The 121896-nt window shown below is 39.0% G+C and overlaps 5 protein-coding genes and 1 pseudogene across 6 annotated transcripts in view; 3 read left to right on the forward strand and 3 right to left on the reverse strand.

Annotated features, from left to right (window-relative positions):
• The window catches only part of setbp1 (SET binding protein 1), a 57965-nt gene extending 45321 nt beyond the window's left edge, over positions 1-12644 (forward strand). The window contains exons 3-4 of the mRNA XM_026931286.3: positions 1-1303; positions 4194-12644. The exon at positions 1-1303 is cut by the window's left edge and continues 2004 nt beyond it. Of these exons, the coding sequence (XP_026787087.2) occupies positions 1-1303; positions 4194-4696 (1806 nt within the window). The 3' untranslated portion in view covers positions 4697-12644. The remainder of the gene's footprint in view (positions 1304-4193) is intronic.
• A 20164-nt stretch (positions 12645-32808) lies between these two features.
• LOC113536870 (urea transporter 2-like) lies at positions 32809-36040 on the forward strand (annotated as a pseudogene).
• A 23316-nt stretch (positions 36041-59356) lies between these two features.
• LOC113537122 (urea transporter 2) lies at positions 59357-67377 on the forward strand. The gene is made up of 10 exons (XM_026931447.3): positions 59357-59666; positions 59773-59829; positions 61397-61583; positions 63628-63817; positions 63905-64033; positions 64890-65082; positions 65359-65506; positions 66408-66542; positions 66654-66703; positions 66789-67377. The coding sequence occupies exons 1-10, from the start codon at positions 59643-59645 to the stop codon at positions 67065-67067; spliced, it is 1392 nt and encodes a 463-aa protein (XP_026787248.1). The 5' UTR covers positions 59357-59642; the 3' UTR covers positions 67068-67377.
• Positions 67378-71041: 3664 nt separating this feature from the next.
• Positions 71042-87932, reverse strand: lnpep (leucyl/cystinyl aminopeptidase). The gene is made up of 18 exons (XM_026931273.3): positions 87527-87932; positions 83796-84621; positions 83535-83673; positions 82339-82470; positions 82016-82136; positions 81703-81854; positions 80991-81104; positions 80546-80677; positions 80323-80454; positions 80095-80246; positions 78107-78198; positions 77733-77916; positions 77372-77528; positions 77050-77228; positions 75489-75650; positions 75268-75408; positions 74932-75013; positions 71042-74844 (listed from the first exon to the last, which is right to left on the reverse strand). Exons 1-18 carry the CDS (start codon positions 87543-87545, stop codon positions 74713-74715), a joined length of 3048 nt encoding a protein of 1015 aa, XP_026787074.2. The 5' UTR covers positions 87546-87932; the 3' UTR covers positions 71042-74712.
• A 1833-nt stretch (positions 87933-89765) lies between these two features.
• erap2 (endoplasmic reticulum aminopeptidase 2) lies at positions 89766-101066 on the reverse strand. Of its 2 annotated transcripts, XM_026931502.3 has the most exons (19): positions 100849-101066; positions 97538-98145; positions 97295-97433; positions 96696-96830; positions 96460-96580; positions 96198-96352; positions 94802-94915; positions 94584-94715; positions 93981-94112; positions 93820-93888; positions 93546-93721; positions 93365-93444; positions 93092-93275; positions 92108-92264; positions 91528-91712; positions 91182-91343; positions 90881-91021; positions 90321-90402; positions 89766-90233 (listed from the first exon to the last, which is right to left on the reverse strand). In XM_026931502.3, the coding sequence occupies exons 2-19, from the start codon at positions 98035-98037 to the stop codon at positions 90087-90089; spliced, it is 2811 nt and encodes a 936-aa protein (XP_026787303.3). In that variant the 5' UTR covers positions 98038-98145; positions 100849-101066; the 3' UTR covers positions 89766-90086. The 2 variants fall into 2 exon arrangements, with proteins under 2 accessions (XP_026787303.3, XP_053084996.1); XM_053229021.1 differs by lacking the exons at positions 89766-90233; positions 90321-90402 and adding an exon at positions 90416-90771.
• Positions 101067-105407: 4341 nt separating this feature from the next.
• On the reverse strand, positions 105408-117694 carry rgmb (repulsive guidance molecule BMP co-receptor b). Its single transcript, XM_026931492.3, has 3 exons — positions 117125-117694; positions 110844-111385; positions 105408-107995 (listed from the first exon to the last, which is right to left on the reverse strand). Exons 1-3 carry the CDS (start codon positions 117222-117224, stop codon positions 107342-107344), a joined length of 1296 nt encoding a protein of 431 aa, XP_026787293.1. The 5' UTR covers positions 117225-117694; the 3' UTR covers positions 105408-107341.
• Between the last annotated feature and the right edge of the window lie 4202 nt (positions 117695-121896).

Here is a 121896-nt window from a genome sequence, read left to right on the forward strand (position 1 = left end):
GACAATAACAGCACATCAGATCAGACTGAGAAAGGTCCAGCATCTCGCAGGAGGTACTCCTTTGATCTTTGTGGTTTTGAAGCAACAGAGACTGCTGTGCTGGAAGCTACAAATAAAACAGCCAGAGGGCACTATCAGAAGCATGCAACATCAGTGGCTATGGAAAATTTCCTTGCTCAAGAAAGCCTCAAGAAACAGAAACATCGACGGAAACGAAAGGGTCTAACAAGTAGGGATGATCTTCAGTTTCTGGCTGACCTTGAGGAACTCATTAGCAAGTTCCAGGTCTTCCGAATTTCCCACCGCAGCTACAAGTTTTACCATGAGAACTCTTACCCCAGCATTTTCCGCCTAAACTTTGACCACTACTACCCTATGCCCTATTATTCCTATGATCCTGTGCACTATCTTCGCAGGAGTTCTGAAAAGTCAAAGAGAAGACGTGGCAGGCCAGCCAAATCAGCTGAACCTATAACAAAGATGCCTTTCATTCAAGGGTTTGGCTACTCAGCAGCCAGTGGCAATTACTATGCACCCTACGCAATGCCTTACACAGCCATGCCTCTTGCCACAAGTATGATGAACATGGGGTATTATGGGCAATATCCTCCTCCTTTGTATCTGTCCCATGCCCTTGGATCTTCAGGCACTCATCTCATGCGGCCTCCAGTTCCTCCACCAAAGTTCCACTCCAGTGGGTTGTCTAGCCTCTCTGCTGGCAGCAGACATAGGATGAAGAACATGCCCCATGAGATGTCTTCTCCCAGGATTGGTGACACTCATCATCCATCAAGCAGCTGCTTGGCGAGTGTCTGTCTCCACAAACGCAAACACAAGCATAAGCACAAACATAAGGAGGAACAGCACTCAGTTCCACAGAGAGAGAACCTTGGTGGACTCTTCAGTGGAGCCCTGCCTCTTTCTAAGATAAAGGACAAGCAGAGGAACCAGCAAAGCATGGATACTTCATCCAAGACATCCAGGAACTACTTTGAAGTAGACACACTCTCATCGTTGTCCTTATCAGACTCTCAGAACTGTAAACATCCTCGAGAAGAGCCACTGAACAACTTCCTGAACATGTGCACTAAGCAACCACATGAACGGCTGCGAGCCAACCAGGACCAGCCACTGGATCCATTCAAGGGCCAGCACTTACAAGATGAGGGTTCTCGCATCCGGAGTAGGAGGCATAGCCTGGAAGAGTTTGCAACATACAGTGAAGGGGGCATGGCACCTTTCCAGAACGACACAGAAGAGAGGATGAAGCAGATGTACCATTGTGGCAACACAGCCATTGCAGGTCAGGAAATCTTAGGGTTTATTTTTTTCATTAGACATGAATATAAGAGAAAATATGTGAAGTTGAGAATATTATGCCAAATTAGAATTATTAAAAAAAAGAGCAAATATGCCCATTTGAATATTTTGTATACTGTACTCAGAACATCTGGCAAGGCAGGCGTAATGCATGGATGGAGACAACTATAATTCACAAATTTCTCCTTCCTCCCTTTTCACCTCTGTTGCTTGCCAATGGTTTTCTTAGAAATATATTATTCGCACATTTTGATTTACTTTCTACTGACATGCAATAAAAACCCTCTCCCCATATTAAAAGAGTTGGCCAGCAGCCAGCGTTTTAATGAATCCAGCCTACTCCAGTAGAGGGGAATTACAAGCCCAAGGCTCAGTTAGATTACATTTTTGCTCCTTGGGGAAAATAGGAGGATGAGTCACATACTGCCTTGCCTGTACTGCCATCCACTTCTATGAATTAACACTAAATTTCAAACACCTTGGAGCAGTAATAGAGCACTAAAGTGCACATCATGCATAGGTTTACGTGTGATTTGTTTTCAGGATGTGTTTTAGTGTGTTTTGACAGTACAATTGACCAATTACTAAACCAACTTTTTGTCTGTCTTGACATGAGTGATACCAAGTGATGTTTAGCAGTAATTTATATAAACGAATTTTCATCTATGTTCACCGCTTAATTAAAATTAATTAGTTCTATTTGCCACAGCTTCATGATATTATTATACATTCCCTAGGAAGGCAGTCAATCATTTAGACTCTGTTTGTAACTCATTTTTCTTAATCTAAATTAAAAGCACTGGTGAACCCAACTGTGGTAAACCAAATACCACAATTATTACTAGATTGCCTATAGGCTTGAGGAAGCAGGTAATTTTCATGTTTATTGGTAGCTATAATTTTACATAAAACACTATAAGCACCTTTACCACCTGATTCCATGTAATTTTTTAGTCAGTAACTTGTATTAAAAGTTAGATATTTGGCAAAGGAAACTAAGTGGATGTAGTCATTTCATTTCAGTTTGAAATATGACCCATTGGCAAGCTCTTGAAAGCCTCCTTGTGCCTCATGTAACACTTTTCACATATGGCCCAGATTGAGCTGATGGAAACTGAATGTAAAGATCTTTCAGTGTACTAAACCCTACTTACCTAGGGCCTGCTTGCTCATTTAACTTTATGCGTCTTGATTTCCTTGGACATGTATTAGGCCTGTCCTCTGCAGTTTTTACTAGGTCTTTATGAACAGCAGGCTGTGCAATGCATTTTTATAACAATCATATTCCTAACCCTGGGATTTTGTAACATTTATTCCACGCAATCCTCATAACCATTTCCTATTTTCTACCACAGTGACTATTAATAAAATTAACAAAGTCTACAGGCAAAAGCAAAGTGATAGATTTTAGACTTTGTATTTCTTTTTTAAATACATTTAAAATGGTTTAGCTTTAAAGAATGGAATTTTGCTAGTATGTTGATGGAAATGGGGCCTCCACCAATGCGCTGAGACTGGAGTTGCGGGACAGCAGCAGGGTGAGGCCATAAATTGGTTTCACTAATGAAAACAGTGTGTGCAGGATGCAGGTAGAGGTTTCAGAGGATAAATGAGTTGTGACGCTCTCTTTGAAAATGAATGTCTTTTTTCCTCCCTTCTTGATTTGTTGGCATTTGGAGGGACTCATTGAGGTTCCCAGTGATAAACCAGGGCCAGAGAGGGAGGGCTTTGCCATTCATGCTGGCCATTTATTACTTTATTGAAACCAAATGAGCAGCTTCCTTGACATGGGTTATTGACCCAGAAAAAGTTTTAGTATTCTGCTCATTTTTAGATGTTGCCTTTATCCAGGGTTTAGTTAATTTGTGAATTTGATTTGGACTTTAACTTCAAGAGAAGTTTGATTTGGACTTTAACATGTTGAGAACAGACAGTGCAAATAAATACTATACAAAATATTATACCTTACTATGCATTTCTAAAGAAAATTAAATTATGAAAATCTACATTATCAGACAGGGTCTTGATAGCATTTGTGTATTTTGTAATGTTGTATGTTCAATTTTTAAGTGTGAGTCAAGGCTTTCAGATCTTTTACATGGAAATAAATACATTTGCGCTGATCCCAGTCCAGCAACGCAAACCACTGGCAAAATATCTTCCACAATTGTCTTATTTGTTTCCTTGGATGCCTAACCAGATGGACTGGCACTCAGCAAGAAGGAGAAAGTAAATGAGTGCATTCTCCAGAGACATAAGGGTCTAGGGGAGATTTTTTGATGCGGAACACACATTTTATGCAGCTTTACGCTGTCTGAACTCATTTCAGACGAGGCTGCCAGAAACCCAACATTTCCTGTGTCTGGGCTTCCTTCCAGGGCTCTGACGCAAAGTGGAGAGGCAGTAGATTAATCACTGATGTATCTGAGGCCACCTAGTTTATTACTCACACTTCCAGAGCTGTCTCTTCAGTACAGAGGTGAACTCTGGGTGCTTGCACGGAGAGAGATTAGAGGGATGGCGCCATGCACGCTAATTAAACGCATGGATGTAGTTATGCACGAGGCAGTGTTAAGTGTTTTGTAGTGCCATAATTCTTTCTGCTCATGGGATGTAATTTAAGTGTATCTTTGTCTTTGGTCATTTAGATCAAGTCTGGTAGAGAAATGCATTTTGGATGCATGTCACAAATTGATATATAGTTTGGAAAAGCAGCATCTAACTTGTATCTAACATATATGCTATTGCGTGATTTCATCCACTGGCCATCATTTGATCTACTATTTCAGCCTTTTTGACAGATCATTTCATGTTGCACTTCATCATAACTCTTCACTACAACTGTTAACCATAACAACTCTTTTCTTAAACAGAACTGGGCTCCTACAAGAAGAGGTACAAGCGGAAGGAGATTGAGGAGATGCAGAGTGACGTGCGGAAGAAGCACGCATTCTCCAAGATCCTCACCAGCAAGAGGAACCTAGACCACGTCAACAAGATCCTGAAGGTCAAGCGGCTCCAGCGGCAGGCCAAGACAGGCAACAACGTGGTGAAGCGGCGGAGGGGGAGGCCACGAAAGCAGACACTTGCCCCCAGTGAAGGCTTCTTGCCTCAGATGCCTGTGCTGGAAAAGTGCATGGACTTTCCAGGTAAAAGGAACCTCCACAGCAGCCCGATGCTCTCCCAGCCGGAGTTCTCCAGCCATGATTCTATCACAGATGCCATCGAGGCAGTGGTACACCAGGCCCGGGCACAGCCCAATCCACAGACCACACAGATGGCTAAGCCCTACCCTAAATATCAGCCAGAGGAGCAGCTAGAGCGGCCAGTACGGCGAGGCAGGGGAAGCAGAAGGGATGAACCGGCTTCTCATTAAGAGTTTGATTAACAGTGCACTGTGAGTTTGACTTGCACTCCAACCTTTGGATAATTTCTAGGCATTATGGTTTTCTTTTCTTTTAATCAGCTCTACTGAACTGTACTTCATGGGCATTCTGTGAGAATCATGAATGTGGTCTAAAAAGTGCCCCACTTTCATTTTGTTAATACCATCACCGCAAGCTCCTTTTTTTTAATGGAAATGTTCTTGTGTTGAGCTTTTTACTCTCCCAAAGCCCATAAGGATTTTGAAACAGTGGCTATAGCCATGATCTTACCAGCAAGTGTAAATGAAATTTTTTGAACTTCTAATAGAGTACTGTGCACTTTTGGGGTTTATTTGCCTTTTTGGTTCTCTCAAGTTAAAGCACAGTTATTATGATAAAGATGAGTGTCATGAAACTGGTCAACTCACAAACACACACACACACACACACACACACACATACGTACTTGCCTGCGCTCAGGTTTGTTCCGGGCATGAACTAATGGCAATACCCTTGAATTGAATGAGACTCTTCTACTATCTTCGATGGCTATAGTTTAATTGTACATAGAAACGTAATCTACAAACATTACAAAGTGAAAGTATTTTAGATTTACCTGTACTGTCACCATATCAACTAGAAAACTGTACAATATTCAAATAATGTTTTAACCAAATACTAGAAATAGATGTGACATACAAAAGCTTGTGTTCAAATGCAAATGAAACCTACAGTATTTATTAATCACACCATAACGAAGTGGGTGCATCACAGATTGAAGGATTGTATTAGACAATGGCAGTGTGTAAAGTCAAACCTTCAAAAACCTTAGCTATATACATTATACAATATACTCCGTTCATCATGCATGAAAAAAATCCTATTCTTGCATTTAAAAGCAACACAGCACTTACTCCAGTCTCCTTATATTGTATTACAGATTAGTATTACACATTGTCAGTGATTATTTTTATTTGAATAACCAACAGTATCTGGAAAATATTTTTAGTAATATCAGTTAATATCAGTGATTTCAGTCAGTTGCTTGACAAACAGTAACTGAGTTGCCTTTTCCAGAGTCTATTTGAGAACGTGCCTGCTCATAGTAGTAATATAAAAATAATATTACTTTATTACTTATAAAGTAATAAAATATATTGACATAACAGTCAGTATTAGATATCCACACAACCAAAGGTTCAGTCGTGTTGTAGTTCATATTATAGATGGATTTTGGTTTAGGTGCTTGTAGAAAGTGTAACAGATGGAAATGTGTGGATCCGAGATGTTAGACTTCATTACTGTATACAGCTTAGCATCTGAAACCAGGCTTCAGTATAGTGCAGTGGTTCTACGCTCTTTTAGAAATGTATATTCAACTGGTCGTAATGCAGAAAGCGCTGTTGTGTGGTTTATTTCTCAGTTGTTTCATATATGTGCCTTATGTTTGTCAATAAGTCCATAACATTTCAGCTACAGGGAACTATGAATGGCAAGAAATAATGTTTAAATTACACATATATTATTAGTATCCACACATGGTCATGAATGTACATATGCCTGCTCTTTCTCCTGCTCCTTAGATCTGTTATTGTTTAGACGCACTTACGCAGATAAGATCAGATGGGTCTTATTAAAATGATCTGCTTTCTAGGTAGCTTTCTGATGTGAGATAACGGTATTGGTTTGAATCAGAATGGTTTGTGTGTAAAATGAAAAACATGCAATGAAACAAGGCCAAACTGTGCTTGCGACAATTCAAACAAGACCACAACACATACAAAAAAAACAGGTACAAAATGTCCAAACAAATATTCCAGCACCGGTTAAGGGTTATCACGACGTGTGCGTTCTAAATTACTATGCATCGGGTTCTACCTGCAAATTGACAGAAAAGAAATGACTTTTTAAGACTTCTTTTTTTCTCTGTTCAGTTCAATTTGTCAAAGTGGTCTTATTGAAAATAATCTGTAACCTGTATTTTTTTTCTTTCTTTCTTTCTTTTTTGGAAACCAATGACTATCATTTTTTTTTTTTTTTTTTTTTTTTTGTAAATCTTAATGCTGCTTAGGGCAGAAAAAAAATCAGCCACTGAGCAGCGGAGCCTTAATCATGTTACATTACATTCAACAAAGTAAACCCTGTAAATAGTAGAATCACCTGTCTGTTACTGAACAGCTCACAATGTGGACTAGCTCTTCTCGTTAGGGATAATGCCGGAAATTAGAACATACCGTAGCCCAAACCCTAAGACTGCGCAGCTTAAATGATCATTTTGTCAGAGCAGAACATGGAGTCAGAGAATGACTTGCGGTGCATTGGAGCCAAGTCAGATTTGGCAGCTATTCCCCTCTGCCTGTGGTACTACATTGGACACTTCAGCATGTCTCCTGTTTAGGACTGGCACCTCAAACCACCTGGACACTTTGCCAAAAATAAAGACATCTATCACTCAGTGCTAAACTGAAAAAGTAAACCAAATTCTATACAGTAGCAGTATTCCAAAACAGTACCATCAGTCATTAGTTTATCAAGGAGGTGTTAATAGCAAGGTGTTTGGCAGCTCATATTTTCTCTACCAGCTGATAAAATGGTGCCTTGTGAAATTAAGGTGTTTATTTTTTTCCCCCCTTACATCCTGGCTGTTCAACAATAATCGTAACTCGTTAGGCTGTTTTGTGTCATGTAAATATTGTGACCTGACTAGATACAAAGGTTTATTCAGTTGCTATAAAGTCATGATCAAGATCACATAAAACATCAGTTTCATCCAAATATTATCAACATGTTCATGTATTAAGCTCTAATGCTATTGAAGAAATTCCAGTGCAAATGAAGTATTAATTAAAGGGTAATGTACTCAATAAGGGCACAACATGAGCTAAATTCTTCATATTTTTGTTTTTGTTTTTTTTTAATAGGTACTATGACCATTTTGATAATGCTTTACATTTTCTGAACCTGCATGCCCTAATTGATTGTATGCACACAAATTTTGAAGAATATCGAATTTCAATTTGGAAATCTTATACATTGTTTGATAAGTTTTTTGAATAACTAGTTTTTACTTCATAAAACATTTTTGTAAATTGTATGAATATGAAAAAAAGCAATTAAAGGACATATATAGGAAAGAATAAATATTGAGATACGCAAGCATATGCATTGTACATAAATGTATGTAGGAATACGCCCTCATGTTTTTGTGTACCTGTGTATACACACGTTTAAAGATATGTATACTGCACTGTACATATGTACATACATTTAAGCTCGCATGTGTTTGGTCATATTTGTTGTTCATGATCTTGTAGAGAGTTCTTTTTTATTATTTCTCTTTCAAGTTCAACTTTTTGTGCAACCATCTCAGTGCAGTATTGAGCACTTAAATACACTTGATCTTGCTCATGTCATTCATTGTGCAAAAAAAATAATAAAATAAAAAGGAAAAGGAATTTATGAAATTTATCTAATTCTGTGTTTTTTTATCTGGAGGTACTAGACCCAGTTCTCAGTTATTTCATTTATCATTGAATAATAGTAAGTGGTGGACAGATTACTACACTGTGTGCCCTGGACAAGCAGATATTGTATCCAGGCTATTAGTTTTGTTTTTTTTTGTCCAATTCATAGTAACAACTAGATAAAGAAAAAATATCCTACTCCCCACTGACTTTTGAAAAACTAAACCTTTCATCTGGTGTCTAAGTTAGAACGTAATGCACTTCACTGTGATGAATCTGTGTTTCCGAATCCCACTGCCTGCTGCACTTCACACATAATATCTTTTATGTGCAATGCAAGAAGAGACAACCACATCTCATAGCCTAATAAACATTGGCCAACAACTTGCCAATTTTCCATTGAGGGTCCAAATATGATGTGCTACTCAATCACATATTTGTTCTTTTCCCTCATTCTATGTTAATGCACTTAATTAGCAGACTAGCTCACTGTATGTTACTATATTACGTTAACTACTGCTTTTACCCAAGTCAATTAGAAATCTGGGCAACCAAAACATGGAACTGGGCAGCACACTGGTGCTTCCACTTTCCTGGTGGGCTAGCTAAAAAAAATTGTGATTTCTCCAGAATTATTATATTCACTTTTGCATGAAAATTAAGATATTGGATTCCAAATGAGTTAATGATAACCAATTACCTTATTTAGAATAAGTAACATTGCAGAATCTGTGATATAAATAGTTCCTTTTGATGAGGTTAGATTAATCAAAAAGCACATCACCTGCCTGTAAATAACAGTAATAGATGCACAATTTCCTAATTTATTCTCCAAATCTGATTACAATGAAAAGGAAATCTAAATGAAGCCTTATTGTGCCATTTCACCATGCACATCAGGCTTGTGTCAGTGCAATCTGTAGTGGTGGGCAGTGTAGTAGAGGGAATCCCCATTCCCAAAGGTCTACGCCTCATGCACTCCCCGTCATTGTATTACTCCAACACTGCATAGGAGAGATAAATGGATTGGGCCGCGTCCCGGCCGTTGGTTGGTGGAGGCAAAGTGAAAAGTGCTTCACCATAGGCCTGTGCCTCTCTGTAAAATTCCTGTTGCCATGGCAGCTGGGTGAACTGCCCAAATATTCTGGTGCAGTGCTTGGCTCGGATAAAATGTCTCAACTCAATCTGGTGACTGCATAAAATTAAAGCACAGAGATGAGCGAGCTGGTGCTCTGCGAGTACTGCGGCTGTGAACTTGCAGTCAACAGCAAGAATAGCGTCATGATTAAACACTTTGATCTAGAAAAATATAAATAAATGTAAAGGTTGATAATGAGACTGATTATTGTTGATTACAGCCACTCATCTGCTCTAAAAATTCTTGGGAATACTTATTTTAAATTACCAAATAACACTTTATTATTTATAAGGTGTTATTTGGTGAATTAAAAAAAAAAAAAAAAAAGAAAAGAAAAGCAAAACAGGCAAATGCAGCAAAAAGTGACATATACACTGGCACACACATGGCAACATTAAAAGTAAGACCTGTACACTTGCTCATTTATGCAGTCAGCCAATCATGTGGCAGCAGCACAATGCATAATATTATGCAGATACAAGTCAAGAGCTTCAGTTAATGTTCATATCAAACATCTCACATTTGACCATGGCATGGCTCTTGGTGCCAGATGGGCTGGTTTGATTGTTTCAGAAACTGCTGATCTCCTGGGAATTTCATGCACAACAATCTCTAGAGTTTACAAAGAACGGTGCAAAAATAATAACAAAAATATCCAGTGAGTAGCAGCTCTGTAGGGCGAAACATCTTGTTGGTGAGAAAGTGCAGAGGAGAATGACCAGACTGGTTTGAGTTGACAGGAAGATTATGATAACTCAAATAACCACTCTTTAGTTCCATGCTGAGCAGAAAAGCATAACAAAACACACAACATGACACATGTTGAGGGAGATATGCTACAACAACAGAAAACTACATCGGGTTCCACTCCTGTCAGCCACGAACAGGAATCTGAGGGTACAGTGGGCACAGGCTCAAAAATAAACAGCTAAAGATTAGAATTAGACAGTTGAAGATTAGAAAAAGACCAGGTGATGTCTGGATGCTCACTGCATGTCTTTTTTTGTTTGTTTGTTTTTAGCACCATTTTGTGTAAACTTTAGAGACTGTGAAAATCCCAGGAGATCAGCAGTTTCTGAAATACTCTGGCACCAACAACCATGCCATGGTTAAAGTCACTGAGATCACATTTTTCTCCATTCTGATGCTTGATGTGAACATTATTTGTAGTTCTTGACCTGTATCTACTATCTGTTGCCTGATTGGATAATAGCATGAATGTACAGGTGTTCCTAATAAAGTGAACAGTGAGTGTATATAATTTTCTTCTTTGTTCTGTGCCAAACACACCATAACCAGGAAGTATCAAGGGATCTCATATCCCTCATATCAGAAATCCCGTGTATCTTCATTGATGATAAAATCTTAAACTTAGTCATGAGCCTCAAAATATGACAGAGATCCTGACTATCGATGATATGACATATTTCCTCTAACATATTGCTTGTAGCTGCCAGTGTAGGTTTAGATTGCAATGGAAATTGCAAATAAATTAGATATACGCAGATAATCTCCTCTTGCAGCTTCAGAAGCATCTTGCTTGCACTGAAATGTCCAGTTTTGTCTGAAAATTTGGAAGCTGAATTACTTACAGCCTCTATATTGATTACAGTAGTACACTGTAGTTAATTCTTAAAATTAATCACATAATCTATAGGAGTAATTCTGGCCCCAAAAAGCAAGATCAAGATTATAGCATCCTCAACAATAGCTTGAATTTAAAAAAGCATTTAGCCTGGATAAAGTAAACTGTCAGCTGTCACTGGTCTTCACGCACACTGACAAGCACGTATGCAAATTTTTCAGTGGCTGCAGTTACATGCAAATGAACATGTGACCTTTGTGACCTTCATGTATCACATGCTCTTAAGATCCAAAAGAATAATAATAAAAAATAATCCTCACAGACCAGTGATCAGCCAAATCAGAAAGAGTTGCTTAAATGGATTTTCCTCAAATTCTTATATATGACACTTGACTCAAATATAATCGCAGGAACATCTACTCCAAGAGCAGCATAATTAATTACAGTCTAAAATACCCAGGTTTCCAAGGGCTCGAGGTGCTTGGCTTGAAAACAGATAGACCCACGAGAGTCTCATTGATATGCAAATATTGCAACAAGCACTGACAGAAAATCCCTTCACGAAGGAGAAATATTCCACAGTAAATCATTTCCTCTTCAAACCCCATCTATTAACGCAGCTTGTGTGGAGCCCAGCCTTCCATCTCCACCCTCTTATGGTGCTCCCATTGACTCGCGCCCCTCAAAGCACCACTTGGCAATGCATGGCAATCAATCGGTTTGTGTCGCGGGACAGGAAGGATGCTATTCGTTATTGACAGCAACTGGTGGAGCGGAGGCTGCAGTTGCTACGGTGACAGTCTGACTTGTGGCAATTTGATTACTGAATGAAGCTGTTAGCATGTGGAAGGCTGTGGAAGGTGTGTGTAAAATGGTCTCCCATCCCCAACTCATTCTCTTTTTTGATGGAAGTAACAACACAATCAGAATATCAATTTTCTTTCCCATGCTGTTTTTTTTTACCACATGCAAGGTAAATCATAGGTCTTGAAAGTGACAGACATGACACATTTGGATGAGCAGGCTATGTGGGGGGAAACACTCAACCTGTAATGTTTTTAAATATATTCATGGAAATGTCTCTACAGCCTCACCTGTACTATTTAATACATTTACCTGCATTTGGTTCACCTTAAATACAAGATGTTAAAAAAAAAATCATAGCAGTCCTACTTGGGAAAAGTAGCTCCACAATTATGTTGTTATTGCAAAGATTAAGAGATTTTGTTCAATATCTTCTAAAATGATTACTGGCTGTGGAGGATGATGGATGTATCTGTAATAAGGGTACATTCAGCCATGCTTGACTGTTTTGATCCTCCTCTCTTTCGTAAAAATGTTTTTTTTCCCCTCTCCACTTCTTTAAGAGTGCAATTTCTATAAAGCCAATCACACTTTCTTTATGGTGCTCTCTTTTGGCCTTTCCCTCCCAAGACAAAGTTGGTGAAAACTGAGATTTACTTTCTCCACTTCTTATTTCTGTAACTCCAGGTGTTGGATAGATCTTTCCAAATGCTTCTTACAGGAACGCTGTCTCAGTGGAATACTCCGGTTACTGTTTTGTAAAAAGGTGCTTTTATTCCTTGTAATTAGTGAAGCTAACCCAGGGCTCAAAGTAGGCGTGCAGGTTTCTCTCTCTCTAAACAGAAAGAGGATTGTGAGTCTAGTTTCTCCTGCTATGAAATGAGACTTTTCCCTGAGACCACCTTTTAAAAACATAACTACACTGTTATGGAATGCCGCTTGTCAACTTTATTTTGGAGCATTGCATTCATTCGACATCGCTTCCATGCAGGTTTTGAAGTTTCACTAAAGACCACAGAGTCTCCTTTTCCTGAAAGACACTCAATGTAAAAAGCAGCATCTTACTTCCATCTGACCACTGATATATTATTATATTTATAAAGAATTTTCATCATGTGATGTTGATGAGCAAAGTTAATATCTGTTAATATCTGACATTCCTTATTTATCAACACACCTCTGAAAAAATCACACACATAAAGCTGTACCTCACTCATGTTCATTCACAGTCGCTCATTTGTGTTGCTTATGTTGACATTATTCCCTCCACAGAGAGCAAGTGTTCTCGTTTTTCTTTTTCTGTTTGGAATTCAAGACCTCTCCAGGCAAATATATTATATAACTGTTCAATTTTTCCATGTGCACTCTGGCACTATTAAGAACCACAGGCAACAAAAAGCACATAAGAACAATAATGTGGAATTTAAAAAGAAAAAAGAACAGATCCAAAAATGGCAATGTTAATGAAAAGAGTCTTCTGTCTTCCCTTTGGTGCCTCTGATATTTCAACTGTACCAAAACTGGTCCTGACCATTTGCAGCTGGTTCAGCTTTCCCTCTCCTTGAGAAACTGCACCCCTGTGCCCTAGCTGCAGCGCTTTATTGTAAACATATAATTTCATCGTGAACGCAGCTCAGGTTGTTGGCTGTTTGCCGCCGTTTCATTTGGAGTAAAACTGGGGATGCGGCCAACATCTGGTCTCTGTCAGAGCTAAAGGTTTCGAGCCGTTGCTCGTCAAACTGGACTCCACTGTCAAGGAGTGGATAGAAAGCAGATCAGGCTTTAATTAATCAAAGGTGGAGCATTAATAACGGGGCCCCATTTCCAAAATATCTTGAAACAGGCTAGATTAAAGGAGGTGATGGGGGTTTAGGGAGACATATATTAGCTCAGTATGTTGTGCCTCCTAAGGTGAGCCTTATGCTTGCACAGAAAGTGTAAAGAAAAAAATTAGCTAGATTCCATTACTTTTACATAGGGCCTTCGTTTCCTATAGCTCCTGATAATTACCCTGCTGTAACATGTTATGTTTTCCAGAAGTTCTTTTCAAAGAACTCTGGATTAGTCTTTAATGTCCTGCTGTGAAATCTACTAGGACAGCCCACTTCTCTGAAGCCCTGAAGCTCTGACCATTTTATGAATGTAAACTAAAGGTGCAGTTTCAGTAGCCCAACAAGTTTCTGTCCTGGTGCCTGGATGGATGAGTTCAAATCACATATCTGCCAGAGAGAGACACTGTGGGGCCCTTGAGTAAGGCCCTAACTCCTAAGTGCATTATATTCTTCATTTAAAAGTCTCTTTGGATAAAACTACTTGCTAAACCAAAGACTATTTGGCTTCTCAGATTGCCAAATAAATTATTTGCCAAGTGAATGGAATTGAATTAATAATAATGAAAAAATAAGAGAAACCGTTCTCATGTAGAAGTGGCCAAATGGTTAGGGGAGCTAAAAGTCTTAAAGGCCCTCCAGCAGTAAGGAAGTTGCTGAGATAAACAGCGCGTCACCAGACCATATCATGACCACATTACTCTTTCACTCAAATGACCTCAAACAGACAGCAATAACAGTTAACCCTGCACCTTTCAGGCTGATAGGCTCTATATATCTCCCATAATCATACAGCACCACAACTGTGAAGACTCACTATTGCCCACTTGAACTACAGTGAACAGATTCATGTATTACAGAGATTTATTTAGGCCAACCTGGCTTTTTAACCTTGGAATGTTGTAACATTATTACAGGAACTGATTGCTTTAATTCACATATTATCAAGCTTTGATTCTCCTGTTGTTCAGGAGTAAATGCTCTGCCTTTTCATAAATTTTTGTCCCATAGAGCAATAGGTTTTATTAGGCAATTTCCTCAAAAATGTCCATATACTTGGAAATTACAGGTGTAACCAAATGCCACTGTCTCTGTCTGTATCTCTATCTGTACCTGTTTAATGCTTCAGATAACCATATCTGTATCTGTATTTGGATTTAAACCCAGATTCAAAGTGGGTGTGACCTAAACTGAAAGGATTCTCTTTCTTTCTTTCTTTCTTAAATAGAAATGTGCAATGGGCTGTTTTTTAAATCCCGCTTGTGCAGTTATTATTTTGGTTTGCACCTACCCTCAACATTTTATTTAGTTGGTTCTATTTTTCAAAATATAGGCCTTAACAAACTAGTAGCCTAATTTAAACTGTCACAACCCTAACAAGGTAGTTACTAATGATGAATGAATGAAGACTGTACATGTCATGTCTGTCCCGCAAGTATCATATGTCACCGCTCACCCACATGAAAGTAAAACCTGCTACTCACATTACTTTTTTGTTGCATCCCACAGAATTCCAGTCCTGATGCACACCTCTGGTCTCAATCAGATGTTCTGTGAAGCTTCCTGGCGAGCTTGGTTAAAACAAAACAATACAAAACAAACAAACAAACAAACAAATATTGCACCTCCTATTCATACCCATATTTGTATCTGTAAACATTATCTGTAATGTATTCATATTCAGTTACATCCCTAATGTAAATGAACCTGCAAATACAACTGTCCACTGAATGAAAAGTGAATTTGAACAGTTTTCAAGATTAAAACACACTGCCTCTCAGTCAACTTTGTGGGGCGAACCAGAAAAAATAAACCAATTATTGCAATCACTGAGTCATATTTTTTCCCCTCTTATACAGGACGGCAGAGTATGTTATTATTATTGCAAACCTTTCTGTGTGAGTTATGGCACAGAACATTCCCTCCCTTTGAGAATTCGTTGGCTGTGCGCCATGGCGGCTGGAAGCCATCACAAACTCCAATTACTGTCTGTCTGTGTCAACATCTGGAAACCACTTCTGCTGTTTCGCCTGTCTGAATCCTAGTGTGAGGAAGGTTGTTGGCCTTATATAGCCAACCTATTGTGCGTGGAATGTGGGACAGCGATGTGCAGACAGGCAAGTAGGTGTCTTTTTTGCTTGGGCTCGCTGGTGACTAATGACCTCACAGGTTCGCCTTCTGATGAGCCGCACACTGTAATTAGGAAGGACGGGAGTTGGAGTGGTGTGGTCGGGTCTCTGACTGGGAGTGTGTACACAGGCATTGATCCCAGGTGTGAATAAGTTCAGCTATATCTTCTGGGATCTGTGAAGTGTAGCTAGTGGAAGCCAGAAGGGCTGGAAGGGCCAATTCTTTGTCATCAAAAGGAGGATGAGTGGTTAACATAAGCTGTTAAAATAGAACACTGGCAGGGTGTTTTGTCATTTCTGAATTATTTTCTTAAATTGCACTTAAGTGTTTACAGACGGCAAGCTTAGAGGGATTTTTTTTTTCAGTTATATGTCAAAGAAAAACAAAATCTGTGCCTAATTTTCCATCTCAGTCACACCCTCTTTCTAAGGGTTTATTTTTCTCATGTCAGTAAAAGCTATCTTACTCAGATATGTTTATCCCCATCCCCCCTCACACACACACACACACACATACACTCACACCCTCCCCCTCACTGAATGGTTTGAGTAGGAAAATTATATAAATCTTATGATATGACATACACAGTCAACAGATATCAATGCAACTGAGCACCCATGGGAGATTTTGTACTGACATGCCAGACCAGGGGTGTCCAAACTTATCCACAAAGCCAGTGTGGGTGCAGGTTTTCATTCCGTTCAAGCAGGGGCCACACCTGATTCCACCTGTTTAATCAATTGATCTTGGCTTTCAACAGAATCAGGTGTGGCTTCTGCTTGGTTGGAATGAAAACCTGCACCCACACCGGCCCTTTCTGGATAAGACTGGACACCCCTGTGCTAGACAATGCTCTCCACCACCATTACCAAAACACCTGAGGGAATATCATCCCTCCAGAGACATGTTTAATCTGTGTCAAGGTGCACTGAAGCTGCTCTGGTGGCTTGTGGTGACCAACACCTTGCTAAGACATTTTGTTAGTTTTCCCTTTAATTTGTCACCCTTATAAATATATATGGTTATTCGCAACATATTTCTCTCTGTCAGTGTGGGAGCTGGAATTTATTTAATGATCTGGTTTTCTCCATGAGCCAAACGGTCTGAAATGATTAGGTGATGAGACTAGGGAGGGAGATGTAAGCAATGGTGCTGAATTATGAACCAAGTAAAACACCCCACTGCTTGAGAGAGCTCTCTTGCTAGACGGAATATTACTGTAATTGCTAGCGACACGTCCATATGGATATCTCATCAAGCTGTTTGCCAAGTCCTCTGTTGAGAAAGGCAAAGCTGCATTCTTGCAATCGGGAGTCATGATGTATCAAGTTGGTCTGACTTTGGCAGGGTTTGGAGAAACACAGATGGAAAAGGTTCTGCATTCACATTGTTCCAGGACCAGCTGCACTCATTGGCCAGAGCTCAGTGGTTAAAACTTATTAAACTCTGAAATGAGAAACCAATGATCAGGAAGCATTTGCCACCAAAATGGCTACATAGAGGACATGCAGTTCACATCCTGAATAGCTGATGCATTCTCAGTCAAAATGTCATTTTTTCTGTGTTTACTTTAGTAGAGTATGTCAACCTTTAATCAACATTTTTCTGCACAATAAGGTAGTGTATACATAAAGAAAGATCGTGTATTGTGCATGAACCTATGGTATGTTACTGGCATCTTAAAATATAGATACTTGGATACATAATCAAGAAAAATACATAGCAGAGCTTTCCAGATGGATCTCTTCTGACACCTGGTGTTCACATTACCACTGACAGTAAGATTTTTCTGGTCTTTTGTTTCACAACAGGACCAATGTCACAGGGGAACATTGCTGACCCAATCAAAATGGTGATTTAAGGCATAAATGATAACAAGCATGTTTCACTGTTAGCTCCTAAAAACAAAAGAGCAAGTGCTTCTTTTCTCACTCACCATTTTCCAGCGATGTTCAGTGTCACAGGGCAGGTATTCAAACAGCATTTTGATTAAGGTAGGAAACTGCTAACCAAAGTGAAAATACACAAAGTTGCTGATGAAAGACATTTAAACGAAACGTTTAAAGTCAACTCTGGGGTGCCACTGAAGATCACATGTTAATTATAAAGATTAATATGTAAGTGGTTCCGATTTTTTTCCTTTACTCTGGAAATCTATGTCTTGTATTTAACATTTCACAGTTCTGCAGTAACTTTGAATAGCTTGCTACACTACAGGGCCAAAAATTTGTCCTTGTTGAACATCCCATTCCAGCATTAGTCCTTCCTTTTGCTGTTATAATAAGCTCCACTCTTCTGGGAAGGCTTTACCTTAGATTTTGGAGTGTAGCTGTGGATTTGTTCATTCAGCCACAAGAGCATTAGTGAGGCCTGGCACTGATGTTGGGTGAGGAGGCCTGGGGTGCATTCGGTGTCCCAATTCATTGCAAAGGTGTTCACTGGGGATGAAGACAGGGTTCTGTGCAGGCCACTCAAGTTCTTCCACTCTAACCTTGGCAAACCATGTTTTTATTGAGCTCACTTTGTGCACACTCAGTTATAATTAAGGGAAATTGTAATGCTAAAGCATACAAAGACATTTTATACAATTGTGTGCTTCCAACTTTCTGGCAAGAGTTTGGGGAAGGAACACATATGGGCACCACCAGTTAGCACCTTACAGGGTTAGTAGAGTTAATGAAAACTAAAAATAAAATAATACAGTAAAGTGAAAGTTAATGGTTATATACAGTAGCAGTGGTTCTCAGTGTAGGGTCCATAAAACATAGAGAGGGGGTCTGTGATTTTTTTATTTTTATTTTGTTACAGTAGAAAACTTAATTCATCATTATCAAAGTTATTTTGTATATTAGATAGTTATTAGCTTATTTGGCTCATCCCTAGAGTTAAATGAGTTTAATCCAAGCCTTAACTTAAAAACATGTCAGCCAGTAATTAATGTCACCTTTGACCTGGCTCCAATAAATACCCAGAATATTATTGTACACATTTACTAACAAATCTAATATTTCAATATTTCATAAAATGTGATGAGGGGTCCTCATTTTTATTTTTTATTTTAGAGCTAAAGGGGTCCTTGGGTGCAAACTATCTGATATAATATGATATAGTATAGCAATATAGAACAACACAGTGTAGGATTTTCTTTGAGAGGGTGTTTCAGGTACAACTACAAAGCTAAGAACTCATAATTACATGTTCTTTTGTGTTCATGTGGGTTTCCTCCAGAAATCAATTTCCTTCCAAAATCATGACGGTAGGTGGACTGGCTACACTAAATTGCTCCTAGGTGTGAATGTGTGTGTGGCTTGCAATGGACTGGGGTGAATTCTCCTGCCTCACGCCCCCTGTTCCCGAGATCCACTAGAAACCTTATCAGGATAAAGCGGTTACTGAAGATGAATAAATGATTTCAGTCCCTTCTAAAAAAAATAGATTTAAACAGAAACAAATATACATACACACAGAGTACATGAGATATCTCTGAGACTGATACTAATGATGACAGAGCTGTCTGTTTTAAACATATGCAACAGTAACCAAAATAGCAAAGGTATGAAAAACAGATTCCGAGAATTACAGTACAACAGTTGAGTCTGATGCTGATAAACCCAAACCTTTTCTACAGACAGATTTTCCTTGCTTGGTGAACTTCTGTTTTCAAGTGGTTAGTAGACAGCATCTGTGCATTCTGCAGACCATAGCTCACTGAAGATTACCCAGCCTGACAAACATGACAACACAGAGAGACTACTAACTCAGACAGTAACCAGTCACCTGTTAAATAAACCTAGTATTTTCTCCAGCAGCTCAGACAATCCATCCTATCCTTGTCCTAAACTGTAAAGGAAAACCCTGTCACACAACTCCACACAAGCTACTTTGCATATTAATGAAGCACATGATCAAGAATGACATGTCTGCAAAAAACTAGAACCATAAACATATCTTATGTAAGGAATAAAACATGACAGGGAGTGCTGTTATAGAAAAACGATACATGACATGAAGGAGTGATGCAAAAACAAGTTAGTTCCTGTTATCACATATTAGGGCTGTGGAGAGAAAAACCACAGCCTTTTTTTCTCTCTGTTTAGGTTAATAAGGCAAAAAAAGTAGCTTATGTTACAGTGAAATCGAGAAAGTGCAAATTCCTCTCTTCAGAAGACAATGGAAGACTTACTGATTGTTACAAAGTGCTGACACTGAAGACTCCTTCCATAAATATTAAATAAACTTCTCCTGACAGAAAGCTTCATAATATGAACAATTATATGTTTTTCTTTGATAAATAACAACTCATTTTTAGAATCAGTTTATTATTAGTCTTAGGTGCCTTATGTGGATTGTCTACCATACAAGTCACTGTGAATAAGCTGTTACTATAGAAACGATAATGTATTAGAATCACTGCATATAAACCTGTGATTTAAATTAATACTTGAACTATTGTCAGAGGCAGTCTGTTATAGAAGATTAATCAGCACATTCTGAACAATTAGATTTGAGAATTCAACAATGCACTAGTATATTATTTATTGTATACCTTGTCTGTTAGTGCTACTTCTTTATTAATAATATTACAACTGTGCAACAGCAAAAGAGTACTTCCTTACAATTCTGGGAAGGTTAATAAATCAAAAACAAAACAAAACAAAACAAACAAACAAACAAACAAACTGAAAATGTCCAGTCAGTCAGTTACTGCCATCTGGTGGTCAGTTGGATTAACATAGTATTTTAGCCCTCAAAAACACGTGTCCCTTAACGTTGTGCTGTTCAATGCGAAAGATCCACAACTCCTCTGCTGTTTGAAGACTGACAAAGATTCAGTAATAACCTCTGCCTTTGATGGGACAAATTTTTATTACATTTATTTATTTAAGCACAGGAGATAACACTCCACATTTAACCACCCATGGACACACTTGAGTACAAAAAAGCCCTTAAAATAACCTACATTTAAACATGGTTTGCCATACAAGTACCTTCACTTACTATTTTCCATCAACAAAGTGGACACGTGGGATTTTAGGAGGTCTTGGCCAACAAAGGCTAATAGCTATTTACTTTAATGCAGCTTTCAGAAATTCTACATTTGGATGCCCCTCAAATGGACTGAGACTTTTTTTTTCCATTTTAGACATACAGACTGTACAAATTGTTTTTACACCTGACTGAGATCCCATCATAGTGTGAGCTGGATGGTTGCCTCTGGAGGGCTACCTCTGATCACATCACTCTCTGATCACAACACATGCTGTATGCTTTCCAGACATATAAGAGACCACATTTTAAAGGCAAAGCTTATATAAAGTTCCAAGCCTTTACCAAAAATATCTTATTAATAACTCCTTCATAGCACTCTTAGAGTACTGGTCACTGACACATAGAAGCATTTTCTTCTTCTCCTCCTCCTCCTCCTCCTCCTACTTCTTCTTCTTTTACTATTGTGCACAAAGAATGACAGTGAAGAATATTGAAAATAATGACATAGTATGCTATGACCAAGTAGTAAACAAATCAAAAATATTTTATATTTTATGTTTTTAAGTGGGCTTTTTAACAGATTTTCACACTCTTTTGAGAGAGCCGCCTGGGACGCTGTTCCAGTTGTGTTTCCCAAATTCTAACTGAACTCTAATTATTGGGGTCTTTTAAAGATTATTTTGTTAATTGAAAAATTTGTTTTGGAAATTCTGCTACTCATGAATGATACTATTTCTGACTAATACCTCTACTTTGCTTTAGGGCTAATTTGAACACTTTTGCTTAGCTTTTGTGAATTACAACAATATTTCCATCTGCATGATGCTCCTGTTGTCCTGTTTAGTCAGTATGTACTGTGTAGTGCCTGGTCCAGCACATATATTGTATTTCAATGCCCTATCTTTGCACTTACTGTCTTTATGTCTGTTTTACGCTGATAACACTTTTTAAATAGAGAATAGAATTTTACTCAAAATGGGCTTAAAGTTTTATACTAATGTGCGTCTGAACCATGACATGACAGGACACATGGTAATGAGCATATCCTACTTACAATTCCACCACTTTTGTTGTTGTTGTTTTTGTTTCAAATAGTTTCAATACCAGATAGCAATACTGTCCATCATGAAACTTGTGTAGAAAATAAATGATGTCGCACTATGTACTTGCCTAAGGCAGCACAAAGACACAGACTTTGTGACACAGCAGAGTGCACAACACTGAAAAACACAGAGCTATTCCAGGATGCAAGGGCAGATAATCAACGTGTTAATATTGATAATCAACATACTGTAGTGATAAGATCTCCCTGCATGCATTGGTGGCCGAGTCATTCTGGGGTAACTTTATGGTCAAACCCTGGGTTCCAGCTTAAGGTCATGTCATCCAAATTTGTGAACCAAGCAATTAACCTTGCACCATTCTACGAGGACCAACAATCAGAACAATCCCTTTTGCATTTAGTGTGTGCCTTACATTGCTAAAGGCCAAACGTTTTCATACACCTAGGCTAAATATAGTCGAACTCTTTTCCAAATTTTTTTCAACACAACACATTTCATGTTACCATACATTTCCTGTGTTAAGACAATTATGGTACTTTATTTCCATAAGATAAATGGAAAATAAAAATAAAAGCTAAGAGAGATTTATTTAAGCTTTTATTTATTATATCAAATTTTCAGTGTGTCAGAAGTTTACATACACTTTGTTAGCATTTGGTGGCTTTGATTTTTACTTGCTTGAACTTGAATCAAACACTTGAGGTAGGCTTCCACAAGCTTCTCACAATACTTTGCTGGATTTTTCACTCATTCCTCCTGGCAGAACTGGTGTAACTCCGTCAGGGTTGTGGGCCCCCTTGCTCAGACATACTTTTTCAGTTGAGTCCACAAATTTTCTATGGGATTCAGGTCAGGGCTTTGTGATGGCCACTCCAATACTTTCACTTTGGTGTCTTTAAGCCATTTTGTTACAACTTTGGAGGCATGATCAGGATCATCAACTTTCTGGCTGTCTTGGGTTTTTCTAGTATTTCTAGATAATCCTCAATCCTCATGATGCCATCTCCTTTCTGAAGTGCATCATTCCCTTTTCCATCAAAAACACAACATGATGCTGCCACCCTCATGCTTCACAGTTAGGATGGTATTATTGTTTCATCTGACCAAAGAACACTCCTCCAAAAGGAGTGTTATCAAGGGTAAAAAAGGCGCCGGCTCTAAAGGTAGGCCCCTTTACAGCCACAGGTGCATGACCAATTTACCTCTGATGTGTACAAAGTAGATGCCCTAATTACCTTGCCAAAAGAAATGTATGTTAAAATGATACCATGGTAAATGTATGGTAACATGTGGAGTTCTGAAAAACTGAGATTGAATATCCTTAGCCCAGGCGTAAGTAAACTTTTGGCCTCAACTGTATCTGAACTGCATGACAACTAGCCACTTTCTGGTCCAGCTATTCATCTGTCATGGTCCATAGGTACGGGGTGCTCCCCTGTCTAAGCACAGGCTGGCCCACTGGGCGACAGAAGTCATCAAAGCAGTCTACGACCAAGCTGGATGTTCAGCCTCTAATGTGACATACCATTATACAAGGAGTGTCTTCTCCTCAACTTATCCTCATCCTCACAGTGACAACTGTAACTGTGCTTATATGAACCCTGGATATCTGCCAGGGTTTCCTGTCATTTGGAACTGCTGCCAACCCATTAGGGCCTTGCTGTTCCAGGAACTGAAATGACATCACATTGGATACTTATAGTAAGTACTATGTCACTGTCATATTAAGACTTTGTGATAAAGGTCTCGGCATATGCGCACATGCATGAGAGAATATCCAGGTGTAAAACACCATCACAGTTATCCAGGGTTCATAGAATGACAGTTACATTTGTAAATAGCATCTTCTCCCAATGCTCTGCTCATCCATTCTTTGCCTTTTAGAAATCCAAAAACACATATGCCACAGGGATTTTGTGAGAAGTGGGTCAATAAGTTCCAGAAACAGAAATGAAGGCTTCCTTGCTTTGTTCTTGTTCTTCCCCATCACTTTTGCTTACTTTGTTAAGAAATTACAACATTGCCTTGTTTACCATATCCATGATGTGTGAGCACTGATAACTGATAATGCGAGTATGTTATGATTACTAGTTACCAACTTGTCATCTTGGAAATGAAATATTTTTGCAAGGGAGGTAGCAAATAAAGAATGATCATTCATTAATGAATTTATTTTAAAAAGCTGCAAAGGTGCCTGATCTTCATAAATAACTTCCAGAATTCAGGCACATCAAATCTGAGAAATGCTGGATCCTGTTCTGGCATGATCTGGCACAAATTCCATGAGTGTTTTTTTTTTTTTTTGGTTTGAAATGCAAAACAATTTTTTTCACTACCAGATAGCAAGATGCCAATACTACTATTTGACTAAGATTTCTGTTAAGTTAGAAGTTTGTCAGAACTTACCACCCCTGTCAATACTGAAAATTGAACGCAACCAGTTTCCAGATCTATGGTCCTGTTCACGCATACTGACATGACTGAATGTATAGTGAGAGTGTGGAAAAACACAAACTGCTGGAGGCTTGTGAGGTGGCTCACCTTGGCAGGCTACTAAAAATGAATTGAGATGCCAAACAATCCCACTGCAGCTGTAAATATCTTAAAAATAGAGTGCACTGATCCAGTTCATTTTATATACGCAAATATCCATTTGGCCTGATGATGCTTATACTGAACATCTTTTCGAAAAAAAACTTAGTACCATTTGACTTTAGTGTATACAGTTATGGAAGAGTGATTGTGAGACAGTAATTTATATTCCCACTATCTGATTAACCCAGCAGATGATGAGTTCCTTTTTTGAGTCTGCTTCCTCTCAAGGTTTCTGGAGATGTTGTCTCAGGGAGATTTTTATGGCCTCTGTTACCTCTGGCTTGCTCATTATGGATCTATATATATCTGGATTTATGAAAAGCCACGTTGTGACTATGGCTATTGTTATAACCTCTATACAAATAAAACTGAATTGAATTGAATTGAACACTGATGCAATATAACTCAGCACCTCACAATAGTCACAACACAAATCATGGATTATCCTGTAGAATGATCCTTGAAATGGACTAGCAGAAAAGTAAAAGTATTTGTTACAAATCTCAAGGATCATGGCTCTGAGTTTTTGGTTTTCTTTTTCTTTTATCACTTTTTTTGTTGTTGCCAAGCAGGCCTACCATAATTGCTGTTCATACATTAAAGTTAATTTAATGAGAAAACATGTCCTGATTATCAATTTCACTTAAAATCGATTGTCTATTAATTTTACATACGGGAATATACTACACACACCATTTTAATATTGCAGGTTTTTTTGATGTAAAAAAAGAAACCAAGATAAATCATGTCAGATCTTTTTCCTCATTTAATGTGATATAGCAACCAACAAAGCGAAAAACAAATAGAAAAGTTTTAGGAAAAAAAAAAAGAAAAAACTTATAAGAAAAAAAACTTACAAGTGTTGCTTACAATAACCTGGTTGCATGTAAATGTGCTCAGAATTAAAATCATCACATTCAAAATCATCATGTTCAAAAGTAATTATCACACACCTGTGATTACTGAAATTGATTATGATTAACCCCAAATAAAGATAAACTTTTTCTGTAGGATTTTCTTTAAATCTTCTTGGATTCATCCAGTTGCTGAAGCCATGGTCCACAAAGAGCTTACAAAGCATGTAATTGATCGCGTTTCTGAAAAGTATTGATCAGGAGAGGGGTACAAAAGAATTTCAAAAACATTAGATATACAGTGGAGATCACACCATTAAGGACATCACTATGGGCCATCGGGCACCACAGTGTCATTACCAAGAACAGGACGTCCAGAACAGAACTTTCCACCTCTGCCAATACTAAAATCTGAACATGACCAGTTTCTCTGTTTTCTAAGGTCCTGTTCATGCAGACTGAGATGAATGAAGGTAGTGAGAGTGTGAAAAAACACAAAATGCTTCAGGCACAAGGCTAAATGAACGAGTTGCGTGATGGCTCACATTTGAAGGCTACTGAAAGCGAATTTGGCCTGATTTCGTTAATTATTTGGCTATAACAGAGGTTTTAAGGATTTCGGCCAACAAATGCAGTTTGTTAGGAGTAACATATAATAGTCTGTAAGCTAGATTTTGAACAGTATGGATAAGACTTTCCCAAAAGGTGTGTCCATCTATACATCAGAATTATGAGGTGAACAGGATCTCCATGCCCTTCAAACATATTAAATAAACACGTTAAAACCAGTTTAAACAGAATGCATAAAAGCACCAAAAATGTCACGTGTTTTCATTAATGCCATTTAAGCCTGTCAATCAGGCCGCTGCTATTGTAGAAAAGAATTTCACATATGCTCTATGTATTCCTCAGAACTGATGTGGGTTAATCCATAGTTGTGCTTCTGAAGACAAACTTACAGGTTGGCCATACACACGAGGTGACATGACTTTTTGTGAAATAGCAAACACTACAGTGAATTTTCATGATGTTGAATTAGTATCTATTTAAATAAGCATTAGGTGTGTTGGTAGCTATCTCACAACTGATCACCAAATATATGTATAAAAGGCACTTGAAACAAAAAGAGATCCTGTTAGACCTTACATATTCCGCTAACTACAAATCAAAATGATTATGTGCCCTGTCCTGTGGTAACATTAACATTGTGACAGTCAAAGGCTGTTTTGACATTTGGGAACATAACTCGATATGACACTTGTTTGATATGTATTAAGTACATTTTGGGTGTGGAGGGATTTTTCCATTTTGGAAACTAATCAAAGCATATTTTTTAAATAGCCATTTATAAGACATATCACCCATTCCTAAACAGAGCACAAAAATCTAGATATCAGTGTTAATTTTCCTTAAACACTGTCTATCTATGGATAAGATTTAAGTTAAGATGTATTAATGTATCATGATTATTCCAGGCAAACAAATACAATTAAAATAGTATAATTAAACTTTGATAAACGCCCTGCATGATGTTTCTAAAAAAACATTTTTCAGTTTCAAGCTGATACCCATATAAGCTACCCAAAATTTTTATTTTATTTCTTTCTTATAAATAAAAACCTCATGCTATCATATAATTTCATAATAAAGATGAAATGAGATCATATCCCAAAACATTTGCATCTTTCTTTTCATCCTGAGGTTCAAACCATTTCCCTCTCTATTCATGTTTTCTGTCAATATATTGTAGAATCAAACTTTAAGGGGGTTTTGATTTTCAGTAAATTCTCCCTTATTGCCCTGTAGGACCACTGATAAGGAAGGGCAATTGTATGTGATTTATGCAACCGTATTTTGCTGAATTATTGGCCACTCCACATTATTATTATTATTATTGTTATTATTATTATTATTGAAGCAAGCAACCACAACAATCATTTCAGTGTTAAATTGATTACTGTATGGCTAGTAACATTAACTAGCTAGCTGTTTCCAGAAACAAACTGAACCAAGAGTACTGAAATGAGCCATCTCTCTCTCACAGACTCCTATACGTTGTACCTGAGTTGCAGCATTAAATTTCTTAGTTACTGTAAGTGTGACAATGTACTTGCTCTCTCAGCAAAACAAAAAATTTTTACAATGATTCCATTTATTTGAATCACAGCATATCATTCAGAGTTGACACAGATAGGACTGGGAATTGGTGGTGCAGGTGGTGGAGATGGTCCTGCCTTCAGACCATCAGATTTCTTAACATAATTATGACTTCATTCTGTTATCTTTACTGCAGCGCCATTTCAATATACAGTGAAAGGTTTCTGGATGGTACAAAGTGGTTTTCTCTAACAAAATTTCTCAGAAGTCCAAGCCCAAGTGACTAGATGACTGTAAGGATATTGATGAAAATCAGTAGCATCCCTTAATCATTTGCATTATGACGGTTTATCATTTTAGCTCCATACTCTTTAGTTCATGTATTTAGCTGTAGGAGAAAGCAATGATGTGACAAGAAAAGGGTTCAAGATGCCAAAAGTATTCTTCATGTTTTTTTTCTACTTTTCCAATCCCAGCAGCACTTAATTTCTGGGTTAAACACTTAACTTTTCTACTACTCACACAGTCTTTTAGTTATAGCCTCCACATTTGGTGGATAGCTGAAGGGTATGAAATAAGCCACATACTCATTTCCTCTGTAATCCTTCCTTGGTTAATTCCTTTGATATCCATAGACTCATATTGTTTTTCCATTTCTTTAATACTTTCATCTAAAAGTATTCAGAAATCTGAAATGTCTTTTTAGTTATTTCTTATATAGATCAAAGTAAAAGTCTATAATCTATAATATTTACCATAATATTTCCCAATTCAGGGGGCATATTAAAGTACACCTGAAATGTATTTAACCATATTTGTATTGATGTAGTAGCAACAAAAGTTATTGAGAGCAACTACAGGTTTGCAGAGTTAATCTAAATGTGCCTTTCATCGAAAAGAAACTTCAAGGTCTGATCAATGAGATCCACTGGCTTCCTGTAGCATTAGATTTAAGACACTGATGCTTGCCTACAAAGCCAAAAATGCACCAGCACCCACCTACCTTAAAGCACCACGCTCCCTCCAAACCTCCAGCACATTGGTACAATGCCACAATGCAACTTAAACAGTACATTAAAAAAAATCAGAAGTTGCAGGATCTCGTCAGAGTATTACAGGTTAGTATGGAGAGTCTGGAGGTCATTTAGGCCTCATCTGCATTTGCACATTTACATTTGTGTTGCAAAGGAGGAGCCTGGATTTCACTAGCACAACATAAAGCCTGGTTGGCAGCTCTTTCACAGTTACTTTAATTTTTGCAGAAAAAAAAACCTAGCCTCATTTATGACAACCTTCAGAGGTAAGGCTGGATTCTAAGATTTTCAAATTTTGTTGTTAATTTATTTACGCTTAGTTAATTATAGACTTAAAGAGTCTAATTATAAAAGAGTGAGTTTTTCTTTTTAATGACTAATTGAAATGACTGTCTCATTTTTGTCCCAGGGTGTTTAGTTAGAGTATAACCATGAGATAGTATTTATACATTATTATTATTTATATATAATAATATTATTATTATTAATTATAATTAGTTCTTTAAACTTAACTTCAAGTTATCTGTACTCAAAGCAATCAATTTTTAAACTTAACTGTGTAAGGCAATCAGTCTTCTTAATTGATTTGCTGGTAAATACGTTTAACTGCTGGTAAATACATTTAATTTAATATCAGATAATTGTGTAAAACAGGACTCACAAATTCCATTGGTTTTGTAACAAAAATATGTAAGTGTTCATTATTCATGCCTAAATTCAATCACATTGCACCGTTATATAAGGTAATGGGTTTTTTTAAACAGCGTTAAAGGCACACTATGTTCACTTTACTAGTAAATAAATATATGATGTACATACTCATGAAGGTACCATCTCAATGACAAGCATTAAGTTTTACCTTTATTCTGACAACCTACATCTATAAAATTACCTATGGCACATAGCTCACAAAACTGTACAAAAACCCTTTACTACATTTTAGTGAGAAATTCTTAATATATGATATGTTTGACAGGAACTGCAGCCCATCATGGCTAACACAGTTCTACAGACAGCAGCACTGAAGAAGTCACAGCTGCAGCAGAATGAGCAGCAACACTCACAAGCTGAGTCATCTAACGCTCAGAAGGTCAAAATCAAACTCACGCACTATGTTTCTTACTTCTCTGGAGACATGACTCCTTTTTGCGAGTTGATGAAAGGTAGGATTTCCTGCTCATATCTACTTTCATATGGTCTCTTAAATGCATATAGTTACAAACACTTAAATTAAAGAATATCTCTATTGAAAGATAGGCTTATAAGACCTTAAATAGCCCTACTTACTACTATATATGCCATCAATATGCATCTAGTTCTATATAGTTTCTCAGTGATTAAATGACATTATAGTGAATAGTGAATAGTGAAGTGACTTGTGGCCAAGTATTATACCACAGCACTGTCTCAGATCTGGCTGGTAAGAAGGTGTTGATTAATCTTCTATAACAGCAGCTCTGATCTTCTAATACGTTGTTATTGTAATAGATAATTGACAGAGGCTTATGGCAGACACTTCACATAATCTAAGACTAATAATATATAGACTAAAAAAATGTTATTTAACAAATCATTGATATGGTAAAGCTTTCTGCAAGGAGAATATTTAATATATATGGAGAAAATCTCTGGTTTCAGTGCTTTGTAACAGTCAGTAAGTTTACTGCCATGGGAAAGTCTTCAGGACAGAGGACTTTGCACTTTCAAGTTTCTCTGTTACATGACAAGCTATGTTAGTTTTTGTCTAAGTAAAACCATTAGACATAAAAATTAGAGGCTGGTAAGGGAATGACTGTTTATAGCTGCTATAATGTAAATGATAACAGGAGCTAACTTGTTTCTGAAATGTTCCACAACATTAAACATAACTATAAAAGCATAAATTGTTTATTAATAAATTTAAAATTGCTGTATTTTAAGAGGAAAATATTCTAAAATAACCAACTTCAGAATGGAATCAAACCATTATTTTCCTATAACAGAATGTCCCAAAATGTTTTACTCCTTACTTAAAGCACACTTTTCATGGACAGTGATTGTGCATGTGTTTATTATGGAAAAAAAACCCGATATAATAAAAGGGTTGTTCTGACTCTAGTGTTCTTAAAGGACATCTTGGTTTTTCCAGGGTTGTAAAATCACAATATCTTAATAGACAACTGACAACTGCGCCTAACTGTGTTCTAAATGAATACATTTTGGTTTGCATGAGAAGATTACCAGTAAGAAAACAAATAATATTTCAGTGACCTTTACATATATATATATATATATATATATATATATATATACACTGTCACATGTATACTGTTAACTCGCAGGCATGCAAGACCTTACTGATGTTTACAAAACCATTCATACATGTTTCTATATCTGTCTCAGCCATCTCATCTGTAGTTCAGCTGTGGCAAGCAGAATGTTCCACTATATGTAAAGGCAGAACTTTATCATAATTGCAGATCATAAGTCACTTCAGGGAGAGTGAGTGGTAAGGATTCCACACCTGTGTGAAATTTGGCTAGCGGCTGTTCTGTGTTTCAGTGAGTGGCGGCAAGGATAAAGAGAAACAAGAGCCACAAGAGAGAGAGAGAGAGATGAGCAGCACAGAGCCGCGTGTGTGCGTGCGTGCGTGCGTGCGTGTGTGTGTGTGTGTGAGAGAGAGAGAGAGAGAGAGAGAGATAACATCATTGAAAAGCAAAAGGAAAGAAAATAGAGAAAATAAAGAACCCTTTTGAATTGTCCCAAGCCTGCCTTGCTGAAAACGTTATTGCTGGCTATGGTAGAAAGGTGTCAGAAAACACAGTGCATCACAGCTTGCTGAGTTGAGTGCCCATGGTTTTGGTGGCACAAGGAGGACCTACACAATATAAGTCAGGTGGTTTTAATGTAATGGCTGATCAGTGTATATAATGTTTATTGGAGGTTAGCTATGTTGTAAATACCCAATTATTGGTATTTGGGTTTGATTCTGAAAAGAATCAAGAAAAGACAATCCATGTAAACCAGAAAAACATTAATGTCCTACTTCAGCATTTAATCTACCAGTGCTCATCAGAGATTTTACTTCTGTTATCACATCACCCCCAGGATCTTCATATTTTTGTGTTGGGATATGCCTCAAGAGTGTTGTACTCTATTTTCATCCACTTCAAGTCTCTATCTCAGAATGAGAGACTCCCTTTCTTGTAAACACCAATAAGCTAGGCACTGAAATCAGAATATGGTGTTTCTAAGAAAAAAGAAGAGATATCAGAAACTATTTAAGTGTATTCATTAGGCTACTATTAGGTGATAACATTTATTATACTGATTAAATTTTCTTTTATGAATGCATTTCTTTGTATAGTCACATTTTATTGGCTATAGCTGCCATGCTGAGAAAAAGGATTAACTAGACTGGTTTTTCCTATTTCTGTTTGAAAGCTACTAACTAGATAGCTGCACTCTAAACACAGAGGTATCAAGGTGACAGCTGATGAGGTCCAAACAGCTGAGTCACTAGCAGTCTTCAATCAAAGTCTTGAAGTACTTAAATTAGCACTTTAAATAATAAAAGGCATTCGAATCCCCAACCCCAGAGGACTGCTGTCTGCATCTGCCTATAATGCATGAGTGCATCATACTTACCAATTGTACAGATCACAAAACATGATTTAATTTTGTATATATCCTCATTCCACGAAAATTACTGGTTACTGGTTATGCCACTGCCAGCACCCGACGTGCTTCTGAATCATTTTTAGACGCAAGTGTGATTTACATGAAACAGGTGTTGATTTTAAACAGTGTTTCAACCCTGTGAGATGTGAGCATGCAAGCTGTACAATGGTGCTCATTATGCTATGGATCTGCTGTGAAATCTCTATAGTGTGAAAATGTTGAGTGGACTATAGGCCAAAATGTTGAGTTACTATAGGCCATTTCAGTATTACTTTTTTGCAAGTTGACATGGGCCGAATGGAATGAGGCTGTGGGCAATATTTGTGCTCTAGGTGTTACCAAGAAATCTTCATAAGCATTTAAATAATTTGAAGTAGGCTACCTTGCCTACCTAGCCACAAAAATGATGTCTACTCAATCATTTCCACTAATTAGTATATTTATTCTGAATTTCTACATTCACTGAGTTCCTCTTGAATCTAGTTGTTTCAGTAAAAATTGTCGCAGTAATTGTTGGAGACTTCATTTTGATAATCCATAACAAGTGTTTGGTTTAACCTTGATTTAGTAATTGGTAATTTCCTCATTCATGTCAGCTACCATTGATGCTGACTGATTTGCGTGCTGCTAAGAGTGCAAGAAAAGCCAAAAAAGACATTTTTGTTTCTCTTCTCTCACTTTGAAACTTGAAAATATTGTTATATACGCTCTTAGAGAAAAGGTTTCCTCAAGGGTTCTTTGGATACGTCTTAGCAGCCTTAAAGGGAAACCCTATCTGTTAAAGAAACAGTTTTTAATTTACCTCTTTTTAAGAATGTACTGTATATTTCAGTAATGGTACTTTTATTATTCATTGTTTTGTCCAGGACAGTGCATTTTGGTTCAGATTTTTGACTGGGTGTTGAGAGGTGCAGCACAGGTCATGTTCGTAAACAATCCCCTGAGTGGACTGATCATCTTTGCTGGACTGATCCTCCAGAACAGATGGTGGGCTCTCAATGGCTTTGTGGGTGCCTTGTTCGCCACAATCTCAGCCCTCATTCTCAAACAAAATAGGTATTTCCAGAATGCAATAGTATAACTTGTGAGTTGTTTACTCTTTGGTCAATGTAATTTCAATTTAAATTTCTCTCAGAAGGGCAATTGCAGCAGGCCTGTATGGATACAATGGAATCCTAATTGGTCTTCTAATGGCAGTCTTCTCCAATGCAGGGGACTGGTACTGGTGGCTTCTGCTGCCCAACATCATTATGTCAATGGCATGGTGTGTTTCAGGCAATCATTTTTCTGTGCACTCTTATCAGTCAGGTTAGCCTTGAAATAGAGAATGGCTCTACACTGAATAAATAACATTGACCAGCATGCATGTTCTGTAGATCCACAAGCAGATATACCTTTGGATTTTCTGTAAAGCAAGCAGTGAAACTTGTATCTCTGCTGTCATGGTTAATTTGAACCCAAGAGCATTCGTAAATTACGACACTGACAATTTACAGGTTTTGACAGTTTACAGATGTTCAAAGGTATTCAAGGGAATTCAGGCTGACATGCTGCCACAAGACAAAATCACGTCAAAACAGATCACATCAACTAGATCTCTTTGAAAGGTTAATCAAAGGTTGCATGTGATGTAGTGACATTAGCATTTCAGTTTTGGCACTGAGGTAGACATGACTGAGCGATACAGTGCAGGAATGCCAAATTCTAGGAATGCCAATGTTGCCTCTTGGTCATGGGAAGGCCACTTGTAGACTTGCAATAAAGAAAAGAGCTCCAGAACTCAGTGTCTCTATACTAGACATTTAAAACTTACTTGAGAAGCGACTGTTCTATTATCATTCCTGTTAATAAATCCTGAATGTTTCATGTCTTACAGCCCGATCGTCTCAAGTGCCCTAGCCTCTATCAACAGTCGGTGGGATCTGCCAGTCTTTACCCTGCCTTTTAACATTCTGGTGTGTCTTCATATGGTAGCTACAGGCCACTACAACCTCCACTTCCCTCCAGCCAAGCACCTCTTTCCCCAACATCACATGGTCTCAGTTGGATTATGCTTTGGTAAGCTGGAAGTGTGCTAACATAAAGTGGTTTTTATGTTAAACAGAGATCATTTTTGCAAGTTTTTTTTTTTTACATGTGTCCAAACACAGAAATCATTTAGGAGTCCAAGGAGCTGTTTCTAGATTCTTCTGATACTGAAGTCACAAGTGGAACTCTTTGTTCAGCCAGAGTGGATTTACTAGAAAATGCCATATTTTCTCTCAAGAAATATAGTTGTTAATTTATGCAACATCAGATTAAGCTGTCACTTCAATTATTGATAGCAGCACTTATGCACTGCATTCTAAATCATATGCCCTTGACATGAACTCCATTTCCACAGCTCTTCCAGTCCATTCCTGTGGGCATTGGGCAGATCTATGGTTGTGACAATCCTTGGACAGGAGGCATATTCATTGTGGCCCTGTTTATTTCTTCACCAATAACTTGCATGCATGCTGTCATTGGTTCATCTATTGGGATGGTGTCAGGTAAGACTCAGCTGTGCATGTTTCATTCGCTACTCTGTCTTTAATCACAATGTTCTAAAGAAAAGATAAGCAAATCTGTCACTTTTTATAATATAGGACCTAATAATATGAATTTATATGATATCCAGGAAGACTACATACTTAAATTTTAAGATCAGTGAAAACTCTAATCTCTAATTTGTTATTATAGGTCTCGCTCTTGCGGCACCATTCCAGAGCATTTACTTTGGACTGTGGGGATACAATTGTGCCTTGGCTTGCATTGCAATTGGAGGAATGTACTACGTCCTCACCTGGCAGGTCCATCTACTGTCTATGGTCTGTGGTACGATGCCTGTCAGAACCATTTCCTCTTTCTCAATGCTAAATGATTCTTGTTATGTATGAACTATTGCCAGGGTTATCAGCCACCAATGACATTAAGTTTACTTATGGGACGTTGGACTTCTGCTCGGAAGGTTGAGAGTTCAAATCCCAGCGCTGCCAAGCTGCCACTGCTGGGCCCTTGAGCAAGGCTCTTAACCCTCTTTACTGCTCAATTGTATAAAAGAGATAACTGTAAGTTGCTCTGGATGAGGGTGTCTACCAAATGCCATAAATGTAAACATTAATTTCCTTTCTCATTTCCCACTTAGCATTTTTCTGTGCATATCTGGGCTCTGCAGTTGGCAATGTGATGGCTACTGTAAGTATCTTGTTATTCACAGTGGCAAAACGTCCAGGATAGGTGTTTCAAATTTCCCATTTTGTAATCAGTTTTTAATGCTTTGCTCCCCAGTTTGGACTTCCAGCCTGCACTTGGCCCTTCTGCCTGTCGGTCCTCACTTTTCTCTTGATCACCACGGAGGTGAAGACCATTTACAAGCTGCCTCTTGCCATAGTTACCTACCCTGAGAACAACCTCATGTTCTACTGTAAGATGAAGAAGGAGGAGAAGGCTAAAAAAAAGCAAAAGAAAGCCCAAGAGGAGATGCTGCAGGAGAAGGAGAAAGTGGCACAAATGACAAAAGACATGGATGTAAAGATTATGATGGAGAGCCAAGAGAATGAGCAGCAGGATGTCTGCACTGAGATAAGTAGAGGGCAGTATTCAGAAAACCTGACCATTACTGGAAACACAGAGACAGCTACACTAGAATTAGCTGAAATATGAATCAACAAATTCCAGAACAACTTTCACTCAAAGTGAGGACAATGCAAAATTGATTTGGGCAGCCTCCCAACAATGTGCTAATGACAAAGTATTTAAATTGTTAAATACATTACATGTTGTACAATGAATGTAAATGCTAATTATCTTTACAAAATTATACCTATACAAGATTATCTATATGTCCATCCATCACTAAACCACTTGGATCTCTAAGACAGGATGATGGCACAATCCAAACTATCCATCCCTCGTTTTACTTCCTAACAATCTCACAATGGTAAACATGTATGACTGCATAGCTTAATATTGACATTTGATATTCATATTAGGTAATTCTATTTTAATTTTCAGGCCTATTTTTTCTTTTCACATAAACATGTTTGCATGCTTTAGAAATTGCCTCTTTTAATTGTTAAAAGCAAAAGAGTCAAGTTAAAACTTATGTATTATATTTAAATTTATTATTGTATAGTTAAATTTATTGTAGAGATTTATTAAACTTCATTAAGATTAATTATGATCACTGCTTCTGGCAACAAATCGCAATACCTCATGTGTGTACTTTGAGTAATAGAACTTAAAATAATACTTAAAAGAACAAGTGTAGAAATATATGGCATAGCCAAAACAAAGCAGTGCACACTTATTTAATTATCTGTGAAGAGCACAGTTCAACCAGTGCATTCTAAAGTGTCCTTAAGCCACATATATTCCACATATATAAACATGCCATTGTGTGATGTTTGTTGAGGAGTAGAGCTGAACCGTGCTGGACAGCAGCAATTTGGGTAACATATCTCACGCCATGATAAAGAAATCTAAAAAACAAGAATTTCTCAGATATTGGTCTTGTTAAACACCTAAGAAATGTGCACAGTAGAGGATTTGAGTCTGTCTATGACTATGTAACAACTGGATGCTGACAGGGGCCAATGTGATGGTGCTTCCACAATTTAGCAAGGCCTAGCTAGGAACCCCCTCCAGCCGCAGGTTCACTGTGGGACAACAGGTGATGAGCATCCTGGCAGGGATTGAGGAGTGAAGTGGCTGCCACAGTGCCCATTCTGCGGTTTGCTATGAGCTCATCGGTAATAAATCTGCAGGACCCTGGCCTACTCCTGGGTAACCTCTTGTTGATGAGGGCTCATCACCAGCAAATGTTGAAGCATGGGATTCATGGAAGGGATTGTGGGGTCTTCGGCTCAAGGAATTGGGGATTGTGGCTCGCCTTCATCAACTTCTGTTCTCAAACACTTTCAAATGCATGCCAGAGACTACCTACCTCTCTCTGCAACTTTTGTGTCTTTGGCATGATAAGGAAAGAGAGAGTACAATTGGAGAAATCATTTGCTTCCAGCCATGTCTCTTTGCCAGTCCCCATCTCCCTGCCATTTGCCTCATGGCTGTCCACAATAGCAGTGCTGAAGTGGCGAGCTGCTGGTAAGATTCCTGTTTAACATGTTGCTGTGTATCATATCAAGAATGACACTGTTAACTTATTTAATGGTAAGATCTATCACAATATTTGTAGTTGGCATGTTTCTGTGTTAGACTAGGAATTTAAGTTTTGTGGCCTTCTCTAGGCACTGCCAATCTGTTATTCATAATTAGCAAACTAAACTTAAACTTAATTCTAAAATGTAGCAATGAAAAAAGCCTGTAGGAATGTGCAGGTTGATGGCAAGAATGTCAGTTACTTCAAACTAGCTACATGTCTTGGTATTTCACAGGGGCATGGTTTCATTGTACAGTATTGCTTTCTCATCTGAACCTAGTGTCAGGCTCCAAATTTAAGCTAGCTAGCTAGCTATCTTGTTGGTGCTACAGCCTGGTATTAACAGGTTACAATTTGTAGTCAGTCAATTTAGCCTTAATAGTGGACTGCAGAGTCCAATATTGGCATTTACATATGCGAGTAAAAATGGCTGAATTTAGTGAAACAGGTGTGGCAAAGCTGCTTTAAGGAAAACCTCAGCGCATAGCGAGTGTGTGGTCAAACGAGAGAGAGAGAGAGAGAGAGAGAGAGAGAGAGAGAGAGTGATGGTGGATGTGCTGAGAGCAGACAGGTGTTGGCAATCGGAGCAGAGAAAGAAATTAAAAAAATTAGAAATTAGCAGTAAAGCTATAAAGTTGTCTATATTAAAATCAAGATATGATATAGTACATTATGCAATAGACAGTTTAACATAAATATACTGTTGTACTGGAATGCATTATATTGAAAAGTGTTTCTAATATTGCTCCCCTCTCTCCCCTGGCCAAAATATTAGAAACACCTCTCAATATAATGCAGCCCAGTTTAACACCACTGCAAACTACAACCACAATAAGAAACAGTTTACACTGTCTCTGACAGTGTAAATAAAAACTTGAAATTAACCAAAAATTCATATTTCATCATATGTCAACTTAGATTTAACTACTGCTCTCCACTTTTGAATTACTGACGTAATTATGCACTATGTATGCAGTAGCAGTGTGTTTTATGAAGATACATCTTACGGTATGTGTTAAGCCAAAACGCAACGATTTCATGTCCTGCCTAAATATAGTGTTAGCACTATAGAAATTTCTTGTTTCTGACTTTCTTTTCCTTCCACAGCCAGAAAATGCAGTTTTATGTTCAGGCAGAGACTGACTGGTTCATTCAACAATCCCATAAGACTTTGCTAAAATATGCACATGTTCCTCAAACAAATTGATGAATAGAGAAGGATGGATGACCTTTGATAATGACTTCCTCTGAAGGAGAACTGATCTTTATGTTAGTGTTGATGATAAACATGTAAAACATGCACATTGAACCAGATGTAACTACGTTGAAGCATGTGTCTCTACGCTTTAAAGTAGACATAGCATAAGCGCTTTGTAAATTGCAAATAGAAACTTTGAGTTGAAAACGGTGGCATGCTTCTGTACTTGTTTAGTTTATTAGTTTTATTTGAGCAATCTTAAATACAGTTGTTCAAACTTGGAACCACATTTGAAGCTGTTAATTGCATAACCATAAGACACTGTTTGTGTTTGAAAAGTCAAATCTTGTTTCAGCTGAATATGCAGAGTGCATAAAGAGGGTTTTTTTGTACCTCCATTGTTATTTTATTTTTTTTTTTAACATTTGGTCAATTGAGAGGTTATTGATGTGATCAATATCATCTCCTGCATCTGACAATAATTTTTCAAGTAAAGCTAACTTCCCCTGAATAAATAATGTTTAATTAGTCATATTGATAAATTGTTAATAATAATTAACTAGATTAACCGTTGCCTACTAACAATCAAGAGTTAATATTACTTAATTAAGTAATTAGTTATATGTATAATATCTAATAATGTATTGAGAAATGTTAGGTAGATTTTACCTAATTTCTTTTAGTGTGTCATAGTTGTTAAATTTAGGTACTCTTTACTCAAAACATGGGTTGAAATCTACTCAAACAAATTGAGTGCAAATTACCTCACTTTTATTGAGTAGATTCTTTAAGTTTGTTTTTACAGTGCAAATAAGATGATATGGATGGCAAGAATGAAACCTTATATTTATTTTTTTATCTTTTTATCTTTGAAACACAGGGGAGCTTTGCCCTGCTGGCCCATTCACGTAGCAGCTCCTGTTGGCAGGCATCCCCGCACAAAGCCATCCAGCTAGTGGAGGATCACCTGGTGGTGTCCACAGCAGCAGGCAGCTCTCCTTTTTCTCTATCTTTCTCTCTTCCCCTCCTCTCTTTCTTACCACTCATGGAAGCAGGAACACTGATCTGGATTCCAGGCACACCACAGGCCTCCCCGATTGAGCAGGAACATACTGTTTATCAGTGAGTATAGAAAGAGAGTACACATCAGGCCTTGGTGGACTTGGGGTGTAACCAGACCACAATCCATCAAAGCCTGATTCAATGCAAGGCATTGGGAAATGCATGATTGGTTAGGTGAAGGTGAGGTGTGTGCATGATTATGTTCAAGAGTATCCACTGGTGCCAGTCATCATTAAATTCCGGGGGCCAAAGCATAGAGTAGAGGTAGTGGTTAGTCCTCGCCTCACCTATACACTAATTCTTGGGACAAATTGTCCAGGGTTTCAGGCATTAGTACGAGAAATGTTTGTGGAGCTAGTTTTAGTGGACTATGCAACATGATACCCGGAAGCAGTGGCTCTTCGCAACCTCTCGGCATGCAACGTTGCAGAAGCACTCTTCTTATTTGTTATGGGCTGGTCAAATGGTTTAATCACTTTAAAATGTGATTCATAAGTTTGGTCACAATGACGGAATTGGGATAAGTGGCTCGAATCCCTGTTATTTGCAGTACAAGAGGTCCCGCAAGCCTCCATGGGGTTCTCCCCATTCAAATTACTGTGGTGGTAAAGCCTTGTGGTATCTTAGACATCATTAGTGAAAATTGGGAGGAGACACCTCCTAAGAGGAGAAACAAAATTTATTACATTCTGGACCTGAAAGCAAAACTCCACACCTTAAATCACCTAACAGAGGAGAATTCGCGTCAGGCCCAAGAACGGCAGCCCCAAAAGAATGACAGGGGAGCTTCGCTATGGGAATTCACACTGGGAGATAAAATGCTCATATTACTTCCCATGTCAGGCTCTAAATTACCCACAAATTGGCAAGGGCCCTTGGAGGTCACACAGTGCATTGGGGAAGACAGCTATGAGGTTGAATAGTTGTGAATGTATAGAGGTGATGCACTACAAATATACCAGCTCAACCTCCTTAAGCCATGGAGAGAGGCAGTTCCTGTGGCTCTGGTGAAGGTGGTTCTGGAGAGAGAGGAGCTGGAACTGGAGGTGCCCATAAAAAACTTGGCTTATTCTAGCCCGGTCCCTTGTGGAGACCATCGCTCCCGTACCAGAGGGCACAGGTTGCCGTGTTGCAAGGGGAATTGTCCGATGTTTTTGCCGCTACCCAGTCGCACAAACCTCATAGAGCACCACATTGAGACTCCTCCAGGCATGGTTGTACACGGCTACTCCTGCCATTTTCTCCAAACACAAGAAAAATGTCGTTCAGGAGGAACTCACAGTTATGCTCGACATGGGAGTAATCGAGGAGTCCCACAGTGATTGAAGCAACCCTGGTTCTGTGTGGACTTCAACGCGGTGTCTAAATTTGACGCATACCCAATGCCACGCAATCGGTTATTTGACGCTTGATTTAAACAAGGGGTATTGGCAGATTCCTTTGACTTCAATATCCCAAGAAAAAATGGCTTTTTCCACTCTGTTTGGTTTACATTATGTTGTCATCCTTCCAGTGGGTTTGTTTGGAGCCCCAGCGATTTCAACATCTCATGGACAGAATACATCGCTCACACAGTGCAGATACTCTTCCGGCATAGCGCGTAATGATTGGCAGAGGCATTTACAACATCAGAGAGCTGTCCTGAGCTGGGCAGGACTCACAGCAAACCCAAAGCAGTGTGCAATTGGGCAGGTGAATTATGGTATCTGGGCTTCCAAAAAGACCAAAGACCAAAAAGAACGTGAGGCAATTCATTGGGCTGGCTGGCTATTACCGTAGGTTTTTACCTATTTATTTAATTGGTAGAGCATGGGACTCTTGATCTCAGGATCATGGGTTTGAGCCCCACGCTGGGCGCTAACCCCAGCCACTGAGAGTGCACAGGCTAGTGCACTCTCAATGCAGGTCCCAAGCCGGGATAAATGTGGAGGGTTGCGTCAGGAAGGGCAAATCAATATGCAGACAATGGAAGGTGATCCGCTGTGGCGATCCCTAACAGGAGCAGCCGAAAGTACAACAACGACAACATTCAGATGTCAACAGCCCGCTGACTGGCCAAGCTTAAAAGTGAGTGCAAGATCTGGTCCAGTGCACGGAGCCATGCAAGTAGGCTTTTTGCTAGGTAAAAGCAGTTTTGTGTAGGGGCTTGCTGTTGCATTATCCTGACCTTTCTCTCCCTTTTGTTCCGCAGACTGACCTGTCAGACAGACAGCTGGGGGCGTCTGGAGGGGGACACGCCCATGCTGTACATCAGCTGAAAGCTCTCGGGAGGGAGAGTAAGTACAGCACGATAGAGAAGGAGTGTCTGGCCATCAAGTGGGTGGTCCTCACCCTCTGTTTTACCCTCTGTTTGGATCACGCCCCACTCCAATGGCTCCAGCGCATGAAGAATGCCAATGTGCGAATCACTAGTCAGTATCTATCATTTCAGCCATTGAAGTTTGAGATGGTCCACAGGCCGGGGGCACAGATGGTGGTGGCAGATTACCTCACCCACTAGCACAGGGGCAAGTCAGAAGGAGACTGTACAGCTCCCTGGCCTGAGTCGTGCAGTGGGGGCATGGTCGAGCATCAGCTGTGGACAGAGAGGATGTGGGTTGAATCGGCAGGTAATGTGATGATTCTCACCTGTGTGTGATCATGGTGAGTTTATTTATGTGTGCCCTTTCAGGAGAAAAAAGAGAACAAGAACAAGAGAGAGAGAGGGACAGAGCTGACAGAGGTTGCACATAACACACACCCCCACACACACTGGAGCGTGAGCTTGGAAAGTGTTGATGAACTTGAGTGAGGCAAAAGCCCTGAAATATTGGGACAGAGTTTTATTTTGGGTTTTTTGTTGAGTGTTGAAAGCACACTGAAACATGTTAGTTGGAAAAATAAAATGAGTCCGAAGCACTGTCAAAGTCCGCCTGTCTCCTGCATCCTTCTTCCCACCCACCTTCAAACAAAAGTTAAAAAAATAGCTGCAAAGGTGCCTGATTTAGGCTATGTGAATAATATCTGGAAAGCAGAAACTTCAAACATGAGAGGTGTCACCAGTTGCGTTCTGGCTCATCTTGGCAGGCTACTGAAAGAAAATCCCTCAAATTCTGAGGGTGGCTGCTTTTTCCAATTTCTAATGTCAGTTTCTTACTTATGTTGATTTGACCAGTTCAGTGTATTTACTATATTTTAATGTCCTGTCTTTGCACTTACTGTCTATTGTTTGACTACACTCTTCATATTTATTTTGAAAACATTTTTGAAGTATAATCTTTTTATTGTTCATCTTGAAAAACATATAATCAATCAGTTATGTGTAAGTGTCTCACTGGTACTAGACAGATACTATAATAATAAATAATAGTAACCTTAACAATAGGGACAGTGTGCGGTCTTTAAGTATGAAGCCCACTTACTGATTAACGTTTTATATTGTTTCCATACAAGATAGCAATACTTTCCATCATGAAACTTTGGTTGGTATAGAAAATAAGTGATATCACATATTGTCCTTTCCTAAGGCAGCACAAAGTCACTGACAACCTAAAAACTGTAGGCATGTCCCACTCCTTATCAAACACACAAGGCATGCGCAATATGCTAGCATGTCATACTACATTTCTGCTTATGGCCATACCACTTTGATCTTGTTTGATCTAGGAAGCTAATTGGGGTTGGGCCTGGTTGGAAGGTGAGCTATTTGAAGGCAGTGGTGACTTAGGTGTGAAGGCTCTGGGCTACTGATCAGAATGGCATGAGTTCAAGCTCTAGCTCAAGCTCCTGGGGAACTGGATCATGGATGACCCTGCGCTCTGACCTCAAATTCCTAAAAATGGGATATGTGAAGAAAAGCATTTCACTTTACTGTAATGTATATGTGACAATAAAGGCTGTCTTCTTCAGCAGTAGTGTGAGGAAGTTAAACACTAATAGATGGCTTACACAAAACTGTTATTACAGGATCCTCAGTCTGTAACATGGTATTTTGTCAATTATTTGGCTATAAAAGTTGATTTAAGAAATACAGCAAACAAATGCAGTTTGTTAGGAGAAGGCAGAAGGTGTGTCTACTATACATCAGAATAATGAGATGAACAGGATCTCCATTGAGACAAAACTCAGAGTCAAAACAATCTTTACCAGGAAAATCACCAACAACAAAGAACACATTCAAGGCAGAATCCAAAGGCAGATTCAGGAAACAGGGCAGGTCAAAACACCAGAGATCCAGCATAGTGTCAAACCACAGGGACAAGGCAAAGGCAAATAAATAAATAAATAAATAAATAAATAAATAAACAAACCGAGAATCAATCCAAAAATACATGGCACAGCATTCACTTAACAGGCAAACTGTAAGACTTTGCACTGAAGTTCAAGTTCATGTCCTTTATAGCAATTTGGAAGAAAGTAGGATGTGTAATAGAGGAAGTGGGTTAGAATTCAGGGCAGGGTGCCCTCTGGTGGTCTAGAGGAGGCAAGTCCAGGCTTGATGATACACACAGGCTGGTGTGCCCTTGATCTTCAAGAAGGGTGATTCAGCTTTGGTCAGATAACCAAGGTTGCAGATAAACAAGGCTTAATTAGTAATACATAGGAATGTAGGGGCTATCTTATATTGAGCTAGCAATTCCAGTCTTTAGGGCACTGGGTGTACTTGTTTCATTATTTTAAAAGGACCTATGAATCTTGGACTTAACTTTTGTTAGGCCAGTGGATGAGTGAATGAGGGAGTTTTGGGTGTATTCAGCCCAAGGGAAGTACTTGCTCTAGTCGCATTGGTGGTTGTGACAGTAGGCTCTCAGGAACCTCCTAATTTCCTGCTTTGGTTTGGCCCTTTGACAGAGAATGATAACCTGAAGAGGGACTGACATTGATATTTAGACTTTTACAAAACCCCTATCATACCCGGGAGGTAAACTGGTCACCCTGGTCAGAGATGATGTCCTTTGGCAGCCCATAGAGCTTGAACTTCTTGGAACAGGATCTCTGCAGTTTCAAGAGCTGTGGGTAACCAGGTGAGTAGGACAAGCCTGCAGTCCTTGGAAAAGTGGTCAACAATGGTCAGGATAATGGTATGGCCCATGAGAGCTAGGTCTGACCAAGCTCTTTGTGGTATGGGGAGAGGCCTTAGGAGACCTGTGGGTAATTGATGTGAGGTTCAGGTTTATGCATATACAGCACAGGCATTGACATACCTTTCATGCTTTGGCGTCTCCCATCAAAACTCCACCAGCTTTTGTGTCCTCATAATACCAGGGTGACCCGAGTCAAGAGAGGTGTGGACCCAGCCTATCACCTCATCCCACGTGTCTTGAGGTACATAGACGTGAGCGGCTATAAGTAGGGCCTGTCGAATCTTGCCCGGACTTGAATCTTGCCCGGAGTGTGAGATTTTTCAAAGATTCATGAGAGAGCATCTGTCTTATCATTCTTGGAGCCCGGTGAGTAGGTGAATGTGAAATCAAAATAGGTAAAGAATAGTGTCCACCTGGTCTGATGCGGGTTTAATCTTTAGGTAGATTTAACATACTCTAGATTTAACCACACCTCTAATGCTGCTTTTATCACCAGCAACTCCTGATTTCCCACATCATAGTTTCATTCTGCCTGGGTGAGTTTCTGGAGAATAATGATCATGGATAGAGTTTACCTGGGGTATTTGGATAAGATGGCCCTGATGCCACTTTCGAAAGAATCCACCTCGATCATGAACTATAGGTCTAGGTTAGGGTGGTGCAGAATGGGCATGGACAAGAATTTCAGTTTCAGGATTTCAAATGCATTCAATGCCTCTGAAGTCCACTTCAGAGTCCTTAGGCTTTCCTCTGAGAAAGGAGGTTAAAGGGGTTGCCAGGGTGCTGAATCCCTTAATGAAAACACTTCTTAAAATAAGGCAATTAACTTACACTTTATACCAGTGGTTATTTTTTCTAATTGTTGCAGGAAATTACAATCCAGCATTATCCAAGTTATTGTATTTATTATTGCATTCTTGTAGTTATTAGCCTGCTTTACAGGACACTTGAATGGACTATGGTCAGTTTGACATCAATAACTCAAAAACATGTATGTAATGTCAACTTAGATTTAATATGTTATGTTGTAAAATTCTGTAATAAAAAGCTCTTTGGCTCCAATAAATAGTCAGAATATTACTGTACACATTTGAATAATGTGTCTAATATTTAAATAGTTGAATTAAAATAAATTTGTGCTTAAGGAGTCCTTCAAACTGTTTTTTTACAGGGAAAAAACAGTAAAGGATTGTTAATCTCAAGTATCTGATAGTTAGATGAACTATACAATGCAGGCTGCTGTAGCTGTTATTGATGCTGCACTACAGCATTAAAAATAATCAATGTTTAAAAATTTTTAAGCTAGTGTTAACCATGTGTTGTTTAGAGTTTTTCCATGTCACTTACACTTTCATTTACAGAAAGTCACAGGCATAAAACAATTCTAACCTTCCTGTTTTCACAAGTTGTTTGGGTTTGTGGATGGGCCAGCGAGATGACGTCTAGCCAACACCTTAAAAATGCTTAAAACCTCATACCTTCATGTGCTGGGAAAACATTTTGTAATTTTGTTCCCTTTGTCTCTGATTTTTGGCTAGACTGTTTGACATTCTTTGCAAATGATATCAAATATGAATACTTTAAAACCCAAGAGTGGAAATCACCAAATGAAACGAGTAATCACTGCTCAGATGTATTTAAATGTCATATTTACTGAAGTTTTAACCTAGATCAAACCTTCTTCTTTTAAAGCTCATACAAAAAATACCAACCTCAAAGTGCAGACTTTCAGCTTTAGTTTGAGGATATTTACATACAAATCATGCTGTGTTTCCCACAGTGTTCACCCCATTTGGACGTAAATATCCTCAAATTAAAGCTGAAAGTCTGCACCTTGAGGTCATATTCATAATTTAATTTCAACTCCAATAGACCGTGGTAGACATGTCGGTACCATTTCAGTGACAAGCACTAAGTTTTACCTTTAATCTGATAACCTACATCTATAAAATTATCTATGGCATATAGATATGGCTAACACAGTTCTACAGACAGCAGCACTGAAGAAGTCACAGCTGCAGCAGAATGAGCAACAACATTCACAAGCTGAGTCATCTAATGCTCAGAAGGTCAAAGTCAAACTCATGGGCTATGTTTCTTACTTCTCTGGAGACATGGTACATGGTGAATGTGACAACTGGTGTTGGACCAATATACCACAACAATGTTAAATTCTCTGATCTGGCTATCAGAAGGTGTTGATTAATTTTCTATAACAGCAGCTCTGACCTTCTAATATGTTAATGTTTCTATAGTAAAAGATAATTGACAGGGACTTATGGCAAATGCTTCACATAAGACTAATAATATACAGACTAAAAACATGTTTAACAAATCATTGATATGGTAAAGCTTTCTGTAAGGAGAATATTTAACATTTATGGAAGAAGTCTTTACTGCCATGGGACAGTCTTCAGGACAGAGGACTTTGCACTTTCAAGTTTCTCTGTAACATGACAAGCTGTGTTAGTTTTTGTCTCATTAACGCCATTAGACAGGAAAATGATGCTTACACTATTTTTAAACATAACATGCATAAACTGCCAGTAGACCAGCACATGTTTATTCTCATTCAGACATTCGCTGGGTTTCATAGTGTGATCCTCTGGCAATTGCATGTGGAGTAGAAAATTGGTTATTTGTGCTATCACACACAGAAAACTCTGCAGCAAATTGAGTGTCACATTATTCCTAATACAAAGGCAGAATAGTGGTTTAAAAGGACCTCTTGGTTTTTCCAGGGTTATAAAATTGCAATATCTTAATAGTCATGATAGTGGCCCCTAACTGTGTTCTAAATGAATACATTTTGGTTTGCATGAGAACATTATCACTAAGAAATCAATCATCATTTCATTGGTCTTTATTTGTGTATGCTGTCATGTGCGTACTGAGTAACACAGCAGGCATGTCAAACATAACTCAAGTTTATAAAACCAGTCATGCATGTTTCTACATCTATCTCAACCAGACCCAGATTATAGGGGCAAGGTAGGACTGAAGCCCAACGTCCTGAGCTCGGAGGGGGCCTCTGGTTGGCTGTTATACATATCAGTTGCGTGATTGTCAAAGTAAGAAGTAGCCTTATTAGAAAGTGGGAATACGAACAAAGAACCCCGTACTGCCTACATAATGACATTGATCTGCTTTCCATGCGTAACAAGATTTTTAAAAAATTATTTCATCTGCAAAGTACTTTTTCAAAATGTGGATATAGCCCCACCTCACATTGCCTGTTACCTCAGGAGAGCATTTCTTTTCTAAACTGGCTTTAATTAAAAAGAAATCACTTGTGGTCTGCTATTGGTCATGAGACACTGAGCCAATTGATGCACATGTCCATGGAATGTGTGATGGTTAGAGATATGGATTATCAAAGATGTCGACTTTTGTAAGGCAGGGAAGAAGATCATCTAATGCAAGGGTTTTCAATCTTATCCACATAGGGCTGGTGTGGGTGCAGGTTTTCATTCCAGTCAAGGAGCCACACCTGATTCCACTTGCTTAACCAGTTGATCTTGGCTTTCAACAGGTGTGGCTTCTGCTTGGTTGAAACCCACACCAGTCCTTTCTGGATAAGTTTGGACACCCCTGATCTAATAGTAAAAGGCTCTAAACTCAAGGCCCTTCATTTAATTCAGAATGGACGGTAGTAAAATACTACTGAACATTTTCACACTATCTAGAATTTACAGAAGATCCAAACCTGCAGCGACAACGTCCACATTCTGAACGTACCACTGCAGGGCTGTTTCATCTCACAGTACTGAAACTCAGGTTAAAATCAACACCCATCTGCTGCACCCGATGCGAGTCAGACCTTCATCTAAAACCGATTTAGAAAAGCGTCGGATGTTGGCCAGGAATTAATTTCAAGACGGATGAGGCAATATACAAAATAAAATCACCACATGATCCGTACAGCTCAGTTGAGAAGTGTGATGTGCTCGACTTTGAGTGGATGATGGCACAAATTTGTTGTTTTAGTACACAAGCTACTGTCAGCCAAATTTGCCCAAAAATAAAATAAAATAAAATAAGATAAAATAAAATAACATTGCAGAACTAATAGCAGAACATGATATTTGATGAGTAGTTAAATGTGGAATTGTAATGATGACTTTGTTGACCTTTTATGAACATCATCACAAGCATGAAGCTCTGTGTTGTCACGCATGAAATAAAAAAAAAACCTCATCAATATCTCATTAAAAAGAGAAGAATATCACCTTATTATGTGAAAATGTAACATTATTATAAGAAAATATCACATTATAATGAGAAAAATATTACGTTATTACGTGAAATACATCACATTATTACAAGAAAAAATATCACGATTTTTTTTTTTTTTTGTCAACTATCGAATTGCTAGGAGTCAATAGGACGTAATTACGAGTGATGGGAATAAAGTGACTTGGGTTCCTGCACAGCCTATGACGAAGGCAATTCCTGCTTCTCAGCTCAACTCCACGAGGATCCAAAGTTTTTAATAGAAGCCAGACAGCATTTTGCATAAAAACATATCCAGCCTGAGGACAACTAATGTGCTGTAATTTGTAACCATGAAGTTTCCCATGTCCTTCAAGCTGATCAGCCAGGAATTATGTAACCTCTAAGAGTTCTGACCAGTTCTGGGGTCTGTATAAATGCTGTGACTTGAGAATTCTTCATAATGTCCACATATACTAATGACAGTATATATGAACCAGTAACCAGGCTATATTGTAAAAACAAGATCAGTTAAGTTGCTTGTATAACATTTATCTCATATGTGATATTTCCAGCACTAATGCAATATTTTTTCTGAGTAACACAATATTTGGCGTAATAACGTGATGTTTTTCTTGTGACATGACATGGTATTTTCCCAGAGTAATGTAATATTTTTCTTGTAATAACCTGATATTTTCTTGTAATAACGTGATTTTATTTTTCTTGTAATGATGTGATATTGATGTGGTTTTTTTTGTTTCATGCATGGCAGCACAGAGCTCTATACATATACTGTAGATCTGTATATACATCTCTCTCTCTCTCTTTCTCTCTCTCTATACATATATATATATATATATATATATATATATATATATATATATATATATATATATATACACTGCTCAAAAAAATTAAATGGGGAATTAATTTCAATGGGGAAAAATATCATGCTGGATATCTATACTGATATGGACTGGGTAATGTGTTAGGAACTAAAGGATGCCACATTGTTTGATGGAAATTCAATTCAATTCAATTCATTTTTATTTGTATAGCGCTTTTTTTTACAAAGGTCATTGTCTCAAAGCAGCTTTACACAAACAAAGTAAAATGAAGTGTGTGTGTGTGACGTCTCTGATGAGCAAGCAGGGCGATGGTGGCAAGGAAAAACTCCCTGAGATGGTGATAGGAAGAAACCTTGAGAGGAACCAGACTCAACAGAGAACCCATCCTCATATGAGTTTACACTGTAGTGCGCGTGTGTGTGTGTGTACAATGTGCGTTTGTGTAGTCCATAGAAAACAGCTGAAGCGTCTTCGTGGCAGTGTGAAGCATTGCCGGTGGACAGGTCCAGAGTGAAGGGGGGGAGGTCTGGATCACCAGCAGCTCAGGAGTGATGCTCATCTGGTCCAGAGCGTAGGGGGGTCTGGATCACCGGCAGCTCAGGAGTGTAGCTTGGCGAAAATAGAAGGAAAGTGGTTAGGTACACTCACAGTCACTGTGTGGAGATAAAACTTAATGAGGAGTGCAGGGGACTCTGGCAGGACTGGCTATAACAGCATAACTAAAAGGAGAACCATGGGGAAACACAGACGTGAGAGATCCCTGATATGTAAGGCATACAGTCACTCTACCGTCACAAACCTAAGTGACTAACGAGAGTGAGGAAGACAGCATCCAAACACACCAGATCACCATAACACTCAACATCCACTAGTCCCCCAGATCTACTCCTTTTTCTAAAACACTAGTCGCTAAATGCTAGGTTAAATAAATAAGTCTTCAACCTCAACTTAAACACTGAGACCGTGTCTGCTTCACGTACATTAACTGGGAGGCTATTCCATAATTTTGGGGCTTGGTAAGAGAAAGCTCTGCCCCCTGCCGTGGTTTTGGCAATACGTGGTACTGATAGACAGCCTGCGTCCTTAGAGCGAAGTAGGCGCGGCGGAACGTAAGGTACTAACATATCGCTTAAATACTGTGGAGCGAGACCGTTTAATGCTTTATAGGTTAGGAGTAATATTTTAAAATCAATGCTGAATCTTACCCGGAGCCAGTGTAATGTAGATAAGACTGGCATGATATGCTCATACTTCCTAGTCCTAGTAAGGACCCTCGCTGCTGCGTTCTGAACTATCTGAAGCTTATTTATGCATCTAGACGAACATCCAGATAGTAAAGCATTACAGTAATCTAATCTGGACGTGATAAATGCATGGACTAGTTTTTCAGCATCACTTAGCGAAAGTATATTTCTAATCTTAGCGATATTTCTGAGGTGGAAAAATGCTAACCTGCTTACATTATCTACATGCGCCTCAAATGAGAGATTAGAGTCTATAATCACAACGAGATCTTTTACTGTTAGACTACTTGAAACAGAGAGACCGTCTAAAGTAACAGTGTGATCTTTAAACTTACTTCTAGCGGCTTGTGGTCCCAGTACCAGAACCTCTGTTTTTTTCCAGGTTTAGCAGGAGAAAGTTGCTTAGCATCCAGTCTCTTATGTCTATCGCACACGCCTCAACTTTCTTTAACTGGCTATTCTCATCTGGCCTAGCTGAGATGCATAACTGTGTGTCATCAGCATAACAATGGAAGCTAATATTATGTTTACGGATTATGTTACCTAAAGGGAGCATGTATAACGTGAAAAGCAGTGGGCCTAAGACTGAACCCTGCGGAACGCCATATTCTACTCGATAACGTGCTGAGTGGTCACCGTTTAAATCTACAAACTGATAACGATCGGTTAAATAAGATCTAAACCAGTCGAGGGCTGAGCCCTTAATTCCTACGACCTTTTCCAGTCTGTGAAGAAGGATATTATGGTCGATAGTCTTGAACGCTGCGCTAAGGTCGAGTAAAATTAATAGACTAATGCAACCCCGATCAGAGGCTAATAGCAAGTCATTGACTACTTTAACTAATGCTGTCTCTGTGCTGTGGTGGGGCCTGAAACCTGACTGATAAAGTTCATAGATATTATTACTTTGTAGATATGAAATTAGCTGCTGCGCTACTACCTTCTCTAGTATTTTAGATAGAAAGGGAAGGTTTGAAATCGGCCTATAGTTAGTTAAGTCGCTAGGGTCAAGGTCTGGTTTCTTCACTAGTGGTTTAATAACAGCTAATTTAAGTGATTTTGCAACATACCCATTGCTCAGTGAGGAGTTAACTATTTTAAGCAGGGGTTCAGTTACGGTTCCAACTATTTGCTTAAGAAGACGTGTTGGTACCGGATCTAATAGACAGGTTGATGATTTAGCAGAAGAGATGAGCGAGATTAAATCATTCTCTTCAAGAGAAGTAAAACTTTCTAAGCTCTGATCTATGGTTAGTCTATCCTCCCAGTCTATTTTATAATTTGGACTTTGGGCCTGTATCTTCTGCCTAATGTTTTTAATTTTGCTATCAAAGAATTTCATGAAATCGTTACTTTTATATGCTGTTATTGTGGAAATTTCTGTCAATGAAAATGAAAATTATCAACCTACAGAGGGCTGAATTCAAAGACACCCTGAAAATCAAAGTGAAAAAATGATGCAGCAGGCTAGTCCATTTTGCTGAAATTTCATTGCAGCAACTCAAAATGGTACTCAGTAGTTTGTATGGCCCCCACGTGCTTGTATGCATTCCTGACAACATCGGGGCATGCTCCTAATGAGATGACGGATGGTGTCCTGGGGTATTTCCTCCCAGACCTGGACCAGGGCATGACTGAGCTCCTGGACAGTCTGAGATGCAACCTGGCGGCGTCGGATGGACCGAAACACAATGTCCCAGAGGTGTTCTATTGTTTTTAGGTCAGGCTAGCGTTGGGGCCATTCAATGGTATCAGTTCCTTCATCCTCCAGGAACTGCCTGTATACTCTCGTCACATGAGGCCGGGCATTGTTGTGCACCAGGAGGAACCCAGGACCCACTGCACCTTCTCCAGACCCTTTCATGTCTGTCACATGTGCTCAGGGTGAACCTGCTCTCATCTGTGAAAAGCACAGGGCGCCAGTGGTGGATCTGTCAGTTCTGGTGTTCAATGGCAAATGCCAATCGAGCTCCACTGTGCCGCGCAGTGAGCACAAGGCCCACTAGAGGACGTCGGGCCCTCAGGCCACCCTCATGAAGTCTGTTTCTGATTGTTTGGTCAGAGACATTCACACCAGTGGCCTGCTGGAGGTCATTTTGTAGGGCTCTGGCAGTGTTCATCCTGTTCCTCCTTGCACAAAGGAGCAGATACCGGTCCTGCTGATGGGTTAAGGACCTTCTACGGCCCTGTCCAGCTCTCCTAGAGTAACTGCCTGTCTCCTGGAATCTCCTCCATGCTCTTGAGACTGTGCTGGGAGACACAGCAAACCTTCTGGCAATGGCACGTATTGATGTGCCATCCTGGAGGAGTTGGACTGCCTGTGCAACCTCTGTAGGGTCCAGGTATCGCCTCATGCTACCAGTAGTGACACTGACCCTAGCCAAATGCAAAACTAGTTTAAAACAGTCAGAAAAGATGAGAAGGGAAAAAAATGTCAGTGGCCTCCACCTGTAAAACCATTCCTGTTTTGGGGGTCGTCTCATTGTTTCCCATCTAGTGCACTTCTTGTTAATTTCATTAACACCAAAGCAGCTGAAACTGATTAAGAACCCCCTCTGCTACTTAATGGACCAGTTCAATATCCCAGGAGTTTAACTGACTTGATGCTATACTCTAATTAAAAAGTGTTCCTTTAATTTTTTTGAGTAGTGTGGAATCCTGGTTGGTCTTCTAATAGCAGTCTTCTCTAATACTGGTGGCTTCTGCTGCCCAACATTTTTATGTCAATGGCATGGTGAGTTTCAGGCACTCATTTTTCTGTGCACTCTTGTCAGTCAGGTTAGCCTTGGTGAAAAATAAAGAAAGGCTCTACAATGAATAAATAACATTGACCAGCATGCACGTTTTGTAGCTCCACAAGAAGATATACCTTTGGAGTTTTTGTAAAGCAAGCAGTCTAACTTGTGTCTCTGCTCTCATGGTTAATTTGAACCCCAGAGTATTCTTAATTTACAATTTACAGGTTTATCAGTCAAGTTTTACAGATGTTGAAAGGTATTCAAGGGAATTCACAGTCAGGCTGACATGCTGCCACAAGGCAAAACAGATCACATCAACCAGACATCAAGCAGACAGGTCAAGGAGGTCAGTGCACCGAGCAGGGGTCGTAGCAGGCTGGCAGGTAGGCGGTGTGAAGCTTTACTTCTAGCACACACAGCACAGGCAGCGCCGAAGGCCCGGGTGTTGGTGTCCATAGTCAGCCACCAAAAGAGTCACTTCAGTAGGCCCAGTGTGCAACTGGCACCAGGGTAGAAGGAGAACTGGGAACAGTGACCCCACTGGAGGACCTGGGAATGCACAGAGTTGGGGACAAACAAACAACCAGGGGGCTCAGCACCTGGATTGGGTTAGGTGCTTTGACCTCCTTGACTCATCCGCTCTCAATGATGTAACCCAAGAAATCTGACTGAAATCTGACAACAGGTGGTTCTCCAGCAGTCACTGTAGGACCTGGCAGATGTGGATGGTGTGCTCAGCAGGGGTGCGAGCAAAAATCAGGATATCATCCAGATACACAAAGACAAAGAGGTTCAAGAAGTCCTGGAGTATGTCATTGACAAGTGGTTGGAATACCCCTGGCACGTTGGTGAGGCCGAACAGCATGACCAAATATTCGAAGTGGTCCGGGGGGGTGTTAAACACAGCCTTCCATTTGTCCCACTCTCTGAACTTAACTAGGTGGTATGTGTTCTGCAGGTCCAATTTATTGAAGATGGTGGCTCCGTGCAGCAGTTCGAAGGCTGAATTGAGGAGAGGCAGGGGGTACTTATTCTTCACGGTGATGCTGGAAATCAATGCAAGGATGGAGGAATTTGTCCTTCATGGCCACAAAAAAGAAGCCGGCACCCTGGGGGGAGGAGGAAGGTTGGATTATGTCAGTGGCGATATTTTTCCATGGCCTCTCTCTCTGGACAGGACAGGTTATACAGCTGGCCAGATGGTAGGGAGTCCACAGGCAGCAGGTCAATGGTGCAGTCATACCGGAGGTGAAGAGAGGGCCCAGTCTTTGCTGAAGACTTCTTCCAGTTCATGGTACTCAAGGGGCACTACTGAGAGGTCTGGAGGGCTTGGGGCCAGGGAAGCCATTGTGGCTGCAATGGGTCTAAGGGTCAATTTCAGGCACGAGGAGTGGAAAAAGGGACTCCAGTTAGCAACCCTCCCTGCTGACCAGTCTAAATGGGGATTGTGCTTTCTCAACCAAGAATGGCCCGACACTAGTGGAGCACATGGTGAAGGAATGAGTTTAAGTTGAACCTGTTGATGGTGGTTTCCCGAGAGAACAAGGAGCAACGGGGCAGTGTGATGAGTGACCCAGACCAAGAACCTCCCATCCAGGGTGTTAACAGTAATGGGGGTCCAGTGGTTCAATGGGGAGGCCAAACTGGAATGCTAGCTCCATGTCCAGGAAGCTCTTGTCGGTGTCTGATTCGATCAGCGCAAAGAGGGGAACAGAGAGCTGGTTGTGGCGCCGATTGGCTGGGAGAGGGGGGCAGGAGAAGTGGACATTTGGCCCACCAGTAGCCCTCTCTCTATACTGGTGAGTCCTTCCTTTTAGCTGAAGAGGACAGGTGTCCAGAAAGTGGCCTGGTTGGCCACAATAGGTGCACATGCCTGCCTGTAATCTACGGTCACACTTGGCATGGGTGAGCCAGGCCCAGCCTACCTGCATGGGCTCCTCTCTGAGGGAAAGAGGGGATGAAGCTCGGGGGCTGCACGGAGCCTCAAGGGCAGTGGGGTCAGGTGAATGGGAAATTGGCTTGATACTGGGCCTGCTGGCTATCCAACTGAATGGCCAGGGAGACCAGCGAGTCAAAGGAGTCCACTTCATCCCTTAGAGCTAACTCATCCTTCACCTGCTCGTTGAGGCCATTAAGGAATCCCACACGAAGAACCGCATCATTCCATCCAGACTGGGCCAGGATGCGGAAATCAACAGAGTACTCTGCCACACTATGGGACCCCTGGTGGAGGGAGAGAAGGCATTTGGCAGCCTCTCTTCCCTGGACAGGATGATCGAATATCTTATGCAACTCATCAGTGAAGGAGGAGAGGGTGGCCCACAAAGTCCACAAAGCCTGTCCCAGACAGCGGTGGCCCAGGCCAAGGCATCACCCCTCATTAGTCCCATGATGTAGGCGATCTTGGCATCATCTGCGGAGTAAGTTGATGGGCTCTGGGCAAACACAAGGGAACATTGGAGGAGGAATGACTTGCATCTCCCCAGCGCAGGGTTCAGGGTGAGGGATATGCACCTCACAATATGTAGGGCTGGGAGTGGGAAGGCCAGAGGCCGCTGGGGCGGGATGACTGGTCTGGTCAGTTTGGGGGAAGACATGGAGGAAGTGGTGTTGGAGGAGGGCGATCTGGGCTGCCATGTCATGGTTGCTTGCATCAGGTTCCCAGAGCTGCTGATCATGCTGACTGAGGAGGGAACCTTGGCTGGAAAGAGCCGTAAGCAGGGGGTCTGGTTCTGCTGGGTCCATGGCTGGCCAGATCTTTCTTTTATAATCACAAGACAAGGACCCAGTTGCAGAACACTGACTCAAAGACTGAAGGTTAAACAGGCTTTATTGGGTGTTAGGGTAGGTAGGAGTGTGTGGAAAGGGAGTGAGGTCGAGGCCGGGATTTGAACTCGGGTAGGTAGAGAGGACGTCAGATGCTCAGTTGATGCGCCATGGAGAAGGGGGAGCGAGTGTTTCATCTGTGAGCCATGGGGGAAGCGGAGTAGGGCTGGGTGTAGCAGGAAGTAAGCAAGCAGACAGACTGGGGGAGACGTGATACTGGAACACAGGGTAACGACAGAGTGAGCAAACAAATAAATATTGGGGTTGTGTGCAACAGTGTGCTGTCAGTCCCAAGACCAGATAAAATTGGGGAGGGCTGCATCAGGAAGGGCATCCAGTGTAAAAACTGTGCCAAATCAAATACACAGAACAATGAGCCGCTGTGGCGACCCCTAATGGGAGCAGCTAAAAGAGGAACAACAACACTCTAGCTAGTAGAATACTAGCTAGCCTAGCACTAGTTACCTGTACTGTTCTTGTACTTTCAGTTGCAGCATCAAATTTCTTAGTTACTGTGTGACACACAAAGGAAGAAAGGTTTATGATGAGTTTAATCCGTATTTATTTAAATTGTAGTATATCAATGAGTCGGCACAGATTGAAGCTGAACGCTGAGTATAATTGTTTTGATGTCAGAATCATTCAAGAGATTGACAGGCAATTGGTGCTTTTCTTTTTTTCTTTTCAATTTTATTTGTATAGCGCTTTTAACAATGGACATTGTCACAAAGCAGATTTACAGAAATAAATGGATTCACAAAAAAAATATATTGTAAATATGTGAATTTATCCCTGTGAATTTATCCCTATGAATTTATTCCTAATGAGCAAGCCAGAGGTGACGGTGGCAAGGAAAAACTCCCTGAGATGATATGAAGAAGAAACCTTGAGAGGAACCAGGCTCAAAAGGGAACCCATCCTCATCTGGGTGCAACGGATAGTGCAATTATAAATAAATCCCTTCTATTATTGTGTATTATATGGACAAATAGTGCAATTGTGCAACCAATAAATTCATCACAGTTTTTGTAAGAAGTCCGGCTGGTTAAAATCTATCCACTGTCCACTGATGGAGTCCTGAGTACGAAGGTGCTCGTGGCAACTGCAGCCCCAAAGCCACTACAGCAATCGCAGTCCCAAGCCATTACAGTACAGCTCCCCATATGTGAACCCCAAGCCATCTCCACAGCCCCCAGGTGGCACCATCCCCAGCAAACCAAATCGTTCTTCAGGCCGTCCATATGGGGCCATCCCCAGCAGCAGTGAGTGAACTCAACCGATGAGAACTCCAACCAGAAGTAGGGCATCACGATGGGTCAAGCAGTGAGGAGGAGCAGAAGGGGCATTTGGATGGGTCAGGCAGCGAGGAGGAGCAGAAGGGGTCAGGATCACTGGCATCTCAGAAGTAGCATATGTAGCTCAACAGAGAGTGAGGGAGAGAGAGAAATGGAGAGAGGGAGAGATTGTTAGGTAAGCTTTTGTCCTCTAATGGTTAAGGACAATATACTTTGTGTGCAGAGGGCAAGCAGGGACTCCGGCAAGACTAGCTATGACAGCATAACTAAAAGGGAGAGCCAGAAGCTAACTCAGACTTGAGGGTGGTGGAGGTGGCAATACCTTCAGACCATCAAATGATTTCTAGCCATAAATGAGACTTCATTCTGCCACATTTTGAAGCATTGGCACTGATGGGGGGTGCGACCATCAAATGTTTTGGACTGCAGCTCTATATCAATATACAACAGTGGAGGGTTTCTGGATGGTACAAAGTGGTTTTATCTAACAAAATCTTTTGGAAGTCCAACCCAAGTGACTAGATGTAAGGATATTGATGAAAATCAGTAGAACATCCCTCTGTCATTTGCATTTGGTACATTATGACCATTACCATTTTGGCTCCATATTCTGTAGTTTATGTGTTTAGCTGTAGAAGAAAGCAATGATTTGCAGAAACCTTAAATACCCATACCATTCAGCTGAGCAATGAGCAGTAAAATAAATTTCTGATAAATTTTAAGAATTATTTATAAGATTTATGAGCAGTTTGTTTTGTACCAGCTCCACACAGAAAATGAAATAGTCCAGATGTTGATGAATATAATGTGGCTAGTTAAGTCAGATCAGATTTAGTGTCTCTAAAAAGCATTTAACCATGGAATTATGCCCCCTGGAAATTTATGAGAAGACATTTTGTGCTGTTGTTACCTCTGACCTCAAGCGTTTGACAATATACTACCTAAAACCATTTCAACAACTCTGTTGTATTTGAGGTCTAACTCCGGAGTATACCTTTAATACAGGCCTGAGTTCAAATATGACTTTTTTTTTTCAATAGATACATATACAGTGTACATTTATAGGCTGTATGTGTATATAGTGTAGTTATATACAGTATGATGTTGCTTGGGTTTGGTGGTACCAAAACATGAATATTATGGAACTAAGAATAATTTTGACAAACATCTACAAAGTCCTGCATGAAACAGAAAGAACAAAATAACAACAGGGTGCAAAAGGCCAAATTCTCTTCATGTTTTTGTTTTTGATTTTCTTCAGGTTTCCATCCTTCTCTACTTTTCCAATTCCAGCAGCACTTTTCAGCACTTCTCCAACTCAATGGTCTTTCAGTTATAGCCTCCATATTTGGTGAACTGCTGAAGGTTATGTGAAATAAGGCATGTACTAATTTCCTCTGTAATCCTTTCTTTGTTAATATCTTTGATATCGTAGACTCACATTGTTTTTCCCCATTTCTCTAATACTTTCAACTAAAAGTATTCAACAACCCTGGAATGACATTAAAGCACATTAAAGTACACTTGAAATGTATTTAACCATCTTGGTATTGATTTATCAAAAATAATCTTCAAGGTGTGATAAATGAGGCACAAACACACCCATTTTCCTCTAGAAATTTTGACTTGCATACTGGAATGAGTGAGGCATGGTGGATAAAAGACAGTCTGAGCTAGGAAAAAATAAAAGAAAAAACTTTTCTCCTACTCAGTTATTTCAGTTATAACCTCATCATTTGGTGAACAGCTGAAGTTTATGAAATAAGGCACATACTCATTAAACTCTGTAATCATTTGTTAATTCTTTTGCTATCCATAGATTCACATTGCTTTTTTCCCCTTTTCTCTTGATGTAGTAGTAACAAAAGTTATTGAGAGCAACGAATCTTCAAAGTCTGACGAATGAGATAAGATCTTTTTTATTTCCTAATTTGCATTTGTGCCTGCAGAGGAGGAGCCTGGATTTCCCTCACACAATATAAAGGCTGATCAGCAGCTCTTTCACAGCTGCTGGGATTTTTGTAGGAAAATAATCTGGCCTTATTTATGCCTGGAATACAACTTTCAGAGGTAAGGCTCTGCTTACTTAATAATAGACTTTCATATTAAACATCACATTTTTCTTTTTAATGACTAATTTAAATAACAAAAGACGAATGTCTGATTTTTGCCCCAGGGTATTTCAGGGAATATCACAAGTTTCTGTAGAACATCCATTACTGAACACTCCAAGGTAAGACAACCAAATTAGAGTCACATGTACTGACTGGGGTTCATCTAACCCCAACAACTCAGAAACATATAAATAATATCAACTTGGGCTTAATATTTTCTGTTGTAAAATTCAGCAGTAAAAAGCTCTTTGGCTCCAATAAATGGCCATAATATTACTGTATGCATTTGAATAACGTGGCTAATATTTAAATATTTGGAATTTGTTAATAAAATAAATCTGTGCTGAGGGAATCTGTGAAAAGGTTAGAGGGATCCCTGGCTCCAAAAGGTTTGACAGCCCCTGCTATATACACTGTAAATAACTGCGCAGAAAATGTATGATAAAACATAATTGTTAACTTTTTTCTTTTTTAATCTTTATGTAGTTATGCATGTTTTATTTTGTTTACCAATTGTGTTCATTCCTTTTTTTTTGTTATTTTATTTTATCGCCATTTAGTATACATTAATTATAGAAGCCTGTTCCAGCTATGCAAGCCCAAGCTATGACAATCCCTCCACTGTGCTTGACTGATAATCTTGTATGTTTTGGATGATGAGCAGATCCTTTCTTTCTGCGCACTTTGAACTTTCCATCACTTTGGTAGAGGTTAATCTTGGTTCCAGAACTTTTGTGGCTCATCTCTATATTTCTTTGCGAATTACAATGGAATTCCAGTGGCCTTCCGATTCTTACTGCTGAAGAGTGCTTTGCATTTTGTGGTATGGCCTCTATATTTCTGCTGTCAAAGTCTTCTTCAAATGGTGGCTTGTGATACCTTCACATCTGCCCAGTGGGGGTTGCTGGTGATGTCACTGGCTGTTATTTTTGGGTTTTTCTTCACAGCTCTCACAATGTTTCTGTCATCAACTGCAGTTGTTTTCCTTGGCCGACCTGTTCGATGTCTAGTTGTTAGAACACCAGTCATTTTTTTCTTTTTCAGGACATTCCAAATTGTATTGGCTATACTCAATGCTTGTGCAGTGGCTATGATCGATTTTCCCTCTTTGCTCAGCTTCAGAATGGCTTGTTTTTTTCCCATAGACAGCTCTCTGGTCTTCTTGCTAGTTTGTCCTTTTAAACAAATGCAGACTTCACAGGTGGCAAAATGTTTAATGTAACCCATAGAATATACTGTAGGTGTCTGAGATGGGCCAATATGTTTTTCCACAAGTCAGATTTGCATTTGAGATGATGAATCCTGAATGTTTCATGTGTGTGTGAATTTGTTTCCATATACTCATCTGTTTTTATTCCTGACCATATAAAATTAAATTGCACTGTCATAAAAAGTAATGGTACATTTTTTTTTCTTCAGAGTACAAAAGAAAGTAACTCTACCCTCAAAACAATGGTGGTGCATTTATGGACCATTTAGGTACCTTAAACAGTGTTAAAGGCATGCTACATTCACTGTCTTGGTACCATCTCACTGACATGCATTTATGTCCTGAAAAGTATAGTTTACCTTTAATTTGATAACCTACATCTATAAAATTACCTGTGGCCTATACATCACAAAACTGTACAAAAACTCCTTACTACATTTTAGTGAGAAATTCCTAATATATGTTATGTTTGACAGGAACTGCAGCCCCTCATGGCTAACACAGTTCTACAGACAGCAGCACTGAAGAAGTCACAGCTGCAGCAGAATGAGCAGCAACACTCACAAGCTGAGTCATCTAACACTCAGAAGGTCAAAGTAAAACTCAAGCGCTTCGTGACTTACTTCTCTGGAGATATGGCTCCTTTTGGCAAGTGGATGAAAGGTAGGCTTATACAAGTCGTACCTGCTTTCACACAATCTCCATCAAAATGCATATAGTTACAAATGCTTATATTAAAGAATATCTGATTAAAGTGATGAAGTGAAAGTTAGGCTTACTTACTAACACACTCTCCGTAAATATGCATCTAGTTCAAATTGTTCCTCAGTGATTAAATGATGTGCCACATAATCTAAGACGAATAATAAACTAAATCCAATTTGTTTGTTTTTTTTTCTTACAAATTTTTGTTTACAAATTTTTTTGCAAGAAGATGATTGTTTAACATTTATGGAAGAAGTCTTGGGAGTCTAACAAATTCTAACAGTAAGTTTATTGCCATGGGTGAGTCTTCAGGACAAAAGACTTTGCACTCTGGTTTCTCCGTAAGATGACAAGCTGTTTTTTTTTGTTTGTTTTTTGTTTTTTTTTTGTCTCATTGATGTCATGATACAGAAAAATAAGAGGCTGGTGAGAGTACAACTGCTGCTATATCCAAAGGGATAATAGGAACTACCTTGTTTAACTATAAACAGATAAAAGCATTTTAGATTCAAGATTTAAGAACTTTCTTTCTTTTCAAAGAAAGTTCCTTGTACAATGAGCTTCTTAGTGTGCATGCTCTCATGTTTGCTGGAGAAAGAATTAATAATGAAAAAAAAAAAAAAAAGTAAATATAAAGCAATATATAAAAGTATATAGGCATAAAGAATTTAAATAATAAATAAAATTAAATATGTGTCATTCATTAATAAATTAAAAGTTTTGGAAAATTGCTGTGGTATAAGAGAAAATAAACACTTTGCAACATGCTGTTATTGAAAAATTAACAAATTTTGGAGTGTATTCACACCACTCAATTTTTGATTATATTCCTATAACAGTATATCCAGAACTGTTTTATTACTTACTTAAAGCACACTTTGCATGGGCTTTGCAGACTCACCCAAACTAGTTGAAGATTAGAAAAAAAAAAAAATCACCTGGTCTTTCTCCAGTTTTCGTCTGTCCAGTTTCAGTGAGTCTGTGCCCATGCTAGCCTCAGATTCTTGTTTTTGGCTGACATGAGTGGAACCTGATGTGGTCTTCTGCTGTTGTAGCCCATCCATCTCAAGGTTTAATGTGTTGTGTGTTCTGAGATGCTTTTCTGCTCACCACAGTTTTAAGGAGTGTTTATTTGAGTTACTGTAGACTCCCTGTTAGCTCAGTCCAGTCTGGTCATTCTCCTCTGATCTCTCTCATCAACAAGGTGTTTCAGCCTGCAGACCCTCCACACAAGATGTTTTTTTTTTTGTTTTTCACATCATTCTGTGTAAACTCTACAAACTGTTGTGTGCGCAAAATCCCAGGAGATCAGCAGTTTCTCAAATACTCAAATCAGCCCATCTGGTTGGCTTTGATTGGCTATTTTTGCTTATCCCACACAGAAACCTCTCAGCAAACCCCTTTGCGAATCTATTCCTAATTCTCTGCACAAGAAAGAAGGATAGTAGCCTTAAAGGATATCTTGGTATTCACAGGGCTGTCAAATCTTAATAGTCATTATAGCTGCTCATAACTGTGTTCTAAATGAATATATTTTGGTTTGCATGAGAAGATTACCGGTAAGAAAGCAAGTAATATTTCTCTGACGTTTACAAGTACATGCATACTGATAACTCGCAGGCATGCTAAACCTCATAGCTGTTTATAAAACCAGTCATGCATGTTCCTATATCTGTCTCAACCATCTCTTCTGTAATTCAGTTGTAGCAGGCAGAATGTTCCAGCACATCTAAATGCAGAGATTTAACATGATTGCAGCCTCTTCAGTGTAATCAGGTTTAATGCTTTAAAAACTTGAACAAAATCATGTAAACCAGAAATGGTTCTATAAAAGAGCTATCAGCATAGCGAGATATTTTGTGTTCATCTTTTCCTACATTAACGCTTCAAAAAAATAATGGTATATACATTCTTAGAGAAGGGATCTTAAAGGGTTCTTCTGATGAAGAAACGCTCTGTTGTTAGATTCTTACTGTAACTTTGTAAAATGTGTTTTGTCCAGAGAAATGCATCTTGCTTCAGATTTTCGACTGGGTGTTGAGAGGTGCAGCACAGGTCATGTTCGTAAACAACCCACTGAGTGGACTGGTCATCTTTGCTGGACTGATCCTCCAGAACAGATGGTGGGCTCTCAATGGCTTTGTGGGCACCTGGTTTGCCACAATCTCAGCCCTCATTCTCAAACAAAATAGGTATTTACAGGCTGCAATTCATACAATATCATAACTTGTGAATTGTTTACTGTTTGGAGAGTGTTGTAATTTTTCAGTTTTTCTCAGAGGGGCAATTGCAGCAGGCCTGTATGGATACAATGGAATCCTGGTTGGTCTTCTAATGGCAGTCTTCTCCAATGCAGGCGACTGGTACTGGTGGCTTCTGCTGCCCAACATCTTTATGTCAATGGCATGGTGAGTTTCAGGCAATCATTTTTCTGTGCACTCTTGTCAGTCAGGTTAGCCTTGAAATAGAGAATGGCTCTACACTGAATAAATAGCATTGACCAGCATGCATGTTCTGTAGATCCACAAGCAGATATACCTTTGGATTTTCTATTTTCTATAAAGCAAGCAGTGACCTCTATTGATCTCATGTCTCTGTTGTCATGGTTAATTTGAACCTCATAGCATTTGTAATCGAAAGCACATTTTGTCAAGTTTGTCATTCAAGCATGACAAAAGTAGTCAAGGGAGGACAGGCTGACATGCTGCCACAAGACAAAATCAAGATAAAACAGATAACATCAGCCAGATATCTTTCAAAGTTTAATCAAAAGTTGCACATGATGTAGTGACGTTAATATTTCAGTTTTGGCACTGAGGTAGCCCTGATTGAGTGATACAGTGCAGGAACATAAAAAGTCCAGGAAGGGTTCCTCTTTGTCATGGGAAAGCCACAGTATCTTTATTAAGTGTCAAACCATGAAGCTGATTTGGGGCACAGATCATTTTTATAGGTAAGAGGTAAAATCGACTTTCAAGATTTTTGCAAACTTTTCAAGAATCTTCAAGTATGATGGTTATGTGTCATCTTTTTCCTAATATGTAAAGTAAGGCTATATAGGACTACCAGTAGACTCATTGAAAATGATTGATTTGTGAAATTTGGAATTGTGTTCAGCTCCTTACTTGTCAGTCATTGTAGATTTGCAATAAAGAAAGGAGCTCTAGAGCTCAGTGTCTCTATAGTAGACATTTAAAAATTGCTTGAGAGATTGTCAAAAAGCCCATTCCTGATAATAAATCCTTAATGTTTCATGTCTTACAGCCCGATTGTGTCTAGTGCACTGGCCTCTATCAACAGTCGGTGGGATCTGCCAGTCTTTACCCTGCCTTTTAACATTCTGGTGTGTCTTCATATGGTAGCTACAGGCCACTACAACCTCCACTTCCCCCAGGTCCTCATCCAGCCAAGCACCTCTTTCCCCAACATCACATGGTCTCAGTTGGATTATGCTTTGGTAAGAGCCTTGTTTTTCAAGTTCTTGTACATGTGTCCAAAGACAGAAATGACCTGTTTCTAGAATCTTCTGATACTGTCAAGTCACCAGTCTGATAAGTCACGAGTGGAACTCTGGAATTTCAGCTAACTTGAAGTGCCACATTTTTTCTCTGAAGAAATATAGTTATTGTATGTAACATCAGATTAAGCTGTCACTTTAATTATTGATTGCAGAAATTCTATCATGCACTGCATTCTAAATCATATGCCCTTGACATGAACTCCATTTCCACAGCTCTTCCGCTCCATTCCTGTGGGCATTGGGCAGGTCTATGGTTGTGATAATCCTTGGACAGGAGGCATATTCATTGTGGCCCTGTTTATTTCTTCACCAATAACTTGCGCACATGCTGTTATTGGTTCAGCTATTGGGATGGTGTCAGGTAAGACCCAACCATTTATAATTCATTCTCTACTCTGGCCTCAATCACACTGGCTACATTTACGTGCATATCAATATTCCGATGGTAATGGGAATTTGGCAACATTCTAATTAGTATTGAGTCATGTGAATGCAGTAATCCGATTGCCCAACTCAGATTAAGAAAATATTCTGATTCCCCAAATTCTGATTCCCACCCCTGGAATATGCCTGTTTTAATGGGAAATTTGTTGCAGGTAAACACCTTATTCAGTAAATCCACTGAAAGGAGATATATACGCATGCTCAGTCCGCAAGGTATTTGTGGGTGCTAACAGATACTTAGCTGTAGGCTAGGTATTTAGGAATGGCAACTCAGGCATACTTACAACACCAACTCTACGCATATAAACACTGTATACGGAACATGGCTGCAACCAAAATATAGACCATAAGCAGACTTTGATGTGCATGTAAAAGTAGCCAGTGTCCCAAAGAAAAGATAAGCAATGGGGCTCCCCAATGGTGCAACAGAAAAGTGCTCACCCTGTCGTTGTGAGATCATGAGTTTGAATAATGACAATGCCATTCGTGGCTGGGAGCCAAGGGAGCAAAATTGGCTGTGTTCTCTGAACGGAAGAGATCGCATTCTCTCTCTTCTAGTGAGCTGATGTATGCAGAAGAGGGTAGATAGCACTGTCTTCCGAGTGTGTTACGTTGCGTATGAGAGGGAAGAGCTGGCAGGTGGGTGGGTATTGGCAGGTGACTAAATTGGGGGGAATTCCAATAAAAGAGAAGCAAATCTATCCCTTCTCATAATTGTAGGACCTTTTCTAATATTACCCTGAGTGATCCAAGAAGACCAAGTAATTTCATCAGTGAAATAATCTCTAATTTATTATTTCTTTTTTATTTATTATTAGGTCTCGCTCTTGCAGCACCATTTCAGAATATCTATTCTGGACTGTGGGGATACAACTGTGTCTTGGCTTGCATTGCGATTGGTGGAATGTTCTATGCGCTCACGTGGCAGGTTCATCTCCTGTCTATAGCCTGTGGTATGATGCCTATCACAACCATTTCCTCTTTCCTGAGTGCTAAATGACTCTGGTAAGAACCATTTCCAGTGTGATCAGCCACTAATGACTTCCTCTCTCATTTCTCCTTAGCATTTTTCTGTGCATATCTTGGCTCTGCAATTGGCAATGTGATGGCTACTGTAAGTATCTTGTTATTCACAATGGCAAAACTTAAATTGAAAGCCTTCCCTTTTTGTAATCAGTTTTTAATGTTTCATACCTCAGTTCGGGCTTCCAGCATGCACTTGGCCCTTCTGCCTGTCTGCACTCACTTTCCTCTTGATCACTACGGAGACAAAGACAATCTACAAGCTGCCGCTTGCCAAAGTGACCTACCCTGAGAAAAACCTCATGTTCTACAGGAAGATGAAGAAGGAGGAGAAGGCTGAAAAAGACAAAAAAGCAAAAGACGAGGTGCAGATGAAGAAAGATGTGCAAATTTCAAAAGATGTGGAAGTAACGATTATGGTGGAGAGTCAAGATAAGGAGAATCAGGAAATCTGAACTGATACAAAGAGCGAGACAGGACAGTGAAAGCCCATTACGAAGAAAGCCCATTACTTGCCCATGAGCCACTTGTATGTCACTTATACACTCTTTTGTTTTGCTTCCTCACAATGGTAAATATGTGTGAATGCACATAAAAGACTTGCATAGTTTGTAATGACTTTTTTTATTTTTATTTTTTTTTACCATTTTTGTGACTAATTTGATATAAATGGCTTTTTCCTATTGCAACTTATGTATCATATGTAAATCAGTTATTGTATGATTAAATTTATTGTACAGAACTATTAAACATTATTAAGATTAATTATGATCACTACTTCTCTGGTGATGAATTACAAAACCTTGATGTGTACTTTGAGTTATGTATCTACAAGGAACAAGCGCAGGAATATATGGCTGAGTTGGAATGATGTCCACAACCTACCAACCTATACAATCACTCAACTATTCAAATAGAAAAATGATTCATTTACTGAACACAGTAGTTCACACTTGTTCAACTGTTTATGAAGAGCACAGCTTACCAAATACATGCAAAAGTGTCCTTGACATGAGCCACGTATAGTCCACATACCTCTGTAAGTATGCCATCATGTGATGCTTGCTGAGGGGTGGAGATGAACATGTTCTGTACAGCAACTACTTATGAAACAAACCTCGCTCCATGATAAAGATCTTAACTGTAAATGTTCTAGTAGAAAAATGCTGTTTCTTAGATACTGGTCTTGTTAAACACCTGGGAATTGTACACAGGAGAAAAGTTGTGTTTATGATTATGTAACAAGACACTGATTTATTGTTACCTTCAAGGGATATCTACTGGATACATTTGCATTTCACGTACCTTTAATATGCATTTAAATGATAATCTGTATACAAAAACGTAAAAGATATGAGGAATCTAAAACTGAACATGGTGAAAAAATGAACATGAGTGAACATGGTGTTATAGGAATAATCAACAATGGGGTGATGTGATGCAATTTCCTATAACAACTATGTTTTATTGTGTTTTATTAGTCTTATACCACAGCAATCTGCCAACTATAACAACATTCATTTATTGACCTAAGATACGTATGTAGTACTTTGAACTGCTTATACAATGGATATAAAAGGTCTTCATTCTTGGGCAAAAAAAAAAGGGACCAATCCCTCGAAAATGGTAAAATATTCAGCTTTTAATGGTCTAAACAACAAATCATTGGTCAGAAAATTAGCAAGAATTAAACAAATATATAAAATAGCTTAGTATGAGATAGCTTTTCCCCTCTGATTTATTATTATATATTTATTATTATATATTTATTATAAATGTTTAAGCCTTGTGGGTAAACTTGCAGACAGCTTTTTAGAGAAAGAAGAGTCAATGTTTTTTCATTCGATGTTGATTGCTTCAAACAGATGATGAGTAGTTGAGAAATATTTCCTGGTTAGCCTGTGTTTAATGTGAGACAAAATATTTTCTATAAGTTTCAAGTCTGTACTCTGATCAGGCCAAAATATGAGCCTAATGGACTTGTTCTCAAGCCACTTTTTGGTGGTCTTTGCAGTGTGGGCAGGAGCATTGTCTTGTTGAAAAATAACATCTGATCTTTCCTCTTTAGAAAACAACTTTTCAATTGTGGGAAGGAAGCCTTTCAGCAATATTTTCCTGTATTCCAAAAGCATTAATTGACTTTTCACTGTGAAGCAGCTCACCAGTACCAGCAGCTGAAAAGGCTCCCCACACCATGACACCTCTTCCTCCATGTTTATCTGTGATAGAGATGTATTCACTATTGTATCTCTCAACAGATCTTTGAACACCCCTCTCTGGAGCATCATCAAGCAACTCAAAATGTGATTCATCACTAAACACAACTTTGCTGAACCATTCTGAATCAAGCCTTCCACATTCTGCTAAAAACACAAAACACAAAACCTACATTAGATAACCATTAGATAGCCATTTTGGGCTTGGCCCATTTTTTTTTTTTTTTGCCCAGGTGTGTACACACCCCTGTTAAAATGACAAGTTTTTGTGAAGTAAAAGAATGACACTAAGATAAATCATGTCAGACCTTTTCTCACCTTTAATGTGCAATTGCAAAGTATACAAGCAAAGTGAAAAACAATCAAAATTTTTAGGGGAAAAAAGGAAAAATAAAAAACTTACAATAACCTAGTTGCAAGTAGGTTATGCACCTAAGTATGCACACCCCTAAACTAATATTTTATTGAAGCAACTTTTGATTTTATTACACCACTCTGTCTTTTTAAGTAAGAGTCTATCAGCATGACACATCTTGACTTGACAATATTTTCCCACTGTTTCTTGCAAAAATATTCTAGATCCATCACATTATAAGGGCATCTCCTGTGCACAGCCTGCTTCAAGTCACCTCACAGAGTTTTAGCTGGATTCAGGTCTTGGCTCTATCTAGGTCATTGAAAAACATTGATATTCTTTTGGTTAAGCCATTCCTTCATTGATTTACATGTATGCTTTGGTCACTGTCATGCTGAAAGGTGAAAGTCCTTTTATCTTCAGCTTACCAGCAGACACCTGAATGTTTTGCACTAAACTCGAATGGTATTTGTAGCTATTCATGATTCCCTCCACCTTGATAAAAACCCCAGTTCTGGCTGAAGAAAAGAAGCCCTAAAGCATGATGCTGCCACCACCATGCTGCACCATGGGTAAGGTAGGTGTTCTTTTGGTGATTATTGGATTATTATACCTTTTGGAATTGGTCTCATCAGACCATAACACATTTTGCCACATGGTTTGGGGTGATTTATTTGAGGTTGGATGTTTTTTGTGAGAAAGGACTTCCGTCTAGCCGCCCTACCCCATAGCCCAGACGTGAAGAATATGAGAGATTGCTGTCACATGCAGAGAGTAATCAGTACTAGTCAGATATTCCTGCAGCTACTATAATGTTACTGTAGGTCTCTTGGCAGCCTCCCTGGTAAGTTTTTGTGTTATCCTTTTATAAATTTTGGAGCGACATCCTGTTCTTGCTGATGTCACTGTGGTGCTCCATTTTCTCCACTTGCTGATGATAGCCTTGATGGTGTTCCATGGTACATTTAATGTTTTGGAGATTTTTTTGTAACCCTTTCGACAGTGAGACCCTGTACAAGCTTTGTAAGCTCTTTCTGGACCATGGCTTCAGCAGTCAGATGAAACCTACAAGATGTCAAGAAAATCCTACAGAAACAGCTGATCTTTATTTGGGGTTAATCAGAATAATTTTTTTGATGATAGCTGTATGATAATTATTTTTGTACATGAGATTGATTGTGATTGGTTCATTCTGAACACATCCACGTCCCCAATTATAAAAGGGTGTGCACACTTACGCAACAAGATTATTGTAACTTTTTTATTTTTCCTATTTTTCCCTAAAATGTTTCCGATTGTTTTTCACTTCATTTTTATACAATGTATTTTCACACTGAGGGTGGGAAAAGTTCTGACATGATTCATCTTGGTTTAATTTTTTTCATCACAAAAACTTGCCATTTTATCAGGGCTGTGTAGATGTTTTATGTCCACTGTAGTTAGATTTTAAAAAATACAACTTGTCATGTTACCAAGGAACCAGAAAAAGCAAAGTCTTTCCTGAAAACTCTCCCATGGTGGAAAAATTACTGACTGTTACAAAGCACAAAACACTTTAGACTCCTTACATACAGCATTCAAAAGCTCCTTACAGAATATCATTCCATATCAATACCATATCAATAACTATACACTTTTCTTTGTTAAATAACGTTACATTAATTATTAGTCGTAGATTAATGTTGAGCGTCCACCATACAAGTCCCTGTGAATAAGTAGTTTCTACAGAAATTTACAGTTTCAACTAAGTGCACTGAAACTTTTGACTGCTACACATTCAATAGTGCATTTTCAATAGTAATTTTCTTGTGTCTGAGAACAGTGACATCTACTGAACTGATAAATAAGTTACCATATGTCAGATATTTTAAAGAAAATTTATTTGTGTTTTTTTCCTTTTAATAAAGACAGTTTTCTCTGTGTGTTTTCTCACACACACACTCACTCACTCTCACACACACACACAGTACATAACTTTGAATCGTGTAGGCAAATCCAGTGTAAAGATTTTGCACAAAATACATCGGAAGGATGGTGACAGAGGACAAGACTACATGCAATAAAAAAAAAAAAAAAAGAGACAGAAACAATATTCATGTTCACTATGACTTTGCAACTAGCAAAACTGATTAAAATGACATTTCAAAAAAGAGAAACAAAAAAAATATGACAACAATTTCAAAAATATTGAACAGATCATTTGAAAACATCAGTGGGAAATGTATATTTCAATCTGTAACAGTGAGTACAAAGAAAATCAACCAATTATCAATTAATCAATACACATCCATCCATTCATTCATTCATTCAGCTGCTGTACATGGATATCCTACAGTACTAAAGAGCTTATGACTGATACAGGTGCTGGAGTACTAACAGAAAACAGACCTCTGAGCATTTTCACAGGTGAATTACATTGACAGGCAGTTCAGTATCACACAAACAAAACTTCTTGAGCAAAATCCACACTGAGGTGTTAAACTATACCCCCGTGTGTAGGGGCTAAAATGTGACTTTAATAAATCATAAACACAGTAAGATGTGCCCCAAATCTTTACTTGAATTCAGTTATGGTTATTAATGGAGACAAGGATGCAGTGATACTCCTGTCTGGTACCTATATGAGGTCAGTGTAACTGTCCAAAAACTTTGGACTTCATCATTGTATTTCAAATTAAGTATGAAATACATTTTGTAATGTTTAAGGCTGCAGTTGGAAAAACTGGCCTCTACCACAGAGTTCTTGAGCTCAAACCTTCATGTCTGCTAAAACCAAAAACAGTAAAAGCATACATACATGTAACAAAATTACTCGAACTGATTAAAATCGTTGACTTGTGTAGCTGACAGTATTCCATACCAGAAAATAATATTGAAGCAGCTGTATCTAGAAATGCACCAGATTCATATTCAAAGCCCACCACTGCAAAATCACAATGCTAATACATTCAGTGAGAAGCCTCTCAAATGTGGCAATAGCACAAAAATACGTTTAAAAAAAAAAAAAAGAGTCCAACATAGTATCATGATGCTGCACAGGTATAAATATATTGATTTATTTAAACTGACTCATCTCATTAAGAATATGTACCAATTTGCATTATTAATATTATATGGTGATGAACTAAAATGCTTGTCAGAAACCAAAATTCAGGGCACTCTGAAAAACTGAAAACCAAGTTCTAGATTAATAATAATAATAATAATAATAATATCTGCATTAGATACTTGAATATAATTGATTAATTAATACTAAATTAAAACTTGGTAATGGAAAAAGACCCACTATTATTTATTATTTAAGTTCATCCTTTCAACAGGACATTACTCCTCAAAACCAAACTGACAATAAATAAAATAAAAAAAATTTACAAAATATAAAACTATGGTATGTTCTCTGCATATTAACTGGATGTCATGATTTTAGGTGGTGTATCAAACCAGTAATGGAAATGGTTTTTGGCCATATTTGGTATGGCCAGACTTTCAATGCATCCCTAATGTTATTACATTATCATGATGAAATATGAAGTCAAATAAGTTTGATCTCTCAATATATATATATTTTTTTTAAATATGGCCTACACCACTTCACAAACTATAAGAACAAAAAGTATCAAACAGTGTGTTTATTAAGCATTTGTTAATTAATGGAAAATCCTATAATGCTTCATCGGGTTTGGAAAAGAGAGTGGATAGAATTTCAGACTAATCCTCCATGTCAGAACATTTGAAGAAGGCTTGTAAGCATGTGTCAGTGGATAAAATTACTGAACTGAGATGGCCTAGTGACATGATTTTTTTTTTATCTTCACAAAAACCCTATATACTGAGAATTGAAACACGTTCTGCTGAACTGATACTGTAGCTATGATGCTAATCTTATCTCTTATGATGCTAATCTTATCTTTAAAGGGCTGGTGTGCCTGCGCATCGTTAATCTAGCCAAGCATGAGGTTGCTCACAACTCCTTTATCAGACTGCAGAAGCTTTTGTGTGCGAGTCATTGTTAAAGGGGAGGAAATTGGTGTGGCCCCGCACCAGCAGGATAAAAGTACATGCAAGTTTACAAGACCCAAAACAGACCATACGCGAATGCAAACTACATCTAACAATGCTGCCATCACTGAACGACAACAGTGAATTTAATGCTCACCTGCACGTTCAGTGAATTTGCAGCTCAATTGAATGATTCAGTGACACTGTCTTTGTTCCTGATGCGTGAAAATATTACATTAATATTTTAATATAAGCTTCATTCCCAATGTGCATAGCAAAACTTAAATATACAATAAAATATCCACACTTAAAATCTAAGCTTTAACTTAATAAAAGCCTCTGACTTCACTATGTGCAAGTCTGCATAAAATCTATAAAACACAATAAAATCAGTACTTTCAAACTGCAACAAACTTAAAGAATAAGGCTTATGAGCAAAACTGCTAAGGCAAAAGAGTATTTACACAGTACCAGCTACAAGCACTGCAAATTCCATTCATTTTTTAAAAATGGTTTTGCAAATACCTTACAAGACTGATTGTCTGCACACATCCAGACAGATAAACTATCTCGGTACGAAAGGTCTTCTAGTTCTAGTGACATGCTTCCCCGTTGCATGATCTCAAATTCAGAAATCATATTCTTCTTAAATGACTTTTTTTTGGCAACGTATGCAAAGGCATGTTGAAAAGACACTTCTGAGAGGATTGGTCTGTAGCAATCATGCGCCATCGTTCACAACCTGGAGTAACCCTGAGCAAGCTGGAATTCCCAATAGTGCAAACAGTCATAGGCCAAAGCCGCATGTGTGCAGGGACAGGACAGAACAAAATCAGAAAGGTCAGCATAGTTTCCCACACGACTCGAAGCAGCAAGAAAGGCATGAAGGCAGGCAGGCAACGTGCCACCTCTGATATATAACGCACTTAACAGGAAGCCCATAAACAACAGTGTACAAACCAATGTGTTGGTATTTACAGTATGATAAACACAACCTTTCCTTAACCATTGTTTTTCAGAGGTGCTAATCCTAGCAAGCAAATTAAAAAAACTGAATTTACCACAGTATGGCATATATTGGTGGAAGAGTCATATCATTTTTTTCAGATGTGTGCCAAGTGTGCCAAAGGAGGCAAAATCTGGTCCAGGTACTGTTCATATCCTGCCTTTTTTTGCTCTTGTTCTGCCAGGTGGATTTTATTTGCGTCTGGTCTGACCGCTGAAAAAGCAGAATTTTACATATAAATCTAAATGCTACAGCTAAACAGTAGATTTTAGCACCTCTGGTTTTCAATGGAAAATGTAGAGTGCTAATCAGAGAGCAGCTAAAAAAAAACTGCATAAAAATAGCCGCAAAATAAAGTTTAAAAAAAAAACAAAGGTATTCTGATTTCTTCATCCCTGTCACATCTCTGCACACATTTGACTCTGGCCGTGATCGCTGTAACATCACTCACAAGTGCTCGGCCTCATCACCTGAGGGGTATGTGCGTGTGTGCGTCTGTGTGTAAGGAAGCTGGCCCTCTGTGCCTACAGCCACTCCCTGAGTGTGTCCAGGTTGTTCTCCATCCAGAACATGTTCAGCTGAATGTTCTCGATGGCCTCCTGAACGCTCCTCATTTGAGATCCTCTCTTCTTTGAAGAGCCGAAAAAACTCTGAACCTGAGAAGAGATTCAAATCATGACGTTTTAGGATTCACTCAATTTGTAGACTTTAAATAACAATCTGATTTGCAAGAAGGAACCAACCTCCTCAAGGTGCGTCTTTGTAGAGAACTGGCTGGTCGCAGACATGATTATGTTTTGCAAAGGGAAACTGCCAATGGGAAATCTTAAAAAGGAAATAAATGTGTTAGAATTATACATTCACCATCCACTTTATGAGGAACACCTGTACACGTGCACATTCATGCAGTTATCTTAGTCAGCCAATCATGTGGTGCGAAAAACTAGATAACAGCATGAATGTGCAGGTGTACAGGTGCTCCTAATAAAGTAGATGGTGAGGGTATGATTATGTTGCAATCAGTCAACCTATACATTCAACTGACCCATTTTCACAGACGCCGTACTGCATTCACTTACTTTTGTGTGAGTTTATCCCAGTTCTCCTTCACAAAATCCCAAGCGTACAGGTAACCTGCAAAATGTCTGCTTACTCTGTTAATCACAAGAGGAAGTTCAGGGGTCTGAATCGGACTTCCATCAAGACCTGCTTTTAGGAGCCTATAAGAAACAGGATTTGTCTTGTGAACACAGTAAGAACCTTTCCAAGTTGTTGATAGATGGTTGTATCAAAGCCTTACCATGCGATTTTTCGTATATCCTGAGTGCTGGCCAAAGCCTCCAGTGTTTTGCGTTTCTCCGAGTCGTAGATGGAATGTACGTAAGAGTCACATAACACATTCCAACGTTCGTCAGTTTGGGCTGCCACAGAGAGAACTGCTGTCAGGAGGTCTCCAGGAACCCTGAAGAAGGAAGAGATACGCATACCTCGTACACATATTGTGTCACTGACATGTGCCCTTGTCTACAAAATTACAGCAACCTCATCAACAACTTATAACCTGTCTGGTAAGATTTCCTGGAATTTTGACACAAAAACCTGAGGTGAGAGTTTATTTAAGGTGGTTTCACATAAACATATACAGTCCATTTGAATCAAACCCTGGTTCACTTTGCTTCATGGTGTGGGGTTGTTTAGGCAGGTGAGGACCAAAATAACTGGTCTGAGAGCTTTTTTGAGGTGGTGAAGTGACCTCTCGCATGGTTTGACTGCAGTGAGAAAGTGGTTCAACACTGAATCAATCCAACTGCAGGAAGTGAATCACACGTTCTGCATAATTTGTAAATTTTTTGCAGTCGCATAGTACAGGGCTGCAGTGGTGCAGAAATGTGATGTGTGCTGGATATTTGGACTGAAGAACAAAAAGTAAAATAAAGAAAATAAATGATAGTGTTTTAAACTAGTTATTTACATAATCATCTAATTGTTTATTTAGATTCAGCTCTGTGCTCTCTGTACTCTAGCAATTTCTGTGACTTCTAGGCACAGCTGTTGACAAAGTTTTATCTTTTCAGCCCTACACAGCCCTCAGTAATGTACTGTGTGAAACCAAAACAACCAAATAGCAAACCACACAATTTGGCTCTGACTTGAACTTGGAAGTTGACTAATAGGTGTGATATTACTAACTTCAGAAAGATTTAGCTGTCAGTTCAACAACATTTGATTACGACAGCAAACAATGATCATAGAAAGCTGTAAACATTTACATTCATTTAATCATTCATATGTTCATTCCTTTGTTTTTTTTTTTTTTTTTATTCACTTACTTTTAGCCATTAAATTTTTTATATACACAAAAGCATTCCGTTTTTGCTTTTCCAAGTGACATTCAAGTGAAAAGTGGAACATAGTTACTGACAGGAAATAGAGTGAATCTGGTGCAGGGTTATTTTGAATTTAACATCAAAACACTTGGCTTCTAACTACAGTTTGTTATTGAAATCTCAGGGGAAAAAAACCACTAACTTGAATAACTACCTACATAGCAGTCACCCACACACCTATCAGGAACTAAATTACTGAAACTAAAGCTAAAATATATAGAGATTCATTAATTATTAAAACAAGAGAAACCACAATAAAACTATATCTATGTAAATATATGTAAATTTCTAAAATAAATAAATAAATAAATAAAATAAGAATAACATAAAAGCCAAAACTAGTTTAAAAATCTCATTACATGAAAATATTATATACAGCCATTTATAACATGAACACCAAAACTTACTGCCATTTGCACTGCAACTAATAATTGTTATTAATACAATGGGTGAAAATTAATTGCTCAAACCTACGTTTTGTTAGAGGATTTCCACTGATCAAAGAGTTGTTTGGCCTTCTCAGTGCATTCTGTTCTGCTGAGGGAGCAGGCTGTCTCCAGCAGGACCGACCTCAGACTCACTTTAGACACAGACGTCTCTTCACCCCATGACTGGTTATCCATCAGTTTGCCGAAATGATCAAAAATGTAGCTCTAGAAGAAAAGAAGAGAATAATCTGTCCCTGCTGAATTTATTTCCATCTGCACCTGAACTGAGCTGAAGTTTTCATTCGTTCAAAACAATTACTCAATAAATCAAAACCAGATAGTGTAATGTGAATTGGGAGAAATCCAACCTTCATCCTGGACAATAGATTTAAATCGGATCTTTTCTCAAGTAGCCTATAGATGGAGTTGAGCTGTGTCAGGGCTTCAGTCAGTGGTGCCGTTTCTGTTTCATCCTTTATATAATCCAAGAGATTTAACACTTGTCTGAAGGACACCTTTCCTAACCTGAACAAACAAGCAATGTGAAATAAATTGTCAAAGAACCCTTTATGGAACTTTCTTTCACCTTTGGATAAGCTAAATATATTGTTTAATATTGATAAATATTATGTTTAATAGCAAACTACCCAAGTATGTATTCATCTGTATGGCTGTATCTGAATTTCCTGAATCTTTAATAAAATGTAGCTTAAACCAAAAGCAAACTACCTTGACAGAGCAAAGACATTATTAATGAGAGATGCTCGGTCCTCTGGTGGAAGAACATTCACGTTTTCCTTCAAGGCCTCGATCAGTACCCTCCAGCCTTCATCTCCATAGTCCACTATGTAGAAGCCATCACTCCTGTAGTTAAACTTCAGCCACTTCACACTGCCTGTAATGTTAAAGGTGGCTGAAAAAGATTTGGAAAAAATATTTAAAAACAAGGTTAACATCAGACTACTACTGCTGTGGCATGAGTTCTGTGATCTACTGCATGATTTGCTTCACATGCTATCAATTATGTTTTCTAAAATGCAATGAACAAATTGGACCAAGACAGGTTTCTATGGTTACAAGAGTAAAACCAGAAAAATATTTACCCGTTTTGTCCTTAAAATAAAACAGTTGCTTGCAGGAAATGGAGCTGCTACAAGTGTCATTGATGTACGTCAGTGGGATGTGCCACAAGTTGCTGTGAGGGGAACAAATCCACATCTGAGTGAAGCTCAGCTGATTTTCATTGGCTCTTATTAGATTAGGACTGATTGATGTGTTTAGTAAAAATATTTCTTTGACTTTTTGACCTCCTCAGTGACAAAAGGCCGTTCTGTTTTATAGTGAAAACACATACACACCTCAGTAATGAGAATACAGACTGCTCTTAATCCAAATGTCAGTTAATACAATCACTGGTATTTAGGGACGTTTTGTACATTAACTGTGTGCCCCAGTTGTATACTAATACTATAGTTATCGTAGATGTGTGGTGGTCTGGGAAAACACTTCACATGGTGAAATGTTGTACTATATGCACTTCTGAAAACTACAGGCTTTCCAGAATGGAATACCCCCCAAAAGTGAAAAGGGAGAAAACTGGTTTTAAAGATTTAATTCTGACTGCAGTGCAGGAGCATTGTAGGGCGCAGGGCGCATTATCCTGCTGAAAGAGGCCACTGATATTAGGGAATACTTGGTCTGCAACAATGTTTAGGTAGGTGGTACGTGTCAAAGTAACATCCACATGAATACCAGGACCCAAGGTTTCCAAGCAGAACATTGCTCAGAGCATCACACCGCCTCCGCCGGCTTGCCTTCTTCCCATAGTGTATCCTGGAGCCATCTCTTTCCTAGGTAAATCACGCACACACACCCTCGCCACCTTCTTCCATTACTCCATGGTCCAGTTCTGATGCTCACGTGCCCATTGTAGGTGCTTTCAGCGGTGTACAGGGGTCAGCATGGCCACTCTTACCAGTCTGGGGCTACTTAGCCGCATACGCAGCAAGCTACGATGCACTGTGTGTTCTGACACCTTTCTATCATAGCCAGCATTAACCTTTTCAGCAATTTGTGCTACAGTTGGTCTTCTGTGGGATCGGACCAGACTGGCTAGCCTTCGCTCTCCATGTGCATCAGTGAGCCTTGGGTGTCCATGACCGTGTCACTGGTTCACCGGTTGTCCTTCCTTGGACCACTTTAGATAGGTAGATTCTAACCACCAGGAACACCCCACAAGACCTGCCATTTTGGAGACGCTCTGACCCAGTCATCTAGCCATCACAATTTGGCCCTTGTCAATGTCATATGCCACCCCTTGACAGGTGCCATTGTAACAAGATAATCAATGTTACTCACTTCACCTGTCAGTGGTTTTAAGGTTATGGCTGATCAGTGTAAGTGCAGACAGTGCAGACAGTGTGTCTATGATGTACAGAACCATTTTTACTCTAAGATATATTGCAAACATTGGGAGAAGGAAAGGGGGATTTTGGAGTGGATAATGTCACTACATCAGGAATTTATGTGCACCACAGTGACCTTTTTTGTCCACACAAAGAAACAAGAAAAAAAATAAATAAAAATGTCGCTCCCTTTTCCAATGCTGAATTTTTGGGCTAGTTTCAGGTTTTGTGTATTGTTTTTGAAATTTCTGTCAAAAATGCTAAGCCACCAACCAAAATGTCATTAAATAGCACCATTAAAAAAAGATTCTGTTCTTCCCCCAAATGGTAGCCCATTTCTGATAACGATACACTTAGTATTTTGTCATTCTGTATGCTAACTTAATGATTTGACAGTAGAAACAAACTCCTTGCTCTGATTGACCTTACACTGGTAGAACTTCCATGCCAATAGTCGTAGATTGTGAGTTTGCATGAAGCCTTTGCACAAATTGACATTTACACAATGCATTGAATGTCAGTTCAAGGGTTCAACCAGTTCACACTAGTGTCAGATGTTGACCACATTAAAAATAATGTGACCAAGAACCAAATCCTGATTTGAGCAGAAACTCTGTACTGAATACTTAAAGTTGCAGTGTTACTGAAGACACTAAACCCCAGGCCATAACCATATCACAAAATACCTGTGATTTGTGAGGTCGCCAGCGTTTAGGAGGAAATGGTCTTGTGTTACTTTCACTTGGTTGCCTTTTCTGTTCACGGTTACCAGTGGGAAACCTTTTTGTACAGTCCAGGTGTTCATCATCTGTGCCACATCAATGGACTGGTTTGTGAACTGGAACAACAGTGACATGTGGTGAATGAGGCGTAATTAATATTCAACAATTCCTCATGCATGGAGACGGTTGTACCTGTGAAAGGCTGTTCCACAGGTCTTCCTTCTCTGTGTTGTTGCCTTTGTACTTTTTCAGATACTCAATCACTCCTTTCCTGAACACTTCTTCACCAAGTGTTTCATTCAGCATCAGTAAAAGAGAGGCACCCTGGGTGAGTACATAAGACAATGAAAGGGTCAATGTCAGTTTCTCGTTGTTGACCTGAAGGACACAAAAAGAAATGTGCTCAATGAGTAACCTTTTCATAAGACACAGAGTCAAACATCTCTTCTACTTCCTCTGGATCAGTTACTTCAGCAGACACAGGATGGGATGAATTCATTGCGTCTTTGGCGAGGGCACTGAAACGTACACTCAGGAACTCATTGTCCTGAAAAGGAGCAAACCAAGATAAAATGAAGCTGGATTCAGAACGTTTATAGAATACATCCTTAAAGTAGTATGGTGCTGCAAGCAGATCATTAATATTACCAGATATTTAAAAAATAAGTGTATGAATGCTGAATCAGATAGGAAAAAGCCCTTTTTGGTGGGAAGCTTTTCTCTCAAACCAGTGCTTCCAAACATTTTTGAAGGATGAGTGTGTGCACACATTCACTTTATTAATATACTTAATATTAACACAACTATTCATTTATTCTCACATGTAGCAGCTATTATGACTCAGAATGACAAACACTTACAATGTCAAGATTGGGGAACACTTTCTCAATAGACAAGTACTGCAAGTATGTAGCAAATCCTTCGTTCAGCCAGAGATCATTCCACCAGCGCATTGTGACCAGGTTCCCGAACCACTTAAACACACACAAAAAAAAATTTTTGTATTTTTTTTTTTTTTTGGATTTTTGCATTTTCCCCAGTCACCAGTCAATCCAACAGAGCACCAGTCAATATCTCAATACCTTGTGGAACCCATACCAAAAGAGGTCCTACTCTGCATTAGTACAGTGTTCTTAATAAAGTGGCTGGTGAGTGTACTGGGCTTCTGAAGCGAACTAGTTAAACAGCAATAAAATACTGCACTAATCAGTGTGAAAATGTTACATGCTAAGCTTTTTACTCTCTTTGTTTGCAGATTAGCAAAGCAAGCTAACTGTGCTTGACACATACACTGCCAGAAACACCAGTGAACTCTGCCACTTCCTCCCAAGCTTTATTTTTCTTTTTTCTATACACATTTAATGACAGATTGTATATGACAAGATAAGACGAAAGCACGGTTATAATGTTTTTCTTCCATTTTTGCATATCAAACTGGAAATGTGAATTAATTGCAGGTAGGAACTAAAGTTGTGAGTAGGGATTATGATTTGTTGCTTGCTGGTGTGGACACTGGGTAACCTTTGTTGGTAATGTTTTGAATATTTTGAATGTTGTGAATATTTTGTGTACCTGATGTGCAAGTTCATGGGCAATGACGGAGGACACTAGTTGTTTATCCATGAGCGAGGAATGATTACCCACGAGCAGTGTCGTCTCCCGGAATGTGATGAGACCCCAGTTCTCCATTGCTCCAGCAAGGAAGTCTGGGATGCCCACCAAGTCTGTTAATAAAAGAGAGACATGTTAAGTAATGAAATTTGCCAAAAATAAATTCGACCAACACAAATTGAGTTACTAGTAAACACCATTAACAGAGAGACTTGATCATACAATGAACTGAATTATTTCCATTTGCTCAGTTACCGTAAAAGGGCTGTCTCACCTAATTTGCGCAACGGATACTTGATCTCAAAGAAACCGTTGTAGAAATGCAGCAGCTTGGCAGCTGTTTCCAGCGCGTAATGAACTTGGTCCTTTTTATCTGGAACTGCGTATATGGAGACCTGTGGAAAATGTGATACAGATGAGCACACATTAGACATAATCGGTTTAGGAATTAGCAAACTGGATGAAAACACACACACACCACACCAACAACAGCAAGATGTCTCAGTATGAGCCAAGTGAATTCTTTCTGGATGCATATTTTTTTAAATACAAGAATGTATAAAAAAGTGGTGTGGAGCAAGCATGAAACATACATACCACAGTGTTAGAGACATTTGTACTGACGCTGCTGAAGTTGGCCACAATAAATGCAACCAGATAGGTGCTCATATTGACACTCTTCTCAAACTCATCCTCAAAAAGCCCATCTGGCAATGGAGTAGTTTTGGCCTAGAAATTAGGGGGAAAAAAAAAAAATCAGTGATCAGAGTAAATCTGTAAATATCATGTTGCATGATATTTACATTGTGGCAATCACTCCATACAGAATTCATCTTGTGTGTGTGTTGTTTTTTTTTTTTTTTTTTTTGTTTTTTTTTTTTAATATCTTTTGAGTGTGCCTTCTTTGGGATCTATTTCCGTTAGAACAAAAAAATAAAATAAAATAAGCAGAAGATTTGGCCATATTGTTTCTTACTGTCACTTACTCAATATTAATGTCGTGTTTATAGAACTGTCATATAAAGCAATATCGTACTCAGTCATGCAGTTTTACTGGATATCAGCATGATATCCATGATTACCTATGGTACACGCCTATGGCTAAATCTCAGGCATGCCGATATTCTGTAAAACCGCACTCTTGCTTGTGCAATATTGCTAAAATAACATTTATTATATGGATTATGTATATCATACGTATTTGCATTACATCAATTTTTTTTTCCAACATATTTGTAAGTCTGTGCATTGGGGGATACATTGTGGTATTTGGTTTAATCAGTGTCAGCACTGTCAGAAAGTGCGAGGTCCTACAGTACAGGTCTGCTGTGAATATACTGGTTTTACGTTTCTGTCTTACAAATGTGGGAGGTGTAATGCAAGTTGTAAACGTTTCAAAACTTACGGTGACCTAGTGAACAATGAGCAAGCCTGTTCTCCTCTAGGAAAACTGCCTCTTTTTTTTTTAACAAAAGCTACAGATTTTATTAACAAATAAAGAAACATTTATTCATTCATTCTAAAAAGGCCCAAAAGGTTAAGCCATGGGTTAGATTTAGATGTAGGCATAGCCTTAATTAGCTGCATCAATAATTACATCAGAGGAAGGTCCTCATAAGGATTGTGTGTGTGTGTGTGTGTGTGTGTGTGTGTGTGTGTGAGAGAGAGAGAGAGAGAGAGAGAGAGATGGTTACAGTACCCTGAATTAGAAATATATAGCAATAAAATACTGCACTAGCATCTCTTTTTAGCATCTGTCCAAAAAAAACTCACAAATGAACTGGGGTTATTACCAAAGGCATGTTAGAAAGGCTGATGTAGTCCGCTTCTCTCTTTATCTTAATTAGAAATCTGGCCTTAAAGGCAGGTTCATCAAAACAAGGAAAAGCCTTGCGGGCAGCCAGGGGTTCAAACTGAGTAGCGGCCAAAACTCTGACAAAAGAGCAAGTGAAAAACAAACACGATAAATCACACCAACAGTGATTACTACTATTACTAATGACGATAATAATAATAATAAAAGGAGGAACAACAACAATAATCATCTAGTCTACCTTTTTTTTCCACTTGTGTCAGTGTAAGAGCTGTTATAGAAGCCATCATAGCTGCTGGAGAAGTTTGCTGAATAGTTGATTTTCAGCACATACTTTTGTCCCTTTTTAAGTTCCTCTGACAACTTGATAGCAATCTGCTGCCAGGGCTCGTACTCCAAGATCTTCACTTCTTTGCCTTGGAAAGTGACCTTCTGTATCTGCATATCAGAGCTGTGCAAAACAATCTTCTTGGTCTCTTGCAGGACCACAACAGTGATGGCTACACTCCCTGTGAAAGTCATGGTGGTCAGGTTGGGATAAAGCGAGATCTCGTAGTCAACAGGACGCACACTGGTTGGAAGCCTCCGCTCCGTCCATGGGAAAAGATCGCCATTTTTGGAGACTGGATAGATGACTTCCAAGGCGGAGCTGGCATTGTGGCAGCCTTCTTTGGAAAAAGTGCACTTGGGCAGGAAGTAGATGACCATACCCACTGAGGCAATGAAGACAAGGAGCAAGACTCCCACCACCATGGTCTTCGCAGAAGGCATCCAGCATGAACTGGATCGTTGCTGGCGGCTGTAGGAGGCGGCGGCGCTGTGCTGGCTGGAACTACGGTTCATGAAGGACATGCCCAGGAGTCTAGCTGAAGACTCATAGTCCTCCTCATCTTCTTCCAGCTCATTCTCGCCAAGGCCGCGTACCAGCAGCCTGGAGCTGCGCGGATCGTACACGACATCATCCGAGTCGATGGGGTGGGAGGGCGAGTCCTTCGCCAGATCCACCACGTCAGGTTCCTCCTCGAACATACTGTTTTCTATCATGTTCCGGGGAAGTGGAGCTCGGTCTGAGAATAAAAATCAGATATACCCAAAGAATGTCAATTCTACAGTGTGTGTCTCATAACAATAACATTTTTGTTAGTAATGTTAGATTACTTCCTGTTGACGTGTGAGGCTGTGTCACCCAGGCTAAAAAAGAATGCTGTGAAAGCTCATGTAGCCTGCATTCTGCACTCAAGTGCAATTCGAGCAGCACATTAACCACATCAATAAATAGTCAGATGTGAGAGACCAATTCCGTGAAGACACACACCATTATATGTTTACATGTATACATGTAGATCTCTTTTACTGTTGGATAACTGCATACTGAAATTTTTAGCAAATTTTGAGGCCTGAATTTTGAGCAAACATATCTAGACAAGGGGACTAAATGTAAAGTTTGGCCTGCTGATTTTTAGTCAGAGGCCTATATGTAGATTTACCAACACCCTTAAAACGTGACCACAATCTTCCTTCTTTCACTTCCTCCTCTGAGAAGCTGTGAGAAAAACAGATTGTGTTGTACTGTAAAAACACATGAAAAGAGACAGTATCAAGAGATCCAACGTTTCAGTCTTGCTATTTAACCAGTAGCAATTAAACCACAACGGTCTGTTTATTGTTCTAAACACAGTGCCACTATGCAGCTTAAAGATTTTTTAAAAAAATGTTCCTCTTTCCCCTGCTTATCACAAGTCCTGGCCTTTAAAAACCCAATAAACCATCACTTGTGCAAACATTACAATTATATCAGCTACTCTCATGCAGGCACAGGTGTGGTTGTGCTCCTTATTTTATACTTTATAAGCATATCAAACTGAACCACAAAATCCTCTGGTTCTTATTCCGCTTTGCTCTATAAAGGAAAATATTCTCTGTTACTGAAATATGAGTTTCACTGATAGCAATGGGGATTGCAATGGTGCCTATAAACACTTTCAGATCTTTGCGATAACTGTTTGCCTGACCCCATTATATTGCCCCTGAAACTGACTGGTCACAGCACACTGCTGAAACTTTATTCATTAGACACCTTAATTTGTACGTTAACTTGGGAATGTCAACAGGTTGCAAACTTATTTCTTTGCTAGTTAAAAATAACCTCTAACTTGGACTGCTGTGCTGTTCTGTAGATAAACTGTAAAACTGAAGTATATTTTTCAGAATGAAAACCCCATTGCAACATGGCCTAAATATTAAAGCAACTGAGTCCATATTGTAATGTGTTTTCATTATGCTTTGCAGATAAACTATAAAACAATTATAGTTTCATCGGAGAGATGAAAGGGGATGTAGACTTTTGCGTTTAACTGTGGAGTGAGTGACGGCTGTTGTCAGTGAAAATATTCCAAGATAATAATCCTTTCTGGCCATGACTTTAGCCCGGCAGGTAATCTCAGTGTTAGAAGATTTTCCCAAGGAGAGTATGTGAATTTAACTACAGAATTATTAACATGTATCAGCACACAAGATACTATATCAAGTGTGACAGTAATGTGGCTGTTGTTTCTAACTGGAATCATGATACAGAAGATCGGGGGCACGGTGGGTTAGTGGGTAGCATGTTTGCCTCACACCTCCAGAACTGGGGGGTTTGACATTCGCATGTTCTCCCCTTGCTTTGGGGGTTTCCTCTAGGTACTCTGTTTTCCTCTTCAGCGCAGATTGGCAGGCTGATTGGCATTGCCAAATTGTCCATGGCATGTGAATGTGTGTGTGTGATTGTGCCCTGCAATGGGATGGCACCCTGTCCAGGGTGTCCCCCGCCTTGTTCCCTGTGTAGGATAGGTGGTACGTTGGATGGCAAATCCGGAAGTCTAAAAACAATGTAGGAGAGCTTGTCCCTGACCTATAGCCCTGAAAATCTACATAATTATCCTACTGAAAATTTCCGCCTAGTATGACCAGCGCCCAAAACACCCAAAACACAGGCCAGCGTGGTGGACCATCTTTGTTAGCTGGCAAGTTACATTTAATAACTGTTTGCGATGTTCTAAGTGCTGTTGTGTTATTTGTTATATAGTGGTAATTCAGAAGGTGATTCCTTTCTACCAGAACTTACAGCCGGTAAAGTCTGACCAGCTCAGCTTGTGTTTTGTCAGCTTTTAGCTGGTCAGGATATAACACTTTCAAATAAAAAGGGTACTCAACTGTTCCTGGTACACTCAAGCGTACTCCTTTTATACATTAAGCTTCTATCTTTTACCTAAAAGTGTAGTGCACCTTTAAAACCTGACTATAAATACTAATTAACACTGTTTATGTACTTTAAATCAGTTTAAAGGTACACTGAAAGATACATAGTAAAGGTATAAAACAATGTCTTCTTGAACACTCCAGTGAAAGGAAAGGTAGTTTTGTTTTTAATATGTGTGTGTGTGTGTGTGTGTGTCAGACAACTACCTAGCTAAGCAAAAACAGCTGCTTATCTCTGATAACCTTAAGTGACAACGAAGCTGTGTCAAGTATGGCTGCTAAGAGTCTCTCATGTTGTTGACAGGACATTACTCATTCACACAAGTTCTGTATCAATGCTTTTTACATATATTAGCTATATTAGCGAGCTAGAAACAAAATTATTTGGTGTTCTTCTTCTTCTCCCGCATTTTGAACCATCTGCATGTGCCATTAGTGTTACTTAGCCGGACAACACTGAAAAACCCGATGCTAGCTATTTGTGTACGCGTTAGCTACTTAGCTAGCTTAGCTCCACTGCTTGCAAGTCATATAAACACAAGAGATACAACAGCGTTTCAGGGGTGTGGACATCATTACAAACAGCCTAGGTTTACAACAAGAAAAGTGCACTATGTGCAAACTAGCGATCTTTACAAGCGGATTAACGTATCTGGTGTTTGGGAGTAACGTTATGTTACTGCTCTTGTCACAACAGATAGCTAATTGATAAGTCAGGACAAGTTGTCTTACCATTTTCAAACAGATCCATATTTAGATGCAAGATCACGTCCGGGAGAACGAAGTATCAAATGTTAATCCACAATGAGGGCTTGTTAGATACAAACCAAAGCCACACACTCGGTTAAAAACAAATAAAATAAATAAACAAACAAACAAACAGCTGCTGCCGAAAACTGGCTTAGCTTGTTTAGCAAGCTAGCTGACTTGCAGCATCCTGAGCTGCTGTCCTGTCTCACTTTTCTGGGTTGAAGTAAAAAGATAAGCGCTCTGTGTGGATGTCGGTGAACAACAGCACATGGGGTGAAGTATTACGGTTCCTAATCCCTGTTTCAGAAGCACAAAATGTTCCTCCCTGAGTGCTAAGTGATCTGGTTTAACATTTAGCACTGCTCCAGGTGGCATGCACAAGTACTACACTGTCTACTCTGCTGAAAAAAAAAAAAAAAATACCCATCACAGAAATTCTAATGGTTTCCACTACAAATACAACAAACCATCAGCCAACCATTAAAACCATTACCATTTCTGGTCCCTAGTGGTACCCACTAGACCAACAATGGACCATTACAGTTTCCATTAAAACCAGTACAATTCCCATTATAACCATTACAAATTCTATGAGTTTTTCTATTTTTTTTTTTTTTTTTTTTAAATTCTCTGACCTATGAATCAGTGTTGAACTAATCTACAGGCTCCTAACCCTGGTTCGGAGTACCCCCTGCACTTCACTGTACATACTAGTGTTTTCTCCCCTCTAACACACCCACATCAACTCAGGAACGGCTGTGAATTAGCTGATCACTTGAATTAGGTGTGTTAGGAGCATGGAAAACACTAGTATATGTACAGTGCAGGACAGGGTGTACTCCAGGACCAGGACAATGTACTAATCACCAAAGAAGCACAGAGATCATACCATGAGATGTAATCTAATCATCTTAACAAAGAAGCGAGGAGGAATTAGTTCCCCGAAATCAAACAAATGAATACATATTATAATCATACCTACGGATCCATATTCCAACTGGGTTATCAAGCAAACAGACTCCATAGCCAGAGCAAGATACTGAACACAGTGAGAAAGCACCCCGGGTCACTGCCCACTAATTTGAGCTATCACATGCTGTCAATTTCTCTCACTATTATTCATTGTGGCTCTCACAATAGTCTAATGTTCTATCATATGATTGTAGGCTAAAGTGCTGCCTGTTTATCTACTACATGACCATGAGAATGTAGGTCTAACATAACTGATCATCACTGACAGAAGTTTCAACCATATACAGTGCAGAACAGCTTAAAGGAAAACTCCACCCTGAACACATTACATATTTTTTTTAATCTTTCTTTCTATATCTATATATGTTTATATACGATTCTGGTGTTAGTTTGTGTGTTGGTGTTGTATTTTTGTTATTCCTGCGAGAAGTTATCTGTCGCTCGACATCACGGGGGAAACTGTTAGCACAGTTACTGTACAATAGTGTTTAATAGAAGAAAACATTTGACCTATCTTAAATATAAGTGATAATGGTCAGGTTTTGCTGTTAGCTCCTAAAAACAAAAGCTTGTTTTCTCAATCACCATTTTCCAGTGATATTCAATGTCATATTAATGAGAAATCCAATGTAGACTTAGAGAAGATAACAAATATTGGACTCAAAGTTCCAGAATGCAATGCAGCTACAAGAGTCATTGCAGCGACTTGACTTGTTAGTGATCTATGAGATGGCGATGCTGATGGTGGTATTAGCATTATACAGCTGAAGCTTTGGAACCTGATCTGTTTGAGCAGTGTGTACAGAGGAGAAGACAAACTACAAGACTAAAGCACTGCTGCATTGAGATGAAGCAAGAGCTAAATCCTATTGGCACTACTATCAGCAGGTAGTCAAAAGGCATTGTGGGCAATATAGGAAACTAGTGAAAATAGACTAACTTGTTGATAAAGGTTAGTTTAATTCCTCGGGATTTCATTCCAAAATAAATCTTGGAAGCCACTGAAGATCACATGTTAATTATAAAGATTTATAAGCAACTCATTCAGGGTGGATTTTTAAGAATGTGTTTATAAGGAAGTGCAAGCGCCAACATCTGCTAACAACACCGGAAAAGCAACTTCTCTTGTAGCCATTTTCTGACATGGTGTCATCTTTCAGGAAAAAGTTTAGCTCCACATTCAGGCTAAAGGAACAAACACACATTGTACACTGCATAGGTCATATAAAGCAGGCCACACAGGAAGACAATTATTTAAATTTCATTTTATGAAGGAATAAGAAACCATTAAACCATATTTAAGCCACAATATTTAACAACTCATTTTAGAAAACCTAAAGGAAATGTAACACTGATCACCACACAAGCAACACATTTCTCTTTCCCCATATTTCCATTTACCCTGAAATATAAAACAACTCAAACCATGCTTAATGTAGGTCAAAATTTCTTATCAGTACTTTAAGTGCTGTATTCTGATATGAACTGTGCTGCTTTGCTTATAAAAAAAAATTAACAGTGAAAATTTCAATTAATTCATCTGAATGTTTTTCTGAAGCATGTGAAATTTCTAATTCAGTCTCTTCTGAAGCCACATCCTCAGAGTTTCTAAATTCCTCTCCAGCCACAGAATGTTTTTCTCCACATTCTCCACAGCCACCTGAGTGACGCGGAGCTGAGACGACTGCTCCCGAATTGAATTGAAGAAATCCTTGATCTGGAAAATCAAGGCATGCATGTTTTGTTTAAAGGTTCCACAGTTAAAGATGCTGAATCATTTTAAAATAAACAAGATGAAACTCACATCAGCGAGCTCCTCTTTAGATGAAAACTGCCCGGTTGTACCTATGATTATATTTCTGATACAGAATGATCCAAGCTGAAATCTGCAAAGAAGGAAAGAATATAGACTTGTTGGGACATTTTATGACATGCTTTCATCTGAAACCACCTGTTTCTCTGGAAAATCTGTACTACACACAATTTTAATGCTACCAGCTAAGTCACAGAGACTTGTATGGCCAATGCTCCACATATTCTAAGGGTAATAATAATCAGATTAAAATCTGTTTTTATTTAAGAAACAATTGTTGCTATAGTGAAGCTTTCTTTAACATTCATTTAATGTTTATGGAAGGTGTCTCAGGTGTTTTGTAATGGCAATTTTTCCATCATGGAACAGTCTTCAGGACAGAGGACTTTGTGCTTTGCAGTCTGAGTAACTTGACAAGCTGTGGTTTTTGTCTTATTAACTTCTAGAGAGAGAAAAAAAAGAGAATCTGGAGAGGAAATGACTTCTCACTCTTGTACCTATATAAGCTGATATACTGTACTTACTGATGTACTGATATATACTGTACTTACTTTTCCACCAATTTATTCCAGTTGCTCTTCACAAAATCCCAAGCTAGGAAATGACCTGCTGGGTTTCTGGCCACAGTGTATATTACTGTAGATAAATCCTGGGCTTTTATCACTGAGCCCTCCATCCCATGCTCTAGCAGCCTGAAATCAAATACAGTTGTATTCATTATGTAAAGCATAATGTTTAACCGTCTATCAGTCTGCATCAATCCAAAATATTTCAATTTTTTCCAAAATATTTTACTGTTAATATCCTATAAACTAAATAAAATAAAATGCAGTCATGTAGACAATAATATACCTTAGCAGCTTATTTGGATCCTTGTTGCTCGTCAGTGCTGAGAGGATTTTGCTTTTCTCTGCTGCACTTATGGAAAGCGCATACTTTTCCAGCAGGTAGTGCCAGCCGTTATTATCCTGGGCTCCGACTGTGTAGATGGTCTCAGCCACATCGGTGGGTAAGCTATAGACACCAATTCACACTCTGTAAACTATTCACAATCAACTCAGATGCACACAGTCCTGTTAGTATTGAATTTATGTTCAATTACAAAATACATGGATCGTGATTATCATCTGGCACAAACCAAGAGAAAGCCTTTTTGGAAAAAAAAAAAAAAAAAAAAAGTTACAGTATATAAAATGACCTGATTGTTCCATTAGAGTTCATCCAGCTTTGGAAGAAATGTTTGGCCTTTTCCACACAGGGAGAATAACCAAGATCGCACGCTAGGGACAGAAGCTCTGAGCGCAGCCTCCTGTCTGAGACCGTGCCCTCATCACTCCAAGTCTGCTTGTCTATCACATTTCTAAAATACTGCAGGATGTAGGTCTGCGGGACAAAAGCAATCACACACAAGGGGTCACTGTCTACTCACATAGCAAAATTTTTTCAATCCAATCTGTAAAAAGATGAGGCCTTAAGGCAAGATTTTTGCAATCTCACATGAAAAAAAAATCTAATAGCCTGAAATCCACTTAAAAAACAGCCCTCTTTAACTGAGATGCAAAGGACGAACACGGAGTAGCAAATTAGATTGACTCCAACATCCTGGAAATATCTTGTTGAGGGACGTCTGGCACATTACATTAATTTAGTTAAAGTCAAGGCAGAACCAATGATCACAAACTGACAGTGTGGTCTGCTAGTAATACAGATGCAGTAGTGGGTTACCAGCCAGACGAATAGGTTAACAAACATCAATCTGACATCTGATGGTCAAGTACCTTGAGATTTTGAGTGACATCAGCTATATTTCTCTTCTCTACCATCTTGTAAAATGATTCTAAATATCCGATGCCTTGGAGGAGGGGAACATTGTGTGTCTCAGACTTTAAGTAGGTGATCAGATCCAAAGCCTGGTCCAGTGTCAAGCGCCCTGCCCTGAAGAGATCCGGTTTAAAAAAAAAAAAAAAACGTATATGTAAAAAAAAAACAGAACATATCAATATGTAAGTTTGCTTTATATAGCAGGGGTGTTCAAACATTTCTCATCAGGTGTCCACAAATTTTTGCCATATAGTGTATATTGTTTCAAATAGTTGAAAAACTATTCAAATATGATTTGCAGGGATTTGATTTGATTAAATTGATAAACTAAGAATCAGCATTGTGTTAATGAACTACTTATATTTATATGCAAAGGGAAATGAGTGAGAAATCGAACAATTAATCACAGTCACTTTAAGTAATCATGATCAGCTCAAGTAATTAACAACAGGCAATTATTTAATTAATTGTTACAGGGCTAATATGAAGCCTGATTGACTGTCACCAATATACTATATTTTTATTTTTTATTTAAATAATTTTTTAAGTTTAATTGAAGTGAATAACTTACTAGGTGACTTAATTAGAGAAACTTTCCTATGAATAAACAAATATACTAAATATACTAAATATAAAATATATTAATCTTGCCAGTGTGCGTGTTGGTCATATCAGTAATGTTAGTATAAGTTTACAGTTCTAAATATTTAATATTTTGCAGAGGAGAAAGACTAAGAGATAGGGAGCTGATCCATTTTTTAGATTTGTTTTTTACTTAAGTGTGACACCTTGTGTTCAAACCAGGAAATTCTTTTTTATCCTGCTTAATAGCAAAGCAATTAACTTCTTTAAATAGCTTGCAAACTGGTAGCAAAATGCATTTACATTCCATTTAAGATTTCTAACAGATCATTAGTCTTCATACTGTGTTGATAGCTTACGTGACCAGCTGAAAGGCATTGTGAATGAGGTTGGCTCTGTCCTTAAAGCTCACAGCACTGTGGTTCACTTGCAGAAGGTTAATTAGTGCACTCCAACCCTCCGCATCATAGTGGATAATGTAGTAGCCATTCATGTCTGTGTTAAACTTCACCCATTCCACTTCCTGATCGAGGATCAGCATATCTGAGAAGTGATTAAGCATTTCAGTAATGCATAACTGCCTCCTTACTTGACTCTATGAGTTAAATTAATTATCTTGTAGTGGTTCAGACCTGACTTTGTCTCTAATATATGCCTCATTTCTTCACTGGAGTGGCTTGATTTGTAGGTCAAAGGAATGTGCCACAGATAGCTGTTTAGGAAAGAATGAGAAATTAATACAACACAAGCACAGAAAATATTTATGACTCCTACATTAAGGATTAAGCAAATAGGAGGGCTTTTGGTAATTACCCAGCTTGCAATGAGTGCCACAGTGGGTCACTGGGCTGGACTGTCTTTATGAATCTCTCCTGCTCAATGTAAAGCTTGGTTCCCTGTCGCTTCACCGTTACCAAAGGGATGCCCTTCTGTAGAGTCCATGTGTACATCATCTTCTTCAGGTCTATGTGCTCCCCAGCAAACAGATACTACAGAACAAGCAGTGAGTTACAAACACTCTAGTTTTGCATTATTAAGCTGAAACACAGGAACTGTATAAGACTCTTAAGTGTGGAATGAATCATACAGCATTTTTGGTAGCCTGTCCGTCACTATAACAGTATTCTCCTAATGTAAAATCCTCTTCAGAGCAGGTCTGTAGAGCAGAGAAATATGAAATACTTCACATTAGAAACTGATTATTAATGCAGAATTCCATACTTCTCAAAAATGAGAAAAAGTTTTTACATTGACCAGGCTGTCCCACAGATCCTCATTTTTGGCATTCTTGTAACTGAACTTCCTCAGGTACCTGACTATGCCACTCTGGAACACATCATCTGTCAGGAAATGCCTCAGCATGTGTAGAATGCACGCCCCCTAAACATTTAACACAAATAGGTCCGATATAAATGAATTAATAGGAGGAAAACTTTGACTGACCTGTTCACAACTTCTTGTTTTATGTCTTGTATTTGGATTGTATCATGATAAGATAACCACCTACATTTAGACTATAGTCAAATGCGTCTCTGGATACCCAGAGATCTGGATTATATATCAGCTATAATTATATATCAGCTCGTGATACTTGTTTCCAGTTTTTTTTAAGCAAAGGGTGATTGATAATCAATAATCAGATCTTATAACAAAATGATGTATTAAGGATTTTCAAATGTGGCTTGAGAGTGTATTTACTCAGAACATCTGACTAAATGTACCTCAGACCTCCGGCTGTTTGAGTGACCAGATTAAAATCTGCTATAAATGTGGGTTGGGGATATCCCTACATAATCCTAATACATAGGAAAAGGATTCAAAGAGGTCTTTGATTCTTTGATAGAGAATCACCTTGTCATAAGACACTGTATCAAACATCTCCTTTATCTGAGTGGGGTTCTCTGCAGAGGATGAGATTGCTCTGGAAGAATTGAGTGAGTCTCGACCAACCGCTAAAAAGCAGATGTCCAACAAGTAATCCTCCTGAAATTCAGGTCAAAAAGAACGAATGCTAGTGAAAAATTTTAATTTATGGCATTAGATAAAAAAAGACTTGAATAAAAACATACCGCTTTCAGTTGTGGAAACGTAGCCTCGACGGAAACAAACTCCATATACTGTGCAAAGCCCTCGTTAAGCCATATGTCATTCCACCACTCCATAGTTACCAGGTTTCCAAACCACTACAGAACAGTGTTACACATTTCATAGACTCAATATTATTCAGTTTATACATCATCACAGATGTAGTGTAAGTATAAAATAATGAATTTATTTCAGCAGGTTTTGATTTAAGAAGCATTAGTAAATCCTATTTCATAACAATGTTAAAAAATATTGTCAATAAATGTTCAGTTCACTTATTCCCAGTACCACTGGGACGACCTTGTCAGTGTTGCAAGGTAGGTTTGATAGTCTCCTATGGAGATGATTCTGTGCCAGATAGAAAAGAAAATACACTGGGGGAAAAACCTGAAATACAATACACAGACAGTAATGCTTTTCAGTTGGGACAAGGTTCCACACTGAAAAGCTAAATCTTCATTTCCTTACGTTGCTCTTCAATAAAAAAACAACCAGCAGTGCATTTGACTATTATTAGTGTGTTGCAGTTGTGCCACATTGAAATGTAATCACTGTCTAATCACAGTTCTAAGATGCACTCGGGAGGCATGGTTATAATCAGAAAAGGGCAAAAGGGCCTGAAAGCATAATTTTCCATAATTACAGAATCAATACAGAAAGAATGAAGAAACAGTGAACACACAAAGAGTGTTCCTTCATAACGACAGCAACGCCTCCTGGAAAATTACACTTTCAGATCCTAAGCACAGGTTAAGGCTGCAACTAGACATTTCAGTGTGGCACAACTGCAGTGCACTGATGAAAATTAACTGCAGTGCAACGAGGAATTAAATTTACTTCTGACACAAAGTCTGGGTTTAATTCATAAAAAAGCATGTTTTTCACTCAAGCATTAAAGCAATATAAGAGGAATGCAATGAAGGTTTTGCTTTTTTGTTTGGCACATTGTCCACAGGTCACAAATGAAAAACAATACAGTTCAATACAGCAATTCTGTGTATTGCATTTCACATTTTTCCCTGGTGTGATTGCTTTTCTATCTGGTATGGAAACTTCTCTACAGTTTTCAGCCACACAGTTGTTTAAAATCCACCTGAAAAACTTCTAAAGTATTATATATTATTAATAGTCAAAACTTTTAAATTTAATCCTGTAGTATAGAAACACATACACCTTTAATACACCCCCAAAAAAACTTTATCTTGATAGAATCTCAACAGAATAGACATTAACAGGCTTTTAAACCTATCCAAGTCCAGCTAAGTCCACCCATTCATGCATTTTTTTCTGCACAGCAGAAAACTACTCAACCTGGCAATACTGTTCCTGGGCTAATTTTAGTGCCCCTTGATCCTTTTTCTCCAAGTTTGCTGTGCTTACCTGATGGGCCAACTCATGTCCTATCACCAAAGTAACCCAGAGCTTGTCTGAGGTAGAGGAGACCTCTGGGTCATAGAGGAGAGATGTCTCTCTGTAGGTGGTCAGACCCCAGTTTTCCATTGCTCCAGACTGGAAATCTGGAATTGCTATCAAATCTGAAGGAACATAACAGAAAAGTAAATACAGTACACAAACACAGCATACTAAATTTAAGAGAAAGGGAAATTTACATTGGAATACACACTGGGTTAACATTATTTACCTAGCTTGGGGAGTGGATAGTAGATATTGAAGTATGTCTCATAAAACTCCAAAAGTTTTATAGCGGCTTCAAGAGCATAGTGGGTTTGGTGCCACTTGTGTGGTGCAGCATAAACAGAAACCTAAGAAAGAACAAAGTACAACATGAGTGCACTTATTCAACATGACCTATGTGCTGTGGTATATCACAATGTGAAAACGTAGGGTGGCAAACGACTGACAACCAATCTGACTTACGTCAATCCCCGTTGCAGTTCGCCCACTGACGGACTTGAAGTCACAGATGATGAAGGCCACGAGGTAAGTGCTCATCCGTACACTCGTTTCAAACCGATCCTCAAACAGACCACCATTTAATTTCACTGTCTGTTCCTGCATGAGAGAAAGTACTTTTTCAGCCTTGGCTTACATTTTTAGTATATTAGCATATTAGCCAGATTTTAAAGCAGCTGTAGAAGTTTTTTCAACTAAATGAATTTTGCATCCTGATGACCATCACTAAAAGAGATGGTCTGAGAAAAGTCTGGCTGTATTAGCCAATCAGGAATCTACACTGCAAGTGTAGTTCACACAAAGCTAGACTAACATCACTTATAGTGGATTTAAATACACAGTGCGAGATCCTTGCTCTAATGTAAGAAGTAGTGCACCAAATGAACTAAAAAGCACCAAAATTAACATTCTTGCCTGACCCCAAATTTTGGTGTTTGGTGGTAGAGAGTGCTGTCTAACACATTGGTCCAAAATCTATCACAGGTGTTCAACTGGGTTGAGCTCTAGTGATTGTGAAGGCCATAGCATACGATTCATATCATTTTCATTTTGTCACATCTTACTATGGGCATGTTGGATATTGCAATGTGTGAGGCTCCCCTTCTGATCCGGACAGAGTAGTTGGCTTTGAATATGGGCTCATCAAAACATGGAAAGGCCATCCGTGCTGAGGTCGGCTCAAAGTGAGTAGATGCCAATACCCTGGATATAATCAAACATAATGGACAGCAACCATGAAATTATTATTTTCTTCTACTAGACGTTCAACAATTTCACACCAACTAGCATAAGATTATCACACAAACCTTGTTTCTCCTTCTTTGGTTTTGTAGGTACTCCTGTAAAAGCCATAGAAACCATCAACCAATGCTGCACCAAATTCCAAATAAAGAAAGTACTTTTCTCCTGAGGACAGAATCTTAGGAGAGAAGATGGCGATCTGCTCGTGGGAAGGATACTCCAGAACAGGAAGTACTTTATCAGACAAGTGAGCCTCACTCTCATCCAGTACAGTAGCTGTAATGATCTCAAGGTTCTTGCTGTGCAGGACCACCCAGTTTGTGTTGTTCTTCACATCAATTTCAATCTTGACTGAACCGTTGAACCTCAGAGTGGTGAGGTTGGGATGGATGAGCAGATGGTAATGAATGGGAATAATGTAATTCGGAAGGCGCAACTTGCTCCAGGGGAAAGGGAGGCCATTGGTCGCTACATGGATGTTTTCAGCTGCAGCGTTGATGCTTTCAGAGGACAGGCATGTACCAAGGAATGCCAATAAGGTGAAGACAAAAAGTAACAAATCCATACTGGAGGTTTGAATGAAATATATGTACTGAAGAGTAGTAGTATTAGCACTAAAACGCTCCTCTCATTCTTAGCTTGATGCTTCAGCGAGAACTGCATTCAGTTTAACCTGAAAGAAGAGAGAGAAAAAAAAAGAAAAAATAAGAAATTAAGGGTGTCAACCTATTAATAAATAATGAAACAAAATTGTCTAACAAGTTTCTGCTTTAAACACAATGAACCTCTTTCTTTAGAAGGCAGTCTAAAAGGACTTTTTTAATAACTGGAAGCTTAACTAGCTAATTTTAAAAGTAGCTTGAAAAGTTAAAAAGTTGCCTAGGACACAGCTCATTAGCATTCTATTTTGAAAGAGTAAAACTCAGAAGCTTCAAATCATTCAGTAGACTAATATAATTCACATTTTTTTACAACCCTGTCTCCTTGTTTGATGGATAGCCAGCAAATTGCTACAAACCTCTTAATATTCCCAGCTAATAATTTTAGGATAGCTATAGTAGTGCTGGGAAATTTTCACAATTAATTTGGTTCATTCCAATTAATGTTTTAACACAATTTTCAAAATGTTCCAATCGAGACTGTACATATACTATATTGTATATATGCATATTTATTTTATTTTTTTAATTAAAACATCCATAAAAGCTATTTAAAAGTTTAAACAGCCATGTTTTCATGTCACAAACACAACTCTGGCATTCATTTTTGGATCCCTTCCTCTGCCTTTGTGGATCGTTCCTGTGCATTTGTGGATCTGGAAACATTTCTAGGGTCAAGACGTGCACACAAATCCACAAATAGCTGGACTCATCCCGCCAATTCAATCGGATAACGGCCACATTGCGTTGACCAATCGTAGCACGTTCTCGCAAATTTATTTATTCTATTTATTTGTGAATTTGTTTAATTTTTTGTGAATCTCTCTACATTTATTTGTGGATCGTAAGCTATTTGGAAATATGAAACAATTCTGTGGATCGTAATCTATTTATTTGGAAATATGAAACAATTCTAACCCCATAGTAAACAGGGAAGGAACTCAGATTTGAGAAGAATACCCCAAGTTGACTTCTCAGTTGCAGTGGCATTTCATGTCATGAAAGACATGATCCCCAATTACTATGTCGAGAAAGAAGGGTTCACCAAGTTGTGCAAAAATAGTAACAGCGCCATCTATAGCAAATAGTGCAAACTGTTTTTTTTAACATTCTTTCTTTAAATATCCTTTATTTAAAAAACATTGTTTGCACTATTTGCTATAGAAGGCACTGTTACTATTTTTACACATCTACATTTTCCAAAGTCCATCCTAATAAATAAAAAAATTATGCAATTTATTTATAATTCCATTATGTAGGAACAAAAAAATTGAGATCGTAATCGAGAATTGTTCATACAGTTGAAAAAATCTATTTTTTTTTTTTTTTTTTTGCAATATCACCCAGCCCTAGGCTACACTCCCCTCTCAAAGTATTGTAACAGCAATGCCAATTCCTTTGTATTTGTTATACACTGAAGACATTTGGGTTTGAGATCAAATAATGAATATGAGACGATAGATCAGAATTTCAGCTTCCATTTCCTGATATTTACATCTAGATGTGTTAAACAACTTAAAACATTGTACATTTGGTGGCAGACCACCCAATTTTTAGGTGAGTAAAAGTATAGGCACAGATAGTCTTAAAGTAAATCAAAGGAAATAAAACTTAATATTTGGTTGCATATCCCATGCTTGCAATAACTGCATGAAGTCGGTGACCCATGGACATCACCAAACTGTTGCATTCTTCTTTTGTGATGCCTTTCCAGACTTGTACCACAGCTTCTTTCAGTTGTTGTTTGTTTTGTGGGGTTTCTCCCTTCAGTCTCCTCTTCAGGAAGTGAAATGCATGCTCAGTTGGATTAAGGGTTGGGGGGGTTAAGGGTTAAGCTGTAAATGTTTTCTTAATGTTTGGTTACTAGAATGTACAGTTTGTATTTTCTGGGTGTTTGGAGAATGTTTTTTTAATCATAGGACCGTTAACAGTAAGGTTTGTTTGGTCTAGTATGAACAAATCATTGCTCATACTTCTTGTTTTCAAAACACTGCAGGGACATTGGCTGACCTTCTTAGGACATGCCTAATACGTTATCTGAACGTTCTAATAAAATTGTTATGTAGGTAGTTTGTTGTGGTTACTCTATCTTCTATTTGTAGTGTTTTCTGGTCTGGAACTGTAAATTTTGATTATGGGTCTACCTCATAGAGCGTGTATAAGGTGTCTTATATCCAGGCTATGGTTTACCTCAGCTCAGCCTGAATGTCTGTGTTTTGACCACAGCCATGACTCCAGGATATGCAGTGATAAACAGCATGTAAACAATTATAAAGCAGTTACATCTCCCTGACTCGGGCAAGCAACTCTGAATTACAGTTTAGATTTAACAGGAAGGCAGGGAAAGGAGGCCCTACAGTATGGAGCAGAAGTATTGCCTCTGTTTCAATGCCAGTCCATCTGATAGGGCTGGCATGCTGGAAAGAATGTCCTGTACAACCAGGACACATATTTGTGTGCACAACAGCAGACCATATGAACTGCAGCAGGCTTTAGTAGGATATACTGGGATACAGCTAACGCAGAGCATGAACCTGTAACGTGACACTGCGACTCAGTCACATTTCCACAGGCACTTACAGTAAAGGACACTTCACACGACTGTACAGTAGGAAGCACACTGCAGTGGACACGCTCACATAGGCAATATGTAACAGGCACGTGCAAAAACGCCGAGAGAAATCTTTTAGGTTACAGAAACAAGGTGATGAGTTTACCTGAGTTTCAGCCGCGTCACTGTGGCGCGCGAACCCGAGCTTTCATTTTCCCTTTCGTGTCGCCGCTGATGACCCACAATCCCCTGCGCGCGCAGCTGCTACTGGATTAGCGCAATTTAAACTGCTCCCTCCTCTAGCAGTGAGAGACAGACTCTCTCTCTTTCTCTCTCTCTCTCTCTCTCTCTCTCTCTATCTATCTATCTGTCATTTAGGCGGTGTGTCAAAGTCTCAAAGTCGGTTTTAAAAACACTCAGGTGCCATTATTAACAGGGGCGTGGCCAATAATACGCGTATCAGGGGCGTGGCCTAGGAGAGGCAGCTAATGGCTATTGAGATCTCAGTTGGCTCGAAGGGAGAGAGTCAAAGGGAGAGAGGGGCGTGAACCTCAGTCTTGCACGTGATACGATATGATTTCGGTTCTTAAGGCAACAATTCGATATGATGTTATACTGAATATCAGCAGTGCTGTGACGCAGCTGTTTGTAAACACAGCCGTGCTGATATTCATTACAACAGAACAACTGGGAATGGGGTATAAACAAGTGTGATATAAACAAGAAATATGGAGTAATAGACATTTCAGACACAATATGGTCAAACATTTGGTTTATTTTTGTTCCGTCAGCAAAAGTAGTTCCTAAAGAAGCCACAGCTTGATAGAGAATTATGTGTTTCCATGGTAACGCACAGACTGATTGACAGCATGTAGTAAGTGTAGTAATGATTTCAATGTAACGAACTCTTGATAGAATGGGAAATTTATGTAGCGCACACAGACAAGTGGAGTGAGACACACAGTGAAATGCCATACTAAATATCAGAACTCTTGGAACACCGCTTGTCCAATCAAATTAGTGGACTGGAACTAACTGTTGTATAATTAAGCAAGAAACATCGCACAAGCAAGAGTGCAGTTCTACAGTAGGATTGCGAATGAGATATTGCTTTTATACAACAATTTTTTCCAATCAAATTGGTGGACTGGAACTAACTGTTGTATAATTGATGGTACCTCTGTTTCAGCTACAATACAATTTAGATTCATAAGGTAACAATTCCAATTTTTTTTAACATACCATTAAATCTGCTACAATACAATCCGATTTAAATTTATAAAGCAATGTTATGATATTTGATGATGCCACTGAATCTGCTAAGATGCGACAGTTCAATTTAGTAGCCTCTGTTCAATATGTAACCAACTTTGTTGTCTAGGAGTCTAAGGTTTATTCACGTTTATTCACGAATGATGATGATGAAGAGAAGGACTATTTTTCGTATATAAGAGGTACAGGCAAATCACCTTGCTAGGCTATTTACACATCATTTAACATTTTTTTTGCGCACCATTTGTCTATCCTTTGTTGTAAGTAATTGATTTATAATCATTTATAATCAATAATAATCAATTTATGAATTGTCTCATTGTTACCCTAGACAGTAAACCGTACACTGGACTCAAACACACACTCGTGTTTCTGAGTGGACATGTTTGGTGATTGCACCAGTATATTAATATGTAAGAATTATTGTTTGCAGACACTAATCATGTGACCTGTCAGTCAAATTTGCTTGTGGATGCATTCACCTCAGACTGCTTCTTTGTTTGGATAGGGTATTTTTACAATTACTCTGACACAAAATGTATTAAGTTGTGGTCAATAAAGCCAAAAACTGTGTAATTAAATACTAGTAACAGGCGCAAGAGTGCAATGTAGATAAATGAGCTTAAACAGCTTGTTTTCTCTCCTGTAACAAGTATTCATCTGTCACAATGTAAAAAAGTGTAAAAAAAAACAAAAAAAAACCCTCAAATATTCTTTGAAAGCAAACGTTAGGTTACATATGATGAGTAACAGTTCAGGTATGGAGAAGCAGATGTAGAAAAGTCGTTAGTTTCATTGTCAAAGCCTATCATTGTTATTGGTTGACCACAAACCAAAAACAGGTGTGATCCACAGACCTGCAGAAAGACAGTGAATCATTTACATTTACACTCATATGAGTGTGCTGGCATGTCAGAAAATTTTTCAACTTGTAGTTTTTACTGTTAGATCAATAAATAATAGCCTATTGTAGAGTGGTGTTCAGTATGTACTGTCCAAACCCATTAATTATTTTTACATTTACAGCATTTCCTCTAATTGTGTGTTTGCATGTATGTATGTATGTATGGTTGTATATAACGCAGTTGCACTTGAATGTTTAGCCCTATAATTCCCAGCAGGATTTGGGACCAATATAAACTCAATTAAAGAAGACCACAGATATCTGTGTCCTTTAGCCAAAGCATGTCCGTGTCTATGCAGAGAGGAAAGGACAGCACAGTGGAATGAAAGACTCCATGGTGGGTGTGAAGTCATGTGACTGAAAGTTGATAATCCTCTGCGTGGCTCTACAGAGCTCAGAGAAATACCCCAGTCAGCATCATGCTCTACAGCTTACTTATCATCCTGCTCCTTACAAGTAAGTAAAAGACATTTATGGAGAACTTGATATCCTTATATTATATATGCCTCAGTCTTGGGTTGTTGACACACCAATGCCATATTGATTGTTGGATGTTTATTGGTTTTATGATGTCTATTTGATAGTGGATAACATGGCGGATGTAAAGGCCGCCCCCTTTTCCACATCACCCTTTTTCCATATCCCGTTGGACCATGGAGGTTTGACCATCCTGGTCTGTGTGGTCAATGATGTCCTAAACAGGGATGGAGGGATGGCCTGGCTCTCCAAAAGTACCAGCAGATCAAGCCCTGCCTTATATAACATACTAGGAAAAGAAGATGCTCAGGACACAGTGTCTGTTCGATCACTTGTTCCTAAGGAATGGGACACGTACACTTGCTTCATCAGTCACAGAAGCACAATTCTCTTCAAGGCTGGACACAACTATGGATTGCGAAAGAGCAGAATAGGTAAATCAACAGCTCATCATCTTAAATTGTGTCAAATTGCTGTGGGTATGTGTCATCTTTTAACATGTCTGGGTCGCTCATTCAGTGGGGAAACTGACTAATTATAAATACTGACTTTTGACAATACATTACAATATTTTATGGAATTAATTTGTTGATGATTAGTGTTTTTTTCCTTTTAGATTTTGATAATGACAACATGGAGCATACATGTTCTGAGTATCAAAGTTTTTCTAACGGTTAGTCATATATATGCACTCACATATTTTGTATTTTCATATAAGCCAGTTTTAAGTGGGCCAAAGTAACCAGTATTTTTCTTTCATTCCACCAGCTATCCGAGCACACACTATCCTTCTGTTCATCCTGTTTCTTAGGATTATCCTTGTAAAGATCACAGTCTTCAATGTCTTGATGACAACACAAGCTGTAATAAAATGGTAAATACTCTATTAAAATCTACTACTATACTGTAAATAGGATCTAATTGTTTTATTATTATTATTATTATTATTATTATTATTATTATTTGTGCTCAGTAATTCTCCTTGCCTCTGTCAGAATGTAGTGATGACTGAAGAACTGAGCTCCATAGAAAGATTGTAGAAGACCTGTTCCACTTGGATACACATCACTCCTGGTAAAATGCAGGCATCAGTGTGTAGGAGCTGAACGTTTTGAATGTTGGGCTTTTCCTCAGGCCTTTCGATCAGATAATGAACCGAAGCTGTCTGATGCAAACACAGGTGCTACATTCTGTGGTGTGAGAACAAGGAGTTATCTGATCACAAATGAACCTCAAGCTATGAAGAACAGGTGAAGTGCACTAGACAGCTTTGAATGGCAGTCTGTTCAGTTACCTCTCAGTCATGGGAATGTCAATTTCATATTCTGCGTAATGTAAAAAACAAACACTGTGACTACTGTGCAAGTTTTGTGAGCATGTTTAGTTTTGTACAGTTAATGGAGGTTCTTTCATTACTCATAATATAAACCAGTAGGCTGTTAGACATGTATGATTTAGTTATGAATAACCCCGTAAGTAATAATAAATATGAGGCAGTCTCGGAAAACCCATCAGCTTCTCTGTGGCTGAAATTTGGAAAACAGCCAAAAATGATGAAATATCAATCAATATTATAAATATATTTTACCAAGACAATGTAGACATGCTTTTATTTAGGTTAACCATGCAGAGACAGTGGCTGATGAGGATGATGCTGATAATCAATGAGAACTCTTTACCTATAGTACACTTATAATTTTTTAAAAAATTGGAGGTAACATTGTTTTTCAGTAAGTAGATTAGATTATAAATGTAGATTTAGGTGGGGTATATTTCAATGGAATTGGAATTTGAAAACTTTAAAAGCAATTTTCTTCATTTTCACTTTTGGGGACTTTAAAATGTTTTTAAAGTAAAAACTTTACTTTTCTTTAAAATGTTAGAACTTTACTGATTGAGACACATGTGAAAGAGAAACATAATTCAGACCTGAAGTTTTTGGTAACTATATATAGTAGAAAATGTCAAAATTTGACCATGTAAAGGGTTTTCCCTGGCCAAGATGTGTCACTACCATTATAATACAGAACAGAGAAGCAGTACAAATCAGTAACCACTCAAAGCCTACAAAATGTATGTATTTTCTTTTAATGTTTTTAAATAAAACACATTTTTTCTCCTTGTTTTCAGTCGCCGCAACATTACTAAAACACTGATGTAACAACGGTGGTCCACTAGGTGGCAGTACAATCACATCTGAAATGTTTTTTTTTTTTTTTTCTCCAAACAGCAAGAATATGGACCTTCTCTAACAATACACTATATTTCATAAATAATTTAAGTATAAACATTGAGCAGTCACTCTTCACAAAAACAGATTTCACTCAAAAAAAAAAATCACAAGATCAAACGCAACAAAGCAAAAACACAGGATGAAGGCTTATCTTTGCAGTTAATTGCACTCAGATGCTTTGCTCTGGTCTTTTCTATTATACGGCGAAATAAAGCCTATCTAGGATTTGGCCAATCAATAATTATCAAGGATTTGGCCAATCACAGAAAATCCCAGTGTTCCAAATAAAATCTAGTCACAGTATGTTAGCAGCTCTTCAGCACTGGCAGTAGTTGCAAACAAATGAACGTACAAAATGTGAGTCTACAGTAGCAAGTCTTTTTAGGATGGGAGTGTTGATTCATTTAGGATCCACTGTAAGGCAGTCAGCGTAAAGAATAAGCATTGCTGGCATAGTCAGTTAAATGTAAATGCTAAGCACAGTGAGCTTTGTTACAGACAGACCTTAAGCTTTGTTAAGAAGAGACCAAAAAAGCATCTTCTGGGAAGAAAAAAGCCCAATTTCTTAGATGCAAGCCTATAAATCCTGGCAAAAAAAGGTTTTACATCAGTGTTCCTGCATGACGTCAGCGTGCAAAGCATACTGTAATGAGCTTCACATGCTAATCAGGAACACAGTGACTATCCTTTATGGTAAAACTAATTCTCTCGTATGAAGAATAGCAGAATGACACAAAATCTTTGGTTGGAGGACATTATACTGAACAATAGATATGCTGTAATTGATGGTCTACCTTGTTTTGCAAGAAAGAGACTAAAAAAAGGCCATACATTAGTTGTGAGTGGCTGAAGAAAAAGCTGCAGTTCCATCTAATCACATGGAAACGAAACGTGACTCATTTTAGCAATCCAGTTTCTTCAGTGTGAAAAAGGTTAAGGATAATCAAATCAGACTGAATTTATGAAATACGTGTCCATTTATAAAATGTTTGGCCATCTGTAGTTAGTCGTGCCGGATACAAAGATATTCTGATTGTTACTGATGAAACGCAGGACTGAATTAAATGCAAATGAAATGAAATTTGGTCTGCCGGATGGATAACAGACCACTGAACAGTTCCTTATAAGATCCCTGTTTTACTTCAACCCATGTCTGCTGTGTTGGTTTGAATTCTTCATATTTTACTCAACACTTACACAAAAGTCCAACAACAATATTGAGCTCTAGACTACAAACAAGGAATGAGATCTAGACATACTGCGGTTGTGTTACAACTGTGATCCTTGGAAATCTAGCCACATTACTATTTACTACTGTACTAATAACTGCACTCTTGAAATAACCAACTGTCGTTGTGGAGTACCATGGTGAGGCAAGTCCTATCTACATACAGACACAAGTAAAGGGTTTGAAAAAGCGCCTGCGGGTATTAAAAAGACAAGCTATCCGAGACTATTGAGCTCTGCGGTTCTGTGGAACACTGTTCTGTAGTTGCAACAAAATAAAAAAATAAAGTGCTTCCATTCAGACTTCCTCTCGCAAGGACGACACCAAAACAAAAGTCACAAAAATTTCACACACATAAAAAAATTCACTGAGCACCCCAACTCTCCTGAAAATGGCATGTACACAAATTTACAGTCATACAAAGGAGCATCTCCTGTCTCCTCCATCTACACAATATATACAAGTAATGCTCTGATTGTTTACAAAGTCTCCTCGTGCTTCCGTGAATTTTATTATGAAAGTTGAGTCAGTCATGGCCACGCTGTTTACAAAAGTGCAGCGGCGAATAAGCAAACGAGAAGTGCATTCAGGGCTGCTGTCAGTCTTAACCCGGCTGTGGAACGAGGGAAAATGTGCCAGCGCTCCCTCTCGGGGTGCAGAGCTTCCACGTCCTTGAGGGCGCTGTAGGCGGCGGCGGTGAAGTTGGCGTCGCCGGTGGTGAGCAGGTCAAAGACGCATGAGTGGAAATAGATGTCTTGGACCTGCAGCTGCTCGCTGCACTTCCTGGAGGCGCTCTCGAGGCTGAAGGCCTGCTGAGGTGGAGAGAGAGAAGGGAGAGCGGGAGTGCCGCCATGCTGGAGGCCGAGTGCAGGCAGCTCGATGCGCTCTGAGGCGGGGCAGCCGTTCACGCACAGCTGCAGGTCCTGAGTGTCATCATAGGCCATAGCAAGCTCGTGGGGCATGCGTACGGCCAGCGTAAGGTAACGGCCCAGCTGGCGCACCACCACCGTTACACCAATGTAGGCGGCATGCAGCTCCACATGGCGACCCGCCAGCTTTTCCAGCACCACAAGGCTGCGCGTCTCACTAGTGCCACCTACAACAGTGCCATCCACGAACGCCGCTGGCAGGTCATCCGTCACTGCCTGGTACACCTTCTGCTCTGTGCACTCCTGATACGGTTTGAAGATGACAGTGATCTGGAAACAGAAGTTAGAACATAGTCAGTTTCTCTTGCATTCAGATTTCTGTTTTTTTCTTTTCTTTCTTTCTTTTTTTTTTTTTTACATAGAGCGCATATGAATTCGTGTTTTCACCATACACTCATAATATAGGACACTGAGACAAAACTATCAGGAATCTCAACAGTTCCCTCAGATGTGTGGATAAATTACTAAAAAAAAAAAAGACTATACAAGCCAGATTGAGAAACACCACATTGCTTCTCAACTCCTAAATTCTGTGCCAGTAGAAAATTGCAACTTCTGGAGTAGTGAATACCACATATGTGTGCCATTCATGTGGAATTACCTATTAAAAGAATTGAACACCACCCCATCTGAACGCAGGAACAGATCTAAACAAGCACTTGTATCTGCAAAGTCTGGACCAAGCAGAGTGGCTTTTAAATGTATTAAAGATGCATTTTCTGTTCTTTTGTTCTAACAACGATGATTACATTATGATGCAGGAACAGAGCTGTTCGGCACTGCCCTTTTTTTTTTTTTTTTTTTTAAGGCAATTAAGCTTCAACCGACAAGTTGGGGGTGTTGCTTGGAGAAGGAGGAGGAAGAGGAGGAGGAAGAGGAGAAGGAAGGGTATTTTCATTATAATTGCAATCTACCTCACAGGCCACAGAAGGCTCTGAGAATGACAAACTACTCCTTTAATGCTTATTCTCAAGGGGGCAAATACTTTTTCCCATAGTTGGGAAGCTGGTTTCATGGGATGGGGTCAGTCCTGGGATTTAAGCTCACAACCCACTGGTCACTCAGACCCTTAAATACTGAGGTCATAATGCTACATTTATTATCAGTGTCAAATTAGCATAATACTGACAATATGCATTAATATATACAAAGAAACCATAAAGAACATTTTAATATTTTGTTAGGCAGAATCAGTGTTTTAAATGTTTAACTAAATATATTTGCTATTTTAGATAGTAATCGATGTCACATGTATTTGCCTGTTAGCACGCACTTGCCCTACGAAACACGCAAACATACTGTACAGATTTAAAGTCACGCTGTTCCATAACACAAAAAAAGAGGAGAAGCCTGCTGACTAACAAGATGTGTGGCTTTACATTAGTGCAGGATGAATGCAAGCTTTGTTCCCATGACATGGATGAAAAATGACCACTAACTAGCCATTAGGTGAAGCAGCTGAAAGGGCCTCAGTCGAGCAGTGTGTGCTAATAATTACGGCCAAGCGCTAATAACGCGCCCCACCTCCAAAGTCACAAGGTCACAAATGAGACGTGGGTAGTTATAGGCTACCCCTCACACAGCCAAGTGTTGTACCCCTCACTCGACCTTGGATGAGCTTCACTTTTGTAATTTGAGGAACGGGAAGAGCGACTTGTGTAGAACATGTATCTCTAAACTCTCTCAGCCTGCTAGTTTGACAAATATTTACCATCACTGAAAGATAGAATAGCATCTAGCAAGCAGCAGCCAACATACTGTCTTGGTGTGTGTACATGTATGTGTGTGTGAGGTCTTACAGCCATACAACTTGGAAAAATGGAGACAGAGCCTTCTTTCAAGGCCACCTTATTAAGGGTCACGCCTGAGCCCAGGCTATATCCAGTCATTAACGACATTAGAGTTTCACAGACGTGTTAGTCACAAGTGCTAGTCACAAGACCTGAGCACTGTGCTTTGTTCAGCTAACACCTGTAGACACTCAGTCAAAGTTGTTATTCCTCGTTGACTTCTTAGGCATCTACGGCTTTAACTGATTTGTTTCTTTTTTTAGTCTGCTACTCATAATACGTTAATTATACATATATAGTGCTTATAAAAAGCTTGGTTTGGTGAGAAAATACAATGTGACCAGGACGTGTATGGACTTTTAGCATGACATCATCCACCTACACTATATATTATTTAAATATATATTCAGCTTAATGCACTATAATCATATTGATATACTATGACTAGTCAATGAATATGGACCACTAACTAAATATTAAAACCATTGTATACCTATAAATTTTGGCACCTATGCTGTATATGTGTACACACCAGGTACACACATATAGGTGCAATTTGTAGGTATACAGTTTCTTGACTGCAGCCCATCTGCTGCTGTGTAAAATTTGTTAGTCTTCCTATCCTCTCTCCATCCACAGAAAGGGAGCATTGCTTTAAAAACACAGCCAAGTTACCGTTTTTTCTTATTAATTAAAGAACAAAACTACATATTTCCATTTAAAGTTACATTTAAAGTTGTGGAACATCCACAAACCAAGTTAGTTCCTGTGATCGCTTACATTATAGCAGCTATAAATAGTCATTCCCTCACCAGTCTTTCTTTCTTTTCTCTCTTAAATGAAAAACACTGCTTGTCATGCTAGCGAGAAAGCGCAGAGTCCTCTGTCCTGAAGTCTTTTCCTTAGCAGAAAACCTACTGTTACAAAGCACTGATACTGGAGACTCCTTTCATAAATATTAAATATCTCCTAAAAGAAAACGTCATTATATCAATGATTATATGTTGAATATCAGCACGTTTTATTATTAGCCTGAGATTATGTGGCGCATCTGCCATACAAGTCACTGTGAATGAACTGTTACTATAGTCACAACTAGGTATTATAACACGTGCATTAATATAAACCTCTGATTTGCATTACTATTGCCTGAGCTGCTGTTACACAAAATGAATCAATGCCTTCTGTGCAATCAGATTCAAGAAATCAACAGCACTGCTGTATAAATTACTATATACAGCAGTAAACATACGAAATGAAAAACTAAATCAAATCAGTGATCATTTCTCTAGTACATTTGCACAACACACAACAATAGGACAGCTCACCTTGTTTGTTGCTGTGGCACTTGATCCCTGCACCACTGGCACATTCGTTACCTGCACTGACAGGTAATTATTATCAATAAGAGGCCACGCCCCTTCCACCTTGCATGTCTGAAACTGGTCCTTAAAAGTCCGAAGGTGTGGGTCTCCAAACAGACCACAGAACAGGTAGTTGGGCCTTGCGTGCTCTGGTGCGCCAGGGACCCCTGTTCCTGTGGCAGTTGGTGCAGCCTGATGATGATGGAAGCGGCTGTGGTAGTTGCAGGGCTCGACAGAAACGGCCGGGTGTGTAGAGGACGTGGGTCCGTCTTTGGAGCAGTTCCTCTGGCTCATGAGGTCACTAATGCCCAGCATGGCCGAGTGGAAAACCAGGTTGCCCCTGCAGCTTTTGGCAGTACGGTGTGTGCAGCCTGAGTAGGCCCGCAGAGCCTTGCAAAACTCAGTGTCAAAGCCATCCAGAGACGGGTTCAGGTGAGACGTGAGCGAGACGAAGTCTGTGGTGCACTTCTGGATACGGCACTGTGGAGTCTGGACCTGACTTTCACCTGGAAGAAGACGAGAAGGAAAATGACAAAACGCTCCTCAATGTATTTGAGCCATACTCACAAAACCGGTGAGAATATTATTGCTTTAACTGATCCCATTATCACCTCAACTACTTTTAAGACAGTTTTGATTTGATTGAAAAATGACTAATTGATTTCTTTTATTGCACAGATTAAAGACTTGAGAAATCATAATGTCTATTCTGTAATCGTTGGCAAATTGATGTGGTATACAATACTCCAGGATGTGCTCCTATAGGAAAATAACCAGCCTAATACTGATTATTTTCCTATAACAGCATGTCCTGTAGTGTTTATTATATATAAAACCTTTTCATTTAATTATTTTGCAAGCATTCTTGCTTCACAAATTTCTTACAATTACATTTCTTACTAATTACACGTGCCTAATATCAGAAGGCGGGCAAGTTCTTGAATTTTTGATGGAAGATTACAGCTATCTCTAGATACATGCATCAAATTTTTTGTCGTTTAAGTGACTGATATAAAGATAAATTGTGCACAATATGATTAGAAACATGAATTAAGAAGGTAAAAAGGTCAGTGCTGAGTTCACGTCTTTAAAAGAAGTTGATATAAAGTATGCTGTCAGGGTCACATATTACCACTTGTACATTGATATAACTCTAGATCTATTGTAATTCAAAAAAAAAAAAAAAACTTTTTAAAGCATGATTTTAATAAATGTTTTTAGCAGTCTATTTTCATGTCTCAAATCTATAAAGAGAGTGGAGAGTCATTTCATTTTCACAAAAAAGAGACAAGGTGTTCAAAGTAACTTCCACAAAGTTGCAAAAACAGTTGAGTCTATTATCTGGTTATGTATAATAACAGGCAATTATGTTGTTATTGTGTCATCTGCTATTTTTGCTTACAAATTACTCATCGTCACACTATGTAACATGATTGCATTCAAAGGATTGTTAAGGAGTAGTGTGCTTTACACTGTGCATATGTGCAAATATTTCCCTATAAGTCCCAGATCTGTCTAAAGGGTGTGCCGAGTGTTTCTTCAAGGTCAGATTCCGGGACTTGTTTTACGCTGCGGCGCAAAGGCAGAGAGACAGCCGACTCAACAAGCGTGTAAAATCTCCCCTTATCGCCAGAGGAGCCTGTTTATTGCACCAATAAGATCAAATAAAACGGCACCTCAAAGGATAAAAACAGCGGAGGCTTTTCTACTGTGAAAGCAATATTCACCAACTAGCACCCTGGCCTAGAAATACAAAAGAGCCAAAAGCAAATATGCAGCTAATAAGCAGCTTTAGTTCACGCCAAATGTAACTTTCATGTTTTCTTTAATATGTTAATAAAAAACAAATAAAATGTTTTCATTGATATGCTTTACAATGTGGTCCACCAACTTTCTAGTGTCTTTGGACACTCAAAAGTGCAAATGGCCACCATGTACACATGCCACAGTGGTCTTTGTTTAAAAACGCTAAGAGGCTCTGTTTCATTATTGATTATGCAATTTTCACACGCAAAGCACTTCACTCCATTATCTGGCGATGACATAGCACAAAATAAAACGCCTGAGAGAGCGAGAAAAGAACATTCATACACCATTAGCTTGCGACTTGCTTTAAAGTGTGTTCCAAGTGCATTACCTCAGAGAGTGAGAGAATGCGAGAGAGAAAAAAATAAGAAAGAGTGAGAGAGAGAGAGAGAGTGAAAGAAAAAGAGAGAGTGGTTTAGAGAGGCCTTTCATAATCTGATATCAGCTGCAGCCTCTCCATTAACACGCCTGTAATGACTCAATCTTGCACACTAAGCGGCCTCCCACTGTAGCCTGCAAGAGCAGCCCATTCAAATCTGCCTGATTTGATTATCAGATGATGGCGTAGTGAGGCCAGCGGCGGAAGATCAGCCCAGCGTCCTCCACTGCAGCCGGCATGACAAAGCATGGACAGATTGGGTTTCACTGACAAGCTGTAAAACAATATGGAGGACCAGCTGAAGCCATGTTGTGGTACAAAGGCAAAGGCTTTGAAAAATGCCAGGAGAAAGGCCGTATAATTAACTGTCAATATGGCGATATGGGTTTTATTACTTTTGCTGCATCCTGTCTGGTTAAATCTAGAAACAGGCTTCATTTCACAGGTCTTAGTGGTAATGCAAGTATCTATAGGTAGCTAAACAAAATGCTAGAAGACGAAGTTGTAGATGTAACTGTGTTAGCCATGTAGGTCCCACATCTCACCCACAAACAGAGAGGCTTTTCACAGAGGCCCCGCATGACCTCGTCACCCGGCAAACTCATGCGCCTCCAGCACTTCACCCAGCTGCATGTGTGGGGCATTGGCAAGATGTTGCCCTCCGACATTTGTCTGAGACGGTGACAGGATGAAGGAACTGAGCTCAGAGTGGGAGAAAAAGCCTGTTTAAGTCTAGTTTGTTCCCCGCATTTACATTTTCTAATTTGGGTGACACTTTTTTCCTTACATACAACTGAGACAGGATACAACCCAGCAGTTGAGGGTTAAGAGTCTTGCTCATGAACACAACAGTGGCAGCATGGTGGTGCTGCTGCGATTTCAGCATGAAATGTCTATCATGGCTACAAGTTCAGAATGACGTGGATGACCAAATCTTTACAGACACGTGCAGAACGGTCGAGCTGAGGTTTACGATCACGGCCGATCCTAATCCAATTCTTGGCAGTCATGGACACGGTCTGTTTTTTGTGGCTAGGTAGCTGAAACACAATTAGCATGTCACCTGACACTGCCACTTCAAAAACGCTGTCATGAGGGGAGCCATGCAATTGGATCCACAGTCATACCAATAACAACAATGACACTGGGACACTTGATAAGAGAAGAAATGGAGGGGAGTAGGGAAAGTAGGCCAGTCGTCTTCGTCCCCTAAAGCTGTTTGTAATTTTAGAGTGAGTGAGAAATGGAATGTCTCAGGGGTCCCCCAGGTGGGGGCAGCAGATCATAAAGTATTACTAGCAGTGTGGCGTGTACAAATCAAACTCTCGCAGTTTGTGTTAGAATGTCTCGGTGTAGTGCCAAATAGTGATGCTGAACTCAACCGTCAATACGTCCTCTGTAATATATTTTGTATTGAACAAATTATAACCTGAAAAGATTTCAAAACAAAATAATATATATAGTATATATACAGTGCATATGGTATACACCTTGTCATAATTCTCACATCATGGGTCTGAATTGATTTTTTTTTTAAAGTGCCATGTAAACTCACTGCCTCAGTGCCTCAGGCGTGAAAAGAACAAAGTCCTTGGTGTTCTTTTCTGGTTCAGCCGAGATCATAAAACCAAGCTCGTAATAAACCACAGGCTGAGAGAGAGCAAGAGAGAGCAACGGAGAGAAAAAAACAAGGTGTTTGTTTCACAGGCTGAGTTAATTTGCAGGGCTGAAGTGTGTCGTTTCGGAGCACAGAGCATACCCTTGTTGCAATTAAAGCCACTGGAAATATTTTCTCAGGGTGGCCAGGCGCTTTGCGAGGCGCTTCTCAGCTGCAGAGGGGCCCTCGCCGGTGTGTGAAGCGAGTGAAATTTCAAGATGTGGAATTTGGCCAGGGCAGAGAGGTCAACTGCACCCCCACATACCCCCCCACCACCACCAATCCCATCCTCCTTCTCCTCCAGGAGTGAACTTCAACAACTGCATACAGTGGGGGAGCTTACAGCCCACCATGTCCCAACGACATCTCCAGCTCTAAAGCTGTTCTGAAATATTTCAGATTACCTTTAGTGTTGCAAAATAGGTTTGAACTTTTCCACACATGTTTAACAGGAGCATGTCTCGGCCAGGTGATAACAAAAGATTAATTTTCCATCATCTTCTCTGGCTACGAGCTATTTGAAATGAGAAAAGGCCAAACAGAAAGAGACTGCACAACATTTTGCTCATTCAAATGTAATCAAGACTCCCTGCATATTTGGAAGTCCACCAACTCCAGCAGAGATACATGGTTGAAAACAGAAATAAAGAATATTTTGTCAGCCCACTTAAGAGATGTCTTAAATTCCTGCTGGTCAAAGCACCGGTGAGGACTAAAATACACGTTGTCATACAGTGACACTGGGAATTTACAACGCAAATAATATCTATTTAAAAAGAGATTTCTGGACACACTGTAGTTCTTAAATACATTAGAGATGTTTAAAGAAGTGCAAATGAAGGGTGTACTCAGCTATCCATGGTCTAGGGCTGCATGATCGAGACAAAATATAGTACTGTGTCTATGCGATCTTAAAAGTGTAGTGTCTTAAAAGCGCATTACTGAACCTTGATTTCACATGGTTAAATATTAGCTTGCATTATTTTAATCAAAACTGTTTACACAATGGATGTGAATGCCATGATTTATAAAACCCGGCAGAAACTATCTAGAACAGCTGAGTTTCATCAGGATCCTCACAGCACACAATAAAACATTTAGTGACTGGTAAATGGCTAATACCACAATAATGATTAACAAATGATATGATATATCGCAGCCCTGACAGGAACTGGGTTAAATTAACTATAAAGGTTTGAGAACACAGTTGATATTGTGCAGGAAAACTGTATTAATGCTGCCTTTAAAGCTGAATGGCTGACAGACAGGACCAAAGGAAACCAGGACACCAAATGGGTTCACACTCTCCTCTGCACAAACAACCCGAGCTCTCCAAACCATAAGCTCTTCAAATGAGTATAATAAAACATCCACATGGGCTCTTTTAGACAAACACGTCTAACATGCACGTAGACTATAGGCATTTGAAAGGCGTCAAATCCTTCCTGAATAGACGTATTTCTGAGAAAGACGAGAACCCTGCAGCCACTTTTTACTGAGGAAAAACAGATCTTCATACAGAGATGTAGGCTAAGTAACTGATTTTTTTTGCAGATTGAAACAGATCTTTGTATACTAATCATCTTCTATTGCAGATCAAGAACTAAAATGAACAGGAATATCCGAATGATCCAAATATTTCCTGATTTCTAAGGATATTCGAACATGTTAAAAACACAGAAACTTCCTACTTACGAAAGCACACTGGGGCATTCGGTTATAATATCTATTTTTAGATACTTCTAAACTACATTTCTATAGTTTGTCCAGGTCAGAAAGGTACCAGAGCAGATTTACTGCATATGATGTGTAAAGGTAAAAAAGCTTGCAGTCAGTCACAGGTTTAGCATTGACAAGCTGTAGGCCAGCACTCATAAATATATTGAGCCAGACATATTTAGAGGCTCAGTACCATCATGAACCCATCAACAATAAAAGAATAACAAGGAAAAAAAGACACTTGTGTTTGACACAGACCAGACCAGAGAGGTCAGTTTCACAGTTTCAATCTGATTCAATAGGAATCAGTATCAGTTCTTAGTGGAACAAATTGGACAGGAACAAGACCACTTCCCTCAGTTCATTCTGCTTGAGGTCAAAAGAGTGTGAAATCAGTTTTGTGTTGATTGTTGACTGATGCAGCACATCTGCTCCAACAAGCATAACATTATTATTATTATGATTATTATTATTACTATTATTTTAAAAAATCTATCTAAAGCACAAAACATCATGCCTCGAGGATCACAATACAACATAAAAGACAATACAGGAGCTACTTTAAGTGGAGAAGTATTGCATGTGTTTCTACTTTATAGTATTATTGTAATGTTTTAGTAATAGAGGTAGAAGCTGTGAGCGCGTGACTCAGTAGGGAGTATTGAAGTGAAGAAGAGTAATCACCAGTGTGCAGCAGGAGTGAAAGGGTGATCAGAAGCAGCAGAGAGGCGGTGAGAAGGCGCTCAGCCCCGCGGTAGTAAGATCCCGTTTGCCCCATGCCCATCCATCCAGCGCGCGATGGGGAGCGACCCGGAGACTCCGCGCGTCACGCAAACGAGTCAACAACCGGAGCTCCGCTTTCCCGTCCTCCTCCAACTTCACTCCTTCATGCACGATCGCATTCAATCTCAGCTTCTCACCATCCGCGCCCCGAAAACACACCGAGCAAACAAGAGCACAAGGATCTGAGCCAGTCAAGTCGTGAGCGGAGGTGAAAACACAGAGTGCGTTTCTGGATTTGTGGATTCAAGCCACACTTTTAGAGTTCTTCTTCTTACAGTCCGAGCGCGAGAGCGAGGCGAGGATCAATCCGTGCTCCGACCACACCATAGGCACACACACACACACATGCACACACACGCACACACACATACACACTACGCGATCGTCCTCCGTACGGAAATCTATCCTCCCCACCTCCGCCCTCCAGACTTTTTCCGAGTGATCGATAGTGAATCAGCCTACCGCTGGGTTTAGCGGAAAGCCCGCCCCCGGCTAGCTCCACGCGCGCGCCTGCCCTATAGTGAAAGGCTTCACAGTGTCAGAGAATCGACTCTCACTAACAAACCCGTGGAAGTGATTCGAACCGATATGATTCGTTCGATTCGCCACTGTGCTGCTTTGCACTGAGGTTTAAACAGCAGGAGCAGGCCTACTGTGCTCTACTGTATACACTATGCTCTATGTACTTTACTTGCGTTATACCACCTGATTTTTTTTAGTAGTAATGTCTGATTACTAGAAATGTCAAAGTATAAAATCATCAATTTATGCTCATGTGCATCTTCTGTGTAGTGGCCTTCTCAGTTTTAGTAAAATGTAATCTGTGTCTTCTGATGGCTCTGTCCTTTCAGCTATGGAGCAAAATTAAGGACAGTGAGGTTTAGCTTGTGTCTATCGTTATTCATTCATCTTCAGTAACAGCTTTATGTTAGTCAGGGTGGTGGTGGATCCGGAACCGATCCCCGGGTGAACCTGGGAACACTGGGAACAAGGCGGGAATACACCCTGGATGGGACAGCAGTCTGTAGCAGGGCAACATGCAGACATTCACAACTAGAGCATGTTCAATCCACCAGCATTTTTCTGGGAACTGGATGGAAACCAGAGAACCCAGAGGAAACCCGTGCCGACGGGTGAAGAACACAGAAACTCCACACAGACACTGTCCTGAGATGTGAGTCGAACCGGGGACCCTGGAGCCGTGAGGCATCAACGCTAGCCACTGTGCCAAAAGAAATGTTATACAAATGTTGGGAATCCTGCATCACTGTGAAGGGTATAGTGAACCTGACTACTGACTGCGAGGGCCCGTAGACGTCCAGATGGTCTGAACTAAAAACCAGTCTGCATCAAGAGATGACAAAAAGGCCCACAGAGAACAAGTGTTGTAGAACACTGCACTGACTTGTTTATTTGGCAAGGTAGTCCATGCTTTTTGTCTTTTGTTCAGACAAAAAAACCAGCCCAAAAAAAACCCCCTTGTGATTGTGAATCGATTCATCCGCCTTAAAAGAGTCGTTCATAAAGAACCGAGTCGTGGTGAATCGCGCACTACTGGAGGAAATCCCGGAGAGATGTGCACAAAAGGGAGCTGAGTTTTCCTTTTTCCGTTTCTGGAGAGAGGATTTGCATGTTAAATAGTATATCCCTTCATCTGCAAGAGAGCTTTAAGTGTTTCTTCTCCTTAGGCTATATTTTATTATATGAAATTATAAATAAATATAAATAAAATAAAATTCACACCAACAAAAGTCCAACAAAAATGTAAGATTTGTACTAGTATATTGTCAAAAATGGAATAACTGTATAATTGTAATTGTAATTTTATATATACAGTATATCTGCTAATGTTGATCACAACAAGATATGATCATCATCATCATCATCACTAACAGCAGCAGAAACAACAACAACAACAACAACAATAATAGTAATAATAATAATAATAACAACAACAATAATAATAATGTTACAGAGTTACACAGTCAGTTTTCATTAATTAATTTGCAGTGGTGCTTGGAAATTTCCATGTGGTTATAAATAAGCATAATATAGAAAAATAGGCAAATAAATTGTGATGCTACATTCATATGTGTTACACAAACAATATACAAGTCTCATATGAACATGTGCAGGTGCTGGTTAAATATTCACAACTCCACAACCCATTTATGCAGCTGATGTTGCATGTGCGCTCACACACACACACACACACACACATGCACACACACACATGCACACACACACACACACACACACACACACACACACATAGCAACTCACATACATATGCAGTACACGCACTCTCTTATCTCTGTCTCTGTCTGTCTCTCTCACTCCCTGTCTATCTTTCCCTCTATTTCTCTCTCATTCTCTTACACACACACACACACACACACACACACACACACACACACAGCAATTCACATACATATGCAGTACACACACTTTCTTATCTCTCTCTCTCTCTCTCTCTCTCTCTCTCTCACACACACACACACACACACACACACACACACGTCAGGGTTACGGCAGCATCCAGCAGCAGAATAGATTCAGCATCAAAACAAGTCCAATCATCCATCATATTTAGTAAATAGAAAGACAGAAGACTAAAAATGTAGCTTTCAGTGCATTTAGTAAACTGAAAATAGAAACCCTTTTATATTTTTGATGTTGCATTTGCTTTTTTCCTCCTATAACCCTCTTACTTACTGAAGAACCATGATTAGTTCTGTGCAGCTTAAACTGAACTGACACTTTTCCACATAGAATAAGAGGCAATGAAAGCACAGAGCTTCGAGATGTTTATTCCTCTAATCCGCTCTGCCCTGATGGCTTAAGGGACCTGCCCGGAAACAGCCGTGGTGCAGAGAATCTTCTCTCAAGACCCAAAATACAGTCACGGGTCAAATAAACATCGGCTCTTACTATAGTCGGACATTGCTCGCTTGGTGGATTATACTTTTATGCATAATTCCTCTCCATAACCACTTCTTTGACCACAGCATGAAACTCTGGGAACTAGTGGGTTATGGTAGATTTTTATAGCCTCTGTGGACAATACAATATGTGATGTGGGTATTGTATTAAACTGGCTGGTTTTAAACCTTTTGGGTTTGAAGCAAGCCAAAAATAGCACTGTGTGCATACTGTGATAATTGCTTATTGATTGGACATATAAAGCATGCTGGGTCTTCTATCAATGGCTTTGTCCTGGATTGAATAGAGGTCAATCACTAGTTACTCTCTTGACCTTTCATGACCTTGCAAACCACAGGGCAATTTTAGAAATGCACAAATTTATTATCAAATCATTAGCGTGTTACAAAGTAAGGGCGCATCTCAATGCTGTACTCAGCTTTTTATTCAGCTATTAAATTTAAAGCATATAATCAAGAATTCAATAAGTATGATGAAACTATTAGGAAAGGACATTAGGGAGTTAAAGGGAAATTTCGGAAAGTCTCGGGACTGATAGGGATTCATTTGGAGTGCACCTCATCATTACCATTTGGTTATGTAAATCAATTCCTTTCGACCATCAAGAACATTACTATTTTTACTATCTGTGAGACAAAATAAATATAAGGGATGTGTTAATACAGTTTATATATTAAGTTCTGATTTGTATATATTAACTCCATTCAGTCCAACTTTTTTTTGTTTTTGTTTTTAGAAACCTATAAACACCCACCATTTTCCTATCTCATGGATTTCTATTTTTGTCTGTAGGGTTCATCTAGTATCACTTACAGTGCATTGCCTCTGCAGCTGGCCGGCTTCCTCTGTACTGGATGTCCACTCTTACCCACACTGTGGTTAGACTACAATAGCTTCAGAGAAAGTGCAGGATCTGAAGTGCACACTAAAAAGGACAGTGCCGTGTATTTCACTGTTTTGTACTCCAAACATTGGGTTTTACACTGACAATACATGACCCTGAAAGATCAAAGACACTACAATGTCAACACAGATGTGTTGTCTGTATATTAAAAGTACATAAAAAAAATCCTGCAGTGTTTTGATAAGACAAAGAATAAGCAAAGTGATGTAATGAGGAAAGCATGGACAGGGAATGACCTGTGAAACTCGATGGCGTGAGATTGCATTGCTGCCAGTGGCTCAGTTGTCTTCATAAATTATGTTACTTTCAACACGTACATTTGCTTACATTGCAACACGTACAACACAGCGAAGAAAATGAAGAGCCAAATCAATCACCCACCCAGAACTCCACACAAGCAGATAATGTCTAAAAAAGGCTGTATTACAGTCCACAGCATCACCTGAGTCTATCGGTATCAGATCAATGGTAGTAGTTGACTTGAAAGGATTTGCAATCAAGTGCTCAACAGCATTTTTATTTAAAACCAGCTTAACTTGATGATTACTTCTGGCCTTTTGAAATAGTAGGGTTATGTATAACAGAGGTTTCTATATGATTCAGATATAGACTCTGTAGGTTTACCTACTATGTTAATTACCTATCACCCAGACTATAGAACCCAGAGACAGTATCTGAGCAACACAGCAGAAACAGGCAGAAACAGACCTTCAGAACTTGGGTGAGGTCTTGCACTAATGAACGTGGACCTGCTTTGCTCTTGTGATTAAGACTTTTTACCTAGCAGGCTTTATTTAGCGATAAATCATACATGCTGGCATTAAAT

The sequence above is a fragment of the Pangasianodon hypophthalmus genome, chromosome 24 (genome assembly GCF_027358585.1).
Source record: "Pangasianodon hypophthalmus isolate fPanHyp1 chromosome 24, fPanHyp1.pri, whole genome shotgun sequence".
Taxonomy (NCBI): domain Eukaryota; kingdom Metazoa; phylum Chordata; class Actinopteri; order Siluriformes; family Pangasiidae; genus Pangasianodon; species Pangasianodon hypophthalmus.

Bases quoted from the DNA above. Each gene is read 5' to 3' on its own strand.
- rgmb (XM_026931492.3), bottom strand. From the start codon at position 117,224: ATGGGCATGGGGCAAACGGGATCTTACTACCGCGGGGCTGAGCGCCTT. The intron at 111,386-117,124 runs GTGATTACTCTT...GTCTTCTTCCAG, and splicing joins TTCACTCCTGCTGCACACTG to GTGAAAGTCAGGTCCAGACT. The intron at 107,996-110,843 runs GTGAGCTGTCCT...TTCTGTTTCCAG, and splicing joins GTGCCACAGCAACAAACAAG to ATCACTGTCATCTTCAAACC.
- LOC113537122 (XM_026931447.3), top strand. From the start codon at position 59,643: ATGCCTGGAATACAACTTTCAGAG. The intron at 65,507-66,407 runs GTAAGACCCAAC...ATTTATTATTAG, and splicing joins AGCTATTGGGATGGTGTCAG to GTCTCGCTCTTGCAGCACCA. The intron at 66,704-66,788 runs GTAAGTATCTTG...TTCATACCTCAG, and splicing joins TTGGCAATGTGATGGCTACT to TTCGGGCTTCCAGCATGCAC.
- lnpep (XM_026931273.3), bottom strand. The intron at 82,137-82,338 runs GTATGTATGTTT...CATTTTCCACAG, and splicing joins CAAATGTCTCTAACACTGTG to GTCTCCATATACGCAGTTCC. The intron at 80,247-80,322 runs GTACAACCGTCT...CTGTTGTTCCAG, and splicing joins TGTGGAACAGCCTTTCACAG to TTCACAAACCAGTCCATTGA.
- erap2 (XM_026931502.3), bottom strand. From the start codon at position 98,037: ATGGATTTGTTACTTTTTGTCTTCACCTTATTGGCATTCCTTGGTACA. The intron at 91,713-92,107 runs GTACTTGACCAT...TTTGTCCCGCAG, and splicing joins ATGTCACTCAAAATCTCAAG to ACCTACATCCTGCAGTATTT. The intron at 90,234-90,320 runs GTGAGTTTCATC...TTGATTTTCCAG, and splicing joins CTAAAGAGGAGCTCGCTGAT to ATCAAGGATTTCTTCAATTC.